At 52.7% G+C, this 122,920-nt stretch overlaps 7 protein-coding genes across 7 annotated transcripts; 4 read left to right on the plus strand and 3 right to left on the minus strand.

Annotated features, from left to right (window-relative positions):
- The first annotated feature begins 3,411 nt into the window (after positions 1-3,411).
- Positions 3,412-8,328, plus strand: CDK10 (cyclin dependent kinase 10). Its single transcript, XM_056862893.1, has 13 exons — positions 3,412-3,498; positions 4,060-4,132; positions 4,924-4,995; positions 5,119-5,221; positions 5,492-5,573; positions 6,022-6,089; positions 6,261-6,313; positions 6,415-6,484; positions 6,707-6,766; positions 6,937-7,060; positions 7,319-7,458; positions 8,085-8,137; positions 8,228-8,328. Exons 1-13 carry the CDS (start codon positions 3,412-3,414, stop codon positions 8,326-8,328), a joined length of 1,086 nt encoding a protein of 361 aa, XP_056718871.1.
- A 2,907-nt stretch (positions 8,329-11,235) lies between these two features.
- Positions 11,236-12,721, minus strand: SPATA2L (spermatogenesis associated 2 like). Its single transcript, XM_056862403.1, has 2 exons — positions 12,413-12,721; positions 11,236-12,294 (listed from the first exon to the last, which is right to left on the minus strand). Exons 1-2 carry the CDS (start codon positions 12,719-12,721, stop codon positions 11,236-11,238), a joined length of 1,368 nt encoding a protein of 455 aa, XP_056718381.1.
- A 4,280-nt stretch (positions 12,722-17,001) lies between these two features.
- Positions 17,002-20,819, plus strand: LOC130488596 (uncharacterized). Its single transcript, XM_056862228.1, has 6 exons — positions 17,002-17,086; positions 17,601-17,708; positions 18,729-18,868; positions 19,109-19,205; positions 19,533-19,657; positions 20,643-20,819. Exons 1-6 carry the CDS (start codon positions 17,002-17,004, stop codon positions 20,817-20,819), a joined length of 732 nt encoding a protein of 243 aa, XP_056718206.1.
- Positions 20,820-24,629: 3,810 nt separating this feature from the next.
- Positions 24,630-36,552, minus strand: VPS9D1 (VPS9 domain containing 1). The gene is made up of 15 exons (XM_056862404.1): positions 36,445-36,552; positions 35,672-35,747; positions 34,262-34,380; positions 32,743-32,885; positions 32,500-32,611; positions 32,163-32,225; positions 31,534-31,586; positions 31,332-31,419; positions 30,615-30,700; positions 29,344-29,846; positions 28,376-28,505; positions 27,851-28,059; positions 26,867-26,951; positions 25,704-25,808; positions 24,630-24,733 (listed from the first exon to the last, which is right to left on the minus strand). The coding sequence occupies exons 1-15, from the start codon at positions 36,550-36,552 to the stop codon at positions 24,640-24,642; spliced, it is 1,974 nt and encodes a 657-aa protein (XP_056718382.1). The 3' UTR covers positions 24,630-24,639.
- Positions 36,551-49,043, plus strand: ZNF276 (zinc finger protein 276). Its single transcript, XM_056862405.1, is given in 14 exon segments — positions 36,551-36,884; positions 37,839-38,330; positions 38,333-38,414; positions 38,416-38,708; positions 41,814-42,135; positions 42,476-42,525; positions 43,129-43,614; positions 44,003-44,081; positions 45,882-45,956; positions 46,398-46,511; positions 46,601-46,676; positions 47,474-47,591; positions 47,832-47,931; positions 48,756-49,043. Coding segments are annotated over 14 exon segments (2,907 nt in total). The 3' UTR covers positions 49,042-49,043.
- A 543-nt stretch (positions 49,044-49,586) lies between these two features.
- On the minus strand, positions 49,587-88,681 carry FANCA (FA complementation group A). Its single transcript, XM_056862406.1, has 43 exons — positions 88,633-88,681; positions 85,933-86,042; positions 85,367-85,382; positions 84,058-84,191; positions 83,275-83,370; positions 82,610-82,683; positions 81,233-81,345; positions 79,871-79,956; positions 79,231-79,264; positions 78,515-78,581; positions 77,419-77,531; positions 76,977-77,053; positions 75,741-75,882; positions 73,827-73,960; positions 73,249-73,359; positions 72,238-72,333; positions 71,923-71,982; positions 70,368-70,456; positions 69,381-69,441; positions 69,155-69,204; positions 68,880-68,956; positions 66,122-66,229; positions 64,027-64,169; positions 62,537-62,607; positions 62,293-62,392; positions 61,922-62,121; positions 61,631-61,727; positions 60,233-60,409; positions 59,615-59,688; positions 58,814-58,942; positions 58,270-58,360; positions 57,595-57,764; positions 56,912-57,017; positions 56,292-56,351; positions 54,767-54,871; positions 53,989-54,101; positions 52,933-53,074; positions 52,660-52,722; positions 52,246-52,351; positions 51,308-51,383; positions 50,586-50,739; positions 50,395-50,487; positions 49,587-49,707 (listed from the first exon to the last, which is right to left on the minus strand). The coding sequence occupies exons 1-43, from the start codon at positions 88,679-88,681 to the stop codon at positions 49,597-49,599; spliced, it is 4,278 nt and encodes a 1,425-aa protein (XP_056718384.1). The 3' UTR covers positions 49,587-49,596.
- Positions 88,682-99,753: 11,072 nt separating this feature from the next.
- On the plus strand, positions 99,754-119,163 carry SPIRE2 (spire type actin nucleation factor 2). The gene is made up of 15 exons (XM_056862638.1): positions 99,754-99,976; positions 107,602-107,639; positions 109,041-109,403; positions 113,421-113,498; positions 113,886-114,050; positions 114,177-114,263; positions 114,533-114,644; positions 115,203-115,366; positions 115,680-115,863; positions 116,651-116,796; positions 117,698-117,835; positions 117,967-118,034; positions 118,145-118,172; positions 118,683-118,798; positions 118,921-119,163. Exons 3-15 carry the CDS (start codon positions 109,041-109,043, stop codon positions 119,123-119,125), a joined length of 1,854 nt encoding a protein of 617 aa, XP_056718616.1. The 5' UTR covers positions 99,754-99,976; positions 107,602-107,639; the 3' UTR covers positions 119,126-119,163.
- Positions 119,164-122,920: the final 3,757 nt, after the last annotated feature.

The raw sequence follows: 122,920 nt of genomic DNA on the forward strand, positions 1-122,920 counted from the left end.
TCTTCATGTACATTTCAGACACCTTTTTAAAGGTGTTGCTATAGTAACCAGGGACAGTGTGGCAAGCGTGTTGCACACAAAGCCCGTCTGCCTATAGTAATGGTTCCCAACCTTTTTTTGACCAGGGACCACTAGGACTTTTTTGTTTGGTGCAAGGACCCCAAGGTTCAAAATAAAAATTCTGAGAATTTGAAAATAAACTTTAATCATAACTGTTAGTTAAACATTAAACTTAGAATAATATTTGAATATATATTTTATAATAGATAACTTTTAATTGAAAATATTAATTTATTATGGGTTTATAACTTTGTTTCGTGGACCTTAATTTAGTTCTCGCGGACCCCTGTGGGTCCACGGACCCCTGGTTGGGAACCAGTGGCCTATAGGAACCAGTAATGTTTCCAAGAAAATTCAGAAGATCTTCTGAGCTGTAACTGGGCTCCCTCCAAACCAGTGGTTTTTTGCGTGGTGCTTGCCTCCAAAGGGCTGCCCTCATAGTCAGGGCCTCACCTCCTGGGACTCCAGTTGCTGCCTCATGTCTTCCCCCGATGCCTTGGGCAGCAAGGGTGCCTTTCCCCGACAAGGCTGGCACTGCCAGTGTGGTATAGTGTTTAAAGCAGGGTGTTGGAACCCATTTGTTACGAGGGCTGGTTGGTACATAAACGTCACTCGGTTGAACCAGGCTATGCCTCACCAGCAGGGCTGAAAGGTGTACAAGAGCCTCACCAGCCCAGGTCTGGACTGGGGGGGTTCGCTGCCTTGCGGGCCAGGTAAGAGCTCTCAAGGGGCTGGATCCGGACCGCAGGCCTTATGTTGGTTTGGCGCCCTGATTTAAAGTGTCAAGACTAGGACCTGGGAGACCAAAGTTCTGAGACAGCAAGGTAGACTTCCCCTGACTGGAGAATCCACTGATTTAGCAATTTGTAATAATCTCCTTTCTGTAAATGTATTGAAATGTATTAGGACAGCAAGGGAATAGCTTGTTGCTGGGCAGGATATCTCTGTGTGTCTGTGCGCTAAGTAATTGGGGCAAGAGTCATGGAGGGTTACAGTGAACCATAATAAAGAATTGGGTGAAGCTGCTACTGTACTGCCGCCTCTCTGTCTGTATTATAATCAGATATACCCTGAATGTTGATGGGTTGTCATATCTTGAATTTGGATAAATATCCCTTCCTCAGTATGATCGGGGCTCAGAGATTTTTACTCGGTAGAGTGCTGTGGGTCAGCAGCTGCCAAATTAAATAACTGTTTCTTGAAACAATGGTCTTGGGTCTCTCCCCCCCCCCCCCCGACCTCCCGGTTTGTCACAACAGTTCGAATCCCTGCTCTGCCACAGAAGCTCACTGGGTGACCTTGGGCTAGTCTAGCCCTGTTCAGCCTTACCTACCTCTCTGGGCTGTTGTGAACAGAAAAGAGAGGAGAGGAGAACGGTGTAAGCTGCTTTTGGGTCCCCATTGGAGAGAAAGGCAAATAAATAAACAACACACGCAGCAATGCTGTGGGGATTTGAACTAGAATCCCCTTAGGGACCATTCGCTGGAACATTCATCTCTCTCTCTCTCTCTCTCCATGCATATTTTAGACACCTTTTTTAAAAGAAGGGGAAACATAAGGAGCTGTGTTACTGTAGCAACCTATGGCTAAATGTAGAAAAGAGCCAGGCCATTTGTGCACGGGAGGTTCGGCCTTGGATTTGCCGCTTCCTGATGCGCGTTGCAAATCCAAGGCCGAACCTCCCATGCACAAAAAGCTCCAGCGTCCAGCAGCACCTTACAGACTAAACGAATTGCTGGTCGAGTCTGAGCTTCCGTGAGCCACGGCTCGCTTCTTCGTATATACTGAAGTGCCCTGGTTAGAGTCCAATGAAGACAACTAGGAGGAGGTTAAGAAGAGTAACAGTTCTTTGTTTAGCTAAACACAGACCTGGGGGTGGAATAACCCACAAATAAGATGTGCAGAGTTACTCACCCGAGAAACAAAGGAAAGTCAGTATCATTTATGCCTTCGCATGGGGCAGGCCCATGGCTGCTGACAAGCAGATTGATACACAAAAGCACCAATGCACATGAAGTGTCTACTTCACTCTAATTAGCATAACCGATATTGATACACAAAAGCACCAATGCACATTAAGTGTCTACTTCACTCTAATTAGCATAACCGATAGATCTTGGCCGAAGGCGTCACTTCGTGAGTGCCTCATCTTGTGAGCTCGGTAACCAGAAAACACATTCCTGAAGATGAACGTAATTCAGAGCTCTCTACTGGTGAGAGGCCGTACTGTAGCAGCAAAACGGGTTCATGGGGGAGAGAGAGAGACCCGAGATCGTTATCAAGAAAAACAGTTTATTCCAGCCGGTCACCCAGTCGCTCTAGCAAGCAAAATAACTGGGCCCCGATTATACTGGGGCGCACACTTTTAACCAAAATCGATGCCTTGAGAGGATGTGTCCACATTCCCCGCCTATCCGGTTGTTTACAAAGACTGGAGCCTCTAGAGCTCAGGCAGTTGTTTCCAGTTCCAGTTCTTGTTATTGTTCACAGTAACTTTCCCCTGACATTTACCCTACTAACTTAGCACACACACACAGCTAGCTAGTATCCAGGCAGACATTCTTCCCCTGAAGATCATTCACAGTGGGTAGCCATGTTAGTCTGTCTGCAGTAGTAGAAAAGGGCAAGAGTCCAGTAGCACCTTAAAGACTAACAAAAATATTTTCTGGTAGGGTATGAGCTTTCGTGAGCCACAGCTCACTTCTTCAGATACCATATCTGAAGAAGTGAGCTGTGGCTCACGAAAGCTCATACCCTACCAGAAAATATTTTTGTTAGTCTTTAAGGTGCTACTGGACTCTTGCCCTGGTAACTCAACACACACACACATAAAGTTATCCTGCCCAGCAACAAGCTAATCCCTTGCTGTCCTAATACATTTTCAATACATTTACAGAAAGGAAAAGAGGTTATTACAAACTTATTAAATCAGACTGCTTAAATGGATCTTCCATATTCAGGGGAAATCTATCTGGCTGTCACAGTACCAAGCAGAGAGAGCATGATTTGTTGGTTCATGGCTCCCGGATGCCAACTTCCCCAAAGCTTCCGGGTGTGCGCGTGTGAATACACAGTGTTCTAAACCAGCCCTTATATCAGGGCATTGCAATACCCGGAGGGGCCACGTGTCTCCGCCTTCGGCGAGGCTCCCGGAGCTCCAGCGGCGGCCTCCTCCCCCCCCCTCCATTTGCACCCCCTCCAATCCCCCCGGTGTTTGGAGCCAAGGCCGCGCACAGCAACCGTTGCTAGGGGCGCGTTCGGGTGGGGGGGGAGCGCAGGGCGAAGGGTCGCACTGCGCCTGTGCGGAAGTGTTGACGCATGCGCAGTGGCTGCGAGCCTTGGGGCGGCGTCATGGCGGAGGCTGCCTCGGCGGAGCCGGAGCCTTTGCGGCTGAAGCGTCTCCGCGGCGGCTTCTTCGCGGTGCCTCCGGAGCACAGGGTGCGTGGCGACTACAACTCCCAGAAGCCTCCGGGCGAGGGGCGGCTCCTCAGTGGCCGGGGCGAGAGAGAAGAGCCGGTGGGCGGTTCGAAGAAACGTGGGGAGGCCCTGCAGGGAACAGGGGCTTGGGCCGGGCCCTCTGCCCCAGGTGTCCAGCCGGCCCTGGGCTGGAGAGGCGCAGCAGGGTCGCTGGGGCCCTGTTCACGTTGCAGTGAATGCATGTACACGTGTGCAGTTGTTTGTAAGAAAGAGCCCACGTGTTTTCACGTTGCAATTCAAACCAGGGACTAGTGCCTGGGTGAACGTGGGGTTTTCTATCACCTGTTCTGCTGTACCTGTGTTGAATTACTTAACGCACGTATTTTAAAAATCCGGTGCAGACTCCACACGGACTGCATGAGTGTTCACTGTAACATGTGAACAGGGCTAGACTCGCTTCATAAAGTCGACTCCTAGCCTGGGATACATCTTCCATGTAGGAGCAATGACCTTTGCTGGTGCCCTGGACATCTCCAAAGGGGCCCAGTCGGAGCTGGTTCCATGGCATGTCTCTCCTTTCAGCTGGGAAGATGCCGGAGCGTGAAGGAGTTTGAGAAGCTCAATCGGATCGGAGAAGGGACCTACGGCATTGTGTGTGAGTGCTGTTTTCACCACGTGTCACACATAACCCTAGATGCTGGGGAATCCATCCAGGGGCCTGACCCGTTTGGTACTCACCCTCCCAGGCCACTATGACTCTTCCCTGGGGATGTGACTGCAGCCATCCTGCTGGTCAGACCGCAGATGGGATTCGACTGCTTTACCAGCAACACACACATTGAGAAACAGAGAGATCCAGCTTAGCTGGAAGCCTTTCCAGAGAGCCTGTAGAAAACAGAAGGGCTGGCATGAATAAGGTTTCCCTTTGTCATTTGGAGCTGTGATGTTCCTGTATGGAGAAGCAGCGACCTGTGCAAGGGAGCAGCATGTGCAAGGCCCCCTCCATGAGAGGTCTGGCCATGTGAACGGACAAATCAGTCAGAGCCTGAGGCGTGCCATTGGTCCACCTCGCTCAGCAGCAGCAGTTCTGACTGGCAGCGGCTCTTTCAGGCAGAGGAGAGTCTTCCCCCAACAGCTGCTGTCTGAGCTCCTTTAATTGGAGAGGCCAAGAATTGAACCCAACACCTTCTGTAAGCAGAGCGCCTTTCTCTGCCACGAGACCAAGGTCTCGCCCTGGGTCACAGGGCCATTGAGCACCTGTCTCATATGCAGAAGGTTCTTCCACTCGGTCAGCATCTGAGCTTCGACCTGACTCTGGGCTGAGTTCACAGCAGTCTACCTGCTGGCTTCTCTTCAGGAGGAGGGGCTCCATCAGCAAACCACAAGGAGATGGAGAGGGAGGGAGGCTCCCCCAGGGACAGTCCTAGGATTGCACTTCCATTTCAGACCGTGCTCGGGACACCCTGACGGATGAGATTGTGGCACTGAAGAAAGTGCGGATGGACAAAGAGAAAGATGGTGAGTGCGAAGGGAAAGCTCAGGTATGTGTGGGGGGGGGGCAGGCGGGGAGGAGAGGGCTGCAGGAGAACGGCTGCTGCCTCTGCTCCTGCCACTTACTGTGCTCCCACTTGCCCTCGGCAGGAATCCCCATCAGCAGCCTGCGGGAGATCACCCTGCTGCTGAAGCTGCAGCACCCCAACATTGTGGAGCTGAAGGAGGTGGTGGTGGGGAATCATCTCGAGAGGTACGGGGGGTTGCTTTTCTCTCCACCAAACCAAGCCTGCCGGTGATGTCCTCCTGGTGGTTTTTGGAGGGGCTGGCTGATGGGGTAGAGCGGAGTGCAGGACGCTGCAGGGACAGGCAAAGGAGAAAGCCAAGCGTGGCATTGGGCATTGGCAGCTCCCGAGCAGGGGTCCTGCTGCGTCCATTCCTGCCTGTTCAGCATGCCCCCTTGAGCGATAGCTCTCCGAGTTCCTGCAGCAACCAGAAACGAGCGCTTGCTGTTCTCCTGCAGCATTTTCCTGGTGATGGGCTACTGCGAGCAGGACCTGGCCAGCCTCCTGGAGAACATGCAGGTTCCCTTCTCTGAAGCCCAGGTAGGGATAGGCGTGGGGGCGAGGGGAGAAAGCAGGCCATTTTGCTTGATGGAGAGCTTGGCACTCACCAGGATGAAAGACCTGCCCTACAGAGGTATGGTTCTGCTGAATGCTGGACATGCCGAAGCAGAGCGAGGGGCCAGAAGGGCTTTCTGCTTCCAGCAAGGCGCAGCAAACGTAAGTGTGGAAGCCTCGGACTTTCAGTGTTGGTAACTAGATGGGCGGCAAGAAAGGGCCCGAGCCCAAGATGGTTCAGGTCTTGCCAGGTGTTCGTGCCAGACAGTTTGGACTCACTGTGTTTTTGCAGATGGTCCAGGTCAGGAATCGTCATTCTAGTTCAGCAGGTTGGGCCTCAGGGGGAACCTGATGCAGGCCAGAGCAGGGCATGGGACATTCAGGAGCGCTTCCCTCTTAGCAGTGCCCAATTAATGCTTCCCCACCTGTGCAGGTGAAGTGCATCATCCTCCAGGTTCTCAAAGGCCTTCAATACCTGCACGACAACTTCATCATCCACAGGTGAGGAATGGGCAGGGGCCCGCTGGAGCTGAGGCAGCTGCTCCGCTTCCAGGCCCAGCCGTGGCCAGCAGCCCTGCGTGGAAGCTGAGTGGAGGCTCAAGGGGTCACCAGGGGAGAAGGGCTGCTCCCAACTCGGCCCCTCCTCACCTGGGTCTTGCTTTCCTCCAACAGGGACCTGAAAGTGTCCAACTTGCTTATGACTGACAAAGGGTGTGTGAAGACAGGTGAGTCCTCTGCAGTGGCTGGCCCGCTTCCCCCCCCCCCCCCGGCTGGCTTGGAATGCCGCTCACTTGGCCTGTGACTCTCCCGTGTCCCCTTTTTGCAGCGGATTTTGGCCTGGCTCGTGCTTACCAAGTGCCTCTGAAGCCCATGACTCCCAAAGTAGTCACACTCTGGTGAGTAGCTACTCCTGAGTAGTCCAGTAGTCCTGCCTAGTAACCTCTGAATCCCAGTGCCAGGAGGCAACATGAGGGGAAGGCCTCGGCCTCTATGCCGTGGTGTAGGACAATCAGAGGAATGAGTTGGCTGCTGTGTGAGATAGGATGCTGGCAGCTGGACCGCTGCTCTGACCCAGCTCTTCTTATGGTCTCAGACATACCTGTTCTTATGTCTTGCAGGTACCGAGCCCCTGAACTGTTACTGGGAACAACAACGCAGACCACAGCCATAGATATGTGGTGAGGGAAGAAGGTCTCTTCCAGTCTGGGGGTTACAGTTGTGTGGGGTGGGGAGTGAAAAAGAAACCAGGAAACGGCATTCTGCACCTGCTTTGGAGCTCGGTGAAGGGCTCAGGGCCAGCCCCCAGGGGTGTGTGATCCTCTGCGCTGATGTTGGATTTTCCTTGTAGGGCGGTGGGCTGCATCCTGGCAGAGCTGCTGGCCCATAAGCCCCTGCTGCCCGGGAGCTCTGAGATCCAGCAGATAGACATGATTGTGCAACTCCTGGGCACCCCGAACGAGACCATCTGGCCAGTGAGTGTCTTCCTTGCCTGACCCCACTTGTGGAGGGCTGCACATGGGTTTCCCTGCCTCAAACCCCATCCCCATGCCGCCTTCCTTTGGGTGAGAGCAGGGCAGGTACCTGGGGGCCATCTGACCTGAGCCCCTGCCTGAAAGCGTAGCTGTTTAGCTGCTGTCCAGGCCAAAACCAGCCCTGCTGTAAGAGGCCCCTGGCAGCTGCGTCTCCAGGAGGTGCCTGCAAGCAACCCCCCCCCGCCTTGCATCCTCCAGGGCTTCTCCAAGCTGCCCCTGGTGAGCCAGTACACGCTGCGCAAGCAGCCCTACAACAACCTGAAGCACAAGTTCCCGTGGCTGTCAGAAGCTGGTCTCCGCCTCCTCAATTTCCTCTTCATGTACGACCCCAAGAAAAGGTAACCAGGCCCTGGGGCTCACCCACCCAAAAGTCTCAAAGGCAGCTCTGCCTCCAAAAGGGTAGCACAGAATGAGGGCAGCTGGAACGGCCCAGGGAAGGAGGAGCCCCACATTGCCACACAGAAGGAGGGTCAGCCCCCGAAGTAGCTGGTTTCAGATGCTAAAGGAGGATGGTCTTCGGCCAGGCAGAGTTAACACTGCAGTGCCCTTGGCAAGCAATGGGAGGCAGAGCCGTCTGCCACAACTGGCAACAACGGCCACACTGCTTGCTGGCCGCTGGGACTTAACTCTGCAAGGGGCGGGACTGGGCTACTGCCTGTTTGGGAGCACCAGGAGGCTCCGAAGAACAGGTGGCTGGTTGGGCTGCAGTCAGCCTGTTTAGAGGCCATCCTTTGTTAATGGGACCCTCCCAGGAACAGCATCCTGAGTGGCAGCAGCTCCCCCACCTAAGGCAGCCAGTGTTCTCTTATGCCACCTAGGCCGTCAGTTTCGCCCACCCACATCTGGGGTGGGGGGAGGAGAAACAGCAGCCTCCTTTCCAGAGAACGGCTTTCCTAGAACAGTCAGAACCGCTGGGGGGAGGAGTTGGTTGCCTCTTCACTGCCCTTGTGCCTTTTCTCCCCAGAGCCACGGCCGGCGACTGCCTGGAGAGCTCCTACTTCAAGGAGAAGCCGCTGCGTAAGTCTCACATGGGAAGGGGGGCTCTCTCAGGCTCGAGCGGGCTCCTTCCCCAAGCACAGCTTGACCCAGCCTTCTCCCTCTTTCCAGCCTGCGAGCCGGAGCTCATGCCGACTTTCCCCCACCATCGCAACAAGCGGGCTGCTCCGAGTGTGGGTACAGAGTGCCCAGGCAAACGCAGCCGGCCCTGAGCCTGTCTGACAGCCTGTGAGGAGGAAAGGAGTGGGGCCCGTGTGCATGCAGGGCAGAATTTTCTTCTGAAAGAGCCAGAGCCCTTCATGAGAGGAGGAGGAGAACCCTTCCCTGCTCTGTCATGGGCTGCTTGAGCGGCCGCGAGTTTCTAGGAACAGACTGGATGACCATGCGGCATGCCAACCAGTGTTCTCTCGCTGGATACCTCTGGAAGCTGACCAGCGGGGGGTGATGGTGCCAGCTGGCCCCTTGCTGTTTGCCCCCTATTAAGCATGTAACCCCTTTTCCCCATGAGCCATCTCTGCTGGCCACCAGCAAGTCCTGTAAGGACAGGCTGCTCTGTGTGTTCCTTTGCACAGTTCATGCCCTCGTTTTTCCTAAAGTAAAAAGCCCCAGACTCTTCAGCCTTTTCATTAGGGAAGGTGCTTTAAGCCCTTGATCATTTTGTGGGCTTCTGGGGCTGCCTTTCCAGTTCCACGATATCCTTTCCAAGGGGTGAAGTAGTTATACAAAGTATTACAAATATAGCTGCACCATAGAGCTATCTGTACAAAGGGTGCTACTCTACTGGCTGTTTTAACAAAGACTTTGGCCTTTTCACTCCTATCAGTTTTCACTGAGCTTTCCACTACAACCTCAAAACCCCTCTCTGTCTCTAGTTTAGACCCTGGCAGTGTGCATTTAAAGGTAAGGGCTGTCTGCCCCAATATGTGTCACTTCACACTGGCTTCCATTGCACATCATCTGCAGTGATGTCACTCATTCACCCAGAAGGAAAGACTCTTTTGAAGTGTCTCGCAGCTGCTTTGGTTTTCATCATACTGAATAATTTGGCATAACCTACAAAACTGGCCACTGCACGGCTCACCCCAAACACAAAGAAGCCAGAGAGCGCACTCCCCCCTGCCACTCCTTCGGGGGTCTGCTGGTTGCTCCTTACATCTGCACCCTCCTCACCTCGGCTTCCTACTGTAATGTGTTATAAATCAATGAGAGAACTCAGAACTGCTGAATTTATTAATAGGGCTGGGGTGAGGGACTTTTATCAAATAAATGCCTACCATCACATCCGTATCCATACCCTTTTTAATCCTCTCAACAAACTGCAGAATGTGGGTGAGGCAGGCCTTATCTTTGCAGAAGCCACGGTGACTTTTCTTGATCAAGGCTTGTTCCTCTATATGCTTAATAGCTTCACCTTCTACCACTTTTGCTCAGAATTGCCATTAGGCAAAATGGCCTGTAACCCCCAAGACCTCTGATGAGGTGGTTGACAAGTTGCACATTGCTATAGGAGCTCAACAAGTTCACATTTGACTTTCTTGAGAACACTGGGGGAACGGAGTATACTATCCTCACCTGCTGACAATTCATTTGTCACATGGCCAGCGTGCGTCACCTTCTGCCACCCACATTTCACTCAGTTCTTCAGTCACCCACTCCCAAAGTGGCAGCTCTGGTCTGGGTATCACTCAAATTATCTTCTGCGGTGGTGTAGCTCTTCCCATAGAGGTTTTATCGATTTCACTAAACAATCACCCACACATCAATTTCAGCAGCTTTTTGCAAAAATATGGGTTTAGAAACTTACAGTCAGTTTCTGGCAGCTGAATTCTGCCCCCGTGCTCAAATGTTCTCTCCCCAGGGTTAGTGTTTTTTCCTGCTCCAGTGGAATCACAGCACCCAGACACATACCTGTTATTCACAAGTAAACTTTACATATTGAAAACAACTTGGAAATACCGAGTGCTGACAAAAATAGTCCAAGTGTTGGCAAGTAAGTCAAGCACAGACAATATTTAAGGCCAATATGCAAGAGGCACAGGAGCCTAAGCCAGAGATGGACTCACTACAGGTCCCCCCCCCCTTTCCCCACCCATCCCTTTTGGTTCACCCAACAGTGTGCAAACTGCCAGAAGTGCCTCGGGGTTGTCAAAGCTCCTCAAAACCCTGCTGAGGACCGGCTGGGGATCTGACTCCTCTCACTGCAGCTATCCTGCCCAGGAGGAGGTGGGGCCAGTTGGCAGCTCCCTTTGCAGCCCTCCCCTGCTGATAATTTTGCTGCTCCCTGCAAGTGGTGTGAACGAAGGGGCTGCGTGAAGCTTGTTGCACAGCTGGAGAAACAACTTCGGCTGCCAAGGAGGCAGACCTATAAATAGCTGCAGAATCCGCATCCCTTGGAGCCCTTCTTCCCACCCAGTTGTTGCATTACTGCCTACGCAAGATGGGATCTGGGGTTTTGCATCTGCAGCAGGCCCTGTTTGGGTGGGGAGGAGCTGGGAGGTGGGGGCTCCTAGCCCCTTTTCCTACCACCATCCCAGGTATAGCAACCCCCCTCTCAATTTCACTGCCCTGTCCAAATCAAGGGGTTGGAACACCCAGCCTCAACAGAGCCTCTTTGCTGCCTGCTCTGTAGCTTAGCAACCAATTCAAGCGGTGAAAAGCCACCCACTTGAAACCCCCATCTTTGTCTGCCTGTTCATAATGCATTTTCTGGGCAACAGGAAATGGGGGCCATTTTCAGACAGCAGGGCCATGATGCCAGCAGCACTACAAGAGAGCTGGTGCCAAATTCTTGTCCCTCCTGTGTAAGGCAAAGTCTTCCTTGGGAGACTGGGGGCAGGGGGAGAAGCAAGGCTCTCTGGCTTCCCCTGTTATCTTCTGGGACTCTCAGAACTACCCGGGAAATAGCCAGTGCAGCCCACTGACTCTTTACCCATTTGGTTCCCCCGTCCAGTTACAGACCTATCAACAGCTCTGGCAGGCAGCACTGAGTCATCTGATTGGCTTCTTCCCAATGGGAATTTTGGCCCAAGTTTAGTGGGTCCTGCCCCAGGTGGGCTGATGAGGCATCCGAACCCCCAGGGGAGCGACTGTGGCCCCCTGTCCGATGGCCACTCCCGGCACTACTGCCTGGCTCCACCCACCTCTTGCAACAGCTTGTCCACCTCTGTCCGCTGCAGCCAGAGGCGCTGCTGCTTCTCGCTCTGCAGCTCTTCAACATGGTGGGAGCTGCGGCAGCGCTGGGCCATGTCGCAGCCACTGTCGTGCAGCAACCGGCAGCTGGCACAGCAGGATGAAGGCAGCGCCCCTGGGAGCAGGCATGAATGCAGATGGTAGCGGGGGGGCTCCGGGCCTGCCACCCCCGAGCCCAGCCCTTGTGCTCGGCGCAGGCCCACGGGGCTCAGCTGGGGGCTCCTCAGCTGCCTCGCAGAAGGAGAAGCCGGTCTACCTGTGCCGTGGGGCTGAGGGCCGGGACTCTCGTAGTGGGGACTGGGGGACAAGAACCGGCTTCCCGGCTGTGCGGGATAATCCGTGTCGCTCGACCTGCTGAGCTCCCGCCTCAAGGAGATAAAGGAGAAGGAGGTCTCCAGATCAGGCCCCTCGGGGGCCACGAGACCGTTCCCACAGGGCTGCTCCTGTCCAGAGCCCCACAGCTTGCTCCTGCCCTCCGACAGGCCCTGGGGGCTCCTCGCACGCAGCTCTTTGCTCCTCAGCCGGGGGCTGCTGCTGCGCTCGTAGCGGGGAGGCTGATGCTGAGTTGGGGGCCTAGATCCTGGAGGCTCGCCACAGGGGTTCTGTCCCTCGGGGCTCTCCCTGTACAGGTCAACCCCGTCGGCTGGCTCCACGCAGAAGTCTTTGCCCCTGGGCCACCGAAGCAGGCTCTGCAGCTTGGCCACGCAGCCCTCCAGGCCGCCCCTGGCCTCCCTCCGTGCCTGCAGCAGCTCTTCAGAGGAGATTCCACAAGGCTCCAGCTCCTCCAAGATCTTGCCCAGGATCTGGCACTCCACCTGGGCCGCAAAGAAGCTGCAAGCAACGCGGAGCAGGCTGGGCCCTGGTGGCAGCTGGGAAATCATCAGGTGGAGGCTGTCTCTCTGGACATACCCCATCCGGTAGAAACTCTTGGCAATGTCGGCCTCGCAGAGCACTCCCTGGAGGACATGCACGTAGACGCCAGAGAAGGTCTGCGAAGAGAGACACACTGTCAGTCCCCTGGCTGTCCCCACAAAGTATGGGGCAGGGGAACAACCTGCTGTTGTATTCCCCCTCCTGCCAGCCCCCAAATGCCCCAGGAATGCTCACTTTTATGGTGCTAAATTCTTTGCGCCAGGGGAAGAAGTAAAGGTTGACGGCCGCCAGCTCCAGCACCTCAAAGGCTCTGCAGAGATTCCGGAGGGCCACCCCCAGGTCCAGCTGCCCTCGCAGGGCCCCCGCAAGCATGGCAAAGGTGTCTTCCCCCTGCAGGGCACAGTGCAGCTCTGGATCCTCCAACAGCTGGCGCCACAGCATCTGCTTCAGGGATGAGTCCGTACACACCCCGGTGTGGCCTCTGCGGAAATCCCTCTCCAGGCAGCGCCGGTATTCCTCCTGCACCAGCGCACCGGGACTCATCCTGCAGCAGAACAAAGGCCAAGCCCTGAGACCCTGCCCCACTCACCCACCTCCCCACAGCCAGCCCAACCAGCACACAGAGGAGGCGCTGCTGCCCCGAGGTATAAAGGGGACCAGAGCACTTTTCACGCACAGCTACGTTCTGCGTTGAACCGAAACAGAGAACATGATGACAAGTAAATCCACTTTCTGTCCAAAAAGCCCTTGAACATAAACTACGCTCCACAAACAAACAAAGTACACAAGGAAGGGATCAGTTTACAGATCTGTCTATGCTTTTTGTCCACTATGCTCAGCATGCTGAGTTTTTAAAATTAATTAATTTAAAACATTTATCAGTCGCCTTTCTCCCATACAGAGCTCAAGGCGGCTCACAATGTAGATAAAATAAAACATAAAAAGCCAAAAATGTAAAATCACAGTCTAGGATAGCTAGTGAATTAATCAAATACAGCCCTAAATAAAACTGTTTTCAACTGCCTACTAAAGAGTGAAAGTGAGGGGGCCAGGCACGCCTCCCTGGGAAGGAGGTTCCATAATCATGGGGCTGCCACTGAGAAGGCCCTCTCTTGTGTACCCACACTTGCTATTTTCATCTAAACAGGTGCAGCCCCTTGTTTCCCCAGCTGTCTTTCCATTTGTTTCCCCGAGTGACAGTTTATTTCTATTCTTCTAAAACTTTGGATGCAACTGCTGTGGAGAAGAACTCTCTTCTAGAGCAGCCACACCATCTGATACCTCTGGAGCAATTGGTCATCCAAGTGACCTGTGTGTTGATGCCTGAACCTGCTTGCTTTCCTCTCCATTTTCTGCACCCCTTTCCTTTGGTGTCCCATATCAGAGATGATATTTTGAATTGTAATCTGCTTTAAATGTAGCGACAGAACAGTTGGGATGTAAATGTATCAAGGAAGTAATCAGCAGACAGGTTGTTTGAGGTGGTGGCTGAGCTGTCACCCCACCTTTCAGCCTCATCTGAGAGCCAGTGTGGAATGCTGGTTCAAGCGTTCGAGTAAGATTTGGGAGAGCCAGGTTTGAATCCCCCTCTGCCATGGAAGCTAGCTGGGTGGCCCTGGACCTGTCACACACTTTCTGCCTCAACTACCTCATAGGGTTGTTGTAAAGATAAAATGGAGAAGAGGAGAATGCTGTGAGTTGCTTTGGGTCCTCACTGATGAGAAAAGCAGGGTATAAATGAAATAAATAAAACGGACACCACCATCCCTTTCCATTCTCTGATGGAACAGACAAGGTTTAGGGAAAGATGTCTTCTCTTCCAGACTCATATTTTGGATCACGTTCTTGCTCGGCTATTGCGGGTCAAGGGGTCAGGTGTCCAGTTTCCTATAAAGTCAGCCTATAACCACCTGGCACAAGTTTTTCCAAGCGTGGCTCAATAACAGCCTCAGGACCAGTGATGGGCCAGCGACCACCTTGCTGCATCTCCTACCTGCAGCTGTGCAACTCCTGCTGTTTTGAAGATGTTGCAACCTGCTTGCCTTCATGCAGGTAGGTGTATGTTAGGAAGCCAGATTGTGTTGTTTTATTGCACCTGCTTATCCTTTGCCTTATGCTTAAGCCTAAACCTTTCTTTAACCTTTTCAAGAAAGCCTGTTGCTTTCATTGGTGTGCTATGCCTGTGCATGTGAGAGTCCAAACCCACTTTTGGTCAAACTATCAGAAGGAGATTTATTCCAGGGTCCCAGTCTTGGGGACGGTCAAATCCAATCATCCTTGCAAGGAAGTGGTGGGTTGGAAACCCCTGTCTTTGGGTGAAAACACACGGGGGGTGTGCCTTGGATTTGCTGCTCTCTAAATGCACATTTTCCCCAGCCAAATTCTCAAAACTAATTTCCCATGCAGAGTTTTGAGCATTCAGATGGGGGAAATGTGCATTTAGAGTTGGAAGAGACCACCAGGGTCATCTAGTCCAACCCCCTGCACAATGCAAGAATTTCACAACTACCTCCCCCCCACACCCCCAGTGCCCAGAAGATGGCCAAGGTGCCCTCCCTCTCAATCATCTGCCTACGGTCATAGGATCAGCCTTGCTGACAGATGGCCATCTAGCCTCTGCTTCAAAACCTCCAGGGAAGGAGAGCCCCACCACCTCCCGAGGAAGCCCGTTCCACCGAGGAACCCCTCCAACTGCCAGCAAGTTCTTCCTAACATTCCTACTTCCTCAAAGGGTCGCACAGGTTTTTGGGTGTGGGTCAGGTGAAACCGCCGGGCTTTTTGCTGTCGGCTACCGGCAACCGAGCTAGGAGCCAGGCGCACCTGCACAGCCTCCCCGGGTCAGGCGCACCTGGACACCCTCCCCGCGAGGGGCCAGAAACGCCCCTCCTGCCCCCCCCCCAAGGCGCCAGAGCCCTGGGCCAAGGGAGGCACGAGGGGCCCACGTGGGACGCCGGAGAGAGGAGGCGGCCGCGCCCGGCCGAGGACAGACGCTGAGCGGGAAGCCCCCTCCTCTATCTACGAGCCGGAGCGGGGAGCGCCCGCGGAACCCCCCGCCACGGGGACCGGCGGCCCTCCAGCCCCTCCTCCCGCAGCGTGGTGGGGGGGAGACGCACCTGGGGCGCGTCACCGGCTGCTGACGTCACGCTCGCCTTCGCGGGGGGGGGCGCCTCGCCGGAGCCCGAGCCGCTCGCCTGCCAGCGCCGATTCTCGGCTTGCCGCCGTCACTTCCGGCTCGCCTCGGCCCCGCCCCGATGGGGTTGCGTCACGCGCCCGGGCATTAACCCTTGAAGCGGCGGATCCCGGAAGCGCCCGACGGCGCGTGCCTCGCTCAGAGCGCGCACGTGCGAATGGCCGTGGCGTGTTCGACGCGCGTCCACGTCGCTGTTCCCCCCCCCCGCGTGGCGCGCAGTCATAGGGGACGGAGCTCAGGGAGCCGGCCGGGCCAGGGGCCCCCTCGCTCCCCCAGGCCTGGCCCAGAGAGCCGCGCCCGGGGGAGAGGCCGTGGCTCAGTGGCAGAGCCTCTGCCGGGCATGCAGGAGGCCCCAGGTTCGATCCCCGGCAGCATCTCCAGTTAGAGGGACTGGGCAAGGGGGTGATGGGAAAGAGCTCCGCCTGAGACCCTGGAGAGCCATGGAGTTCAAGGGACTAGGTGTGAAAGACCCCTACCTGAGACCCTGGAGAGGGGCCGTGGCTCAGCGGTAGAGCACCTACTTGGCATGCAGAAGGTCCCAGGTTCAATCCCCGGCATCTCCAGTTAGAGGGACTAGGCCAAATAGGTGTTGTGAAAGACCCCTGCCTGAGACCCTGGAGAGCCGCTGCTGGTCTGAGTAGAAAACACTGACCTTGATGGACCGAGGGTCTGGTTCAGTATAAAGTGGCTTCGTGTGTTCATGCGTGTTCATGAGCTGAATGCCCATTCACGTGAAACTGCCTTACACTGAATCAGAGCCTTGGTCCATTGGGCCATGCAGAAGGTCCCAGGTTCAGTCCCTGAAATCTCCAGTTAAAGGGACCAGACAAGTAGGTGATGGGAAAGACCCTTTTCTGCCTGAGGTCCTGGAGAGCCGCTGCCAGTCTGGGTAGACAATGCTGACTTTAATGGACCAAGGGTCCAATTCAGTAGAAGGCAGCTTCATGTGTGTTCATGTGTGAGTGGGCTGCAGGAGGCTGCCCAGCCTGAAACCCCCTGCCAAGGGAGCACCCCCACACACACACTGTCTGGCCCAGCTCAAGGGCGTTTTCCCACCTGGGACCTTCGAACAGACTGCTGGGCTTGATGGGCCTTGGTCTGATCCAACAGGGCTTTTCTTGTGTTCGGAGGCTGGACAAGCACTTGTCAGGGATGCTCTAGGCTGGACTAGATGGTCTCTTCCAGCTCCATGATTCTATGATCTTTGGGGGCTGGGGGGCACCATCAGCACCCCTCCTCTCAAAGCTCATGGCATCTCTTGGGCCTGCCCCCCCCCCCCGGCCCTTCTGTGGGCACCCAGAGCCCTGTCACATCCTTCAATAGGCTGAGCGGATTTGATCTACTGCGACCCTCCCTGTGGGCATGTCATTTCACCCAGAGAAGAGAAACTGACAGCAAAGGGAAGGGCCGGGCTCTCTCCCTTCCCTTGCGCCTGCCATTGGGTGGGGGGACATTGCATCAATCTGCCAAGTATTGTGGCTGGCAGAGTGAGGGGGAGGGCAGTGGGCGGGCCTTCAAGGTGGTGCTCCGGGGAGCGTTCCTGGCTCATTCTCCTGCGTGGGATCCGCTGCCCCACTTCTCCCACGGTGGCCCTCTTCCGAGCAGAGGGCTCTCTGCCTCTCTGCTTGCCAGGATGTCTGCGTCGGAGCGGGTGGTGGTGGTGCTTGGGGGAGCCGGCACGGTGGGCTCTGGGATTGTCAGCTCGCTGCTGGAGAAAGGTAAGGACCATTGTGTGAAAACCCTTCTCTCCAGAGCCTGGTTCAGTGAGCAGTCACCTTGTACGTGTGAATGCATGTACTACGGGTGTGCAAACGCTGCCACATTCATCACAGGCCCCGTTTATCCTGCACCAGCTGGCTTCCCATGTCATTCTGTGGTGGTCGAATCCTGTAACTGGTGGTCCATTTCTGCAAAGAGAGGTGCTGGAGCTGAAGCCCGCTTTGGGAGCCCTGAGTCTCTGACCTCAGATGAGTGTGTGTGTGTGTGTGTGTGTGTGTACGTGTTGGAGGACTCCCTGTGGCTGCTTTGTGGGGAAAGAAACACTGGGCTCATGCCTAGAGGCAGCCTGCTCTCTGTTCCAGGGCTGATCCTTACCATCACAAACTGGCCTCAAGGCCAAGTCCCGGCTCAAAGGGAGGCAGCAGTCAATCAGAAGTGGGCACTGATCAAACTGATTCCCAGCTCCCCCTTGGCACACACACACCCCACCATGATGTTCTGCCATCCCTACAGGCTTCCAGGTTGCTGTCATCTCCCGGGATGGAAGCAGATTGGAGAAACTGAGGCAGTTTTTGCCAGCGTCACTCCAGAACCGCTTGCAGACTCTCATTGGGGATGTTGGTAAGGGCTTGTGTGGCACAGCAGGGGTTGCTGCTGGGTGGGCAGTGGTGGGGAAGGGGGCTTTGCAGGGAAGAGAGCCCAGAGGAGGTATAGAACCACAACATGGGGGTGGGAAGGCAGGCATATGTGAGCAGGGCAGCCGCAGGGCAGCCAGCCAGTTGCCCAGCTCCCCCATGCCTGGCTTCACCCCCACCCCCATGTTGTGGTATGGAGTTGGGAGCCAAAGGGACATTGTAGGCAGGTAAATCTGAAACTGGAGAACACCTTCCTCATTGGGATTGTTAAGCAGTTCTAATGTTTCATTTGAAATCCAGGAGCTATTGTTGAGAAAATTATGCCCCATTGCTGCAAAGTACAAAGTACCAAACGGCTGCTCCCCCATTTGTAAATCCAAGAGCATCTAATAGTTTAGGTACCCTAATGCAATATTATGAATATAAGCGGGAATGCTAAAGAACTATTGAACTGGGAGAAATCCTCTAATTGTCTTGAATTCAGATTAGTCAAACAAACAAATGGCCTCCTGGTCAGAGCCGGCTTCCGGCCCCGGTGGGCCTCTCCTTTAGCAGAGGCTTTAAGCCCTGGTGGGGGCTCCTTTAAGGCACTCAGATTGGGGGGGGGTGGAGTTTTCTTGGCTCTAGAGCCCCTTTTGGCTGATGGCTTGATGTGGGGAGTGGGTCCCCAGATCAGAGACACACACCCATGGATGTATAGGTACCCCGATGTGCAGGGCAGAGAGGGGGAGTGTGTGTGAGTCCGAGTGTGTGTCACTCTAGCGAGCCCTCTCTTGTGGGTTGGCTTTTCCCGTTTCATCCCTTCAACTGAACAGTCAAGATGCACGTCAAAGGCCAGCTCTATAAGCCTTAGACATCACATGGTGGGCTGTTTCAGTGAAGTCCCGGAAACCAAGTCTCGCAAGGGGCTCCCCACTTAAGGGTCTATCTGGTTGGGATCAAGAGATTCTGGCCATTCTGTGTGAGATGCTGGTGATGAGGAAGAATGCTCCCCCATCCCTTCCAGGTTCCGAAGAGGGAGCAGAAGCTGCCCGGGAGGCTGTCCTGAAGGCCCTGGGCAAGGTGACGGATGTGGTGTCCTGCCTGGGCTTCAGCTGGTGGCAAGAGGGCCCCCCTCACACCCAGTCCCTGAAGGAGCTGCAGCGGGTGAGCAGGGAGGCCAGTGGGCATGGGGGGGGGGGTTGCGTCTCATGCTCTGGCAGAGGAGGGCGGTGGTTAGGGCTGAGCTCCTGAGTTGAGGGTCTCTGTGTGTGGCATTTTGTTGGGGGGGGGGCTGTCCATCATCAGGGCTCATTATTGCTGGAGAAGTCAGAGCAAGGCTTGGAAGGCCTCACTTCAGAGATGCTTCAGCCTGGAGAATAATCACCCCATGCACCCCACCCACAGGTCTTGGACACGCTGCTTCTCAGCACCTTCACTTCCTGGAAGGCTTTCTTCCCCTTGGTCAGGGATGACCCCAGTGGCTCCTACACCCTTATCACAGGTGAGAGGCCTGCTTTGCCTAATGGGGGGAGGGGGGCTTGCAGCCGGTGAATATACCACTTTTCAGTGGAAGCAGAAAGGGTCGTCTTCACACCCTTGAAGACACTCATTGCTTTCCACATGCAGGACCCGAATTTTGGTGTTCAGTCACTGCATGCCTGGACAGGCAAGCAGAGAAGTGCCACACCACAGCTGGCACAGATAAGGCAGCTGCAGACTGTGTGCTGTTGGGGGGCAGGCAGTCGGTGCACAGATGGGACAGGGCACATCTGCTGCTCGTCACTACTCACCTCTTCCAAAGATTAACAATATGGTATCTCCCTTCCAGGAGGGGCCGGGGAGCATCTTCTCCTGCCAGGCACTGGTTTCCTGACCCTCGGGGCAGCGGGGGCACTGGCCTTTTGCCAGGTGCTGCGTGAGGAGTACCCAGACATTCCCTGCAAACTGAATGAGGTCAGTGCTGGGTCAGAACATAAGAAGAGCCATGCTAGATCAGACCAAGGCCCATCAGGTCCAGCAGTCTGTTCCCACAGTGGCCAACCAGGTGCCTCTGGGAAGCCCACAAACAAGACGATGGCAGCAGCATTATCCTGCCTGTGTTCCACAGCATCTACTATAGTAGGGCTGCTCCTCTGATACTGGGGAGAATAGGTGTGCATCATGACTAGTATCCATTTGGACTAGTAGCCATGGATAGCCCTCTCCTCCATGAACATGTCCACTCCCCTCTTAAAGCCTTCCAAGTTGGCAGCCATCACCACTTCCTGGGGCAGGGAGTTCCACAATTTAACTATGCCTTGTGTGAAGAAAGGTCTTGTGTGAAGGCCTTGAGGCTGGGCATCTTTCCCTGTTTTGTCCAGTGTTGCCAGGATGCTCCAGGTGTCTTTGTTCCCCCTGAAAGGACAAAAGGCCTGGGGATGGGGTGGGGGAGCTGGTCCCCAGCCAGACTCAGTGAAGGCCAACATCCAAGGAGCTCAGTGCGTGCCAAATGACTCTCCCTGTGCTCTCAGGCTCCCCACACACACACATACACCCTAACTGAACACACACATGAAGCTATCTTATACTGAGTCAGCCCCTTGGTCCATTGAAGTCCGTATTGTCTACTCAGGCTGGCAGCAGCTCTCCAGGGCCTCAGACGGAGGTCGTTCAAATCACTTGCTGCCTGGTCCTTTTAGCTGGAGGTGCCAGGGATTGAACCTGGGACCTTCTGCATGCCAAGCCAAGGCTTTTCCACTGAGCCGCAGCCCCTCCCAATGAGGGTGATCTGCTGTGGGGCAAATGCCATTCCAGGCCCCAGCCGGACTGAGGGCTTTTCAGGCTCCAGGGATCCAGCTGCTAATTCAACGCAGTTGCTCCCGGTGGGCTGCAGCTGCGGAGAGAAGGATGCGGCTCTCAGGCCCGGTTGGCAACCTCCATCCTTCATGTGCCCTTGCAGGTGAAGATCAGCATGGGGGTGACAACCCCAGAGCGGCTGGGCCCAGGCTACGTGAGCCACCTGGAGGTGGGTGAGGCTGTGGCCTCCCTGGTGGAGAAGAGGTGCGTCTCCCATGTGGTGCTGACTGCCAGCTCGCCTGCCGACCTAAAGACCCTCGCCATGGAAGGGAAGCTGTGAGGCACCACCCCCAAGAGGGCCCTGCAGCATCACCTACCCGCCTATCCTTCTGTGTTGATCCTCCCTAGGTCCTCGGGGCTGGGCAGAGTAGGGAAAGCATGGTTCCTTGGCACCAAGGGTTTCGTGTCCCCTCCACTCCACCTTCAGCACAAGACAAGGATCCGCAACTGAAATGTGCATAAACTGAACTCATTAAAATGAGCAAGAGACACAACTTCATGTTGGAGCAAGTGCAATCCAAGGACAGGCTAGAGGGGGGGAGGGGGGAAGAGGTGGGCCATTCTGACCAGTTCCTCCTCTTTCCCCTCAAGGAACCATTGTCCGTCCCCCACCCCCACCCCCGGCCAGTTTATGGGGCTAGCTGAGATAGCACTGATGTTATGCCCAGGTTGTGCCAGGGGCTGTACAAAGATAAGCTGTGTTCTGTGCAAAGATTGCTTACTTACCCTCAGCATTAGGTAGGGAGAAGGGCAAAGGTCAGGCAGGATGGCAGAGGGGGCCCTTCCCCATTGCTGGCCCCGTATCTCTCTCTTCCCAGCAGCCTTGGCAAGAAGGGAGGCCCCCCGTTGACTCCAGAAAAGGAGGGCCGTAGACTCTCTTTCTCCGCAAGATGCCACCAGCACAGGCTGGACAAATCTCCATTTAAAGGACACACCCAGCTGGGCTTCACTTCCACCCTGGGTGGGTGCCATGCCTTTCTGTATTGCCCTGGCCCTTGGCACAGCACCCCCAGGCCTACCCCAGACACAGGAGGACAAAAGATCTTCTGCCCCACCCCCCAGTCTTGCCCTCCCCCAGGACCGCTTTGGGCAGCAGTAGTGGTGGGCCCCTTGAGCTCGGAAGGGGCAGGGTCCCTTGATAGTCATTGTGTGGGGCCTACCTGGTTCCCTTGGTCATGTTATTTTGCACCTTCTAATAAACATTTTCAGGTGTTTAATAGACCCCGGCTACTCTTTCGTGTGGCTTCTTTCAGAGTAGGCTGGGCATCTGCTCGGGGGGGATGAACGACATCTGCAGGTGGCATTACAGGGACAAGGGGGGAGGCTCTGAGGAGCTTCCTTGTAAGAGCTGGCACCTAATACCCTCGCCCAGATTAGGCAATTTAAACCCACACCTACAGCAACCTGTTCCAGTCACTCCAAGGGCAGCACAGGTGGCCGAGGGAATGCAGCAGGTCTGGAGAATGTCCTCACCCAGGCTACCTGTCTGCTACCAAGCGCTTAACCTTTGCTCTCCTCCCCAGTAAAGTACGTGCCTTTGGACAGGGAAAGGAAGCGTGCAGGAATGAGAAGCACCCCAGCCCTGGAGCCAGTGGGACAGGCTGGAGCAAATGATTTCTACCAGGGGAGGCACACAGGCGGAAGATTCTTCTTCAGGAACTTCATCTTTAGAATATCGCCATGATTCACATACACGGAGGTGCCTGGAAGCGACCATCTCACTGTCAGCAAAGACATCCCCAGTGTGGTCCAGCGGTTAGAACGTCAGACCAGGATCTAGGAATTCCTCACTCTGCTGCAGAAGCTCGCTGGTTGACTTTGGGCCAGTTATATACTCAGCCTAACCTACCTCAGAGGGGTGCTGTTTCAATGATAAAACAGAGGGATAACAATGTAAGCTACCTGGGGTCCCGCAGGGTATACATTAAATAAATATTAACATCTCACTACTTGCTTCACAAGGTGTCATTACGGTCAGTCACCTGCAGCTGCTTTCTTGGTTTTATCTTTTTTTTTAATCAGTTCCAGGAGAGCATTCTTCCAACTTCAGACTTTGGTAGATCCTGTTCTCTGCTCCACCCTTTTCCAAGTCCCACAAGCTCAGATTCCCTGTTATCTTCCTTCTCCTCCTCCCACCCCTCCAGCACTGCTGCTGGTTCCCTGCCTTCTACGCCGCCGTCTGCATGTCCCTCCGTTACGCGGAGGTGGCACCCGGGGCTGCTGTGGGCCTGTATCTCTGCGCAGCTTGCCAGTGGAGTGAGCCAAGCAGCTGCAACAAGCTTAAAAAAAAATGGCCCTGGCTCTGAACCCAACCGGAGCTCAGCTGCTGCAGTTGCAAAGGCTCTCCCAAAGATGGGAAGGGCAATGGCTACGGTTGTCGGGAATGCTCCAAGGAGCCATACGGAGTGAAGAACTCCCAAAAGGCATATGGGCCAGTGCCTTCTAATGGCTTCCAGAAATGCAACTGACATACTTTCTTGTAAGGATCAGGCTCCTCAAGCTTATACCACCTTAAGGAGAAAATGGGGCAGCTCACAGAAAGGCCCTTCTTCCCGGCCACCTCCCAGCAAGGTTCCCATCCAGCCCTGCATCCCAATGATGCAACTTCCGGAGCAGGCAGCAGACAATGTCTTTATTACGGAACGGCCTCACGAGTGAAGCTGAGCAAGGAGTGTACAGGCTCCACAGGGGTCAGGCAGGGAACTTTGAGGAGTGTTATAGTGCCAGAGAACACAGAGCAGACTCCAGCGTTCCACCGCTTCCCACAGTTGGCCAGCAGCAGATCCTATTTCGCAGCTCTCCGCTCAGCTGAGCCTGGGCACACGGACACCAGTTCCTTTTCCTTCCCTAGTTCGTCTGGCCCAGGCAGGCAGCACAGGGCCTCTCCCAAGACTCAGGCGGCATTCCTGCAAAACGAAGCCCGGCAGAGCCCAGCTGCCATTTGGCTCAACAGCAGCTCTGGAACATTTCCAGAGGCATCACCAAGTCATCCAGTGTGGACAGGGTCCCTTTGCTCTTCAGCAGATGGGGCAAATTCTCGCTAGCACGCCCCCCTCCCCAATCCAGCAGCTACCTTCAGTAGTTGTTTTCAAAGCAGCACCTCCAGCCTGCACCATCCGCAGTTTCGGGGAAGTCAACAACCGGGCAGATAGAAGAAAGCACGTCCTCCCCCCCGTCTGCACATTTTCTCTCAGGCACACAGGCGGGAGAGCCAGTGGGGTGGAGTGGTTACGGTGTCCAACTCGGCTCTGCGAGAGCCCGCTTCAGATCCCCATGCGGCCAAGTAAGCTCGTTGGGTGACCTGGGCCTAGTCCCACCTGTCTGCCTAGTCTACCTCACAGGACTGTTGTGGAAATAAAATGGACAAGGAGAGAACGCTGGGCCCTCACTGGGAAGAAAAGGCGGGGTAACAAATGAAGTAAATAAATAATAAATAAAAGTGTTGCCATCTGGGCCAGCCCTCTCCCATCTAGCTCTCGGATTCCCAGGGACAAGTCCCAGCGGTAGGGCAGCCACACAGTCACGGGAGCTACTCCACAGGGGTCAAGCCGATGGCAGCAGAGGGGCAGGCCGGCCAGCTCCCACCGCAAAAGCCCTTGATTATTCTTGCTATATAAGACGGAGGGGATGGGAGAAGAGGGCCATGCATGTGGAAGCCCATGTGGCAGGTAGGCTGCAGGGGAGGGGGTGACCGCTGCAGATTCGCCTTAGTCAAGTAAAGGGGAAAAGAGCAGCACCCCCCCTTCCCTTCCGCTCACTGGTGCAGAAGTCACGACAAGTAACAAGTCAGTGGCAGGCCCAGGGTCAAGCAATGCAGCTCTTGCAACCCAGAGAGGGCTACCCCCCCGTCTCCCCTCCTCCAGGGAGGCACACCTCATAGCAGCGTTCAAGTCGATACAAAGCCTGCAGGGACCACCCCCTCAAGTGGGATCTGGGGGAGGCAAGGCCTTATCAGTTCAGTCTTCTCAGGAGTCTTCATTGCTTCTTGTACAGGGAATGGCTGCCAGCAGCCCTTGTGACTCACACAGCGAGGGGGGGAGGGACAGAGGCAGGGGTGGACCAAGGCAGAGGAAGCTGCTTTGGCAACGAGGGGGGCTCAGCTACTTGCCGAGGGCTGGCCCATGCAGGGACTCCACGTAAGAGAGGGCACTCTGGAGGGAAGTCAAGCAGTAGCCCTCCTCGCCGATCAGGTACCTGCCAAGGGAACAAGAGAGATCCTGTCAGAGAGGCCCCTGCCAGAGGAAGCTGCAGAGGACTGGGGGCTCCTGACTGGGGGTGTGGGGGGGGCAAACGTGTGTCCTGACAGGCTACATAGGGAATGCCCCCAACTACAGGAGGCAGGTGGAGACAGGGACGAGACTCCGCTGACAAGGGGCTTGGAGAACCACAGCCATGTAAGCAAGCAGGCCTGGCACACATGGGGGGAGGCTGCCAAGAAAGGCCGGGGGTGGGGAGAGGTGGTGGACCCGGACCCAATCCTGTCCTCCATGGCGGTGACAGAGGCCCCTCAGGCACTGCCACCAGATTCTGGCCTTTCTTGGTGCTGTGCTTCCACCCCGGCACGCCTGCCCTGTCGGATTAAGGTCCCGCCAGCTCAAGCCGCATAAACAGAGACGACAGGCTGAGACAGCAGGGGACCCAACTCCCTCCCCCCACCTCCACAGGCAGATGAAACTGCAATGGGGAAGAGGGCTGGGAGGTTTGCTGTTGGCCGGCCACGTTGCCCTGAGGGTGTTCTTCTCCATCTACGGCCCACGGGAGGAAGAAGAGACAGAAACAATGCAAGGGAGGGACACACATAGGGGGACCACGGATCTGATGCCGCTCTGAAGTGGTGAGAAGGAGCAGAGAACGAAGTCTAATCCCCCAAGAGGGAAGTGGAACCAGGGGGGAGGAGGAGGAAGAGAGCCCTCGAGGTGGAGAGGGAGCCTGCAGCTGCCCGACCCAGCCCTGGACCCTGCTTCTGGGTTCCAAGCAGAAAGACAGTCCTGTTGCCCTGGGGTCAGCGACCCCTAAGGCCTTCAAAGGAGGCCGCTTGTTTTTCAGAAGGACAGCCCTGTTTTCGCCTCTGCTCTTGAGGAAGAGGGCCGCCCTGAGCCAGCCTGGGCCGCTGTGGAGCCTCCCGCCCCTTGCCCTGCCATCGGAAGCCCCGTCCAGCGCCAACCCTTCATGGATGAACTCCTCCAGCGCAGCGCACTCCGACACCAGCTGGGACAGGTTGCTCTTCAGCACCACGTAGGACAGGATGGGCAGGAGGTCGTCCGCTCCGCTGCAGGGAGAAAGTGAAAGTTGGCTCCGCCTGGCTGGCCCAAGCAGCCAGCCAGACCCGGGGCTCTGACCCCCCGCTTCCATCTGACAAAACACACATCGCTGTGGCCAGAGACGTGTGGGGGCCCAGTTCAGAAAGAGGGAGCAAAAATTTATGCTGCTCGGCATTGCAGGGTCCTTCCCTAAGGCTGTGCCTGTTTTTGAAATGCACCAGATTCCTCCCCAGAACACGGGCCCTTCACAGCCTTGGATCGGGAGGGGACCAGACCAAGACTCCAGCCGGAGAAGGGAGAAGCCGCTTTCCGGAGCTGGCAGCTGGTGTCTGCCTAGGAAAGGCCCCTCCAGCCCAACAAATGAGCTCCTGGTTTGCATGCACGGAAATGGCTAAAAGAGACCTCAGCAAAGCAAAGGGAAGCCAAGGTCCCTCTGTAGGTGTTCCATACCCAAGCCTCCTTTGGCTGCCCAACCCTGTCACCACCCATTGCCCGAATGCCCAAACACCATTCCTCCCTAACACCAGTGGGCCAAGGGCACTCGGACGCACAAGCCCAGTGGTGACTCTCCCCCTCCCCAGCAAGGAGCCGGGCTTCTCTGAAGGGCTCCTCGTTTCGTTCACCACCTGCCTGGCCTTTGCCCTCTGCCCAGGCCTCCTGGCTGTCTGACTCTCGCTGCCTTCCTGCCTTTGACAGGCCTCCCGCCCACCTCCCCACCCACCCGAGCGCTGCTTTGCCAGGAGGGGCTCTGCTCTCCCTTCTGCCGCTTCTGGCTATGTATCTGGAACAGACCCCCATCTCTTGAAGGGGAAAGCTCAGAGGCAGCCCCAGCAGCCGACACCCAAGCTCTGGGCCGGCATGGGCAGGGAGCCCTCCTGTCGGAAGGGATCCTTCAAGGCCGAGCATCCTGCTAGGCACGGGTTTACCAGGCGGAAAGCATCACTCTGTGGAATGCTCTTGCTGAAAAGGAGCCTCCCCCCGCCAACATGCTTCATAAAAAACCAGACCGGCCCCACGCACTCATCCCTTGGGAAGTGGTTTCTCCCACGCAGGTTGCAGCACTCACATGGCAGCTGATGCTGGCTGGGGCTTGCCTTCTCGGCCTCCCCAGTATTCTTCTGCGCATTCACAGATAACACGCAAGCTCCGCACTGCGCAGTGGAAAAGACAGAGAGAGTGATGGTGGGGGGGGGGAAGACTTTGTGAGCTGAATGAATGGCTCTGCTCCCAGGAACAAGGTGGGGCTCCCAGAATCCACGACCCCGTTCCATGGGGAACAAGGTGGGGCTCCCGCCACTCCACAGGGATGGGAACCAGAGCAGAACTGCCCTTCTACGTGTCTTCTGTTGACTGCGGAGAGATGGTCTGCGACCCGTGAAGGGAAGCCTCAGCTAACAGAGGCTGAAGAAAGGGGAGGCTTGCCAAGGCCCGCCTTGGCTGCGTGGCCACTGGACCCACAACGACCCAGGAGGGAATTGCACAACTTTCACCCTACTGCCGATGCTCAAAAACTAACTTCCTGGAAAGAAGAAAGGCCGTGTGTGTGTGTGATGGCAGGCACAGGTGTGCGTGTGTGTGTGTGTGTGTGTGTGTGATGGCAGGCACAGCTGGCTCACGGCAGGATTGCAGGCTACAGACATTCATCAATAGATCCCCAGACCCTTCTGCTGCTGCCTGGAAAATTTTAAGTATCTTGCTAAAATGTTTAGTGCAATTCCGTGCCTGGATTCTCTACCCATAGTATAAGCCTCTCAAACATTTCCGTCCCCTGTTGAGGCGGCCAGGGAGGGAGATTCAGACAGTAAGACTCAGGGGAGCTGAATCATCCTGCCTCGGCAGATAGGAAAGTGGAAGGCGCTGCAGGGAATGCTTCTACCCAAACAGAATGGCAGATTTTGGCTCCAAGTGAGTCGACAGTCCCTCTGCAAGTTCTTCCGAGGTCTCTGCAGTATCAGCAGCTGTCCCCCCCACGCCCACAGCCACAGTGTGGCTTGGGGACGCAGCCCCTCCTTAAAAAGCAAGCAAGCCCTGCAAAGAAGGAAACCCTCACCGATGCAGTCCAGCTTTTTCTGCGGACAGGTTCCCAGAGGAATCAACATCAGCTCCTGCACGGCTGCACAGTAAGGGTAGGAGCCGATCCCCCTAGGCAGATTGCCCTGGGGGAGGAGCTTGGAAGAGATGCCCATTTCGGAGGGGGTCGTGTTCCTGTAGAGCTCCATGCTCCTGCCCAGGGCCGCCTCCCGGGTTTTGTAGACATTCCTAAATGGACCAGGGGAAAGAAAAACAGAGGCACCTAAAGGCACGGGACAGGGCAACCCTGCCAGAAAATCTCAAAGAGAGCAAAAAGCCAGCCCAGACACATATTTGGCATGTTAAACTTCCCCTCTCCTCAACAACAGCAAATGCATTTCTCTTTTAATTTGCAGCAAAAAGCATCTGGCTCACTTCAGCACCTCTCCCCCACCCCCAACTCACTGCTCAGCTGAGCAAGCATGCACCCCCAGCAGATGCCAGGTGAAACTGCCCGTTGGGCAACCAGGATCCTGCCAGGTGGCCCGTGATGGCACCCTCTTACCTGTAGACAGCCAGGAGTGGGGTCCAGAGGGGGGCAAAGAAGGCTTCTTCAAGGCGTGCCACACATTGGTCCTTGGAGGCGGCCGTGTTGAGGCCCTCGAAGGCCAGCAAAGTCAGGGAAAGCAGTCTATCTGGAGAGAGACGGGCGCTAGGCAGAGCAGGCTGCACGGAGACCCGGGCCCTGTCAATGTACGCCGTGCTCCTGGAAGGACGAGGCCTGGCCCCCTAGCAGCCTTCTCCTGCCCTCCCATCGTGGGCTGCAGGTGCTTTGGAAGAGTCACTAAACCCGCAGGGAACTTGCCAAACCGAAGGCAGCAAAGCAACCAGGCTCGGCAGGGGTGGGGAGAGGAGCAGGGAGACCCGGATTTGACCATCTGAGGCAGCCTGTGTGTGGGTCAAGTGCCCAGGGCTCATTGGCAAGACCCAGCGTGAGGGGCTCGCCTGTGCAGAATGCAGACTGGCAAGGGCCAAGGAGCAGGCAGAGACAGCGCCACGATCCAGAAGAAGAAGTTTGTTTTTATATGCCAACTTTCTCCACCACTTACGGAAGAATCAAACTGGCTTACGATCACCTTCCCTTCCCCACAACAGACACTCTGTGAGGTAGGTGGGGCTGAGAGAGCTCTAAGAGAGCTGTGACTAGCCCAAGGTCACCCAGCTGGCTTCATGTGGAGGAGTGGGGAAACCGGTTCACAGATTAGCATCCACCACTCATGGAGTGGGGAATCGAACCCGGTTCTCCAGATTAGAGTCCACTTCTCCAAACCACCACTCTTAACCACTACACCACGCTGGCTCCAGGTGGTTGGGGAAGGCCTAGCTGGAAGGCATGCCTCACAAAAACATGTCCCCTAAGCAAGGGTGTTCAGGGGAGAGGTACTGCTATGGCTTAGAGCAGGGGTGCCCACGTGGTGCCTGCAAGCCTGACCCCCTTCACCAGAATCCCCACCCACCCAATTCAGCCCTCACCAATGGCGTTGTGAATGTCCTTCACCACGGCCTTCAGGTGCTCTTGCTGGGACCCCTTCCGCCCCGCTGGAGCCTGGGAGCCCGAAGGCCACGCCTCGGGAGTGGCCAAGAACTGCTCCAGGTCTTCGAAGGAGCTCTCCCAGTCAGCCAGGGGGGAGGCCGGCTCCTCTTCCCGGGGGAGGCTCGGCCCCAGCGGATGGGGCTGGCTCAGGCTCTGGTCCTCGATGAGGGGGGTGCTGGACAGGCTGTGCCGGAGGTTCAGCTTGTTGTTTTCCTGGACGGAGAACATGGAGTGCAGGCTCTGGGAGGAGCGCAGCCGGGGGGCCTCGGGGGCCGGTGCCAGGAACGCCTCCGCATCCAGCGAGGAGGAGAGGGACAACCCACGGGTGACCTTCCCGGGAACTCTCCCGTCTGCCGTGCTCCGACTCACAAGCGGGTAGATGCGGCTGTAGATCGAGCACTGCAGCTTCTTCAACAGCTGGCAGATGGGGTGGTCGTCAAAGCTGAAGAAGAGGGAGGGGGCCAAAGGGGGCATCAGGGCAGGGATCTGGGAGCAGGGTGGCAGTATCAATACACAGTTCTCTCTCTCGTGAGGGATGATCACATGGGGAAAAAGAGAGGTGTGCTTTATTTATTTATTCCTTCATACTCTGTCGTTCTCCCCATTGGAGATACAAAGCAGCTTACATCACTCTCCTCTCCTCCATTTTATCTTCACAACAACCCTGTGAGGTAGGTGAGGCTGAGAAGTGTGTGACTGGCCCAAGGTCACCCAGCAACCTTCCATGGCAGAGTGGGGATTCGAACCTGAGTCTCCCAACCTCTTCAATTAGCCAAGGATAAATCTGGGCTTATTTATTTATTTAGAAAAAGGTGTGAAAAGTAAGTTTGTAGACCTCATAACTGCCATGGTTTGAAGCTTATCCAGGCCCGACCCCTGGCCCTGCTGCTCTCTATCTCGACCCTCCAGTACCCCAAGGCTTTGCTGGGGAAGGGCCGCATCTCAGTGGTAGAGCATCTGCTTGTCATGCAGAAGGTCCCAGGTTCAATCTCCGGCTTCTCCAGTTAAAGGGACCAGGCAAGTAGGTGATGTGAAAGACCGTTTTCTGCCTGAGACCCTGGAGAGCCGCTGCCGGTCTGAGTAGACAATACTGACTTTGATGGACTGAGGGTCTGATTCAGTATAAGGCAGCTTCATGTGTTCATAACGCTGTGAAGTCCAGAGTGGCAAAACTCGCCAATGGAAGAGCCGAGAGCTCCCGGCTCCCTACCTGAGAAGATGGGAGATGAGTTTGGGCACCAACAACAGATCACCAGGGTTCTTCTTCAGCTGGACCTTCCAGAGCCTCGGCCACTCCTGTGCGAGGAAAAACAGACAAACCCCCCCCATACACACTCCTTTCAGGCTACGGTGCAGGCTGTCACCCTCCCAGCCATTTGGGGGACACGGAAAAGCCTACCAGACCCACGTTGCAGGAAGCAGCTGGCTCTCATCAAACCTTGGGTCACCCTGAGGAGGCCAACTGGTAAGGGTTTCAGATGAGAAGGGGCCATGGTAGAGCGCCTGCTCCCCGATTCGGTCCACAGCACCACTGAAAATCTCAGGCCAGAAGACAGGGTTGAGAAAGCCCTTACTCTGGCCACTGCCAGGCAGAACAGAGGGTCTGACCTTGGTCTGACTCAGTGGTGGGCAATTTCCACATGGCTGATGGTCCATCTGACTTGCAGGGGAAGGGGGAAGGATTAGTTAGTGACCTCGGCCCATTTCGGCCATGCTGGAGGAGTCTCCGAAGGGTCCCAGCAAGGAGATTCAGCCATAGCCCAATCCCCACAACCATTTCTGTTTGCGTGGCGCCCCCTCCCCCTCAGCCAGTCCTTGCCAATAAAAGCCACATTCTTTAATGCTTGACTCTTGGCGGCATTTGGCACCACCGCTGCCAAAAGTGTTTCTTCTGCACAACCTGTATTCGGAGCAACCCAGCACGTACATGGTCTTGTTCATACTCCAGGATGGCGGCATAGATCGCCCGCTGCTCCTGCTCTTCTGGGGTCAAAACTGCATTGCTGGAAAACCTCCTGAAGGGATCAAGCACACACGCAGAGCCCGTGGTCAAGGGAGACTGCAGAAGGAAAAGCTCCAAGGCTCCCCTGTGCCTGCAGAGAAGACCAGCCACAGCGCAGCTCACTTGCCTGTTGGCGGCTTCCTGCAGCCTCAGCCGGCGCTCCTCCATCTTCCTCTGGAGCTGGGGCAGGCGGCAGTTAAGGTTTCTGCGAGAAGCACCTTCCCCCTGCTCCCAAAGGGCCCATGAAAATGTCCACTCCCCTCTTAAAGCCTTCCAAGTTGGCAGCCATCACCACATCCTGGGGCAGGGAGTTCCACAATTTAGCTATGCATTGTGTGAAGAAATACTTCCTTTTATCAGTTTTGAATCTTTCACCCTCCAGCTTCAGCAGATGACCCCGCATTCTGGTATTATGAGAGGGAGATTTTCTCCCAGTCCACTCTCTCCATACCATGCATAATTTTATAGAGCTCTATCATATCTCCCCTTAACTGCCTCCTTTCCAAGCTAATCTTTCTGCAACATGCCTACAAGCACTTTCCAGTTAGTCAACATTCTTCTTGCATCTTTCAAATCTCAGTATAGTGAAGGCCTAACATATTCATAGCCAGGAGAGGCTGCAGACTCTCAGAAGCACCCCACCCCCGGCCCTACTGACGGCTGAAAGGACCCAGGAATAGACATGCAGCCTAAACCCACCACAGCACTAAAAGGGAACATCTTGCCCCCAAAGCAACTCAGGGCAGAAAAGGATACGGTCTCCTCCCGGGCTTTGGCAATCACCAAGTTCTCCATCATCTGGCGCTGCAAGGAAAGGGTCTGTGGGGGGGAGAGGCAACCCAAGGCTCATGTGACTGGAGTTCAAGGGCAAGAAGAAGAAAGAAAAGAAAGCCCACCCAACCTCAGCTTGGGGCAGGTCCCAGAGCAAGAGGGACCAGTCAACACAGAGCTTTGCCTTTCACCGGGAGAATTCCCCTTCCCATCTCTGCATCTTGCACGCTGTGGGCACTGAGAAGGACCACAGCCTGAAAGCCCCACATCCTGGCGAGGCCCCACTGCCCAGCCCCCAGAGCTCTGCCCCCTCCCCACTTGCCAGAGAGGTCTTCTGCAAGGCCTGGCTGGGGTTCAGCCGTGCCAGTCGGGCCTCGTAGGCGGCCTTCAGCTTCAGGTTCTGCAGCGACGCCTCCTCCAGAGGGGTGAGCTCCCTGCATGGGTGTGAGAAGTTCTTGAAGGGGCTGAGCTTCCACCCGGGAAACCCAAGGGGATGCCCTGCAAAGTTCAAATCCCTACCACCCTGCCCTGCCTGCCACGGATGCCCCAACAGGGCCACACTCACTTTTTCGTATTCCGTGCTTCAGTCGTCTGCAGCTTCTGGAACATCTCAGGGGGCAGAAAAGGGGACAGTTTCCCCCCTTCATCCGACAACACCCTGCGGTGCCGGCAGACAGGAGCAGGGCCCGGACTCCTCTCTGTTGACAGCTTCGCCTTCATTCTTCCTGGAACCAGGAAGAAATACAAAACTTTGAGCTAATCAAATATCGCTGGAACCTTTCTGCTCCACACCTTGAAAAACTAGCTGTACCCCAGCTTCTGCGAAGCCCCAGTGGTCGCCCTGCCTCTCTCCCACAGTTTGGGCCACAAGATCAGAAACCTGGGTAGGGTTCTGGGTGTAGGCAGGCTGGGAATGGGCCCAAACAGTGGCCGGTCAGAAGAAGAAGAAGAGTTGGTTTTTATATGCCGACTTTCTCTACCACTTAAGGAAGAATCAAATCGGCTTACAATCCCCTTCCCTTCCCCTCCCCACAACAGACACCCTGGGAGGTAGCTGGGGCTGAGAGATCTCTAAGAGAGCTGTGACTTGCCCAAGGTCACCCAGCTGGCTTCGTGTGTAGGAGTGGGGAATCCAGTTCACCAGATTAGTCTCCGCCCCTCATGTGGAGGAGTGGGGAATCAAACCCGGTTCTCCAGATCAGACCCCACCACTCCAAACAACTGCTCTTAACCACTACACCACGCTGGCTCTCCGATGTCTGTTTCAGAGTTCAGCAGGAATGCACTGGAAAAGAGGCCACCAAGCTGAGGAACGCCAGGAGCTCACTTGGATCGATGCCCCGCCTTGTCTATCCCATACTTCCCATGGCCCTTTTGGCCAGAGACTGAACCTCATCCACAACTGCTCTCCAGCCCCTGACAGCAGTTCCCAGAGGCACAATGGCCAGGCAGGCTCAAGTGAAAAACTGAGCCCCAACTGTGGTGAGCCCAGGCGCCCCTTTCTAACAGAGAACCCACCATCTGATGGAGTTCAGAGAGCGGAGGATCACTGATGGATTGTAGCTCTGCATAACTCTGGACTTATGATCTTGTGGCTGCAGGAATGAGTCTCCCTCTTGCAAAAAGAAATAAAACCTAATCCGACTCAGGCCCGTGGGGCAAGGAAGCCACCCAGCGTATGCATGCCTGTTTGCTTTTTCCAGAAGCAACATTTGGAAATGGAGATCCGGCACCTTTATGTGTGCATGGGGGAGGGAAATACACATCGATTGTGCATGGAACAAAGGCCTGCACTGAATATTGGCCTGATCCTGCATGCAGGGGAAGATCAGGGGCTCTTCTCCAAGAGGTGGCTGTGACAGAAAGACCCTTCTGTATCGCTGCATCCCTAGCGGCAGGTTGCATTCTCTCCTTGCCCCCTGGCTGCCCTGCAAGGTCCAGACCTCACAAGTGGTACAGGCAGAAGTCTAGCAAAAGAAGAGCCACGTTCTGTTCCACGCCAAGGCAAGCAAACTGCTCTCAGCTTTGGCTCGCACACACTTCTTGCCATCACAAGCATGTTGGTTTTCAAGGTGCCCCGAGACTTTTTGGAGGCCAGTTTTGCACTCACCCAGTTTGCCAATGCTGCTCTTGGCTCTCTCCAGGCACTGCTCCGCCACCTTCAGCATCTTGGCCGTGTCAGGCATCACCACGTCATTGCCATCTGCCACATAGAAGGGGGGGCAGTGAAAGAAGAAGAGTTGGTTTTTATATGCCGACTTTCTCTACCACTTAAGGAAGATTCAAACTGGCTTACAATCACCTTCCCCTCCCCACAACAGACACCCTGTGAGGTAGGTGGGGCTGAGAGAGCTCTAAGAGAGCTGTGACTAGGCCAAGGACTAGGCTTCGGGTGGAGGAGTGGGGAAACAAATCTAGTCCACCAGATTAGCCTCCACTGCTTATGTGGAGAATCAAACCCGGTTCTCCAGATCCGAGTCCACTGCTCCAAATCACCACTCTGAAGCACTACTTTGGTCTGATCGCATGTGGAAGCAACATCCACCCCTAACAAGACAGGAATAGGACGTCCTAGTCCTACCTCAAGACCACATGAAGCTGCCTTATACTGAATCAGACCCTTGGTCCATCAAAGTCAGTATTGTCTAAGACCGGCAGCGGCTCTCAAGGGTCTCAGGAAGAGGTGTTTCACATCACCTGCTTGCCTAGTCCCTTTAACCGTGTATTGAACCTGGGACCTTCTGCATGCCGAGCAGATGGTCTACCACTGAGCCATGGCCCCTCCCCTCATGGTTCTCTGCCAGGTGCATACGGCTGATGGTTGGTCCCCTTGGCTAACCATTGGCTTTCCAGCATCCCAGGCAGAGGTCTTTTCCAAAACCCCTTCCTCAAGACCTTTTACAGAGATGCCAGGGCCTGCACCTGGGAGCCCCTGCGTGCAAAACATGAGCTCTGCCGTGGTGCCCCCCCTCTTCTCCACTGCAAGTTACTCCTCCCACATGGACTGCCACCAAGAGAGGGCAGAAGATGAATACCTTCTTCCCACACACACACTTCACCCTGGGCAAGAACAGCCCCAGTGCAATCAGCGGATCTGCTCAGGACCACTCTGAGGGGAAAATGCATTTGAGGCCCTGAGCAACCAACGGAGGCCCTTTCCAGAGCTCTCTCTCTGTTCCAGAGGAATGCTCATGGACGGATCCATGCACGCCTGCTGGCCTGGGCACACACCCTTAGTAAACAGCCCTGCCTACCCAGCAGCTGGAGCCAGGCAGGACTGAAACGGACTCCTCACAACTTTGGTTGTCAAAACCATCTCGGGTGGTTTCCAGTGATGACCTTCCCCCCTCCCCACAGAAGCCTTTATAAAGCCCCAGAAATCCAGAGCCAGCTCAAGGGCTCAGTGAGACACGTGCGCCCGCCTTCCAACCCCGGGAAGTTGGTGGCACCGCTCGGGCAGCGCCCTTTGCTAGGGGACCTCTCCCCACCCATACCTTTTGCAGCAGCCGCCTCTTCCAGCAGGGCCTGGGAAATGAAGTTGATGCTCTTCAGGTACTCCACGTAGGCCTCCTGCCAGCCGGAGGGAAAGACAAGAGAAACCAGCCCTGTGGGCTCCGTTATTTTTCTAACAGTCAGGGAGGTTCCTCAGTGGAACAGGCTTCCCCGGGAGGTGGTAAAGCTCTCCTGCCCGGGAGGTTTTTTTAAGCGGAGGCTGGATGGCCATCTGTCAGCCATGCTGATTCTATGACCTTAAGCAGATGATGAGAGGGAGGGCACCTTGGCCATCTTCTGGGCATGGAGTAGGGGTCACTGGGGGTGTGGGGGTGTGTGGGGGGGAGATAGTTTGGGATTTCCTGCATTGTGCCGGGGGTTGGACTAGATGACCCTGGTGGTGCCCTCCAACGCTCTGATGCCATGATTGCTCCGCAGCCACTTGGCTGGTCCTGCAAGCGTCCTGCCACCGACAGCGGGGGCCTTGCAGGTGGCCCCCCGGGCAGCTGGCGCCTCGGAGAGAAAGGGCGGCTTCTCCAGCCCCCTCCCCGAAATATGGCTCGCTTGGGCCGTCGGCCGTGCCCACCGCAAGCCAGCCCTTTCGGCCAGCCGCCCAGCCCTGGAGCCTGAGCCGGGACCCCCAGCCCACCGCAAGCAGGGCCTCACCCCGCGCTCCGGCCCGCCCAGGCCTCCCTGCATTCACACGCCCGCCCCCTCCTCTCTCTCTGTCTCTCTGTCTGGGGGAGGGTCGCCCTGCAGCCCCCGACGGGCTCACCCGCGGCCGGTCTCCGGCGTCCAGCTCCAGCGCGCCCTTCGCCAGCTTCATGGCTCCCTGCAACGGTTTCGCCGCCGCCTCCCCGCCCGCCGCAGCCGAGGCGGCCATGACTGGGCCGGAACCTCCCCGCGACTGGGCGAGGCGCCGCCCGGGGTGCGGGGACGGGGGGACGGGGGTGGCCGGACGGGTTAGGGCGCCGGAGCGAGGGCGGGCGAGGCCGGAGGGGGCGGGACTCCTGCCAGGCCAGCGCTCGAACCGCTCTGGCATTGGCCAGCGGCGAGCGGGGAGGACGGGCGGGGATTGGCTGGCTTCTGCGGCGGTGGTTCCCTCCCTCGCCTGGGAACCTCCACGTTCAGGGGCAGGCTATCTCTGCAAGGGCAACTGCCGGGGCAGGGCGCGGGCCTGCTGGGCCTCTTCCAGGGGCGTCTGGGTGAAAGACGGTAGTGGGCCTGATCCCGCTGGGTGCTCCTTCTGTTCATTATGTACGACCTTAAGCAGATGATTCACAGTGGGTCGCCCTGTTAGTCTGTCTGCAGTAGTCAAGAAGGGCAAGAGTCCAGTAGCACCTTAAAGACTAACAAAAATATTTTCTGGCAGGGTATGAGCTTTCGGGAGCCACAGCTCACTTCTTCAGCTGACTTCTTCTTCTTTCTGAAGAAGTGTGCTGTGGCTCACGAAAGCTCATACCCTGCCAGAAAATATTTTTGTTAGTCTTTAAGGTGCTACTGGACTCTTGCCCGTTTCTACTTAAGCAGATGGTGAGAAAAAGGGGCCCTTGGCCATCTCCTGGGCATGGAGGCGGGGTCACTGGGGGTGTGTGTGGGGGGAGGTCGTTGTGAATTTCCTGCATTGTGCAGGGGGCTGGACTTGATGACTCTGGCGGTCCCTTCCGACTCTATGTTTCTCTGTTGTCCCACAGGTAGAGGGGTGTCCAGCCCCAGAGGGGGAGACTTGTGGTTAGGAGCGGCCCCGACCCTCTCCTGGCGCTGCGGGTGGGGTTTTCCTAAGGGTGTGGGGGCAGCTCCCTGCAGATTGCCCTCGCCTTCGTGCCTCGGACCAAGGGGGCTTCTGCCGTTCCTCCTCGAGGCACCACCGGGTCCTTGGTTGTTTCCGCTGCCCCGGACTAGAAGGGGCCGCCCCTTGCGGCCAGGAGGCTGCCATCTTACTCGGAATTGGGCACGCTGAAGCCCATCCATTGCCAGGGACAGGGACCGGACCACCCCCTCTTTCACTGCCCCCCCCCCTAAAATCTGGCTTGCCCCCTGCTGGCTGATCATGCGGGCCGTTTGGCAGAGGGGCCCGGGCTAGGAAACAAGGCAGGGGGACATGTGGGGGGCGTTGGGGGGGGGGTCCTCCTCCCAGTGCTTTTGCGTGGTGGTGGGTGGCCTCCCGAGGCGCCAAGCAGGGCAGGCCAGGGGCGCACGCCTTTTTGCGCCAGGCGAGCGTGGCGGCCGCCGGGGCTGGGCACCCGTCGGGGCGGGCTGGCACGCCAGCGACCCCAGGGAGGCCAGCGGGGCTCTCGGGGGGCCGGGCAGGGCTGGGGGCCAGAGGCCGGGGACCCGACCCCGCCGGCTGCCCTCCGCTCTGCACGACCCGGCGCCCGACGGAGCGCGCTGGGCAGAGGCGGCGACCCGGCAGCCCGCAGAGGCCACCGGCCAGTGTGCCGCCGGCAGCCGCCGAGGGGGTGGGCGGCGCTTTCCCAGCTGGCGCGCAGCCCCGGGGGGCTCCGCGTGGCAGCGGCGCGGGTCCCCGGAGGGCACCTCTTGGGGGGGGGCGCCCGCCGGGTGTCCTTCCCGCCTCCTCCCGCGACAACGCCTCCTGCCTGTCCCCGGATCGCCGCTGGCCGGCGGAACTCCCCGCCCCGGGAGAAGGGCGAGTGGGGCCGGGGGGGGGGGTGCCAGGCGTCGGCCCGGCCTGCCTCGGCGCCGGTGGGGCTCCTCCGTCCGCCAGGGGCGCTGCGTGGCGGCGGCGGCGGGCCGAGGCGGGGCGGTGCGGTGCGGGGTCCCGGGAGCGGGAGGCGCGCGGACACTGGGCGGCGATGAAGCGCGATCGCCGCGGCCGGTTCCTGCCCGCCGCCGCGGCCGGCAGAGCCGCTCCGGAGACGCCGCCGACGGCCGAGGCTGCCTCCCCAGCCCGCCGCCGACGCCCCGACGCCCGACAGCCCGACAGCAGCGCGCAACACCCGCCGCCGCCACCGACGCCGGAGGAGGAGGAGGCGCAGCCGCCGGAGCCGCGCCGGGCCGCGCCGGGCCAGGAGGTGGGAGGTGAGCCGCGAGCCGAGCCGAGCGACCCCCGCCGCCGCCGCCGGGGGGAGGGGGCTGGATGGGGGCCGCCTTCCGGCCGGGCCTCGGCGCGGCTGCCCTTGGGCGGGCTTCCCGGGCCGGGCTCCCGAGCGCCTCTGCCCCTCCGGCGCGCGTCTGCGGGGAGGCGGCGGGCCGAGCGCCGGCGAGCCTCGCACGCTCCGGGAGGGGCGCGGGCAGAGCTCCCCCCGGGCGGCGGGCGGGCGGGCAGGCGGGCGGGCGCTGTTGCGCAACCCGGGCGTCGCGGCCGCCGGCGAGCGGCAGGAGCGCCGCGGAAGAGGGCTGCCCACGGGGCCAGCTGGGCGCGCGGCCCCAGGCGCTCCAAGGGGCCGCTAGCCGCGGCGACGCCAGGGAGCCTCCACGTGCAGAGGCAGTCACCCTCTGAATGCCCGTGGCGGGAGGCAGCGTCCCGGGAAGGCTTGGGCGCCTCTGCCCCGCGGCTGGCCCTCCGGCCACCGGACTGGTGGGCCCCCGGGTGGCAGAGGACGCGGCACGCGGGGGAGCCTCACGGCTCTGCTCCGGAAGGGCTCTGCTGCTGTGCCTGATGCTGCAGCCCCTCTGGTCTTGTCCGCTGAAGCTGTCTGGGGTGGGGGAGCCAATCCTGGGGCCCCACATCTTTGTGTTGTGGGCAGAAAGCTGCTGTTTTGGCGGTGCTGGTTGTGCCATGTGCAGTAGTTGGCTATGTGCAAGAACCCGAGAGGTTGCCCTGCTCCTGCAGCCAAAAGCCAGCCCCAGCCAACCCATCCCAACAGAAGTGCAAAGGTGTGTGCAAGCTCGCACGCGCGCACACCCCACTTCCTTTGGGGAGCTCAGAATGCAAGAGGAATATCTGCCACCCCTCCTGCCTGGGGTCAGGGCAGCTTGCTTTACCAGGAGGCCATTTGCGCACCCCCTTCTTATGGAATGGGTCCGGCCGTCCCCTCCCGTCACCTCAAACTCTGCAGGAGACAGCCTGCTCTCTAGCCCTTTTTGCCGAGGTGCCCTGTGGCCTGAATTGTGGGCCCTTCAGTCTCCCTGCACCACCAACCATGGCTGGGTGGCACTCCAGCTACTGAGGCACATGCAAATGTGGCCCCCATCTGGCTGCTTCCCAACAGCTCCCATTAACTAGACTGAAACAAACTGCAAATAGCCACAACTTGTCTTTGAAGGAAGAACCAGGGCCCCAAAGGATGCTCATCGGGGCTTCCCCATGGAGGAGTGAGGAGGCCTTCCCTCAGGCCAAGAAGCATTTGCACAGAGCTGGGGAAATCCCAGGCCGTGGTTCATCCTGGTTCTCAGCAGCCTGGGACCCGGGCAATCGTTCCGCTCCAGGCAGCCCTTACATTTTGCAGGTGGTACCCGTGGGCAGAACGACGGTCTCAGCCAAGTGTGTGTGTGTGCAGGGGGGAGGGGGCTGATTTCTCTTGAGAGATGGTGGTGCTTTAGCCATCCAGGAGGATGGGGGAAGAAGAACAGCTGTGATTCAGGAAGGGTGCTGAGCTTCAACACCAGCAGCACCCTGGAAGAGTTTCTGCAGCCTCTGGGAAAGGGAGCGCTCTGATTGGCTGGCAGAGCAGCAAACCCTGCTGACACTGTGTGTGGGGGGGGGGAGCCAATCCTACTGTTTGTAAACCAGGAAATGCTCCCTGTGGAGTTGCAAATTTGCCTCCCAAAGCTGACAGCGGAGCTTGCTTTCAAGCAAACAACAGTGTGAAAGGGGCTTGTTCCTTTCCCCCTGCAGTCTGAAGCAAGGCCTCCCCCTTCCCATCACAGACAAAAGGGCCAAAGTCCAGCCTGCAGCCCAGATCAGAGCTTTCCGGGGGAGGGGGAGTGACAAGATGGACATGGGGTACTTTTGTGCAAGCTGAGGCAAGGGATTATGTTCAAGGGAAGGCAGGGAATGGGGGGGGGCACACCTGTTTGCCCTCCATTGCTGTTTTAGAAGGTCCCCGGAGGAGAGGCTTGGAAAACCTCCTGTCCCACTCCAAAGCGGGCCATGTCTACACAGTGGGCAGAGTTCTGGACCCAGGACTTCCGGTGTCCAAAGGTACCTGCCAGCCACTTACCTTCCAGCTTCTCAGAGTTCCTCTGGTGAGGAATAAGGCCCACTGTGGGGCAGGTGAGGGCACAGGCTGCCAGCACCCCTGTTCTTTCTGGCTCACACAAATGGAACAAGAAACTCCCCTCCAGGATCTGTAAACAGAGAAGAGCTGTAGAAGAGGTTGAGCGTCAAGGTAGCCCTGTGTGCAAATTCCACTGGATGTAAAGAAAAGTTCAAAGTTCAGGGGGGTGGGGGCACTTTAACCAAAGTCGTGACAGCCCCCTGCTTCATGTGGGGGGCATCAGCAGACAGGACTCGCAAGAAGGCTTCGTGTGGGTCCCAGGCCAGACTGAGAGAGCACCCTTGTTCCTAAATCTACAAAATCCACACCCTGGACATGTTTTGCGAATTAAACGTTTCCTGGGCTCTGGGGAGGGCTTAGCACAGCACCACTCAGCCTCCCCTCCCCCCATTGCCGAGTTTTCTTTAAGCAACGGGTAGAGCTCCAAGGGTCAGAAACTTCCTTTTGTTTTAGAAACTAATAATTTTAGGGTACTGAGATCTATACCCAAGGTAAATCCCCACTTGCAGGCTTTTCAGCATGGAGTAGACCAGGGGTCCCCAACATGGTGTCTGCTGATACCTTTCCTGGCACTCAAGTGTTCTTAGAAAATGGGCGGGGCTTTAGTTCGGCAGCAGCTGCCACCACAGCTCAAGGGTCTTAAATGTGAAGGAAGGCATGCTGCAGCGGCCATTGTATGGCTGTACCCGCCACGCTGCGTGAGAATTCCCAAGCTGCCTGCAGGCTCCAAAAGGGTGGGGACTGCTAGAATAGATGCGGGGGGCGTGCATGCTGCTTTCAACCTGTATCCATAAGGATAGCCCTGATTGTCTGTCTGTCAAGGACTGCTTTGTAATAAAGCCTCTTCAGTCCTGCCCCTGGGCCAACACGGGTACCAAGAGTTCACTGGGTTGGCCCTTCTCCATAGCAGAGGGGTCTTCCTAAAGTCGTTCATGCATTTATCCCAGGCTGCCTTTCTCCACTACCGCCCATGCAGGTATCGGACGGGCTCTGAGCACAGGCTACTGCCGACTCTGCCACGGGAAGTTTTCCTCGCGGAGCTTGCGGAATGCTTTCGGGAAGGTGCCCGTAACGGGCGAGAGCTCCGAGAAGCAGCGGCGCCTGGACCAAGTCTTCTTCACGGATTTCCAGCGCCTGGTGGGGGTGGCGGTCCGGCAAGATCCCGGCCTGCCCCAGTTTGTCTGCAAGAAGTGCCACGCCCAGTTCTACAAGTGCCGCAGCGTCCTCAAAGCGTTCATGCAGAAGGTGAACGTCTCACCCGCTGGCCACGTCAAGACCATAGGAAAGTAGGTGGAAGGCGGGGCCTCTCTGCTCTCCCAAACGTGAGCCCTGGGTGGGGTGGGCCAGGCCTCTGGGCTGCAGGGAGCAAGGTGGATTCCCCTCCCAGTTTCTAAACTGGGAGAGTTGGATCTGGTTTTTCTTCCAGGCTCTTGCTTTGCCACAGCTGACTTCCTGTTGTATGCAAGGGTGGGGGAGCTCCAGTTATGGGTTCCCCCGGGCGGCTTTTCCGCAGCTGAAAGCACCCATGTCAATTTTCTCTGTTTGCACAACTGCTGTTTCCAGAGAAGAGCTTCATGCCGTCCCTTGGAGACCTCTGATTTGTGCTTCTTTGCGTTTTGTGTGCAGGAGCAGCATCCACCCGTCTCCGCTCGCTGCTGAAGGAGCTCCCTCCGTAGGTAAGCCGTTTGGTGGCCTTGGCCAACTTCCCATACGACACAGGTCTCCATCCCACCCACCCCCTTCTCTCCAAATTAAACATTTTCTCCTTCAGCTGGTATTTACTTGTTATACTTTGTATGGGGAAAAAACAACAATCATGGCCCTAAATTGACATTGATAACTATGATATTTTTGACAACTTATTGTTAGATCCATTTTACACACAAAGTTGACTTATACTGAATCAGGCCATCAAGGTCAGTCTCGTCTACTCAGACTGGCAGCGGCTCTGCAGGGTCTCAGGCGGAGGTCTCTCACATCACCAACTGCTCGGTCCTTTCAACTGGAGATGCCGGGGATTGAACCTGAGACCTTCTGCATGCCAAGCAGAGACTGTGCCACTGAGCCACGGCCTGGCCTGAATTAATTTGTACCAATGGATTTTAAGCCTGTTTTGTATTGTGTTCTCTGCTTGAAGGACGTGGCTAGAAACTAAATTTCTAAAATGAACAACTCTGCAAACTTCTGGGCGTAGTGGTGATGGGATGGAACAACCACTTTAACTGCAGGCGTGCCCCTCTCTCTTTCTCTCTCCCTCTCTCTGTCCCTGTGAACTGCAGACCTGATCACCTCCAGCCCCCAGTGCCTCCACAACTTGGTGATGTGGACCCACAACCACGCAGAGAGCTGCCAGACAGCCCCCAGCCTTCAGAGCGTGCTCTCCTCCGAGTACTGCGGGATCATCCGAGCCGTGTGGGGCTGTGGGGAGGGCCACGATTACATCATGAGCATGGACTCAGACTGCAGCAGCCTGCTGGTGGATAACGCCTTGTCTGTGAAGCAGGACCTGCCCAAGAGCACAACAGTACAGCTTGCGACTGGCAACGGGGTGGCCGCCGCCGCTGCTACGCTGGAATCACAACAGAGCCTGGCTAGGACAGGAGCCGGCCAGCAGCATGCAACCACAGGGACCACTTCGCCAGTATTCAGCACCGAAAACCAGTTGCAGGAATGCCAGGATTTGCCTTCCTTGCAAGCCAACTCTGGAGCTGCTTTGCAGGAGAAAAGTCTGCCTCAGCCAGTCTGCCCACTCAACGGTAGTCCCAGTAAGAGGTTTTCTTGGAATGCCGTGCCTGGCTGTGGGGGGAGGGGGGAGGGGGAGGGAAGGAATCTGGTGTCTCTGTTACACGCTGCATAATATGGCTTCTATACCCTCTTTACACCCCACAATGCCTTGCCCTACAGGAAGTGGGTGATGCCTGCCAAAGCCCCTTTGGAGCTGACCCTTCTGCAGAGCTGAAGCACAAGCCCTGACAGATGCAGATCCATCCTCTGCATTTCTGGTGCTTCTCACTGTCCCCTTCTTCACTCTCTATCTAGCCACCCCTCACAGCCTCCTAACAAAGCTAGCTCTTCCCAGAATAAACCGGCTAGTCTGCCTGCAGGAGGAGCTGCTGTGCTGTTTGTAACGTGCTGTGCTCTCTGCTTCCCTAGGACAGCTGAGTGAGAAGCCGGTTCTGCCTGCAGCGTCGGATGAGCGGGTAAAAGACGAGTTCAGTGACCTTACTGAGGGGTGAGAGAAGAGTGGGTTTGAAATGTCTTTGCAAGTGTGAAAATGATTCTCAGAGGATCTAATTCCTCGCCTGTTTGCTTTGAAATGTTTATCACCTGCACTTTCTGCACAGAGGTTCCACAGGCTCCTTAGCAAAACAAACTTTGCTAAATCGATAATGTTCAATCCGGGCCAAACAGCCATTGTAGCAGGGCAGGCAATCGATAGAATCAGCAGCAACCAAGGCAAAGAGCACAGAAAGTGGACAACCAAAAAGGGTGGGAGAACAATGTTCAGGTAATTTGGCACCAAGCAAATCGGTGTGAGGAGGGAATTCCGCAGTCAAGGTGCCATAATGGAAAAGGCGGTCTCTAGCACCCGTCCATTTTTGCTGTGGTTCTCGCCCACCCTAATTGACGTTGGGGTGAGTCAGCAGAGGGGGGAGCATCCCTATCTCTAGGCAGATAAGCTTGATAGTCAAAATTTCCCGCGGCTGGCCTGCGCAAGCGCAGATCCCATGTGGGACTGCACAGAGGACCACTCAATGAACAACAGTTACAGGTAAGTGCAACTGTGTTTATCCCTTCCTGCTTTAAGTGCAGCTTCACAATGATTCCGCTTTGCCCCCCCCCCCTTCAGGTAAATGCAGCAGGAAGCCATCCTGGGGTTGCTTTGGTTTCTAGCAACCCAAGTGGGTGGAGTCTGGCCTATTCGTCACAGTGGGGCTGGTGGCTCAAGTATTTATTTACATCCTGTAAGAGGCTGAGCAGGGAGGAAAGGGAGCCACCCCCTGCGTCACAGACTCCAGCTCCGAGTGCAGATACTGGAAACGAGTTCCATGTCAGAGCCCTGGCCTACATTAAGGTCTGAAGGTACTCCTTGATGCACAGACCAGAATCCTTGTGTCTTTACTGAATGCCCACTTGCTTGGGCTGGCTAGCAAACGATCCTAGGCCCCTCTTTGCAGGGACTCCGCCCCATGCAGCCACCCAATTGCCCTTGAAAGCGGCTGGTACATAGATGTGGTATCTCTAGGCTAGGCCACTTAGGAGGTTGGCGGGGAGCCTGGAGAAGAGCCCAGAGCCAACTAACCGCCTGTCTAAAAGAAGAGGCCAGATTTGCACAGCTGCTCTTCTGGAGCAAATAGCTGGAGACTCGCAAGCACCTCAGCTCCAGCCAGATCAGCTCCTGTGCTCTCTCAAAGGTAAAACTTACATTCCTGGCACAACTGCAAACCTGGGAAGCCCAAATTTAAAATGTTGCCAAGTACTTGATGCATTTGGGGGATTTAGTCAAGTCAGGGGTATTTTGGACTAGGTTGTGCATGTACGCAAATCCATATGGCCCTTGGAAGAAATGGCAGTGCTCAACACAGCGCCGCTTGGGAGTCATGCGATATTTATTCAGAGCACATAAATGGAGCGCTTTGGAGAAACCCTCCCTCCCTTCCCCAGAAGTCTTTCCAAGATTCCCTCCTGATGTTCACTTTAAAAAACTTAAACCAACGATGAGGAGGGCTAGAATCAGGAATGCCACTTCCTTTTCTTTGATGGCCAAGTTCCTAGGAATCCTTCAGCGCCATAGTAGATGAGTCCCTTTGCTGGGCTGTTTTCCATGGCAGAGCTGCCTTCACATTGGGCAACGTTCCAGGCTGTGGAGCCACATTCCTTGTTTCCTAAAGTTGTTCAGGGAAGAACACCTGACTCCCCTTGCTCAGCATTCCAGTGGCTGCCGAGACACTCCACATGCTGTCAATGTTAATGCTCAAATGAAGCTTCCGTCCCTCTGGCTTTAGTAAAGGGGGTCTGCTTCCTTTCTCAGAGACTCTTCAAGTGATGATGAGGACAAGCAAGCACGGTCTTCAGATGATTCTTTTGAGCCTTACCCAGAAAAGAAGTAAGCTTTTTTCTTTATTTTCTGCTTCTCAGCGGATTCTCAGGGGACTCCGTGTGCCTGTTTGCACAGTGGTAAATGTGGGGCACACACCCATGTTGGAGCCCCAGTTTTCAGGAAGGGTCAAATTGAGCTGACAAGAGATGAAGCACTGGGATTACTAGGCAAGCTGAAAATGCCAAGTCCACAGGTCCAGATGGCGTATACCTGCAGGTTCTTAAAACTCAAGTGTGAAATTGTAGACCTAATAGCCAGTATATTCCAGAGGACTGGAAAGTGGCAAGTGTCTCAACAAGGGAGGCCTCAGAGGACCATGGTCATTTCAACCTTTAGCAAAATGATCACTGCAAGAACTTCTCCCCCCTCCCCACAAGTATGGTTGTGTTTATACCCTCAGCTGATAGGAAATAAAAGGTCCCATTTCCTTGTTCCTTCTCCCCTTAGGATGCCCAACAACCAAAGGGCTGAGAGTAAAGAATCAAAGGCAGTGGAAAAGCCAAAAATAAGGAAGAAGCCAGGACCTAAACCAGGCTGGAAAAAGAAGATCAAATGCGAAAGGTATCATGCCAAGAAGTCCCAATGAGCAAGAGGGCAGGAGAGAATTCTGTGTCTGCTCAACAGCTGTCTTGTCTTTTCCGCTTTTCCAGGGAGGAGCTGCCAACTATTTACAAGTGTCCTTATCAGGGCTGCACAGCTGTGTATCGAGGAGCAGACGGCATGAAAGTAAGTCCAGAAGGGCCACAATGCATTCGCAGGACACCAGCAGCTTTTTCGGGGGGGGTGGGGTGTCTTCTGGGCTTGGGCTGTTTCCTTGATGACACACAACTTACGACAATCAAGTGAAGGTGTAAGGATGGGTGGTGGTGCTTGTTTTCCCATATGAATAACATATGGATTTAACTTCAGAGGATAGCCACGATGGTCTGCAGAACAGCTTGATTCAAGTCCAGCAGCACTTTGTGTGTGTGTTAAGTGCCGTCAAGTCGCTTCCGACTCATGAATACCCTATGAATCAAAGTCCTCCAAAATGTCCTATCCTTGACAGCCTTGCTCATGTCTTGCAAATTGAGGGCTGTGGCTTCCTTTATTGAGTCTATCCATCTCTTGTTGGGTCTTCCTCTTTTCCTGCTGCCCTCAACCTTTCCCAGCATGACTGTCTTTTCCAGTGACTCTTGGTCTTCTCATAATGTGACCATTATGAGCAGCACCTTAGAGACCAAGATTTTCAGGGCAGGAGCTTTCGAGAGTCAAAGCTCTGATGACGGGAGAGTCAAAGTATCTGACAAAGGGAGCCTTGCCTCTTGAAAGCTCCTGCCCTGAAAACCTTGTTGTCTCTAAAATGCTGCTGGTTATGAGTTTTAAGTTACTCACATCATGAGCCAGTCAAGTGAATCATTCTCCAGTTCATGAGAATAGACTGACGCTACAGACAAGTGTAAAAAAAGCAGGGGGGGAAGCACAGGTACAGATGTGATAGTGGAGTGGAGGTCTTGAGTAACCTCATCTCTTCTGGGGCTTAGAAGCACATCAAGGAGCATCACGAAGAAGTGCGGGAAAGGCCCTGCCCCCACCCGGGTTGCAACAAGGTGTTCATGATCGACAGATACCTCCAGCGCCACGTGAAGCTCATCCACACAGGTACATTGTGCTCCCAACACAAAGATGGTGGCATTTGGCCTGGAGAGCAGCAGCTGTTCCAACCCAAGTGGCACATCCCAGGTGAAGACTGGGTGTCTGGGGCTAGCCCACCCATGGGGCATGCGGACAGAAGTTCTCTGCTCATTCTCTGCCACCACTGGAATGATCTCGGGTGCATTTCTCCTTCCCTCCATAACTGCCTTCGTGGCTTTTCAACCCCATTCACTGCTCTCGTTGCAGAAGTCCGGAACTACATCTGCGATGAATGTGGCCAGACGTTCAAGCAGCGGAAGCACCTTTCAGTCCATCAGATGCGCCACTCTGGTGCAAAACCTCTCCAGTAAGTGCCCTGGATTATCCGCTGGGCGTGGATGGGCTCTGTTGCTCCAGTGGGAATAAGACACTGATGTGTCAGTATTGTGTAAAACCTTATCTGGAAATTCTTTGGGGAAAAGCTGGGATAAACATGTGCTAGACAGATAATGACCTAAGAAAGACCAGCTTGTCTCTAAAAGTGTCATTTAAGACTTCTGAATGAAAGCCAAAGTACACCTTTTTGGTCCTTGGCTTTCTGGATGTGCGTGCAAGTGTGCAGATGCAAGTTCAAATGGTGATCCTGCAACAGCCACCATGCTCAAGGTGACTTGTGGCTGAGCAGCATTTTGCCACATGGCACAGGAATGCCCGATTCTCTCGTTTTGGCATGTTGTCCCATCCTGCACCAGGCAATGAGGGACTGGCATTGCTAAAATGGCTGCGAGGGGGGATCAGTTCAGGCTAGTGTGAAAGGGCAGGTAGCCTGGGGGAAAGCACCAATTAGCAAGGTTTTGTAGTAATAAAAGATGCAGAGAACATGAGGATGTCCCTTTTCCACAGACCAGACTGTGTCTTTCTCCACCATCGCCAGAAATGTTGAGCTGGACAGTCAAACATTTGTCAAGGGGGCAGGTTGCATGGTAGCAAGCGCCGCTTAAAAGTTTGGGGATTGAGCCATTAAACGTGCAACATTTGGAAGCATCATCTTGGAAGTATCATCTAACTCTCCCGTTGGAAAGCAAGAGCAGGGAGAGTGATGCACCTCCTTAGGCAAAGCCAGTTCTCTGGTAACAGAAGCAGGAACCCCGTACAGTTGTTCCGACGTCCACTTTGTGCTTCCCCCTCCAGGTGTGAAATCTGTGGCTTCCAGTGCCGACAGCGCGCCTCTCTCAAGTATCACATGACCAAACACAAAGCAGAGACGGAGCTGGAGTTTGCTTGCGATCAATGCGGGAAGCGTTTTGAGAAGGCCCATAACCTGAACGTCCACATGTCTATGGTGCACCCTCTGATCCAGACTCAGGACAAACTCAAGGCGGCTGAGGCCGAGCCGGAGGAGCAGCCGGATGCCTCGGAGGCTGCCGACAGCCAGTCAGTAAAACCAGAGCTCTGCGCACAGCAGGAGCCCACCTGAAAACCAGGCAGAGAGCCGGGAGAGCCGATCCAGCCGGCAGAGCAGATTTAGGTGTACATTTTAATGGATTCTCTAACTTGGAAATGGCTTCCACTTGATCATGACAGGCTTTCCATTGCCGTGATCCTCTCTGTGCACATGTGTCTGGCCGAATGCAAGTGTCATCTGGAGCGACACCCATTTCTCTGAAGGGGCAGGCAGTCTCGGTTTCCCCTGACATGGTGGTGCAGGCCAGAGTTATCACACAGCTGGTATAAAGGTGTGCATCAGTAGGCACAAACAGATTAATTTCTGGCGGCTCTAGCAATGGTAAAAACGGTTGAAACCCAGGCAATTTGTTTTAAATTAAGTTCCAAAGGCAATTTAAAAAGACAGAACATTTGTAACCTAATTTTTATTGTAACAAAGTAATGGTTATGCTTGTAATAAATTATTTACACAGTACTTTGGACCGAGCAGGCCCCAGGAGGAGAGATCTGTTTCTTGCTGGTGTCTTCCCTCCCCCTCCCTCCCTCCCCCTTCTACCCAGAACCAACTTCAGCCTCCCCCCATCCCTCAGAAAAGAAGCAGCTCTTCATCAGACAAACTCCCCTCTGCAGTGGGTTGCCGGCAGTTAATGAGGGCGGCTTTCAGCTCAGGGTCAAGCTCTCCACAGAGATCCAGTAACTAAGAGGCAAAAGAGAGGCCGGCATTTAGACAGAGGCCAATCGCTGCTTCTCTAGAGCAAAGCCCCCCCGACAGTGTCCTCCAAGGAGGCTGCCAGCTTAGCAAGGGTGAGCTCTGAATGAGGCACAGCCGGAGGGCTGCTAAGAGCAGGCCCAGATGGGACTGTGAGAGCAGCAATGTCCTGGCAGCGGCTGTGACTGCAGGAAACAGCAGAACTAAAGGGGTGCGCGAAAAATATAGCCAGGGCTGGCTACAGCCGCAGCAAGTTGAGCACAGACAGAACTGATGAAGAGTCAGCTAGGAGTGTGCCATGGGTGTGCAGAATTCCAGGGGCTCAGGCCCTGGCACCCCAGGCAGGAGGGCTGGAAGGCACCTCTGCAGGAAGCAGTGCTTGCCCCCTTCAGCCGGAGCCTCACTGCTTGTGTCTGCCCCACATTTGGGTGCTTCCTCCTAGGTTTGCAAGCTTGGGTTTTCCTTTTTCTCTAAATAAATGTAGAATATGTGCAACTGTGCCTGTCCCAACAAGATAGATGTGCAAGGGCTTGCAAAGAGTTCAGGCTGATCCAGCCCTGCTTTCTTTCTGCTGAGCTTGCATGCAGGACAAGTGCCCGAGGTCCAGCCTGCCCATCATTTCAGAGGTTTTAAGATGGCGGTCTGGTTAAACAGCAACAAGGTGTCACCACGCACCTGATGGAGGTGGGAGAAGCTCTCCAGAGGACACTGCGGGATTGCCCGGACCAGGAACTGTCGTGCTGCTTGTGTCACTGCTAGAGGATCCTCCTGGGGAAGACAGACAGGTCAGGGCCTGTAGGCAAACACACGTGTGGGTGGCCCCAAGTTCAAAGCCATATACAAAGGGAAGGGAACGGCTTGCTCACAGGCTCCTCGCCATGCGCGTGCAACTCTCTCTGGTCCAGCGCTCCCACTGTGCCTTCTCTAAAGAGCTGCAGCAACTGCGTGTACATGTCAACGGCCACAGGCAGGAACATCTGCTCTCTGATGAGCCGTTCTGGGTGCAAGGCGAAGAGGAGGCTAGAGAAGAAAACACGTTGCAAAATGAATGGGAAGAGCACGGGAGAGTCAAGCTGACTCAATCATTCTGGAGAAGGGAGACAAGTTTCAAAGAAAGGAATGGAGGTGCTTTGACCCATGTGGACTTCGTTGCCCCAGGGGCATGGGGGATAAATTAAGCACAAATGGCATTTTTTTAATTTAAAAAAAAGGATTAGCTGAGTACCCGCCCAGAGGATAGTAACGATAACCACCAAGGGTCCTCTCCAGGTGTTGAAGGAGGCAGGAAGACGGGAGAAGCTAAGCTTGGTCACGGCTGTGTTCTCACATGGCCTTTCTCTGACTACTGGTGGAAGAAAGGCTGCCAAGACTGTTTGCCAAACTCAAAAGGGCAATGCTGGTCTTCTGAATGCGACCTCTGATACTGAGCTAGGATGCCAAGTGGCAGAGTGAAGCAGAGCTGAATTGGGGGTGGAGGTGCACATGGAGGATCATAACTAATAGTAGTCCGTCAAGCATCTGACACCTGAACCTTGATTTTCTCAAGAAGTGGCACACACAACAGACATAAAACAGTTGTCCAATTTACCTATAGAAGGCTACTGGCAGCTGCTTCAGGTGTTGATCTGATACAGCCCCACGCAGGATTTGACAAAGGCTCTGCTCTGCAGTGTTGTGGGGGGGGGGAGAGAGAGGGAGAAGGAGTGAGCTTAGCTGAGCTATAGAAAAGAATAGAAGTCCAGTAGCACCTTAAAGACTAACAAAATTTCTGGCAGGGTCTGAGCTTTCGTGAGCCAAAGCTCTCTTCTTCAGATACAGCTAGAATGTGATTCCATCTATCCTTAAGTAGAGAGGAGTGAATTCAGACACACAATGGCAATGTAAATGTAAAAAGCAAGTGAATTACATTAGCAGGCGTGATTGGATTAGATGTGATATGTAAAGGGGTAGTAGGTGTGGAGGAATCAGAATTGGTAAAGAGACAGGAATCCCAGATCTCTATGAAGTCCCAGAGAATGCACAGTCTTGAGCTTCATTATTAGTTGTAATTCAGCAGTCTCTTTCCCATCTCCCTTTGAAATCCCTTTGTAAGAAAACTGCTACTCATAAGTCAGCAACTGAATGTCCTGGAAGGTTAAAATGTTCCCCCATTGGTTTCTAAATGTTGTGGTTTCTGATGTCAGACTTATATCCATTCAATCTTTGTCACAGGGGCTGGCCTGTTTGTCCAGTGTAGAGGGTGGAAGGGCATTGCTGGCACATGATGGCATAAATCACGTTAGAAGATGAACAGGAGTATGAACCTGAGATAGTATGGCTGATGTTGGGCCCAGTGATGGTGTTGCTAGGATCTATATGAGAGCAAAGTTGGCACCTTGGTTTGTTGCAGCCCTTGGTACCAGAGTCCATGCTCCTGTTAAGTAGTTTATCATTCCAGGTGAGAAGTTGTTTTAGGTTAGCAGGCTGCCTGAAAACTGGGCTGTGAATTCTGCACTGAGCACAGTCCTAGAGGGAGAAGTCTCTTACCTGTCTCTCCTGAGCAGAAGAGGGCCAGCCAGCCGAGGCCCTGCGCCTCCAGCATCTGGGCTATCTGGGAGCTCTGATCCAAGGCTCTGGACACATCCATCCCTTCCTACAAGTTGCGAAAGAAACACACACAGCCTTTCCTTCATGTCTGGTGGCCACTGGAACAACCACTTCCAGACAGTGGGGAGCAGCCATGAACTCCCTCCCACAGCCCCTTCGGGCAAGCCTTGGCCTCCCAGCCTCAGCTCAGCCCCTCCACCAACATGGGAGCTTCCTGCCCAGGAAGATCGCATTTCAGGATAGGTAAGAGCAAGTCTGTCAAGTGCCATTTCATGCAAAGAAATAAAGCAGCCAGCTCTGGGCGAGGCACTTAACCATCTCCCCCCGCCCCTTACTTCCAAAGCTGCAACTGACCTGTGGGGCAACCCTTGCTGAGATGAAATCCATGAGTGAAAAGAAGAGGAGGCACACCATGAGCTGCCAGTTACAAAAGGAAGTATTTAGCATTAATTAATGGTGATAAACCTGAAACTCAACATTGTGTCCATCAATACACCTACCCCTTGGCAGGGCAAATCAGCTGGTCCCCACCCCGCATCCTCAGCTCTGCATGATGCTGGCATCTCATCCTAGTGCTGGCAACCCCTCAACATACAAATTGGGGAACTGCACATCTGCACCCCTTACTTGTCCTGATGCAGGCCCCAGTCGCGCCACCACCTCTCCTGTTTTTTCACACGCTGTTTGCTCCTGAATGGTGAAATATAGGAAGGCGGCAGAAATCCAGGGGACATCGGAGACCAGAGAAGAGGGTTCTGAGGAGAGGAAGCTAGGATGGAAAAAGCACGAGATCAAGACTTAAGGATTAGGGGGGCCTCAGGCTGCAGCATCTGCAGCTAAAAAGGCTCGGGTGGTCAGTGATGTGAAAGAGCTATGTTTGGAGACCCCAGACAGCAGCTGCCAGCCAGAGTGGAAAAAGCTGGCCCTGACAGACCAGGAGAAGGCAGCTTCTTATGTGCAAAGAAGGATCCATGGTGCTGGACCTTTGTTACTATTCTTAGCATTAGTTATGGCCCACCTTTCTCGCTGAGACTCAAAGCAGATTACTTAAGCATAAGTCAAATACAATCAATAGGATGGAACACCTGATAAACAGTGCAAGGGGATTTAAGAGTACAGAAATCAGAAAACAAACAAATCTAAAACAGAGCTGAAACAAAGTGCAGAAACCACAGCTGGAAGACACTGAAAGCGACAGGCAGCCATCTGGTAGTGGAAGTCTCTCCCCCTTGACCAATGCAATTTTCTGACCACTGCATTGCAGTGCAGTCCTGTTACCTGTCCAGAAAAAACCTCTTGAATAATTCCATTTTGAATAGTTTGCAGAAAGAGAGAGCAGGAGCCTTCCTGACCTCCTCAAGCTGGACGTTCCATAAGGTGAGAGCCACAACAGAGAATGCACAAGTATGAGGGGAGGGGGAGGGTACTGATTTTGCCCATTTGCAGGAGGTCACCTGCAGAAGACCCTGCTGAAATGAGCAGGGCCAACTGGTTTCACTGGGCTTGAGTGTTGCGAAGGGACAATGAAGGCAGTGACGTACACCTGTCCCCACGCACAGAGCAAGCTAAGTCACGTTGAACTAGGAGAGAAAGAAAAGCAGCGAAGAACAGCAGGAAACCAGGGTGGCCAGCTTCTCATAGCTGGGGTGGGAGACAGGAATGCCACGGTTTTCAGAGACTGACCTGCTGACGGAGCACTGCAGCTCCCCAAGCCTCTGCAACCCCTGGGCAAGGGGCGCTGTGAAGAGTCTCTTCCACTCGCAGCAGAGCACCGGCTCCAGCTTACGCCACCATTGCTACAGGGAGCCAGGCAAACAGAACAGTTAGCCACATGCATAGGTTAGCCGGGGTCCCCACTCTTAAAAGAGGGATGCAGAAAGCCTCCTGTCTTCCTCGGGGCATGGAGCAGGGGTCACTGGAGGAGTAGTGGGGGAGGCAGCTGTGAATTTCCTGCATTGTGCAGGGGGTTGGGACTAGATGACCCTTGGGGACCCTTTAAGCTCCTGCAGCAAGAAGAATTCCCAGATCACGCAGTGGGCTTATGAGCAGACACTCTGTCAGGAAACATGGGCTTGAGCAAGCAAAGCTTACTAGGGCTATGAAAGGCTTAGCAGCTGGCCAAGGTGGGCCGGATTGGGGGACCAGGGAAAGCAAAACAGGACAGGCCAATTAAAAAAAAAAAAACCTCCAAGTATCTCATATTTTCTGCTTGTAAAAATCAGCACTTTTTAAAAGAAAGATGGTTAATTTCACCTGAGCCCACAATTGAAGTGCTTTAAGCACAGCCTCCAACCAGGGAACTGGCTGTTCTAATGAAAATTAAACCTTAAAAATCTCCAAGAAATGCTGCCATAAACATTTGAGGCCTGGAGTACTGTTATCCCAGTTTGCACCATAATGCAAGAGTTCTGAGAAATCTTCTAAGGAGCAGGCCAGAAAACCAAGAGGACAAGGCTCTTACCGCAGCGGAACACAGGAGGACAGGACACCTGGCTTGACATGACGCAAGGACAGCCGTCACCTCCTGTGCAGACCTGTTGCACTCCAGACTGGCGCTCAGCAAGCCCTGAAGGACAGAAAGGCCACATGGATGCCACCCCCTCCCTGAATGGGGGCTGCAGGGGAGGCCTGCTTGGCAGACTGAGCTGGGTGTCTTCATAGCTCAGACCCACGTTACGAGACAATGGCACCTATCGGGGCAATCTTCCTAGAGCAGGGAAGGGCTTCTGCATAGACCATCTAGATCCCAGCACAGCTCCCAAGAAGTCACAGCCAGAGCTCCTCACCCCCTTCCCTTCTTCCTTTCAATCTCAGGTACATTTCACTTCCATTAACCACTCCTGTGCCACTATCACAGCAAAACAAACACAGAGTGAGCAAAGCACATCATCTATATACCTAGCTCTCAACGTGGCCAAATCTGTGGATACTTAAATTCAGAGACTGGAGCCATGAACAGACAAAACAGATCTTTCTGCAAAGCTGAAAAAACTCCAGGTTTGCAGAAAAATCTATAATCGAAATCAACAAACAAAAACATTGGGCTAATCCCCCCCCCCAACAGAAGCAGCTCCTGTAGCTCAGTTGCCATTGTGGGGGGTTGCTAGACAACCACAATATTGCCAGCTTTCAAACCTTGGTTTCTGTCAGTAAAAGGAGTGGGGAGGGCTTTCTAGGGTTACTTGGCCTCCTAGTATACCCCTGGCTCTCCCCTCCCTCCTGCCCTGGAGGGAGAACTCCTTTGGGTCAGGCCCAGCAGCAAACACCAGATAACATCCACTCTGTGCAACTCACCCAGGTGTGGCAGTGGCTGCGCCTCATGACTTAATAAGAGACTGCTCGTCTGAGCCCAAAGGCAGCCCACACACAACTTGTGTGACTTGACTGGGCCCGGCAATGGCCACCACACAACTCACCTGAGTGAGTTGCTACTGCACAACTTCTGCAACTTGACCAGACTCTTCCCAAGGAGAAGCTGCTGAGGGAAGGTGGGATGGAAAGCTGAGATCTGGTGTAGTGTTGTGGTTAAAGTGTCAGATCTGGGAGACCCAGATTCAAATCCTCACTTAGCCATGGAAGCTCACTGGGTGATCTTGAGCCAGTCACACATTCTCAGTCTAACCTACCTCGCAGAGTTGTTCTGAGAATAACATGAAGGAGCGGAGAAGGACATCAGCTGCCTTGGGTTGCCACAGGGGAGGAAGACGGGGTATTAATTAAAGAACTAAATAATAAAGCTGAAGACTGGGGATGCAGAGGAAAGAAAGGCTGGTTGGTGAGTGGGAAGGAGAGAAGAAAGCAGAAAAAGGAAAGAAAATATGGAGGCTGCCAGGATGAGAACAGGAAATAGTGTGGGGGAAATCAAGTGCCCTCCCTCACATGTCCTTGTGGGTCCCCCAACTCTAAATGGCACAGGTGATTTGAGAACTCAAAACTGCTTCCATGGTAGGAGAATATCAGAAGACTTTGAATAGGTTAGGAGTTACCCTGAAGAAGTGAGCCGTGATGTCATAAGAGAGCGCATAACCTCTGCTGCAGACGTTCTTCTGTAATGGCATTCAAAAGAAACTATTCAGAAGGGAACTGAGAGGATGAGGGAAGTATTTCTATGTAATCCACAAAATGAACTCCCATCAGCAATTCAATATAGCTGTGCCCACTGTGCTGAATTGCCTCCCCCACTACAGGACTGAGCTTCTCTTCCATCTGTCTTGGGCTCCTCCCACTCCCAAGTCCGGCACTCGTCATGAGCAGAGCTGTTACCCCCTCCCCCTCAAAGAAGCTAGAACTGGGGCTGCAATTTTTAAATTAGATTGATAAACACACACTTAATTTGACCCTCTCCATTCACTCTGTTCCCTTGGGTTAAGAATGGATGGCACAGTACCACAAAGGGCAGACCAACCCATTAGCACCATCCCTGTTCCAATGCAGTTTATGGGCACAGCTGACCATGCAACAGACTTTTACTATTCATCAAGGATCATTCTCGCTGGCGGGGGGGAAAGAACTGGTTGTAAGCCCTAAAAGGTGCCTAAACAATTTGATGACCCCCCACTCCGATCAGTCGCCGAAGCACCACTGTCCTCCCATGTCCAGAACGCACCAGTCCTGTGTTTACAAAACAGAAGAAGTCCTCGCAGTCCAAGGTGACCTCTTTCCCTTTCCACTGGGTTGTGATGAGGAGTGAAGGAGGAAGACCCAAGAGAATCCTAAGGAGAAAACAAACAAAAACTCTGTGACCTCCAGGATGAAAAACCACCCTCGCTCTCATTAAGAGTGAGTTGGATTTGCTGCAGTCCCAATTAGACGGCCAAGGGACACCTAAGTTGCTGCACTGGCAGAACAGGGGCCCAATCCTGCCTGCTCCTAGCAAAAGCAACTCTTCCAGCCCACTGATCCCTCTCTCTAGACAGGAGTGTTTTTAAAAGCCGCTTTATCACTTTGCTTAGGCCCAACCCCGGACTTGCCAGAAGAAAAAGAGAAGAGCTGGTTTTTATATGCCGACTTTCTCTACCACTTAAGGCAGACTCAAACCGGCTTACAATCACCTTCCCTTCCCCTCCCCACAAAAGACACCCTGTGAGGTAGGTGGGACTGAGAGAGCGTGACTCACCCAAGGTCACCCAGCTGGCTTCATGTGTAGGAGTGGGGAATCCAGTTCACCAGATTAGTCTCCACCGCTCATGTGGAGGAGTGGGGAATCAAACCCAGTTCTCCAGATTAGAGTCCACCGCTCCAAACTACTGCTCTTAACTACTATACCACGCTGGTTCCCATTGCCTTTACCTCGTTTGAAGGATCAGCTCCTGATGCCTGAGCAGCCTTCCACCCTCCGCAGAATCTGCTCCCAGAGCTTTTGTCCGCTCCCGGAGCGCCCTGAAGAGGAAGTGCTCCTTGGCCGCACGGCTGTCGGGTGGGACTCTCCTGCGCTCCAGTTCCACCTCCAGCAGCATCTCCTGCAAAGAGAACATCAGCTGGCTCATCTGGTGGCTTCGGCACAACCAGCAGAGAGAAGAAAGCTCCTAGTGGAAGACTGCATTACAACCCTGGTTGGGAGGATTCGGCCTTGTGACCCACCTGTGTAGTCACTGGCTGCAGATCAACACAGCCGCCCTCCGGTACAGCAACCCAGTTCCTTTCTGGTTCTTCCTCTCTGATCAGCCCCCCAGACTTCTCCCTTCCAGGCACCCATCTCTGTGGCTTATCAGAGCTGCAGCCATGCTACTGCACACGTGAAGATACATGTGCACACGAAGTGATCAACATGGGGTCTGGGACGGCCTCCTGCGGGCACACTGCAAACGGAGGTTTCACGGGGCAGCCTACAGGCCAGGCTGTAAGATGGGCTTGGCTGCTGATGAGTTTGGAAAGCAGCGCTGCCCCGTGGCCCCCTCCCACAGTGCCCTGAAAGGAAATGAACAGCGAAAGAGGCAAATGCTGAAAGGAGAAGGTTTGTAGCACCTGCAACCGGCAATGAATCTCAGGGTTTCCTCTCCTCTGGGGAATAGAGTGTTTTCGCTTCTCTAAGTGGGTGCAGTTGGACAACTCTGATCTGGAATTAGATGCAGATACCAGTCACGGGATTGTCTTTTGTGAAGTCCCTGAAATCTCTGAATGCAAAAGAGAAACTAGCAGCATTTGCACCAGAGAAACTGAGGTGTGCTGAGAGCAGTCTTCACAACAGGTTCCAAAATTTCTATCACATTGTCTAAGTAGCAGTATCATCTTCTCTATAATGTAAAAATATTACATTGACAAACCCGACTTCTTTTTTAAAAGTGCATTCTTTGGGTTTGCTTGTTTTAATAAGGAGGGGGGAAAAACCCCAAGTGTGGCGCAGTATTACAGGCATGTTTGTGAGTGCAGAACACCGGAACACTGATTGAGGAGACAAGCTAGAATTTCATTTGTGGAATGATCAAGTGCGCTGCTGACTAAGAGGCAGCTTGAAAAGTAACTTGACCAGATTCTTTGCACGACTGAAGCCACCTGAGAAGCTGCCTACCTTTGGCAGAAATCCAGGATGGAGCCGATGAGAACAGCACTCGCCTCTCGCAGGTCCCCGTCACAGCCTCCAGCAGCATCAGAGGCCGGGAGATACTGCTGATACAAAGCCCAGTAATGGAACTCCTGCCTGCAAATACAGAACAGCCTGGACTGTGGTCACAGCAATCCGACAGAAGAAAAATAATGCTGGGGTACCTGTTCACAGCTACCTCCATCAGGCTGGGCTTGGGAGCTTTTGAGTATCAGGGTGTAGGAGAGAAAGGAAGGGAGAAACCCGTTAATTATTGGGGCAATGATCCACACAGACTTTACCCACAGGGAGGAAGGAGGGAGGTGCATCTGGACCTCTGGAAAGATTCAGAGGACGTTTTCACAAGTGAAAAGGCAATCTCTTCTTTCCTGCAATGTCATCACGCTGCAATGCTCCCCCAGTTCTAAACGTTTCCTCTGTCTCTTTTCGCAAGTGAGAGGCCAGGTCCCTGGGGGAAGGCTGACCTCCTCTGCAGAGGAACAAAGCAGCCTGTCTGGTGCTCAGTGTGAAGACGGAACCGCTTTCTGAGCAGGCTGTGAGCCAAACTGAAAGCAGTCTGTACGACACACTGAGCCACAGCACATCCACAAGTACACTCGGCCACCCCCAAGTGAAAGAAGAAGATGAGTTCGGATCTCTTGTGGAAACGCTCTCATGTTAGCCCGAGAGCTGAATGCGGATTGCCTGCATCCTACAATGGAACAGACATTCTTGGAGGAGGGGCTTATTTGTTCTGCTGCAGCTTCAGCAGGGCTTTGCCGGACGCACCTTTCAGAGGCAGAAAGAATGTCTTCGTCAGGATAGACTCCTAGTTCCAGCAGCAGCCACTCCTGGAGGGTCAGCTGTACAAAGGCAAAGTGACTCAGAACTGAAGAGAAAACAGCACGATTCCCAAAACACCAACAGCAGCCATTCCCTCCCACCAAGCCTGGTCTGCTCTGGCTACTCATAAACATTTCAGGCATGCCCACCGCCATCTATGAAGCTTTAAAGGGCCCTGCGCCCCATATGCCTCTTCTCCTCCACCTTATCATTCGTGCTCCCTATTCCACTGGGAGGAGCACACAGAAAGGCTGGGACTTCAGAACAAATGCGTGGGCAGCCCTTCCACTCGCAGCTCTCTTTGAAAGGACGCCTGGCATGCATGGGCTCTGGGGGCCAGCGGTAGCCAGGGGCCAGGGCACACATAAGGGGCTCAAAGCACTCCCATCAAAAAAATCACGGCAACATTTATTACACTCTAACTGAAGTTAAGAGCCGTGCCACACAGAGCCTGTTTATAATAGTCACATTTCAAGGACACAGTGGCCCAGATCAGCTGAGTCTAGACAGGAGGACCATGCCCATGCCAGAGGCACGGTTGGCAGGTCAGCCGTGGTACTTTACCTGGAACTTTTTCTCTTGCAGGAGTTTCTGAAAGAGTGTTTGCTTCCACAAGCAGAGGACGGCTTTCTGGCAGCAGAGGGCAGAGTGGAATAAAGACTTCCAAGGAAACTCAGCCACGTCTCCTCCACAGAGGGTTCCTCGGGCTTCTAAACTGAGCCGTGGCACAACATATTGGAGCTGCAAGAGGAAGCAGCACAAGGCAGCAATGACTATCCCCAAACCCTGTCCAGCGTCCTATGAAGTGGACAGCAGCTGTGGCTCTGTGGAAGAGCCTCTGCTCAGCATGCAGAAGGTCCCCGGTTCAATCCCTGGCATCTCCAGTTAAAGGATCTGGCAGTAAGTGGTGTGAAAGACCTCAGCCTGAAATCCTTAAGAACTGCTGCCAATCTGAGTAGGCAATACTGCTCTTGATGGACTGAGGGTCTGAGTCAGTATAAGGCAGCTTCATGTGTGTGTGTGTAACATGCATTAAGAAGGGAACCATCCTGGATTCTGCATCACAGCAGAGGGGATGAAACTGGTGTGAGCTCCAGTGGAGGCTTAAATTGCCCTTCTGGATTTCATCCTCTGTATTGATTAACTCATCAGTCAACTTGGCAAAACGAAGAAGAAGAGTTGGTTTTTATATGCCAACTTTCTCTACCACTTAAGGGAGGCTCAAAGCGGCATACAATCACCTTCCCTTCCCCTGCCCACAACAAACACCCTGTGAGTTAGGTGGAGCTGAGAGAGCTCTAAGAGAGCTGTGGCTAGCACAAGGTCACCCAGCTGGCTTCATGTGGAGGAGTGGAGAATCATAAGAACATAAGAAAAGCCCTGCTGGATCAGACCAAGGCCCATCAAGTCCAGCAGTCTGTTCACAAAGTGGCCAAACAGGTGCCTCTAGGAAGCCCCCAAACAAGACGACTGCAGCAGCACCATCCTGCCTGTGTTCCACCGCACCTAAGATAATAGGCATGCTCCTCTGATCCTGGAGAGAATCAAACCCGGTTCTCCAGATTCGAGTTCACCGCTCCTAACCACTGTTCTTAACCACTACACCACGCTGACAGGGCCTGATTCACACCGCTCCTTGACACTGACCTTCCCACCCAGTTGTCCTCAGATTACTGAGTAGCACTGATTAAGATTGAAAATGCTGGAACATAAAAATGCTGAAAAACTACAAAAGTAGGGTGTTTTTGGCGGGGTTTTTTTTTTGGGGGGGGGAGAAAAACAGAAGAGCTAATGCAGCTCCATTGCCTATGGAAACCCGAGCCATCACCCCGAGTGAGTTTGGGATACAAACTGTCATTTAGCAGCACGTAAACACCCATCTACAATGGAACAAAGATGGGTTAAAGCTCATTCTGGACTGAGTGCAGGATATACAGAGCTTCCTCCCTTCCCCAAAATTACCTTTTTTACAAAACCAGGATAAAGTGAGGTGCAGGGAAACTCATGAGAAAAGGAAGAAAACTTGCACAGAGAATAAGAGACAGCTGCTGTACAAAACCTACAGAAAGAAAAAGAAACATTATTGACCAGCTATAACCTCACTCCCTTTTGAAAGACAAATAATTTCAGAAGATACCAGTAAGGCCAGAGGAATGAGTCTTGGCCTGCAGACTTGCATTCCACGTAATGTTCATAGCTTCACTCTAAGGAAAGGTTTATTCTTTGTCGCATTTGAAGGAAAAAGCAGCTTACCGCATGCAGAAGACTATCGATTCTCCCGTCCTGCAGGCCAAGAGATGATCCCAGAGTTCAGCCACAGGCAGGCCTCTGGTAGTGACATCGTGTGGAACCCAGGAGCAGAGGTCCACCTCCGGAATTAAGGATCTGGCTTCGTTTAAATGAACCACAAAGACAGCTAGGCCAATGACGTGAGTGTCATTGAGAGAAGGACCCTGCAACAATCAGAGAGAGAACAGACCCTTGTGAAGGCAAGCAAGGGTTTAAAACCTTTGAGCAACCACCCCAGGATCTCAACATGCGGGCAAAAAGAGGAGCCAACAGAACTTCTGTTCTCCAACAGGCTGTCTGCTTCAGAAAGCAACCCACCGCTTTAGGAAACCAACCTGATGATAAATAAGCTGGCAGAGCCGGCTCAGCAGGGACGGTAAGAGTTGCCGGTGTCCACAGAGCATTTTCACGAAGAGGGATGGCCAGGCCCCTTGCCTGCAACAGGACACAAAGGCCATGTGGTCAGAGGGCTGCAAGACCTAAGCCCACCTTCCTTCCCAGCAAAGCTGGGGACCGAATGGCCTGTGTGTGTTTAGCCACGTTGTACTAAGTGAAAACACACAGTTAGAGTTATTTTACCTGTCTGGAGGGCTGAAGTAGGAAGCAGCCATGACATTCTGGCAAAACGCTGTCAGCAGAAGATCGACAACCTGAAACAGACGGACGTGACTACTGCAGAGAATTCATATCTGTTCCCAACACAGGACTATCAAGAATGAGAGCTACGGTTCTTTAGTGTTGTCTAACAGGGACTAAACTGACTAAACTGAGGTGGTCATACTTTGGACATATTATGAGAAGACAAGAGTCACTGGAAAAGACAATCATGCTAGGAAAAGTTGAAGGCAGCAGAAAAAGAGGAAGACCCAACAAGAGATGGATTGACTCTACAAAGGAAGCCGCAGCCATCAATTTGCATGATCTGAGCAAGGCTGTTAAGGATAGGACACTTTGGAGGACATTGATGCATAGGGTCGCCATGAGTCGGAAACGACTTGACGGCACCTAACACACACACACACAACAGGGTCTTCCAAGGAACCAGCTGACAGCTCAACAAATCTAAAGTTGCTGCCCTTTGGTTGGGTGGGACGCCAATGTCTCACTTCCAAGAAATACTTCTAAATTCAGAGGAGCCTCATTTTTCCTGCTCTCCGACTGCAATACATTGCTGCTGAGAAAATGTTATTCTTTAACAAGCTAGTGGGACCATTACTATTTAGAGAGCTGTCTGGTACAAATATGCACAGGCACCAATTGGACAGTGTCTGTGACTTCACCTGTTCTGCCCCCCCTCCCAATATAATACTAAAGAAAGTGTTTTGCCTGAGAAGGCAGGATCTGCATAGGAATTGTACCTGATTGGTCATGAAGAAGAATTGGAGAACCCTGCCAGTGCATACGACTTAGCCTTTTTAAAAAGACACACACACAAAACCCACCACAGAACCCAAGTGTGTACACACATAGGAAAAAGCAGCATCTCTTTGGTGTCCCATCTATATATTGGAGACTGGAAGTTCTGCGGGCAGGGAATAGGTCATTTATACATTTGTTCTGTATGGCACCTAGCACAGTGTTAACTGCTCTGGAGTTGCTGAAAATGACTTATAAAATGATTGTAAATTACTGATAATGACACAACTTGTTTGGTACTAAATAACATTGGTAAATTCTTGCAAACAGAAAACTAGCTTCATGGGTTCAGGGCCAACACACAGAACTCTAACCGGAAAGGTCACTACAACCCTGCAGTAAGCCTAAATGTTGGAAACTGGGTGTCAGCCTTGATTTATTTATTAAAGGTTAGAGAAGTGGTAACTGCATCATCTTCCGATGTTGCAAAATTTGCCACTTGAGCCACCAAAGGAAATGTAGCCTGCTGTAAGGTACATGACCCTCAGGAATGCCACAAACTCATTATCTTACAATGATGACCAACAGTAATAATAGCTTTTCAAAACAGAGATACAGCCAACACTCAAAAACCACACCCATGTCTTGTAGTCCTTGATGCCAGGCTATTCTTACAGGCCACAAAGTTTATAAGCAGAGGTCACTGTACACACCTCTAGGTCCTGCTGCTGCACTTCAGGAACAGAAAGATTAAGCTTGATTCTAAGGCTCAGAGATGCTGCTTCATCCTCATCTTTCCTACGTCCCAGAACACCCGCCAGTTTCTCAGATACAACAGCCACCTGAGCAGGCACACCTGCAACACAGAGGAGAAGTACAAATAAGGTGGCTTTGCTTGCAGGTAAGAGAAGACGCCAGTAGGGTACACCTGACAGCAGACCTCCCTTTAGCAATAAGAACTCACAAATTATTCTATCAGCACGTGCAGAAATAGCTACACAGGGCTTTCACCCAACCAGAACAAATAAGGAATTTTCATCAAGTATCATAGAATCACAAAGTTGCAAGGGGCCATACAGGCCATCTAGTCCAACCCCCTGCTTAATGCAGTATCAGCCTAGAGCAGTGGTCGGCAAATTGCGGCTCTCGATCCGCATGCGGCTCTTTGGCTGGTTGAGTGCAGCTCTCGAGGAGGAGGAGGAGGAGGCACGCTGCGGCTCCTCCCTGCAGGTGGAGGCGGCGAGCGGCCGGCGAGCGGGCTGGAGGCTGTTGCCTCGCCTCTGCTCCCACCTGGCTCGCGGCTCTCCGCCAGCGGGCGGAGGTGAGGGGTCACGGCCCGGGCAGGCCGGGCCGTCTGGCAAGAGGAAGGGCTGGGGAGGCGCGCCCCCTGGAGCCAGAGGGCGAGGAGCCGCGGGGAGTCAGCTGCGGCTGAGGTAGCTGAGGGGCAGGGCGGGGACGCGGGGAAGAGTGGGCCGGGGGCGCTGCCTTCTGCCCTGCGCTCCGCTTCGGAGTCTCCCTCGCCACGGCCGGGTTGGCACTTAACACACACACACACACACACACACACACAGAGACACATTTCCCCCCAACCAAATTCTCAAAACTCTGCAGGGGGGCTTAATTTTGAGTTTGGAGGACGCGCATGGGGGAAGATGTGCATCTACGGAGCGGCAAAGCCAAGGCAAAACCTCCCGTGCACTCGGTGAATAATTTTGGGGCTGAAACTTGTCAAAGTGTTGTGGGGTGTGGCAACGGAAATGATCCGTGAACACATAAAGGTGCCTTCTACTGAATCGGAAGCCAGTATTGTCTACTCAGACTGGCAGGATCTCGGGCTGGGGTCTTTCGCATCACCTACTTGCCTAATCCCTTTAACTGGGGATGCCGGGGATTGAACCTGGGACCTTCTGCATGCCAAGCAGATGCTCTACTGATGAACCACGGCCCCTCCCCTAAAAGGTCTGTGTTCTATGTTGAACATATAAACAGTGTACCTACCTATATAGTTTAAGTTTAAGAAATTTGGCTCTCAAAAGAAATCTCAATCATTGTACTGTTGATATTTGGCTCTGTTGACTAATGAGTTTGCCGACCACTGGCCTAGAGCATCCCTGACAAGTGCTTGTCCAGCCTCTGCTTAAAGACTGCCAGTGAGGGGGAGCTGATTCCACTGTGGAACAACTGTTACTGGAAAAAGTTTTTCCTTAACATCCAACCAGTACCTTTCTGCCCTCAATTTAAACCCATTATTGTGAGTCCTCTCCTCTGTTGCCAACAGGAATTCAACGGATGAGCAAGGATGCACTTGAAGCAATCCAAAGTGAATTGTGCATTTTGTGTGCCAAAGTGGACAATAAACTTTCTCAAGTCCCTTTCGGCCAAGTCAAACACTGCTTTGGCCAAAGACTGAACCAGCCCAGGCTATTCCCTTTTCTTGCCTGGCGCACCACCATGGACCACCCACCCAGCAGCTGGGCTCATCTCTGATGCCCTTTCAAGCCCCACAAGCCGGGGGGGGGGGGAAGCACCAGGCCTTGACCAGCCTCTGCCCATGTAAATCAGCACAGGGACTCTCCCTCTCTAAATTCGGGCTGCCTGAAGATAGCCCATGGCACTGTGTGCCCCTCGGCCACCAGCTGACCAGCTCTCAACCTTGCCCTGCCCCCCTCCCCTGACTGCAACAGGGAGAGGCTTCCCCTAGCTTTCTGGGGTCAGGAAAATTGTACTTGGGGCTAATTGGCAATTATTGATAAAAATCCAGGCCATTCATAAGGGAGTCGCAGCTCTAATTTTATCCCCGGCATTTACCATCTTGCATGCTTTGGTCCGTAACCAGCCGTTTCAGGTCTTCGAGTTCAGCCTTCAATAGTCCCAAGGGCTCCTTGAGGTCACCTGTCTTGGTTTCAGGACAGCCACCTGCAAAAGGGAAGAAGAGTGGAAAAGGCAAGAAAGAAAAGGGCTCTCTCCTCTTGTCAGTGACAGCCATATGAAGAGAAATTCCACCGACCTCCTGAAGAAGCTGGCAGAGATACAGCCCGGGACACCCACCCCCCATCCAAGCACAAACAGCAGAACTCTGGGCTGAAGGGGGAAAGCCCTTTCGAGTCATTCTGCATAGATGGTGGGGAGGGCCAGGGCCACATGCTCTCCAAGGAACATTAGGCCAGCTGAGCAGGATCCTGTTTGGCAAACCAGAGAGGGTCTAAAGAAGCATCTCTCCAAATGAGAATTTTCCATGAAAGCCCACCCCCTCCACACAGTCTTTTCTGATGACCTGAAGTCACCGTTTTTCAAACAAGAGAACTTCAAAGGAAGGTTGCAGTGCAAAATTCATCAGAACGCTTGACGCTACTGCGTTAGGCCTCAATATAAATGGTGGGTTCCTATCACACATTACAGGTATCTGGAGTTTAGACTCAGTCTAAAGCTTCTACCCCAAAATTCTTGTTGTTCTCTAAGGCGCTATTGGACTTGAATCCAGTTGTTCTACAGGTATTAAATTAGCTTAGTATGAGTAGCCAGATGGCGTTATCTCCTGTAACTGATGCTGTGAATGATGACTGTTCTTATCTATCTGGGAAAGGGCTGTAGCGCAGTGGAAGGGTCTCTGCTTTGCATGCAGAAGGTCCCAGGTTCAATCCTCGGCATCTCCAGTTAAAAGGACCAGGCAGTAGGTGATGTGAAAGACCTCTGCCTGAGACCCTGGAGAGACACTGCCAGTCTGAGTAGACAAGCCTGACCTTGATGGACCAATGGACTGATTCAGGATAAGGCAGCTTCAAGTAACACAGGCTGCATTTCATGGCCTTTTCACCCCTCTGTTTACAATTTCTGTAACTGCTACCTGAGGCCACTCTGAGAGAGTTGGCTCTAATCCAAAGCTTACAATACCACAAATCTGTCTGTCTCTAAGGGGCAAGAAAACACTAGTTTTTCCTGCAACAGGCTAAGGTTTCATCATTTGGAATTTGTCACCAAGTCTTGCCAACGTAATCGATCAACCCCAACAGTTACACTGAGCCTGTCCTTCGAGCAGGTCTCCAGGGGCCCAGGCAAAAAAATGACTTTCTCAACACCTGGTACCTGAGATTCTTTCAAATGGAGAGATTGGGAACAGCTAACAAAACCATCTGCGTCAGTCTGGACTAAAGACTGTGCTAGAATTTGTGCACTTGACCGAATCCCTCCCTAATGAACACCAGCGTTAAGTTGGCTCTTCTAAGCCTTTAGACCACTGGTTCCCAACCAGGGGTCCGTGGACCCCTAGGGGTCCACGAGAACTAAATTAAGGTCTGCGAAACAAAGTTATAAACCCATAATAAATTAATATTTTCAATTAAAAGTTCTCTATTATAAAATATATATATTCAAATATTATTCTAAGTTTAATGTTTAACTAACAGTTATGATTAAAGTTTATTTTCAAATTGTCGGAATTTTTATTTTGAACCTTGGGGTCCCTGCACCAAACAAAAAAGTCCTAGTGGTCCCTGGTCAAAAAAAGGTTGGGAACCACTGCTTTAGACCATCACTGACACGGTTTGTTCATCCCGCTTTGCTGTGGTGCTTCCCAAGGCTAGAATACAACAGCTCCTGCCGTGTGCCTATCAGGCAACACCATCCCATAGTTTCATTATTTATTTGCTTCCGTTTATAGTCTGCCTTTCTCACTGAGACTCTACACAGATGGCACCAAAGACAGAGCAGGCGGAACAGCCTAATACCAAACTGCTCCATGAAAAGTGAGCAGCGCAACCACTAGAGGCCCCTGCGGGACCATGAAAGCTGCCACTGCTACTGCCTGCCCTTGCTGATTTCGTCACTTGGAGCAGAAGGACCGGGAGATCTGTGAATGTGGCGGCAGCAGCCCAGCTCAGTTTTTGCAAGATTTGTGCCCCTGCAGCCCTACTGCTAGTCAACAGGCTGACGATGCCACTGTTTCCCCCCGACCTCCATGTGGCCAAGCATCAGAAGCAACCACCAAGGGCTAGTTGTACACTGCAAAAACTGCCAGCACCGCAACACACTCCACCTGTGCATTCTCCAGAGCACCACAAAATATGCTCAACAGAAACTGCTGATTTAGCTGCAAATTGATAGTGAGTTTTCCAAGATGCGTTATGATGAAAATAAATACCTAAATATTTAAAATATTTAACCTGTTCAAGTGAGTTGCCCCCAATTACCCATTTAAGTGGTTTCCAAGACTTTGAAAATACCAGGACCTTAGATTTTACATAATTCCACACCAGACCATTTGCAATACAGTACTCATGGCATCGATTTAGTAATCTCTTTCGACCAACCCTTGAACACGATGACAGAACTGCATCGTCAGCATAAAGTAACAAGGGAATACATAGGGAGCCAAGTTTGGGACAGTGGCCGTCAACCTCTCTTAAAGCAGTAGCCAGATCATTTAAGAAGAGATTGAAAAGAGTTGGGGGCAGATTGCAGCCCTGCTTAACAACAGAAATTGTTTGCCACACTTGGAAAAATGCCAGCCTCTTTTCACAACGATAATGCAAGCAGAATGCATCTCAAACTAGGCAAACACTTCTCTCACCCTGTAAGAACTTCTCTTTAACAGACTGACATTCTTCAATAAACCTGGAATACGTATTCAGAGGAATCTTTTCAGCTCTGTTTTAAGAAGACACAAACAAAAGACACAGCCATGTTTAAGTCAGGCTGTAATTAGAACTATGAGATGAAGATCAATTTCCATCTCACAAGAATATTTTTGCACTTGATGGATTAAAAGGAAACCCGGCAGCCAAGAACAGCCTGCAACCAGCCAGCTAAGAGAAGCAACCAGGACTTCCAGTCCAACCTCTTTACCTCTTTAAGGCATCTATTAAAGCCATGTGTGAATCCGGTGTTTGAGGGATCTGCAATTAAAAATAGTTTAAATTCAGAAATGTTCGCATTGTCTTCTAAATTGTGCCAGCGAGTCACTCAGTGTATATTTCACAGAGAATACATGTCTACATTTTTGAAAGAATGCATTCAAAAATAGCCAAAACATTTTAAAATGGGATTTGTCAAGAAAAAAAATGACACTAACCAAACGTGGCATGAGCAAAGCAGGAAGGAAGCGGGAGATGTAATAGGGCCGCCTGAAGACGCTGAAAGACAGATGGGGCAGGGGTTAATTACAGCTGAACTATAAAGCGCAGCTAAACCAGAACACTTCCTCCTGCACATAGGAAACTAACCGGGTGGAAGGCTAAAACTAGCAGGGGGGAAATCACCAGTCTTTCAAAAAGCACAGGACACCCAGATGTTTTGTCACTTCAAGAGGCCTGGGAAGACACCGTCTCCAGCAATTAAAAACAAAATCACGGGGGGGGGGGGGAAGAAACCAGCCCACCAGCAGCCTGCAGAGAACCTAATGATGACTTTTTCTCATAAATGATGCAGAGAAATGCCCTCCACATTCGAATCCACCCTAATATTTCAACAATTGGGATGACATTCTGTTCATGAGCTGGTACCCAGCTGTGAACTGGTAGCTGGCAGAAAGGAAGGGGAACAGAGCACTTTAGCACTTACAGATGCTAATAGCTCTGGCCAAACAGGACATTCGTTGACCATCTCACGCCTTGCTGCACCATTGCACCTCAAGGGACAGAGGGGGAAACAGCCAAATGGTTAGGACGTCTTCTCTCTTCCTCTGTGTGGCTGTAAAATCTGAACCACCCCGATGGTGGACAGGGAACACTCCCAGGGGGAGATTATAAATCCCCAGGACACGGAGAAGAGGCTCTCTTCTTACAGCTTCTGACAGGCAACCGGAGGACTGCTGTCTGAGGGGCATGCCCCCCTTTTTTTGGAGCAAGCCCCACTGAATTGACAAGGTGCCTGTTCAGCGGAAGCCATGTTCCCGTCGAAGGGATCTCTGCATGAGACAGCTGGAACAAAGCACCAAGGGGTTCCAGGATCCGGCTTTTGTTCCTGTTTCAGCTCCTCCTCCTTTCTACTTTGCCCAGTATGTTTTTGAAACACAACTTGGGGGGGGGGGTTGGTGACAGCTTCGATAATTATTCCATACCTGGCTTCCAACACAACTGCCGGAATCTTCCCCGTGTTTTCAAATATCTGAACAGCCTTTTCAACGTCTTGAAGTGCCTGACAATGTGGCTGACGCGCACAGGTGACAAAGAGAAGAAGGAAACGTTTCATCTCCCTGTGCACAGATAATTACACCTTCCTTGAATGTTCTTTTGTGCTTTGGACTGTCTCGCCCACCCAGGGGTGTCGTGAACAACTCAGCCACATAAAACCCTTGCAAGTCATGGGGGAAACAACAGCGTCAGCAGAGAGGAAGAGGACTAAAAAGCCCATTTTTTGGAGTAAAGATGCCTGTGTGCCCATTGCAAATGGGCTTTTAGTAGTGGTCACTCCTGAAACGGCAGTGCCACCCAAGTCAACTTTGTGGTGTACAACAGGACTCAATAAAAACAAAGGAATAAAAAAGGAATTTTACCTGGGATACCTTGAGAAAATGAAATTAGAGCTTCCTAAAAATGAAACTTGGACATGTTCCCACATGCCAGCGGTGGCACTTTTATTTCTCCCCTCACACTCAGACAACCAAAGTACACATTCCCACAGCTCTTCAGCAACTACTATTGCCCATAATCAAACATATATAGAGATAAAGGAATGCCACAATCTTAGTCTGTGTTGTTCAAACAAGACTGCCAAGTATATTTGTGTCCAGGACACTAAACTGGATACATGAATACTCCACAGCTCGTTTCTGAGCACAGGCTACAAGGGTATACATCTCCCTTTAAAGCAAGCCTGTGAGTTCTATGCTGAAGGAAAGAGCCGGGAAAGAAGGCTGCTGTCTGGGAAGCGTCACTGTTAAGGGAAGGAAGCCAGAGGGCAGAGGACCGAGGCCTGCAGTCCTTGAAAGAAGGGAAGCCTTCAGCCCAGAAGCAGGAAAGCCAAGAAAAACCCAGCCTCAGACTGAGCCCACCTCTACCAATATTTGGAGATTTCCCAGTAGAGGACAGCTTGAAGGAGTCTCGACAGGTTGGTTGGTGCAGGGGGCTGACAGCCCCTCTCTCCTCCACTTTACCTTCTATGAAGCCTCCTCATTTCCCCCCTCCTACATCTGTCCCTTTGAGCCCCTACTCAAGTTTACTCCAAATGTTTCTGCTTCTCATGTTACAGTTTGGGATACCACAGTTCCATTCCAGCCTGTGACGGCAAATGCCCAGGACGAGCCCCAGGGGGCCACGACCGCAGCTCATCTGCTCATCTTTAAGGTGCCGCCACCAGACTCTTCCTTGAATTCAAGATGCATCACAGCCACTGATGGCTGTCAGCGCCAAATGTGTCCTCGCAACCTGGGGTGTTTTTTTCTGCTTTATGGACAGCAGCGGGCAAACAGCTGTGACTGTTTCCAGGTTTTACTGTTTCATTGTATGCCTATGGATGGATTTGCGCGTAGGCCACCTGGGGCACTCTCTGAAGGAGGGCAGTGAAAAAAGGTGAGATGTAAATATTTCAAATAAATAAAGTACATACATGGGGGTATTGCAAATGCAACAGGTAGTAAAACTTATTAGAAATCAGTCTGGGTGGTTCTTAGATACCTGCACAGCCTCCTTTGTGGAAGATAAATCCTCATAGATGCCCATGTCTTCTATTGCAACCTGGAAAGAACAGCACAGCAGATGGGGAAAAGGGTGGGGTGTAAAGTGAGGCCAGGTCCAGTCCCAAATCCTGCCTATGCTTAGCCCTAGCAGAGATGAGCATGTGCAGAGTGTCCCTCCTGCCCAGCAAGAAAGTCACAACCTCCACCCACATCTGGGATGGGGAGGCAGCTTCCAGGCAGAACCAAGCCTTGGCAGCTCCCTCTTTAGAAAATGGGCTCCGGGAAAAGTGACGGAAAAGTACTTTTCACTGACCTTGAAATCTGCCAGCCGGGTTTTGGCCAGAGTGATATATTCCAGGAGAAAGGGGCGGTATTTAGCGGGCACAAAAGGAGGGTGCATGATGTGAACCTAGAGAGGTTGGGTACCCAAGGTTGGGTGGGATGAAAAAAATATAAATGATGGAAATATAAAATTTATTAGAAGCGCTATGTCACGATTAAAATTATTTTTAAAACGTTAAAACCGCACAATGGCATTACCTAAGGTTGATATCTGTCACCGCATGCCAAATGCGTTTCTGCCTATATGGCCTTCCTCAGTGGTCTATTTGAAGCCCATATAAAACATGCACACATATTACCAATATATTTGCATATACAGGCAATATAAAACAGACCAGGCATGTAATAGGTTGTATATATTACCAATTACACCAACATCTGGTAAGATTGTTTTAAGTTTTTATGCTGGGCTGTTTATGTCTCCCATATAAGCTGTGTGCAAGTATCAACCTAGTCAAACAATGTGAACCTAGAGAGTCCAGAGGAAGGTTAAACAAGCCACCAGTCACGACTCATGGCTTGACAGACAACCCGGGAACCCATGCCCGCAGAGCTCTCTGCAGGCTGAAGCCAAAATCAGAACCACAGCAGGAAAGCGACTCAACAACAAAGAGGCCACGGGCGCCCCAGTTTGAACCTGGAGAAGCTCCCCTTGCACCTTTTGGAGTGCAAGAAGCAGCAGAGGGACCACTGCAGTAGGACCAAGGGCTTAAGCCTCGTTTCTGAACCTTGCCGTGAAGTGTCTCCTCTCCAGACACGAAACACAGCAGGATTTACTGCACATACATCGCATGGTAGCGCTGCATTCTGTTCAGCGAGCGCAGGATAGCAATGGCAATTCCGGCCTGCGAGGCAGGAGCCGACCAGAAAGCTCTGAATGTTTTGCTTGGGAGAGGAACGTGATCCGACTTTACAGGCACTCAAGCGACTGTTCAACCTAAAAGGCTGTTGAATTGTTCTGCCTCCAGCAGCAGCTGCTCACCTTCAAATACTGTGGGGCTTCAAAGGGCACCAGCTCTGACAGGAACTTGAAGAGGAAGACCACAGCCTTCTTGCTGCTGCCATGGAAACCGTTGGCACTCCCAAAGGCAAGCTGAAAAGAGACAGTGATGCCTTTCAGCCAGAGTGCAGCGGAGCCATCTGACCTGGCCAGCATCCAGGGGAGAAACTTCCTGCTGGCAGAATGGCCAGGGACAAGATATACTCCCGTCTGCCCTGCAGGTACCTTCTACATCTTGCAGACAGCACTTTGGTTAATGCAGCCTTTTTGGTACAACATCGAGAGGCCTCAGAGTGTGACCCACCACAGCACTGAGATCCTTCTCAGCTGCTTGGTCTAGCTGGTGTCCCTTTATCGATTTAGGCACCGGAGTTCTTCTCATGACATCCCCCTTTCCCTTTGGATGAACAAGGACATGCCCCCAAATGGCAATGCAGCCTTCTTCTTTGTAGTCTACCCTTTGCTGGTCCCAATCCATCCCAGCCAAGGGCCAGCTTTCTGCCCCAGCTCCCCACTCCCACAGAGAGCCCATGCAGACTTATCCTCGTCACTTCCCTTACCTTAAACCATTCAGAATATGGCATGAACAGAGCAGGACCCTCGAGGGCTGCCTGGCGGGCAATTAAGAATGCTGTGATCAAGCTTTCCAGGTCATAGTTCTCAAAGCCTTTTCTCAAGAGATGGCCCATGAGGTCTACAAGGAGCACAGCAAAATCCCCGAGTCATTATATATTCGTGGGGAAATCACACGCCTAGGTAACCCTGGCAATCCTATGCTCAACTGCAGCCAAAGACCACTTTGAAAGAAGCTGTGATGACTAATAATATAGTCCTTTCCTGAAACTGCAGATTCAGAAAAAACTTTTGCCACCTAAGTTCAGACCCTCTCATTATTCAGTATAGTTGCCGTGAGTGGCTGTAGTGGTTCTTAAGCCCTACAGCAAAGCCCTGCAGCCCTGGGGAGTGAGGGTGTCAGTCCAGTGGTCAAGAAGGGCCATAGCTCAGTGGTAGAGCATCCGCTTGGCATGCAGAAGGTCCCAGGTTCAATCCCCGGCATCTCCAGTTAAAGGGACTAGGCAAGTAGGTGATGGGAAAGACTTCTGCCTGAGACCCTGGAGAACTGCTGCCAGTCTGAGTAGACAATACTGACTTTGATGGACCAAGGGTCTGATTCAGCATAAGGCAGCTTCCAAGACAAACAAAAAAACACACACACACACATGTAAGTGCTGCAGCTGTCCTCTAGTGGGTCAAGAAAACAGGATATTGGGAAGACTGGCCTTTCGTGCAAAATCCTGCCATGGAGTTCTGGCGTTAAGCTGCCACAAATCTCAGCACCTCAATCCCTGAACATACATGCCTGCCTTCTAAAGGCAAAAGAAGAAGAGATCCTCAGCAAAACAGCCAATATTCTAATGCCCCTGTATAGATCTATGGTGCGGCTTCATTTGGAATACTGTGTACACTTCTGGTCATCATGTCTCAAAAAGACATTGCAGAGCTGGAAAAAGTACAGAAGACGACAACCAAGTTGATTAGGGGGTTGCAGCACCTTCCCTATGAGGAATGGATGAAGAGTCTGGGACTTTTCAGTTTAGAAGAGAGATGTCTAAGAGGGAACATGACAGAGGTTTATTAAATTATGCGGGGGTGGAGAAAGTTGAAAAAGAGAATTTTTGCTCCTTTTCCCAAAATACCAGGGCTCAAGGACTTCCAATAAAGCTGATGGGCAGTAGATTCAGGATGGACAAAAGGAAATACTACTTGACACAAAAAGTGATTAAAATGTGGAATTTGTTGTCAGAGGATGCAGTGATGGCCACAGGCATGAACAGTTTTAAAAGGAGATTAGACAGATTCATGGAGGACGGGTCCACCAGTGGCTACTAGCCATGGTGACTATAGGGAACCTCCATGTTCAGAGGCAGTCAGTCAGTGCCAACAGGCAACACCAGGGGAAAGTCTCAACCTCTATGCCCTGTTGGACCTTCAGAGGAACTGGTTGGCCACTGTGTGAGACAGGATGCTGGACTAAACAGACCCTCACTGGTCTAGTCCAGCAGGGCTCTTCTTCTGTTCTAAGCCAGATTCCAATTGTCTAATCCAATACCAACAAGTCGTCTTGTTTGTGGGCTTCCTTGAGGCACCTGGTTTGCCACTGTGTGAACAGACTGCTGGACTTGATGGGCCTTGGTCTGACCCAGCAGGGCCTTTCTTATGTACTTATATCTGCAATTTAAAACAGCTGTAGCACAAATAACTCCAGTCAAACTTGTCAAAAACATCTAATTCAAACGGGACCATTTGGCAGAAAAAGGAGATTCTCTCCCTTGGGAGTACTTCTGCGGTATTATGTCAGGCAGCCTCTGGTGCTAACGTGATGCTGGACGTTTTTCTACATCTGTCAGGCCAACCTCTAAAGACATCAGCAGCCTTCATGCTCACTGAACAGCCACCGCCTTCCAACACCATACCTTTAACCAGCTGTTCTGCTTCAGAGTGGCAGACCAACAGCATGGAAATGCAGGAGAGCACATGATGCCAGTTCACTTCATTAGTCTCCAGCACCTGCTGCAGATGACCTATCAGCTTCTCTGCTCTGAGCACCACAAACAGCTAGAAAGAAGGAAGAACAGGGACCTTCTGCTAGAATTCAAGGACACCAGGAAAGCCTCCCGAGATTGGCCTTCCGGTGCCCTCCCAACCGGAGAAGACAAATCACAAATTCTGCATTCCCAAGAAACGTCAGTTTTCCTAACGAGTGCTTGGCTCCCAAGGGAGCCCCTGCAAACCAGACACCCACCCCCCTTGGTTTCATAAAAACATTCAGAGATGTCTGAGCACAGTCCAGCGGTTTCCCTGCCTTGCTTCCTTTTTAAAAAGCCATTATCTTTCTGGAGCTGGTGTCATATAACAAAACAGAAGCTCAGACTTGGCAAAGGCTCATGTTGCAGAGTCTGGGGCAGGGAAGCCAAAGGGCCTGGCTCCCGTAGTCAAGCAATTTGAATCAGACATGGAGCACATGTTTAAAAAGGAAAACAGAACACCAGGGTTATTCTAAAACTATGGATTCTTTTAGATATCATGAACACACACAATTCAGTATCTGAGGAAGGGAGTGTTGACTCTTGGGAGCTGATACCCCAAAAATCTTGTTGGTCTCTAAGGTGCTGCTGGACTTGAAATCTGGCTGTTCTGCAGACCAAGACAGCTGACCCCTAAAACAAGCCACAATTTATTCATGTGGTGAACAAGCTTCAAATTCTTGATGGTCCCCCCACAGAACTATCACTGAAGACTTCCTAGTTTAGAAGCCTTTGACCAAACTCTAATTTCTTGTGATTTGGGCACCTTTGCCAATGGGGCTGTTTCCTTCCCAACAGGTGAGATTGCTAGCTTAGGATATGGGAGCCCTCCTTTTAAATCCCCATACTGCCATAGAAGCTGGATGGGTGATCTGGGGCCAGTCACTCTATCTCAGCCTCACCTACTCCAAAGAGGATAAAATAAGGCAGGGAGAACACGTGTAGAGTGCCCTGAACTCTGGGGAAGGATAAGTGAAACTGTGACAGATAAGGTAAACCAGTTACAGGGAAGGAACCCACTCCCAGTCTTGAGGTTCTGCAGCTCTTTCACACCAACCAACGTTTGTTTGTGATATCTGAATGCAGCCAAGAAGTTTCTTGGCAGAGCCCACAAGGAAGACCTACTTTCCGATACAGTGTGGTTAGCAGTGAGCTGTTTCGTGCAAAGCTCCACTCTCGCTGTAGGCCGACGGCATCAGAAACTGCATTTAGAGAAGACAGAAACAGTCAGTGACAGCAGCGCTCCAGGAGAATGGAAGACCCAAGGCCTTCCTTGCGGTAGCCTCACCAAAGAGGTCTGGTGGTGATTCCTAGCACCCATGGGAACTTTCTGGTACGGGCCACTCCCTGAAAGGCAGTCATTCTGGGGAAACGCGTAATGTATAGCAACTGCAAGTCCATATATCTTTAGAGCCAGGCAGTGAGGGAGGCCTACCTCACAGGGGGTCTGTTGTGGGGAGGGGAAGGGAAGGTGATTGTAAGCCGGTTTGAGTCTCCCTTAAATGGTAGAAGAAGTCGGTGTATAAAAAACAACTCTTCTTCTGAGGGTTCATCCCTGCAGCCCTACCTTTTAGCTGAGGATTGTAAGTAAGAACGTGGGTGAAGGTGTGGCTGAAGAACTGCTGTAGAGACTCGGAAGGAACTGTGCCTCGGGACGCTGTCAAGCTGAACACGCCCAGCCTAGGGGTGAAGAAGGGCCACCTGTAATCGCTCAAGAAAGGTGACTCAGCACACACCAAGAACGGTGACTCACTCCGATTCCCTCACTAAATCAACATTCACCGAGAAGGCAATCACTATGTGTGTAAATATTTATCATTTAACGTTAATGATGTATGCAGGGTGGGAAAGAGTTACCCTTCCCCCCCCCAAACTGTACATTTTTACACAACAATGAAAAATTAGATGCCATTTGGAGGGGAAGTCAGGAAAAAGGTTCACTCATATTACTTCCGGAAACAGAACTGAAGCTGGAAACAACACTCAGGAGAAGAAGCTGGTGGAGACTGCCAATTGTAGCTTTAGGACTGCATTTGATTTAAGCAGACCTAAACTGTGATTTTAAATGTTGGTTTTATGTTTTTTAAAGTAACTTATTTTATTTATTGTATTAACATTGCAAGCCACCTAGGAAGAAAGGCAGCTAATTATTTTAAATAAATAAAAAAATTAAGATTGCAGCCCAGAAAGAACTGCCTGCACAGTGAGCTCAAGGACAAAATCTAGCAGTGTCCTGTTTATTTCTAAGACCCCTGCCTGGGATTGCCCACAGAGATGCTGAATGCAGGCCTCACAGTGCTGGGTCAGACCCCCAGGCCACCTATTCCCAGTTCCCCATTTCCATCACAAGTAGGGCAAAAAGAAACCAGGCCTTGCTTTCTATTCCTAGAGGCTGTTAATCAGAAGGAAGTTACTTCCCTATTCCAATTCTCAGGGAGGGATCACGCCGTGCTCTTAGAGCAGAACACTCTGCTTTGCAGATATCTTTGGGGAAGAAGGAAACTATAGTAGAAGGCAATATTTTATTCCTTTACCTGCTCACATCATAAAGAAGCCTCTCCACACACACACACACACACAGACCATTTCCCTGGTATCAGAACCATGAACTACAATAGGAAAAAAAACCTTTGCAAAATCTCTAAAAAGGGACAGTTCCTTACCAACACTTCACTGCCCTCAATGTAGAGGCATCTTCTTGCTTTTCCTTAGCTGCTGTATCAAGTACCCCTAAGAACAGAAAGAAAAAGAAAAAAAAGTAATCCTTGGTGGAGGAAATTTAGCAAGAATTGTGCTCACTGAACAGCTAAAAAAAGGGGGGCATGGAGCATCTTTCAAGGTGGCCCAGTTGGAAAAATGGGAACAAGAGCCAGCCCATTAGCGCTGCAGTGATGAGGATTAAGCGACTTCGGCACGCACTAAGCACTGCAGGGCTTTCATCTCTGAAAGATGGCCTTGATATTTGTACTGTAGGAATACCTAGGGGAGAATCCGTTGGGCGAGTCTCCTGTACAGCTCCAAATGAAGCAAAGGCGAACTGCTCATAAGTGACAAAACAGCTTTAATGTGGCACCAGGTGAGCAGAAGAACCAGCTTTGCCACAAGACTGACCGATGACATGCCAACAACAGTGCAAGAGCAGCACATCAGAGCTGCACAGATTGGACACCGGAGCTTCACTCCCGACACCAGAGGATAAAATCTGTTCCAAAAGTGCATCAGCCCCATCCATGGGTCACCCTCACCAGCAGCGCAGTTAAAGCTGCCCCTATTTCACACAATCTCCCCCTACAAGCCAATTAGGTGCCCTGCATGTTCAGCCACGCCTCAGGGATGCTGCCTGTGAATGTGCAGTTTCAAAGGCAGAGCCCCCACTTACATGACAGCATTCCCTCCAGTACAGCACAGCAGATCTGTTTAAAAACAAACACAAAACACATTTGTCGAAGGCTTTCACGGTCAGAGTTCATTGGTTCTTGTAGGTTATCCGGGCTGTGTAACCACGGTTACACAGCCCGGATAACCTACAAGAACCAAAAAAACACATTTGCTTTTTCTGCCCAGTCTATTCAAATGCCTACATTTTCTGCAACACCCAAGTGCCAATTCCTAAGCTAAAGATTAATTGCAGAGTATGTATGCAGCAATTAGGAAAACAAGCAAACACATGAAATACGAAAAGGAAAGAAAAAGGCATTTATGGTATCTTCTGCTCCAGACCCTCCCATCACGGATGGACAGACAGATGGACGAAAGAAGCCTTTTAAGAGAAATGAAGCATAAACCTTGGGGAGGTACACGTCGGGCACTCCCCACCCCTAAAGTCTTTCTAGATTGTATCAGCTTTCACAAAGCATTACACACTCCCAGGCGAAGACAGAGGTCTGCTAGTTTAACTGTCCTGTATACAGGCTGCAAGCTTAAACTTGAGGGACTCCACCTGCTTCCTTCATATTTGCAAAACTACAAAAACAGTTTTATTACAAAACAATGCTGAGCTGTTGAATAAATGTTCTTACTTGGGAGGAGATTGGCTGTGATTCCAACTTCTTTCCCATGTCTGATGTTTTCTGGAATCCGTTATAAAGAAACACAATCGCAAAGTCTACACATTAAGAACAAAATCACTGTTAACATTCCCTGGTGTCTGTCAGGACAGAAAATACTAAGGAAGAAAGAGTCAGTGACGAGTCACCAGGGTCCTGCTGCACGCTGTGCAGGAGAGGAACCATGCGAGGAGGAGGAAGCAGGTGAGCCAGGAACTAGTGGTACCAAAAACCCCTTCCAATACTGAACAGGGGCCTCCCTTTAGCTTCGTGACAAAATAAAGCAGACCTGATATCGCTATAAGAAACTGAATTTTCTCCTCCCCCCACCTTTTACTCCCTAGTCATTAAAAGGTAATGATGTCACCATTTTCAGCCTGTGCATTCACATCCCCAAAGTCTGCTTTGCCACTAGTGTTTTAACACACACTAATCCTCTAGATCAGTGGCCTTTAATGCCTGGGTTGGGACCTATAGGTGGATTGCAGAGCACCCCCTCCCCCAGCTGAGTCACCATTTTTGCTACTTTGGGGAAGGGCCTGCTGCTAAGGTGCATGCGCACAGATCAAGGGTGCCAGGCCCCCTGCCTCCCTCTGCACACATGCTGAGAAGGGCAGCAGGACGGTGGAGTCAGGACGCTCGGGGGGGGGGGGGAGGAGATTCCTCCAAGGCTCAGACCCTTGGTTGATGGTCTGCCTCCTGATGCTTGGCAGGCATCTCCCATCCTCAGCTCTCTCAGTGTGCTGCGCACAGTCCTGGCCTTGGCCCTCTGGCTCCCTTTCTTCCTGTCATGTGACTATGACATCATATACTGCAGCCTGTGGCTTACAGGTAGGCCCCAGTTTTGGAAAACCTGTGCTCTAGGGTGTCTCTGATGAATAAGCAGGTAATGCCCGCAGAGGGCTCTGAGGCCTGGTTTTAGAGGGCTAGCAGCGAGATCCCATGCCAGTGCCGACTCTGCTCATGAAGACATTAACAGAGGCACAAACTGAAAGACAGGAAAACAAGGAGTGGTCAAGGACGGCCAAGTGCTGAGGCCAGAGAAGACACCTTAAGGAGAAAAGAGTCAAGGACACCTCACTTGCTGGGTATGGCAGCTATCCAAATAGTCTAGACCAGGGGCTGACCTGATCAGCAAGCAGCTGAATGCATATCCCAGCCAAAACCAGCCTGAGAGTGAACCAAGGCCTAAAATATCTTCCAAAAGAGCAGAGATGGAAGGACAACCTTCAGCCCTTGCCAGGCCTCTTAGGCTGCCCAGCGCATTAGACACCCAGGGAGCAGAAACCACCACCAGGAGCTGCAGTGTCTGTTGCTTTGCATGCTAGACCTTACCTGTCAGAATGCCTTGCAGGGCCTCTGTGTCCAGGGAAGAATCTTCCACCTGGTGGCACAGAAGACGGAGGCTGCTGCACAGCCAACCCACCAGGGCAGACGAGTCTGGATGACTAGGGAGTCACAAGAAAAGCAAGGGAAGTTCCTCTGCTCTTCCCAAAGACAACCTGGCCCATATTCAGCCATGAGACAAATCCCAGAAAAGGACACCTGGTCCTACAGCACATCCTCATACTGCTACTTAAACAGCCCCGCTTTGGAGGCAAAGAGGGACACGTTCCCTGCGTACCTCGACCCTCAAGTGTCCTCTTTGTTGAGGGAGGCCATCCCATCTCTGGTGCTTCCTTTAAGCACTCTCATCTTCCAGCATTAGCTTAGCAAAGGTATTGTGGGGAGGTGGGCAGGTTCTGGCTGTGACCATGGCCCCCCCGGACGGCAGTTGGAGGGACAGCCTCTGGGACGAGAGATCCCTTTGCAAAGCCGTCACCTGATTCACGGATGATCGGTGGCAGCTCTGCAAAGGCCGGAGGGTGGGGGTGGGGCAGCTGTGCTGCCTTGTGTAGCAGCCCCCTCCTCCCACAAGACTGCCTCCTCCTCCTCCCTTGAGCAGAGAAGCTGCAGCAGGGCATGCATGAGTTGCAACCCTGGCTTAAAAAGGGATGGGAAAGAGGGACAGTGTGGAGTCGCTAACTTCCTGTTCCCGGCTTCGCAAGAGAAGAGCTGGGGAAAGGAAGAAGAGAGGGATGAACTGGAACCACCCTCTCCCTCTAAGGCCACACTGGGGCTGAGGGGTCCAGGCATGGGGGTGCAGGACACGGCCTGTGACAGGCCCACTGGCTCACGGAGCAGCCCTTTTGTAGGAGGTTGGAAGAGCAAAAGAACCCAACGACTGCAGCACCTGAATGGCACCGGCCCCGACTCTTCACATGAATACAGGAAGCTGCTTTATACAGTCCCTCAAACCCAGCAATGTCCTCTCTGATGGGCCTCAGGTGCCAAGGACTGGAGCAGGGCCTTGCTGCATGCAAAACAAGTGCTGAGTTGAATGGACTGTGACCCCTTGTAGAGAGCTGAATGGGCAGCTGTGGAGGCTGGAGACTTAATCCCACATGTTAAGCTGCTCAGCCACATACCACACGGTCCTGGCTGCATTTAACCGTTACCTTACAACACGTGAGATCTGGTTCTAAGCTGGTAAAGCAGCTCCTAGTTATTCCCTGACATAAATCGCTGTAAATTTTGCTTGCTGCCCTGCACACAGCCCAAGCATCTTCACCTTGCAAGTGGAAAGCCGGAACTCCCACAGACAAGAGACCCAAGTGCTGCCACCTGGCAAGCCAACTCAAAACACCTGTACAGCTCCCAGTCCCCACTTACTTCTCCAGTAGCTCCTCCAGGCTAAGGATGCCTTCTCTGTGCAGGTGCCAAGCAAGCTCCAGGTTGAGGGGGTTCTGGGGGGAAACGGTGCTCCAGTGAAACCATGCAAGAGGGGACCAAAATTTACACACCAGTCCCCAAACTGACACAACAGCCAAATCACCTGGCCATCTGCCTGGGAATCAAAGGCTGCTGGGAACCCCGACCTCCCCCACAAGTCTCCTGCGGCTTTACATCTAGCAAGTGTCAGGTTTACTCTGCTGGGAACCCCGAGCTCCCCCACAAGCCTCCTGGCTTTACATCTAGCAAGTGTCAGGTTTACTCTGAGCGAACAAGTTAACAGCCACGCCACAAGACCAGCAGCGCAATTAGGCAGGCTGCTCTATCACAAGAGCCTGCTGCAGAGGTAACACCCGTCTTAGGGGCCAAGTGCTTTTACGCTGAGTAGCGGGAGTTTAGCTGATACACACTTAGGAGCTGGCTAGTGACTGCATTTAAAGAAAGGCAGTTTCAGTCATGGGCTGACGAATGAGAGGATTCTCCACTTCTCCTGAACAGTTCCAAGTGGTTTTTCAACAGCCACACAACTGCTATCAAGACCAGCTAAACTGCATGCGCAAGCACTTCAAGACCCCCCACACACACACCCCATACAGAATTCTTACTTGCATTCTCCACAGCTCTTGAGCAAACAGCAAATGGCAGAAAGCATTGCGTGATAATAAATCTTTCAAGGTCTGAAGGAAGCAGGATAGCTTTTGCTGTAAGTGGGTCAAAACAACAGCAACGTAATACAAGTCAACACTTCCATCTGTTATCTGACTATTAAACTTCTATTTAATGCATTTAATGCATTGATACATGCAAATATATTCACACTCTGCATAGATTCACACACTGCCAAACCTTCAATAAAAGTACGTTGTAGAGAGTCCTGAAGGAAAGAGATAACCTCTCAAGATTAAACAAACAAAAGCTACCACATTGCTAGAAAGTGTTACTCCTCTTCAGTGTTACTCCTCTGAAGATGCCTGCCACAGCTGCTGGCGAAACGTCAGGAAAGAAAAAACCAAGACCACGGTCACACAGTCCGGATAACCTACAAGAACCAATGAACTCTGACCGTGAAAGCCTTCGACAATATTTTGAAGGCCTGTTTGTTCATCAGATTTGGATTATGGAAGACTCCACATTAAAGGAATTCTAACAACAACAACAAAAAAGGTCAAGGATACTGTGGAAGGTTTTCCAGTATATGAGTTAAAATGAATATAACAGCAAAACCTTGAAAGGCAAATTATTTAGTAGGTTTAGATTTAGCCTGAAAGGAAAGCCAGTCACTGAAGCTGCACTCCATGAAATAAACACCACTGAAAGCAGCTAAATTCAAGTCTAGAACAGACTTAGAGGCCAACAAGATTTTTGGGGTATGAGGTTTCGAGAGTTACCCTTTGCTCTGCATTCAGCAGCACGGCCTTCCCAGACTCTGCTGAGATCTTCTCAATGTTGGCAGCTGCCGTTCTGGCCGACAAGATTCCCAGTGGCACACCAAGCACAGAGGCCTCTTCCTGCAGGGCAGAGACTAAAACATAAGAGACAAAAAGAAGATAGGAAATTAAATTTCTAGCAGTATTTATCTGACTTATTTATTAAAACACTTATATCCTGCCTTTCCTCGTAGTTCAAGGCGGGTTAAAATAATAGTTTCATACATTTTAAGTTATAACCAAAATAAAACAGCAAACCCCAATTCTCTCCCCCGCTCAGCACACAGAATCAAACAAACCCCAGAAGCAGGGAAAAACTGATAAACGTTATTTTCATTTTTCTGCCCCTGAATATTCCATGTATTCCTCAGTGTTAGCAATATCAATTGTTTTGTGTCCCATGTCCTGCCTGCCCCTCCATGCCACCTGCAATTTGTACTGTATACCCCAATGGTATTGGGGTCATTTTTATCCCCTCTTGCATTGAGCGGAAATGTAAAATGAGTCTAAAGAGTAAAACTGACAAAATTATATTTTCATAATTTTCTTCGCTGCTGTACTATTCCCGTAGTGCCAAACACAAACACTCAGTGAATTACATTTTTTTCTTTTCAGCTGATGTCATGTTCAATTACACACCCTCTTCTGTGTTTTTTGTTTGTTTTTAATTTATTTTCATGACTTATTTTGGGCCTATTAGATCATCTCACCAGATTAGTTAGGTACATTATTTGTCTGTTCAAGTATTTAACCATTATTTCACCCTAGCTCCTGATGACAGTGCCTGACATTTCTTCAGGAGGGGGTCATAGCTCTGTGGTGGTGTATACACTTTTAGCATGCACCATCCTAAATTTAATCCCTGTCATCTCCAAGAGCAGGCAAGATGGAACAGTGGCCTGGCTCACTGTCAGCTGGATTCATGTGCTCAGAAAATTATAAAAAGCGAAAGAATGCAGCTCAGAGATGGAGCGCACATTTTGTTTGCATAAGATCCCAAGTGTCATCCTCAGCATCTCCAGATGAAGGAACTGAGGCTACAGGCCTGGAAAGGAGCCCAGAACTTGCTGCCACTGCCGCTACCCTTCGTATCTGGTGTGCCGCACAAAAGGGACTGTTGACCCAAACGTCCTTACTTCACTAGACAAACTAATGGAATGTTTAGCTATGCTAGCAAGACCAGTTGTTTTCCACACACCCAGAAATGATTCTGGAGCTGAATCTTCACAGCCAATAGTGCATGAACTACAGGAATATAATGGCTTGTTACATTCTGAAGTTCCCACCTGTTGAAAAGAGAAGAAAAGAATCATCTTGTGTTTACTACATGTTTATCACATGATCTGGCTTTCCACATGTAGCATTTTGACAATCTCAAAATATTTGGGCAAACCAACACCACGGGTATTTTAGAATCCAAAAAGAAATAAAAAGCATCTTTTCAGAAGAAACAACCTCCCAGAGAAAGAAAAAACATACCATAGACTGTCAGGAAGAACTCAGCCCAAACCACTGGATTCCGTGGGACTTACTTATAAGTAGACACGCAGATGCTCAGTTTTATTCAAACTGTCTCTTTGGCCTCACAAGCCAGAATGATTTACATTTTATAACACTGTAAGGGAAAGTTGACAGGCAGCACAAAAGTAACTAACTATTCACAAGAGATTAATATAAGTTTTGCTGTCTCCTCAACAGGATTCAACTCCATGCATGGATTTTTACTAATCTGATTGTAACGCCAGTCCATCAGGACCGGTCATTGCAATTAAAAATAAAGCAAAACAAAACAGACATGTAAATTCAACATTCGGCTCTGCCATCCATCCCTCTTACCTCCAGCAAGAGGTCACTCAGATTCTGATGACAATTCAAAAGACGCAGAGCCGCCTCCTGTACCTCTTGTGCATTTCTGGGCTCATGGGTCCCTTTCTTGGCTCTTCCTGCTAAAGAGAGAGAAAATAATGGCCTGAGAAATCAAGCCACAAATCGGTTCTTGTAGGTTATCCAGGCTGTGTGACCGTGGTCTTGTTATTTTCTGTCTCTCACTGTCCTTCAGTGTTACTCCTCTGAAGATGCCTGCCACACCTGCTGGCGAAATGTCAGGAAAGAAAATACCAAGACCACAGTCACACAGCCCGGATAACCTACAAGAACCGATGAACTCTGACCGTGAAAGCCTTCGACAATATTTTCAAGCCACAATTTTTTTTTTCTTTTTTCCTTTTTAAAAATATTTTATTTATTTTAAAAAGGGGGGATACAGAAGGGGGAAAGGATAGGGGACCGTCTGCAAATAAAGTACATTTTTAGAAAATAATAATAGTGTTTTAACATAAAAAGGAATTACATCACAATTACAACTGTTTCTCTAATTAATTAAATAAAATAACTTGTTCCGATAGAAGCCACAAATGTTTTAAGCTGCTGTTTGTAACTGGACTAACATGAGCTGGCCACCTCTTAAGTGCCTTCTAAAAGAGGACGTTCCATTCCTTGGTGTCACTTCCAATCCTTTAGTAGCCAAGCCCTGGGAACAAAGGAGGCAGTTATTCTTAGCTGCCACCACTGGACTGTTTGGAGAACCTGTGCTGGAGTTTTTCCCAGCCTATTACAACCTCTACATCAGAGGTCCCCAACGTGATGCTCACTGCCGGCTCTCTCAAAGCCCACCAAGTGTTTTTAGAAAGTGGGTGGGGCTGTCGAGCAGCAGGACCGCTGATTGGCCGCTGAAGATCCAACTGGCTGTGTAGATCAGAATAACATTGCTTCACCAGCACCTGCAACCAGGGTGTTTGTTGTATTCTCTCTCTCTATTTCCAAGTGTATTTTGTAAATTACCCCCCTTCTCCCTTGCACTTGAGCATCCTGACTGCGTGGCTCCGCCTCCTGCAATGTGCCCACCACCCCAAGCCAGAATTCCAAGGTACCCACAGGCTCAAAAAGGTCAGGGACCCCTGCTTCCTAAACCAAGAGCCGCTGGGTGCACCTTGGTGCTTTCGAGACACGCACCAAATCAACTCTCAACTCACATCATGCTGCCGTAGTACTCAATTGATCTATTAGACACTAAAAGCGTGCTGGATACTGGCAAGTACCCCTCACAACAGTGGCATAGTTGGCTTGGCCAGTGTCTACAGCAAACATACCCCTCAGAGCCATCCCAGTATTTACTGGGATGCCAAGCACAGGGCATGGGGAAGTACAAGGAGACAGGACTCTGCCCTGTGAAGCTTACAGTCTAAAGAGGGACCCACTGAACTGCCAGCATGTGCCACAAAGACAAGAAACTAGAACTATAGCAGTGGGGGTGCGAAGGCCAGGACTGCAAGACAGACGGGAACAGAAAACATGCCAGGAGTCCCCAAAGAAGGAGGAATCCTCTCAGCCGCTGACCAACCTCACTGTCCTGCTGGTGTGCATGCAGGCAGGCGACGGGCACAGTATTCCAAGTGAGGCCTGACCAATGCAGAATACAGTGGTAGTATTACTTCCCTTGATCTAGACACAATACTCCTATTGATGCAGCCCAGAATTGCATTGGCCTTCTTAGCCGCCATATCACACTGTTGACTCATGTTCAGTTTGTGGTCCACTAAGACTCCCAGATCTCTTTCACATGTACTATTGTCAAGCCGACTACCTCCCATCCTGTACCTGTGCCTTATGTTCTGTCTGCCTAGGTGAAGTACCTTACACTTCTCCCTATTGAAATCCATTTTATTACTTATGGCCCAGCTCTCTAGTCTATCGAGGTCATTCTGAACTCTGACCCTATCCTCCGGGGTATTAACTACCCCTCCTAACTTGGTGTCACCTGCAAATTTGATTAGCATGCTCTTCATTCCCTCATCCAAGTCATTTATAAAAATATTAAATAGTACCGGTCCCAGGACAGACCCCTGTGGCACTCCACTGGTCACTCCTCTCCAGGATGAAGTTGTGCCATCAATGAGCACCCTTTGGGTTCGGTTGGTCAACCAATTCCCAATCCACCCAACAGTAGCAGTGTTGTAGTACTGTAGTACATCACCCACTTGCCTAGTAGCAGACTAGGCAAGCAGGTGATGTGAAAGACCTCTGCCCTGGAGAGCAGCTGCCAGACCGAGTAGACAACACTGAGTTTGATGGACCAAGGGTCTGATTCAGTACGAGGCAGCTTCAGGGGTTCAATGTGTTGAGCGCTGCTCCAGGAGGCCTCCATCGAGGCTCTCTTCCCTCCCAGAAGCAGAGGACCAGCCCACCTTGCCGGGCTGTTGTAAGGACCGCAACAAGGTCATGCCCCTGAAGGGCTTCGATTACAAGCTGGGGGGGGGGAGACCCCTGGAAGGGGGCGCGGGGCTCGCGCTGCACCCAGGAGGGGCCGCCGAGGAAGCAGGCCCGCCATGGCCGCTTGGCACGACCCCCCCCCCACACACACACACACACCTCTCGGGCCCGGGTACCGTCGCCTCTGACGCGCGCCGCACACAAGCAGCACGAGAGGGCCTCTGAGCATGCACCAAGGGCCCGACCCCAGGAGCACCACCCACCTACCCAGGAGCGCGGAGAGAGCCGGGCCGGCTCCGGCGCCGCTGCCCTCCATCGGCCTCCCCTCAGGCTGCCCCGCGCGCGCAACCGACCGGCGCGCGCTGCGCTGTCATTGGTCGCCGCCGAGAAGCCCCTCTTGGCCAATGGGAAAGCGGGGCGGAGGCACGCTCTCCCGCGTCGCCTGGCGGCCATTTCGGGAGTGGCGGCACGGGCAGGGCAGGGCAGGGCGGCGGCGCCATCTTGGTTGCGGCCCCGGAAGGCGACCCGAGCGCGCTGCGGAGGGGGCGGACATTTGCTAGCTGGACACGCATCTGGGCACATGAGGCTGCCTGATACCGAATCAGACCCTCCTTGGTCCATCCAAGTCTTCTCAGACTGGCAGCAGCTCTCCAGGGTCTCAAGCAAGGGTCTTTCCCATCACCTACTTGCCTGGTTCCTTTAACTGGAGATGCCGGGGATGGAACCTGGGACCTTCTGCATGCCAAGAAGATGCTCTACCACTGATCCACAGCCCCTCTCCAAGGTCTCAGGCAAAGATGTCTTTCCCATCACCTACCTGCCTGGTCCCTTTAACTGGAGATGCTGCTGGGGATTGAACCTGGGACCTTCTGCATGCCAAGCGGATCCTCTACCACTGAGCCACGGCCCCTCCCCAACACATGAAGCTGCCTTATACTGAATCAGACCATCAAGGCCCATCAAAGTCAGTATTGGTTCTTGTAGGTTATCCGGGCTGTGTAACCGTGGTCTTGGAATTTTCTTTCCTGACGTTTCGCCAGCAACTGTGGCAGGCATCTTCAGAGTAGTAACACTGAAGGACAGTGTCTCTCAGTGTCAAGGGTGTAGGAAGAGTAATATATAGTCAGAAAGGGGTTGGGTTTGAGCTGAGTATTGTCCTGCAAAAGTATTGTCCTGTAAGTATCAAGATAATGTGCTAATGAGGGTATGGTATGTTGATATGGAACCATTGTATCCTGAAGTGATCTGTTAATGTGTGTAATCCAAAACTAATCTGTATGGCTATTGTTGAATGTTGTCTTTGTCTGGAGGTTTTTCAGGGCAGGAAGCCAAGCCTTATTCATTCTTAAACTCTCCTCTTTTCTGTTAAAGTTGTGCTGATGTTTATGAATTTCAATGGCTTCTCTGTGCAATCTGACAAAATAGTTGGTAGAATTGTCCAGTCTTTCAGTGTCTTGGAATAAGACCCTGTGTCCTGTTTGTGTCAGTCCATGTTCAGCCACTGCTGATTGGCCAACCTGAGAAATCAGCAGTGGCTGAACATGGACTGACACAAACAGGACACAGGGTCTTATTCCAAGACACTGAAAGACTGGACAATTCTACCAACTATTTTGTCAGATTGCACAGAGAAGCCATTGAAATTCATAAACATCAGCACAACTTTAACAGAAAAGAGGAGAGTTTAAGAATGAATAAGGCTTGGCTTCCTGCCCTGAAAAACCTCCAGACAAAGACAACATTCAACAATAGCCATACAGATTAGTTTTGGATTACACACATTAACAGATCACTTCAGGATACAATGGTTCCATATCAACATACCATACCCTCATTAGCACATTATCTTGATACTTACAGGACAATACTTTTGCAGGACAATACTCAGCTCAAACCCAACCCCTTTCTGACTATATATTACTCTTCCTACACCCTTGACACTGAGAGACACTGTCCTTCAGTGTTACTACTCTGAAGATGCCTGCCACAGTTGCTGGCGAAACGTCAGGAAAGAAAATTCCAAGACCACGGTTACACAGCCCGGATAACCTACAAGAACCAATGAACTCTGACCGTGAAAGCCTTCGACAATATTTTAAAGTCAGTATTGTCTACTCAGACTGGCAGCGGCTCTCCAGGGTCTCAGGCAGAGGTCTTTCACATCACTTATTTGCCTAGCCCCTTTAACTGGAGATGCTGGGGACTGAACCTGGGACCTTCTGCTTGCCAAGTAGATGCTCTGCCACTGAGCCACACACACCCAGAAGGGCTCGGAAAGGCAATAACAGGGATGGAGATGTGCTAAAGGCAAGTGCGTGGGCAAGAAGGCAGCTTCTGCTGGCCTTGCTGGAGCACTTCTGGGAGCTGGCCACTCCTGGGCCAAAGAAGAAGCCCCTGGTCCTTTGCCAGGGTGCCCAGAAAGTAGGGACTGCAGGCCAGAATCCTCTTGGGACACCCCTCCTTATTCAAAGGAAGGCCCAGCACATTCTCTTAAGAGAAAATAAAGCACCTCCTTCATGGGGAGAGTGGGAGGACAACTGTGCCAAAGGCAGGAGGCAATGATAAGCATCTGTAAATATTTGCTGTCTGTAAATAATGATGAGGCAGGAAAGGAATTTCTTCATGAGCTGGTGGATGGAACCCAGGAGCAAGTAATTAAATTAAGGTTTGCTTGTGACCCAGAGCAGACATCCTCCTTTCTCAGCTCACATTGCGTGAATAGCCACTCTTTTGGTCTTTTTGAATGATGTATATCCTGCCTTTTCACTTTCTGCCCATGTGGGCTTGTGGCTCAAATGTGTTTTTTTTTAATCGCACACACATACAACCATTCAGTACACTTTACAGGACATTTGCTCTGAAGCACAAACTCCCTGTTCCATCCTGATAGAAGGCTGGGAGGTACCAAGCCAGTGGGCACAGGGACAAACAAATGTGGCAATTTTGGCTGCAGGCTAGAATGGTCTCCACCGTCCAGTGTGGCTTTAGCCCTCTCCACATATAGCAGGGTCTCAGGCAGAGGTCTTTTACATCACCTACTTGCCTAGTCCCTTTAACTGGAGATTCCGGGGATTGAACCTGGGACCTTCTGCATGCCAAGCAGATACTCTACCATTGAGCCACAGCCCCTCCCCTCTGCAGTTTCTCTGCAGATAGTGCCCTCAAGACAAGTATGGGTCAAAAATATTTGCTTAGCAGTGATTAGAGTGGAGAGTCTGGTGCCCGTCCATAAAAGTTTGCTCTGTTGCCTTCATCAGGCCAGCATAATGTAGTGGTTAGAGTGTTGAACTTGTAGGGTCTGGGAGAACACACTGCAGTTCTAATTCCTGCTCCTTGCAGCTCTGTGACACAAATGGCCTCGTTCTGTTGCGTCTAGCAGGTGTGATGTTTCTGCTCCCCAGGTAACATTTGGTTCCACTCAGGAATCTGTGCCTTCTCACTCTCCATCCCGGTAACAACAGAGCCTTCTGTTTTCCATGTCATCGGAGGGCATCTGCATGCTCCTTGGCGGGCTCAGTTGCCATTAAACTGTGTGGGTGTTTACTGCAGGCAGGGGTGGGCTGGAATGCCAAACCAGCCCCGGGGCAAGCGGAGCTCCCCTTGGTATCATTGCCAGGGCCGAGGTCTGAGTCAAACAGCCCCTGCAGCACAGCCAGGGTTCCTGGGGTTTGGCTCCCTTTGCTCCTGGCTGCTAGAAGTCTTCCAGGGCAGCAGCTCAACAAGAACCTGCCCCGGAAGTTAAAGGGCCAGTCTGCCCTGGAGGGAGGTTTTTGCTTTGAATTAAAAGCTTACTGAAGAGTCTACATAGGAAGCAGAAGAACTATTTTTGGCCGCTGCTTTTGAAACAAAGTATCTGGACAGTGTGTTACCAAGATATATGAAGGTACAGCCAGAACAGGGCAGCAGGAAAAGAGGAAGACCCAACAAGAGATGGATTGACTCAATAAAGGAAGCCACGGCCTTCAATTTGCAGGATCTGAGCAGGGCTGTCAAAGATAGGACATTTTGGAGGACTTTCATTCATAGGGTCGCCATGAGTCGGAAGCGACTTGACGGCACTTAACACACACACACACACACAGCCAGCTCCCCCCTCACTCCCCTGTTCCTTTGCAAACTAGACTATTCCCCTGCTGCATCCTGCAAATGAGCAAGGATGATATCAATATTATACAGCACTTGTTGGGCAGAGAGCTTCGAGAAAGAGCTCCTGGGGCCCTGAGCAAAGACAAAGGCAGTCTATTTGCAGAGCTTCCATTGAACCTGTAGAGAAGGATGCTGGCAGTGGCATCACATGAACACATGAAGCTGCCTTCTACTGAATCAGACCTTTGGTCCATCAAAGTCAGCATTGTCTACTCAGACCAGCAGCAGCTCTCCAGGTTCTCAGGCAGAGGTCTTTCACATCACCTACTTGCCTGGTTCCTTTAACTGGAGATGCCAGGGATTGAACCTGAGACCTTCTGCATGCCAAGCAGATGCTCTACCACTGAGCCATGGCCCCTCTGGGTCTGTTTTTGTCTCTTTCTCCTGCAACAGGCTGAAGGTCCAAAAATACAACCCCTGCTTGTTCGGAGCAGCAACCAAGATCAGAGAACTATTTGCCTTTTTGACAGATGAGTTTCCTGCAAGCCTTCAGACAGGCAGGCCTCTGTGACTCAAGGCAAGGAAGCACAAGGCCTCGGCAGGCCCTGGTAGGAGGGAAGACGCTGCAGGAACAGCCAGGCCAGCCTTGTGCCAGAAGCCCTGCAAGATGAGGAGAGCTGGCATTAAGCTCAGGCGGCTGGCTGGGTCTCTGAGGAGGACAGTCAGCAGTGCGGCAAGGGAGGGCAGGGGCCACAGAAGCCGGCAGCCAGGAAACCCTCTGCCAGTGTCGACTGTTCAGGCTTCCAGGACTGGGGCTGGCCAGTCTTGCACAGGCTTCTACGCACCTCCCAGCCAGCCAGAAGAGAAAAGTGGGAGTCAGTCAGGAAGGAGATCCCAGAGCCAGCAGAAGCAAGCAAGTGGGGGGCTGGGCACCCGTGCTTCCCTGTAAATTGTGCTGCAGCTCTTGAAAGTGTTGCTCAAAGACATGCAGCACCACCTTCTGCATGTTTACTCAGAAGCAAGGTCCACTGTGTTCCATAGAGCTTTCTGCTCCTAAGCCTGCACAGGTTTGTAGCTGGGCTGCCCAGTCATAGATGCACCGAAGCCAACTTGGTTTAGGATTGCCTTATTAGCTGCTTCTGACTTAGTCCCTGTAAAATATTGCCCTCCCTTTTTTTTAAATAATTTTTTTATTATTTTTATAATAAAACATAAACACAAAAAGAAAAAAAAGAAAAATAATAATAATACATATAAAAAGAAAAAAGAAATACATGTTCAGCACACTACTTATCCATTAATACAGTATACAATTCACTAAATTCCATCGTGCCCTGAATCCAAATCTCACCCCCCCACCGCAGTGCCCTTCACCATTGGACTTCCGATGGAGTGTTATGACATTACAAAATAAAATATCTATAATTATATCATATTTAAAATCATATTGTACTATAATCCGTTAACTATACTTTTAAAATCCATTTTTGCCACCTTATCCCAATATGTGGTAGCCTTTAACCATGTTGATTTAAATTCCTCCATATCTTTACAATGTAAAGAATCAGTAATTTTGGCCATCCGCATATACATCCATAATTTTTCTCTCCACTCTTTAATTGAAGGTTTATTTGTTTGCTTCCATTTTTTTGCTATTACAATTCTTGCTGCTGCAAAACTATATTGACATATGACTCTATCACCTTTATCTAAATCTTTTTTTGAAATACCCAATAGGCAAAAGGCGGGGTCTCTCTTAATTATTGATTTAATCAGATTATTAGTTTCATTCAAAACTAATCTCCAAAACCTCCTTATTTTTTTACAAAACCACCAAACATGCATAAATGTACCTATTTCCGTACCACATTTCCAACATAAAGCTTCATCTTCTTTCTTCATTTTACTTAACAATACTGGGGTTATGTGCCATCTATAAAACATTTTATACAAATTCTCTCTTATTTCATTTGAAATGGTAAACTTAAATTCCTTTTTCCATAAGTTTTCCCATATTTCCAAATCTATATTATAACCTAAATCTCTCATCCATTTCAACATCACCGGCTTAATCCTTTCTTGTTCTAAGTTTATTTCTATAAGTAATTTATATACCCTCCCTATCAATCCTTTATTGCCCTTTGATAATATAATCTCAAATTTCGATTTGGTTTGATTAAAACCCAACTTCTTATCTTTACTAAAAACATCTCTTAATTTATAATACATAAACCAGTCTTTAATCTGAAGTTCTTCTTTTAATTTCAATACCCATGTACCATCTTTGTATTCTATCAGTTCTCTATAATTATTACCATCCAAGTTTAAATGTATACCCCTTCTCAAAAATGCTTCTACAGGATTAATCCAGCCGGGAGTTTTGCTTTCAAAAACATCCTTATATTTCTTCCATACTTTTAATAAATTTTTCCTAATAATGGGAGAATTAAATTCTTTATTTACTTTCTCCTTTTCGTACCACAAGTAAGCATGCCACCCAAATCTCAATTTAAATCCTTCTAATTCTAATAATTTCGGGTTCTCTAAGAGAATCCAATGTTTGATCCAGGTGAAACATGCTGCTTGATAATACATTTTTAAATCTGGTAGACCAAATCCTCCCGTATCCTTTAATTCAATTAAATTATTATATGCAACCCTGTGTCTTTCTTTACCCCAGAGAAATCTCATAATATCTTTTTTCCAAGCATCAAATATCTGTACACCCTTAACTATTGGGAGGTTTTGAAACAAAAAAAGCATTTTAGGTAATATCATCATTTTAACTACCGAAATTCTTCCCCACAATGATAATGGTAGTTTTTCCCAGCTTGTCAAATCCTTTTTGACAAAAAAAAAAAAAAAAGGAAATATTGCCCTCTCGAAGCCGATGCACCTTTCCCTTCATCGCTCACAGCTGTGCCCTTTCTGCACACACCCAGTCATCTCTTGGAACTATATTATTATTTATACCAATGCCCAGCCATTGCAAGTTGCTTGCAGAGTCCAAGACCGTGGGCCTCAATCCTAAGGAGCTTAGCATGAGAGCTACGCGTGAGAGCCAGCGTGGTGTAGCGGTTAAGAGCAGTGGACTCTGATCTGGAGAACCGGGTTTGGTTCCCCACTCCTCCACATGAGTGGTAGAGGCTAATCTGATGAACTGGATTTGTTTTTCCACTCCTACACATGAAGCCAGCTGGGTGACCATGGGCTAATCACAGCTCTCTCAGCCCCAACCACCTCACAGGGTATCTATTGAGGGGAGGGGAAGGTGATTATAAGCCAGTTTGAGTCTTCCTTAAGTGGTAGAGAAAGTTGGCATATAAAAACCAACCTTCTTCTTACATTCCTTCTTACATTCTGTAATGCCCAGCTATCAAGATAACAATGTTTGATACAGCCACTTGCATAGTCACAACTATTTAATGGTGGCAAAATCCATGGGAGAAGAGGCATGTGCTGTTTGGAGAGGCAGCCTAACCCCACCCCATCCTTGGAAGTGCCTGCCCAGTTCTTCTGTGAGGCTTGGCATCCCTGTCAAGAAGACGACTTGCATTTCTTGGAGAGTCATCCTCCTGGTTGTCATCCTCACCCCGCCCACACTGTTGAATCAGTTTCCTCCTTCTGCCTCCCTTTGATGTGACTTTTAAAGCTAGACTCCCGGCCTGTTATTCCTTCTGACAGCCAGCCATAAACCTCCCCACAGCCTGTGCTGCCGGGGCCTTTAAAGTTGTGGCCTCATTCAGGCCCCAACCAACCAGCTGAACTTGGTTTGCTTATTAGTGCTGCCTGTGCTCTGCTGCAGTTTGCCTGTGGCGACTTTGGGAGCGGATGCTGGTTTGGTTGGTAACTTCCGTGCTGAGCTGGGTTTGATGGACAGTGTTGTAGGTACGTGATGGTGACTGTATTGTGGTCTGTTGGCACAACTGAGGGCATCCACCAAATTTGTTTTGTTTCTGTTTGGGGGTAGTTCCCTAACTCATGTTCTCTTTAATGGGCCATTTCCCCCCTGTATAGTCTGTTGAGTTACAAAGGATTAACCCAGCTGTTCCTGGCTAATTAAAATATGATTTGAATAGAGTGTCAGACCGTGCTCAAGCTCCCTCAGTGTATGCCAGCCTTGTATATAAAGTAATGAAAAAGCTTCTTCCTGGTTTGGGTGGACAAAGGATTGCTTGTGACTTGTTTTAACTATTTTTCATATGTATTTCCCTAAGCACCATTGTGCTTCTAGCCATGAATAATCTGATATCATCAGTAAATTTAGTCTTTTTTTTTACACGTCCTGTATGTTCTTGGTAATGTTCTCTTTTGGATCTTCAGCAAGATCTCCCTTAATCCCATGATTCCCAGGGCTTAAAAAGCATCTATAAATTTTCAGAAACGTCCACATTTCCACACAGGGTTGGTTTTTTTGTGGTTTCCTCCGTGCGGGTGTGGCTGCTGATAAAGGGAGAATGCAGTGGGGATTGGACAGGGCCAGTTTCCTGGTACCTATCTGCCTGTCCCCCAACAGTGCCCCCCCTCCACATGACAACCTGTGCTTTGGCCATTTTTTTAGTCAGCACTAGAATATCATTACATCACTATGACATTATGTCAATTCATGGACCAGGTTATCTGAATCCCCAGCTTTAAAAAAAAGTATGCCTCTAGCCCAGGGGCGTCAAACACAAGGCCTGTGGGCCGGATCTGGCCCCTTGAGAGTTCATATCCGGCCCACGGGCCAGCTGAGGCCAAAAAAACAAAACCCCACTCTTAATCTGGGCTGGCGAGGTATCGCCCAGCCCAACGAAGTGACATTTATGTCATATCTGGCCCTTGTAACAATTGAGTTAGACACCCCTGCTCTAGCTCCTTCCTTTGTGGAGATATGCCTTTCTGCTTATATCTCTGCAATGCAAGAGGCTAGAAACTTCTAAAAATGAAAACTGAGAATTCAGAGAACCGGGTATGCCTACTAGTATAACAGGTTTGTTTTAAAAAACAAAAACAAAAAACCCACCCCGAGACAGGGGAAGGAAATGGCTGCTACAGGAGCCATCCAGGCATTACTGTGTTCCATCCCTAATCTTCTGAGCAAACCAGGTTTCAGAAAGATGGGGGAAAGCTGGGGAAACCCCACGAGGTGCACAAATGCACCATGATTTTGTGGGGAAGCAGGGAACAAACCTGCTTTCCAGACGCGTTGAACCTGGGGCAGATAACCTGTGCTGAAACGGCCGGCTTGAACAGTCTCCCGATGGGGAAGCAAAAGCCAAATTTGGCTTGGGTTGTACCTTCAAAAGGTTACACCAACACTCCTGCCCTTGGTTTGTGTAAGTTTTTTTTATTATTATTATTTCTGAATGTTACCGAATGACATTAGAATGGGAAGGGTGCATGTGCGTGGGCATCATTGTTTGCTAACAATATCCCAGGCAGCTCCCCGCATGCCTCTGAGACTCATGCAGCTGCATTCCATACCGCACGCAACTGCAATTAGCGCCTTGGCCTGACGAATAAGTCATTCTACCCGGCACACATTTAATTGTGGGGGGAATGGAATGTCCCTGGACTGCAGGGCTGTCTTGAGGGAAGAACTGCGGGCTCCCTCCTGCAAGAAAGAGTGGCCACAGCGCATGATGAGGAAAGATTGCTTGGGGAGCTACGGATCCCCTCCTCCCTGTCCCAAACCATCCCCTGCTTTCCTGCAGGTTCATCCTGGTGCTGCAGGCAGGAGCTGCTTGTAGAAAAAGGCAACGTGTAGCAAGAGCCTCTGTCTCCATGGATGATGGCAAAGGCCTGGGCTAGATGCCTCTCTTTGGGCAGGATCCGGGGCTCCTGGATGCCTGGTGGCCAAATGAAAACAGAAGTCCAGGGGCGCCTTTGAGGCTAACAACATTTTTTCCAGCATGAGTTTTGGTGAGCCAGAGCTCACTTCCTCAGAGACCATGGAAAGAAAGAAAAAATAATTTGCCTCATTTTAAGACAGCTGCAGAAGGGGATTTTCTTAAAGTGAGGTGCCACTGAACTCCTGTCCTGATTTGCTACATGGGGCAGCTGCCCCTCTGGAACTGCCTGCCTTTGAGGGCAAGGTGGCCCTATCCTTTGCCTCTCATTGGGAAAGGAAACATTTGCAGGCTGGGATCTTGGGGAAGGGCTAGCACAAAAGGGCTAGAGGGTGAGAAGGGCTGCTGAGGGGGGGGGCAGTCTTGAAGAGCCAGGTTCCCAATTTTCTTTGATGGCCTAAGGACAAGGAAAGTGTTCAGGCCTGCAAGGAGGAAGAAGTGAGGCTATCCCTACCAGAAGCTGTACTGGAGGCTTTAACTGAGCCAGGAGTGCTAGGACAAGCATGCCTCTGGGCATCAATAGAGTGCCAACTGAGAGCCAGTTTGGTGTAGTGGTTAAGAGTGTTGGACTAGTGGCTGGGAGACCCGGGTTCAAATCCCCACTCGTGCCATGGAAGCTCGCTGGGTGACTTTGGGCCAGTCACTCTCTCTTGCAAGGATGTTGTGATGATAAAAGGGTGGAGAGGAAAACAATGCGAGCCACTTTGGGTCCCCTTTGGGGAGAAAGGTCAGGTACAAATTAATTGATTAAGTAAATAAAATTTCCCACCCTGCAGAGCAGCTGCCCAGGATTCGGGGTCCTTCGCCTTCTTCCTGGGGGCGAATTGGATTATTCATTGTATGCTGGAGACGATGACTCCCCCACCACCCCCACCCCAGTCTGCCTTCCTCTGGGTGGCCTCTCCTGCACAGCAAAAAACACAGGGGGGAAAAAGAAGGGGAAGAAACTTAATAAATGTTTTGCGAGTTATGTGAACCTTTGTTGTTGCTATTGTTTTGTAAAACGTTGGTGCTTTGCGCATTGTCTCCTGTCTTTCTTGCCCAGCCGTCCCCGGCTCCTCTTTGTCCAGGGGCAGGAAGCCTTTCCGAGGGCCCAAGGAAAGGGGAGCCTTCCGAGAGGCGCGCGTAGCCCCCGCGCCCATGGCCAGGGTCGGGTTCATCCCCGTGTGCGCGCGCTGCGGCCGGGGACTCTGCACATGCTCGGCGGCCTGCCGGGCGGGGCTGCTCCTGCGGGCCGGCTGAGCCCTCCCCTTGCTCCTCCCCTTTCTCCTGCCCAGGCTGCCCAGCAGCGCCGCTGGCATGGGAACCGGCCCCACTCTCCGCAGGCGCCCATGATGGAGCGGCGGCCATGGCCCGAGCAGCAGCAGCGGCGGCGGCCGGCGGCGGCGGCGGCGCGGGGGCCGTGGAGGCGGCGGCGCGGCCGTCGAGGGTCGCGGAGGAGAGCGGCGGCGGCGGCGGCGGCGGCGGCGTGGGGGTGGGCGTCGAGCCCTGGGCGCTGTCCCTGGAGGAGGTGCTGAAGGCGTACGAGCAGCCCGTCAACGAGGAGCAGGCGTGGGCCGTGTGCTTCCAGTGCTGCCGCGGGCTGCGCGGCTCCGAGCAGCGCTGGGGGCCGGCCGGACGCATCCGCGACCCCGCCGACATCCTGCTGCACCGCGACGGCACCGTCTCGGCGCGCGGAGAGCACGGCGCCGCAGGTAGGGCCGGGCCGGGCCGGGGGGGGGGCAGGCCTTAGCGGGGCCGTGGCCCGGGGCCGGCGGGAGGGAGACCCCCACCGTCCCCCCTCCCCCCGCTATCCCCTTTGCTTTTCTTGGTGGCTCCCCCCCCTCTTTTAAATCCTCTTTTCTGGGAAGAGAGGGAGGCCATTGACGCCCGGGAGGTTGTGCCTTGGGCTTGCCGCTCTCCAGATGCCCCTTTCCCCCACCCGAATTCTCAAAACCCTGCACGGGGGGCGGGGGGCTTATTGGTGAGTTCTAGGGATGTGGATGGGGGAAACGGGCATCTAGTGAGTGGCAGGTCCGAGGCAGAACCTCCCGTGCATAAATGGCGCAAGAAATCGGCAAGCCCTGGCTTGGGATTCTTCCCGGGGGTGGTGGCTTTTTTTAGGTGGGGGCAGGTGAAGGGCTCCCCCGCCCTTTGGGAAGTGCTGGCGATCAGACCGGCTGCTTTGGAATGCGGATTCCTCTTGAAAGCTCCCTTTGGAGGCTCCGGGGTTCTTGGTATTTGGGACAAAGAGCGGAGTTTCCCCCAAGAAAAGCGGATCACCGGGAGGGTGGGTTACCCAGTCAGGAAGAGCTCACTGTGCTCCTTGGGGATCTGAAGCCAGCGGAGAAACGATGACTAATGGAGCCGCGGAGCAAAGCTTCCGGACAGAAATCCGGGGTGGGGATGGCGTTTGAGACCCTGCTGTTTTTGGAGAAGCTGCTGTCTGCTTTGGGGGCTCCTGCTTTCTTGTTTGTGTGTGAGCAGAACACACAATTGTATGGAGGGACGGTCTGTTAAAATGAGTGGGAGAGATTTGTGTGGAGATGATGGTCATCCAGAGCATGTACGTTTGGGGGCGAAATGGGGGGGATGTGGTAAAGAAGCTCTTCTTCCTGGACTAGAGCAAGGCAGGCTTGCTGTGTGATAAATGCCCCTGCCGGCTCAGCAGGGACCAAAGGGCAGCTGAGTCTGGCCCTTTGCAGGAGTTCCTTGTGGAGCAATTCAGTCCCCGTGGCACAAGCGAGTGCGCACGTTGCACCCCAGCAAAAAAAGCCGAGCAACACCCTGCAGTGTCCACATGCCTGTGCCAGGCAGTCTTCCCGGCCCCAAATCAATTGTGGGATCCGTCAACCCCTGGGCTGCTGTGTAGTTCACAAAACCAAGGTTAGCAAGCCCAGACAGATAACCCAGGCTAACTAGTCTGAATGGTCTGTTGCACAGACCGAAGGTCTCCCTTCCGATGGGAACTGATCTGAGCATGCGTGCCGTCTCCACTTGCCGCTGCAATGCATTTATAAAAGTGAAGATAACATGCTTTTTAAAGTCTTTTTAGTGACAGCGATTAGATGGCAGCTGGTTAGAGCACAACAAAGCTGTGTGTTGAGATACAAGAATAGATGAATTGTCCCCTTCTAAATTGTATGTCTGTACGTGTGTGTGTTTGTGTTTATCACTGCATTGCTAGCCAGCACTTTGTGGTAGCGTGCAGTATTATAAAAAGAAAACAAACTCAGAGAAAGCAGGGCTGCCGTTACAGTACAGACCTCTGACCATAGCCTTCCTCCTCCTGAGTTCCCTGTGTCCCAGTGAGGTGGGTGGGGAACCTGGGCCTTGGAGAGAGCTGGATTATCTTTATTGCTCTGGCACAGAGGTCAAAGTAGCACCCGAGCCTGTTTCATATCCTTGGCATGCTCCCAAGGTGTATAATTATGCCAACTGCCGGCAAGCTTTTGTGCCATGGGGGGAGTTTCTTGAGCCAATCCAGCAACACCTGCCACTCTGTGCAGCTTTACTGCTTCTGCCTCTGTGGAAGGTGAAGGTCAGCGAAGGCCTCAGCCTCACCTTGCCCTCTAGGGCAAGGAAATGGTCCAGCCCAGAAGTGGGGGGAGAAGCAAGAGCTGGAGAGGCAGATCCTTGCATGGCAGATGAGACTTGTTTAGCCAGGATGCTGCCATGTGGTTTTTATGGGGGAGTCATTCCCAACAATGATGTGCACATATTGATGAGGCCCTTGCCAGCATATCAGGATGTTGTGGCAGGAAACTATAATGGGGAAATGTCAGTAGAAACCAAAGCTGTGGGGGGCATCTTATGTTAGGACTTAAGTACGTAAGTGCCATCAAGTCGCAACCGACTTATGGTGACCCCAGCAAGGGGCTTTTAAGGCCAGTGAGAAGCAGAGGTGGTATGCCGTTCAAAGCCCCCCCTTCCCTGGACTCCCTGCGAGGGGCCCCCCCTTGCCGAGCTGGGAGGAAACCTCAGTATTCAGGTTAAATTACCGTGTTGGCACTTGGCGATAAATAAGTGGGTTTTGGGTTGCTGTTTGGGCACTTGGTCTCTAAAAGATTTGCCATCACTGCCCTAAGCTCTATTTTTCCTTTTAAAATTGTGGACCTAAATGTTAGTTTCAGCGTTAGCAGAATACACCTACAAGAATGTGTTCAAAGTTAATGAGCAAGGCACAGTGGCTGCTATTTGAACACTTTACTTGCTTCCCTAACACCCCACCTTTCTCCCTGGTGGGGACCCAAAGCGGCTGACCTCATTCTCCTCTCCTCCATTTTATCCTCACAACAACCCTGTGAGGTAGGTTGGGCTGAGAAAGAGAGTGGCTGGCTCTGTCACCCAGTGAGCTTCCATGGCAAAGTAGGGATTCAGACCTGGGTCTCCGTGATCCTAGTCCAACGCTCTAACCCCCACACCACACTGGCTTGTGTAATTTGCCAAATATGGAGGCAGCTGGATGGCCTTTGGGCACCCCACTGCTCCCCACCTGTGCACATTCCACATTCTTAATTAGTATGTAGCTCTACACAGAGCAGAAGGTTGAGGTATTACTTAGAGGATGGCGCCCCGGTCCTGAGTGCTTCTCTGCCCTGTTGGCATGCCCAGATGGCCACTTTTCAAGCAGTCATTCTTGGTTCAAGCACTAGCCTCCTGTTAGAGAGCCACCCCTCCCTCACCCTCAGGCACTACAGGGCATCTTATGCTGTGTGTAATTTTAGGGATGCCTGGCTTCTGTGCCCCGGTACCTGCCCTCTGACCTGGCATCTTTTCCTTCTAGCCCAAGATACTACTCAGTTCTGAGGGAAAGGAATTCCCCACATCAATGGAGGCACTTAAAAAGAAGTCCCCTGTCATTAAAAAGAGATGCCGGTGTTGAGCCCTGCTTTTGAACAAAGGGCTTCCCTTCATGGGGCTGAGTCTGTGATACTCTCAAGGGCGCCTGATTAGTCAGAGGCAGAGGTGATGTTCAACCGAAGCATGCCTCCTCCCCTGCTGAGCATCTCTCTGTGGTGTCTTGGCTGGCCCTGCCATTTCCGGAACCCAGATGCCATCACTCCGTTAGACTCTGGAGTACTGAGTGGATTTCATCCTTGTGGCTTGTCTGGAGGGATCCACCCAACTCTGAGCAGCTTCCCACATGACTTGGTGCGCCATGCTCAGGAGAAGCTGCAGGGTCTGTGGTTGCCCATCTGCTGATGGGCAGGGTGCCTGCTGGGTGAGCCTGGTGCTGAGCCGTACAGGCCACTCTGCTCAGGGTGCTTCCTTTTCCTGCTGGGGGCGGAGCCCAGGCAGTGGTGGCAGCTTGGCAGCTGCCATCCACAGGAAAGGCTCCAGGCACCATCCCTGGCATCTCCAAGGGAAGGTTCTCTGATAGCGGGGGGATGGGAAAGCCTCTCTGTGCCAGAGACCTCATTGGAGAGCAGCCCACACGGAGCTTGCTGGACCAAGGGTCTGACTCGGTATAAGGAGCCCGGCTTTTGTCAGGGAGGGCGGCCTATAAATCTAATTTTAAAAATAAATAAGGATGCTTCACACTTGCCAGACCTGCGCATGGAAATAAGCACACCAGGAACATGACTCTGTTATTCTCTTTCACCAGCAAATGCTGCACGTTATTTACATAGTTCCCTTCTAATGTTGCCTTCCTCCTGGGCTTCTGAGCAAAAAGGCTACTGTCTCCTCTGTAACGTGTCCAGAGGAGGGCAACAAAGATGGTGAGGGGTCTGGAGGCCAAGTCCTATGAGGAAAGGTTGAAGGAGCTGGGTATGTTTAGCCTGAAAAGGAGAAGGCTGAGAGGGGATATGATAACCATCTTCAAGTACTTGAAGGGCTGTCATATAGAGGAGGGTGCTGAGTTGTTTTCTGTTGCCCCAGAAGGTTGGACCAGAACCAACGGGTGGAAATTAAATCAAAAGAGTTTCTGTCTAGACATTAGGAAGAATGTTCAAGCAGTCAGAGTGGTTCCTCAGTGGAACAGGCTTCCTCGGGAGGTGGTAAGTGCTCCTTCCCTGGAGGTTTTGAAGCAGAGACTAGATGGCCATCTGTCAGCAATGCTGATTCTGTGCCCTTAGGCCGATCATGAGAGGGAGGGCATCTTGGCCATCTTCTGGGCATGGAGTAGGGGTCACTGGGGTGTGGGGGGGGAGGTCGTTGTGAATTTCCTGCATTGTGCAGGGGGTTGGACTAGATGACCCTAGTGGTACCGTCCAACTCTGATTCCTCAAAGGTGTGCCAGGGATGCCTGCTTGGAAGTGCCCCCTCTGCTGTCCGTGTCCTGCATCTTCAGGCTATGCTGTGGCCAGCAGCCCCTTCCTTTGTTGAATAGGGTTGGCCTCCAGAAGGCACCTGCTTTATTTCTCTTGGGCTGGGTCAGACTCTTTCACAGGGCCACTGCTGGGCTCTGACCTCTGCTGGGCCCACCTCTGAGTGCAAACCCATGGAGCGTTTTGTTTTTTCGCCCCAAGAGGTAAAATGCACAGGGGAGGTCATTGTTTTCTAGCTGCGGTGTTATTTCTTGTGTACTCCCCTACCTTCACTCACGATGCAGCCGGTCGCACTAGACCAAGGTGCAGCACTGCAGATTCAGGTAATCTTGACTTAGAAGCACTTCAGCTTCTGCCTTTGAAACTGGTCTATCCGGTTCTGGTCTTTCTACCGCTGCGGTTGTGACTGTGGCCAGGTGCTAAAGGCATCCTCACTTCTTGACCCCTGACTGATGGTGCATTAAAATTCTCCCAGGCCAAGAGCTCACTCTGCCTCCGGGCAGCACCAGGTTTTAGTGGGGAGGAGGCCAAGGATTACATCAGCTTAACGGTCCCTGAAGGGAACATAAGCAGCGGCAGTAGCAGTGCAGCCAGGAGCTCTTTGCCGCTGCCGAGGAGGGCTCCCTTCCTGTTGGCTCTTGGGGGCCTTAATGATCCCTGAAGAAATCTGCCTTTAGATCTTAATGTGCTCCCTGCCCCGGCCCGAGTGAGCCAGGCAATGCCGGTGCTATTTCTGCTCGTATTGAGCAGTCTTGTGCTTGCAAATGTGGTAGATTTCTTCCATTCGCCACCACTTCGCTCTGCTATTCTGGAAATTGTTTTGGTGTCATGCTGGAGCTGCAAAGCGAGATCTGCATTGGCTGCCCACCCGTTTCCAGGCCCCACTCAAAGTGCTGCTTCTCACCTATAAGGACCAAAAGGGGGGAGAGCTTGCACAAGGGTGGCGGGAGGGGATCCGCCTGCCCCTGAAGAGCTCCTCCCAAACAGTCCGGCCCCCACATCCTGGGAATCGAAATGTCCCACCTAAGTCTGTGCAATCCTTTCTATGCCTCTTGCTGGGACAGACCCTCTCCTGGAGTCTGTTCCTGCCTGCTGTGCAGCCCCTGGGGGTGGGGTGGGGGGCTGACCTCTGTGTGGGGGCAGCCGCTAAGTGGTTCATCAGTGGGCTAAATGGCAGGAAATGGAGAGCCCTGGGGGGGGGGGGCTCTGCTTATACAGAGGTAGGGGCAAATTTGGCTTAAGAGGGGACCCAGCTGCTGTTCCACATTCTGCAGCCCCTGGGGACTGAGGGGGCCAAGTAGTTCCTCCCCACAGTGGGATGAGCGGATTTTGTGGCCAGCCCAGCCTGCCAGAGATGGGCAGCCACTCAGATGTGGCTCCTGTCCTTGCCAATCCCACCCCTCCTCTGCCTCCCCTCCCACATATTTGTCCTCCACAATCTGTTGGCTGTAAATGAGGCAGGTGCTGCCACTGGCTGCTTTGAGTTCAGGCAAATGGGGGGGGGCTGGTCGATCTGTGCAGTTGAATTGGGGGGGCTGCAGGCGAAGGACGGAACTTGTGAATACCCAGACAGCAGCAGAGGAAGGGAATCTCCTCGTGAACCAGCCCAGCAGGAGGAGAGGCTGCACCTCCCCACTGCTCCAGTTTTTTTCTTTTTGTTTTGTTTTCTGTCAAGTCACAGCTGACTTATTGGTGACCCCTGTAGGGTTTCCAAGGCAAGAGATGAACAGAGGTGGTTTGCCATGGCCTGCCTCTGTGCAGCAACCCTGGACTTCCTTGGCAGTCTCCCATCCAAGTACCGACCAGGCCTCACCCTGCTTAGCTTCAGGATCTGACGAGACCAGGCTGGCCAGAGCTCTAGTTTTCGACCTACTTGCAATGAGTCACTCAGCCAAAAGAAATAACTCAGTGGTTCATGTCCCTTTGGTTTGTTTTGTAACATAACAACTTAGTTCATCACTGAGAGACCGGACTAGGACTTGGAACTCTGTCACGGCAAAATTTTAAGTTCAGTTTCCAACCCCGGTCCCATTTTCACACTGTGTGTGTGTGGCGGGGGTGAGAGGGAATGCAGTGCAGGGAGTTCCCCCTTGGAACATTGAGGTGTTGCCGTGAAAGGCGGTTTGCTGGCTCCAGCCGGTGTTCTGTCGACCCAGTATGAGCCCAGCAGAATTTCGGAATGGCCGAATGGCCTCCCTTCTGCCTCTCTCCTGAGCCACTCTGGCTTCTTTCCTGTCTAATTTGTCTGCACGGCTCCCTGGGATGATTGGTTAGCCACAGCCCGGGACTGGAGGTGGCTTTTAGATGATGCACAGGGCCTACAGAAAGTGTGTGTGTTGGGAAGGGGCTTCAATTAGAAATGGCTAGCAAGTGCAGCAGAATGCCTAATTACTCCCTGGACACCGAGAGGAAACGAGCACAAGCCGGTTTATGATTGGGCTGGAAAAGGAAGGAAGGCTTTTCTTCCTGAGCAATGCAAGGCCTTGGAGAGGAAAGAGGTGGAGGACCCCGCTGGGGTGGCGAGGACAGCCCCTTCCCACTTCCAGAGCCCCTTCCCACTTCCAGTCAGCTTGGACTGAGGTGGAGCTGTTGCTATTGATTCTTAAAGGGGTAGCGAGTAGTTCTTTAGCCTCAGGGCCAGAGGTGTTTTCTGTGTCCAGGTGCAGTTCAGCCTGGCTCGGTCTGTTGTGTTGCGTGCATTGTGGTGATGAGGAGGGGGTTCTGTGGGGTCTTGCAGGAGCCCCTGCTGAGCCAGCAAATGGTGGGTCTTGAGGAGGGGGGCTCCAGCACTATGTTCTGGTCTTTGCAAAGACGAGCTGGCTGGCTGGCCTCTCCTGATGGGGTCTGCAGCTTTCCCCCCCCCCCTCTGCCTGCTCTGTAGCCTGAGGGAAATGGGCAGGGCCGACATTGGCAGGACTGGAGCTTTGCAGCACTGCCCAGCCACCTCTGGGTCCCGGCTGCCTGGGCTGGGCTTTTTGTGAGTTGAGCATGTCAGGCCAGGTGAATGAATGAGGCATGATTGGAATCCTGATGGGAGGAATCCTCATGAGGACGTTTTCTTCTTGCAGAACTCCCGTTGACCTTGACGCCCTCGGCTGAAGCCCAGGTAGGTTGCTGGGGGAGGGGAGAGGAGACGACAAAATGCCCCCACTTCACCTGCCCATTCTTTAGGCTTCTTTATTTAAACAACAAACAACTTTACCGGAAGGAGACTCTTTCCTCTTCCCAGCCAGTCAGGAGGTGGCATAGCTTAGATGATTAGCTCCCAAGTGCAGAACATTTCACCCTGCTATAAATGGGAGGAGTCCGGGCCGTTGTGAATCGCCGCAGTCGCTCCGCATGACTTTCTCTGGAGGCCGGCCACGAAACCCCCACCCCAAGCAGCTTTGTGCCTGAAACAGTTGCCAATTGGCCTAGCATCAATTTCCCTCTTCTGGACGCTGGCAGCGGATCCTAGGGCCTGGCATTCTCCCAGTGGATCGTTTTCAAATGCTCCGGGCCCCTTGTCGTGCAAGGAGATGTTATATATATTTCACCGTTGTCCCCCTTGCTTGCTACCAGGTGAAGCAGCAATATTGTGGTTGGGTGGGGGAAGGGGGTGTCTTGAGTTCCCTGCTTCTTTCCATGGGACTGGGATGGCTGAGAACTAGCCAGAGAGGGACGGTTGGCACAGCGTGTTGGCAGGTGCTGGACCATACTTGCTTAGCCTGTTTTGGGATCTGATCAAGGGCAAAGATCAGGTCCTCTGATTGCCCCCCCCCCGTCTGCTCCCCCACAGACCTCCCCCCTTGGGCTTGAGAGCTGCATCTGTGCTTTTCCTCTACAGAAACAACCCCCCCAACTTTCCCACAGGCGAGGGAACAGAGCCACGTCTATATGTCTGTCTGGAGGCATTTGGCTGCCGGCTTCCCTCTGTTCCTTGGGGTGGCTCATGTTCTCCTCTGCCCCTAGAATAATGGAACTGCAGTGCAAGCAGGAGGGTGGGGAAGAAGGGACCCAGATGGTTCGGGGAGGGGGAGATGGGGTTGGAGGGGGGTGGGGGAACAACAGTTCGTTGGTGCTGCTTTTCTACTTGTGATTCTCCAGGCGGCTGGCCAGGGTTAAAACAGCAAAGCATCAGTATGCAAAGATATTAATACTACAGTGCTGAAACAATCAACAATACATTTTTAAACATTGATAATTTTGTTGTTCTGTGCTGGAAACCACCTTGGGTGACTCAGGCAGCAGTGTGCAGATGTTCAAAATAAATTACAAAAACACGAATGTGCCCAACAGCGCGCAAATTGAAATGAGCAGTCTCTAGTTCAAAGGCTGAGGGAGCAAGAAAAGCAGCCTCGGTTGCCCTAGTCCGTGGGTGAGCTCGCAGCTTGGTCGGTTTACCTCTGGAGGACGTAGGGCAGGAATGCAGCACCAGAGCAGAGAACCGTTGTCCCTCCTGGTGCGGCCTTGGTGGTGCGCATGCCTTTGGGGGTGCTCCCATTCAGCGGTGCTCTCTGGCTTGCAGATGGTGCAGTCTTTGGGCTTCGCCATCTACCGAGCGCTGGATTGGGGCCTGGATGAGAACGAGGAGCGAGAGCTGAGCCCCCAGCTGGAACACCTCATCGACCTGATGGCCAACAGTGACTCTGAAGACAGCGGCTGTGGCACGGCGGATGAGGGCTACGAAGGGCAGGAGGAGGAGGAGGAGGGAGTGGACGGGGGTGCCCTGCGAGCGGTGCGCACCTTTCACCAAGCCATGCGGCTCTGCGCGGCGCGCCTCACCCACCCCCAGGAGGCCCAAGCCCACTACCAGGCTGTCTGCAGAGCCCTCTTCTTAGAGACCGTCGAGCTGAAGGCTTTTCTGGCAAAGATCCGCGATGCCAAGGAGGTGAGTGCCCCCCTGCTGTGGGCAATAGAGCCGTGTTACCCCCTGCCTGTCCCCATCTGTGGGGGAGCCGCCTCTGCTCCATTGTCTCCCGGGAGGGGTTAAGCAAGAGTGGAGACTCTTGAAGCAGAGCGGTTGTCACCCTAGGAGGAAGCTATCTGTCGGCTGGGGGGGGGGCTCCGTGCAGGGGCCCCCGCTGCTGTCACTACAGAGGCTGTGTTCTGCACCCTGTTTCAGTGCCCGAGAGCCCTGCTTGCCAGGCTGCACTGCTACCAAGGGCAGGCCTGGGGGCTCCCACAGAACGGAGGTGACAAGGCATCCTCTGGGATTGGTGGTTGATCCAGCTGGGTGGCGACACCTGTAAGAGGCCGTAGAACAGGCTTCTGGCCTGGATGAATCACACGCACACATGCCAAGAGGACTCTTGTTCATTTCTTGACCGCCTGGGTTGCCAGCCAGCTGGACCCTGGTGGCTTGGAGCGGGCCTGGGCTGTGGATGCCCAACGAATGTGCAACAAAACCTGCAAAATGCACCAGGGGGAGCCTGCTCTTCTGGCGCAAAGAACCCAATGCCTGCTGAATGCTGATCTGGCAGCGGCTTGTCAGGCTGCTTCTGGGAAACGCATTGGGCTTGGACGTTGGCTGGTCTCCAGGAGAGGGCAGACCCTCCGGCTGCAGGAGCGCTGCAGGGCGGGTGCCTCATTGCCAGCCCGCTGGTGGCTCAGTCCGGATGCGAGAGGTTTTGTGCTCCGAAATCACAGTGGGGTCATGGGGGGGGGGTGTGGCAGGCAGCTGCTCTTCCTCTCTAGCCACGCCCTGGGTGAGCCCTGACCCCCAGCAGCACCAGCCGCCTTAACTAGCCAGAACTCCCATGCCGACCAAGAGGCAGCCCTCACAAAGATCAGCTGCCTGTTCTGCCCCACGGAGCCCCTAATGACCCTGGCCCTTTACAGGTGCTGGCAGCTCTTGTTGCTGATTCCTGCTCACAACCAGAAGATGCCCGTTTGGGGGTATGTGGTGCCTGACTGGCTAAAGCCACGATCACAAAAGGCATGTTTTATGTTTGGGAGGGGGGCTATGAGGCACCTTCACCACACTGCAGCCTATGTCAGCTGTGGATCTCCCTTCCAGGACACCCGCCAAATCCCACCCCTAGGTGTCTTCTGCGCTAGCTGGCCTGAGTAAGTGCTGGCTAGTTAAGGCCACAGATGTCTGTGGGGATGATTCTGCAGGTGTTTTTGGGTGTGTAAGGGATGCTTTGCACATGGTGGGAGGAAGGTTTGAGTCAGTCGGCAGCAGACATAAGAACATAAGAAAAGCCCTGCTGGATCAGACCACAGTCCATCCAGTCCAGCAGTCTGTTCACACAGTGGCCAACCAGGTTCCTCTGGGAAGCCCACAAATAAGACAACTGCAGCAGCAGCATCCTTCCTGTCTTCCACGGCACCTAATATAATAGGCATGCTCCTATGATCCTGGAGAGAGTAGGTGTGCATCATGGCTAGTATCTATTTTGACTAGAAGCTATGGATAGCCCTCTCCTCCATGAACATGTCCACTCCCCTCTTAAAGCCTTCCAAGTTGGCAGCCATCACCACATCCTGGGGCAGGGAGTTCCACAATTTGACTATGCATTGTGTGAAGAAATACTTCCTTTCATCTGGTTCTTGTAGGTTATCCGGGCTGTGTGACCGTGGTCTTGGTATTTTCTTTCCTGACGTTTCGCCAGCAGCTGTGGCCGGCATCTTCAGAGGAGTAACACTGAAGGACAGTGTCTCTCAGCGTCAAGTGTGTAGGAAGAGTAATATATAGTCAGAAAGGGGTTGGGTTTGAGCTGAATCATTGTCCTGTAAGTATCAAGATATGCTGATGTTTATGAATTTCAATGGCTTCTCTGTGCAATCTGACAAAATAGTTGGTAGAATTGTCCAGTCTTTCAGTGTCTTGGAATAAGACCCTGTGTCCTGTTTGTGTCAGTCCATGTTCAGCCTTCTGATTTTTCAGGTTGGCCAAGTCTGCACTATCTTTTGCAGTATCTTGGCCAACCTGAGAAATCAGCAGTGGCTGAACATGGACTGACCCAAAAAGGACGCAGGGTCTTATTCCAAGACACTAAAAGACTGGACAATTCTACCAACTATTTTGTCAGATTGCACAGAGAAGCCATTGAAATTAATAAACATCAGCACAACTTTAACAGAAAAGAAGAGAGTTAAGAATGAATAAGGCTTGGCTTCCTGTCCTGAAAACCTCCAGACTAACAAAGACTACAGTCCACAATAGCCATGCAGATTAGCTTTGGATTTCACACATTAACAGATCACTTCAGGATACAATGGTTCCATATTAACATACCACACCCTCATTAGCACATTATCTTGATACTTACAGGACAATGATTAGCACATTACCTTTGATACTTTTTGCAGGACAATGATTCCGCTCAAACCCAATCCCTTTCTGACTATATATTACTCTTCCTACACACTTGACACTGAGAGACATTGTCCTTCAGTGTTACTCCTCTGAAGATGCCTGCCACAGCTGCTGGCGAAATGTCAGGAAAGAAAATACCAAGACCACGGTCACACAGCCCAGATAACCTACAAGAACCAATGAACTCTGACCGTGAAAGCCTTCGACAATATTCCTTTCATCTGTTTTGAATCTCTCACCCTCCAGCTTCAGCAGATGACCCCGCATTCTGGCATTATGAGAGAGGGAGAAAAGCTTCTCCCTGTCCACTCTCTCCAAACCACGCATAATTTTATAGACCTCTATCATGTCTCCCCATAACCGCCTTCTTTCCAAGCTAAACAGCCCTAAGCATTTTAACCACTCCTCCAGGGAGTCGGCACAGAGCCACATCCTGAAGCATCACCTGCCCACCTCGCCTTCTCCAAACAGCTCCTGGTTTCTTCCAGGCAGCCTGATTGTGCTTCCCTGGGCCCCTCCCTGGCAGGCCAGTACTACGCCCTTTGTTCAAATGTGGCTCCCTCCCTTGGCACAGCTGACCGCAGAGGTGGGCAGCTGCTGCAGGGCCTCCCTTGGGCCCCTGCTGGTGCTGCAGTCCCCATTGGCAGCAGAGGGCACTCTGGCTTGCTGGCAATTGCTGCTCTCCCCCCCCCCCAACACCTACAGGTTTTGACCCTGTGCCAGGGCAGAGCAGCAGTTTCTGCGTCTCCTGTTGCAAAGGATCCATGTGGTTGTCAAGAGTCTTCTGCCTTCCAGGAAGTGTGTGGGGTGGGGGGGAGGAAGCAAAGCAATGACTGAGCCCCCCTGGCATTTAGGAGGCAACCCCTTTGGCTAATTCTGGAGGCTGGTGATGCTGGGGAGGGGACGTGACCCAGCACAAGAGCCTCTGCTTTGCATGCAGAGGGAGGGATAAGATGCCCTGTAGGCCAGGCCTGCCCTGACGGCTTCACTGGGGTTGCTCTGATGAGGTCTCAATTTTTTGGGGGAGGAGGACATAACTACAGCCTCTTCCATACACAGCTAGGCTGCTCAAGGGCTTGCAGGTCCCTGGGCAAGGAACTCTGAGGATGTGACGGAGAGGCAGACCCCTGATGCAACGTACGCAAAGGATGCTGCTCTCTTTGGTATTCTGACCCATATTGGAAGAGCCCTGGTACAGCCCTGTACAGCCCCTTTTCAGTATCCTCCTCCTTGCTTGGAGATCTTCTCTGTCCTTGTGCAGGATCTATGTGCGGCGTGCCCTCATAAACCAGTCGCAAAGGACTTGGGGGGGAGGGGAGGGCTTTCACCCTAAAAGCAACATCTTCCCAAGGGTCTAGGGGTGGGTGCCTTCCTCGGGAGGGTGTGCTTCAGTATTTGGTTCCAACTTGTGCGAGCAAGGCCAAGGAGCCGCTTGGGGCTCGGAGAGGAAAGGAGCCTGGCTGGATGGCAGTCCGTGGGCAGTGCCAGGCAGGGGCTCTGAGCCCGAGAGCCTTTGCCGGGATATTGCCCATGGTGGAGACCTCAGCTGGGAAAGCTAAGCAGTCTTCTCCTTTTGGGGTGCAGATGCTGACAAAGCTGAAGGAGGAGGAAGAGGAGCGGCAGTCGGCAGCAGATCTGGACAACCTGCAAAACACAGACTGGGTATGGAGCTGGCCTGGCGGGCGGGGGGGGGGGTGGCACGGTTGCTTGGCTGTAGCTCAGCTTTGCTGGGCTGTCTTCAGGCCAGCTAGAGGTGTTCCACTGTCTTCGCTGCTCAGCTGGCGGACTGAGCTCCCCAAAGAGGCACCTGCATTCTGTGCTCAGCCCGGTTTCCCCTTGCTTAGAGGAAGAAGGAAAACAGAGGTGGGCATGGGATGGTGGGACATGAGGCTGGTTTAAGGAGAGTTTCCCACACTGCAAGAGGAATCTCCCTCTTTCCTGACTCTGGGAGGCCTAGGGGGGGGGTGCCAGGGATCAGGGGGCTGCGTGAGGGGCCTGATCCTGTGGTGAGCCCTCTTGACAGCCAGGATGCTCCTCTGGCCGTTGCAGGCTCGGCTCTGGGTCCAGCTGATGAGGGAGCTCCGGCATGGGGTCAAGCTCAAGAAGGTCCAGGAGAAACAGTTCAACCCCCTCCCCACCGAGTACCAGCTGACCCCCTTTGAGATGCTCATGCAGGACATCCGGGCGCGCAACTACAAGCTTCGCAAGGTCCTGGTGAGCAGCAGGGATCTCCCCCCCTCTTTCTCTGCCCTCCCCCCGGGCTCAAGCCTCGCTGCTCTGTAGCTCTGGGATCAGGTGGTTGGCTCGGATGTTCTTCTAACTTGTGGGCCCATCCGTCAGGTGGACGGCGACATTCCTCCCAGAGTGAAGAAGAACGCTCATGAGCTCATCCTGGACTTCATTCGGTCCCGGCCTCCCCTGAGACAGGTAAGCCAGGGCTGTGATCTTCTGCTTTCCATGATACCATGTGGGAGGGGGCATTCTGGACAAGAAGCCCCCCCCCTCACTTTCAGAATAATTTAGGATACAATTCATCGGAGAAACAGATGCCTCAAGCCTCACCCCCTGGGTGTGTTTCCTGGATCTCCCTGACATTTTGGGATCAGCATCTCCAAGGCCTCGTTCCTTGGGAAGACGGGAGTGACTCTCTAGCTTTCTCTGCCTGTGCTAAGTGTGGCCTTCCAACCCCGCTGCAGGCGTCCGAACGGAGGCTGCGCCCGATTCCCCAGAAGCAGAGGACGCTCCACGAGAAGATCCTGGAGGAGATCAAGCAGGAGAGGAAGCTTCGCCCTGTAGTGCCCCAGAAAGGTAAAGTAGCAGGTCAGTCCCCGAGAGGAGGTTCCTCTCCTGGATTGGCCGGGCCAAACGCTGGGAGCCTTCCCCCACCCCCCACCCCAAGGTTTAAGGAGACATTCCAGAATCACAGCGCAAGAGCAAGATGCCTTCTCAAAAACAGAGCAAGTAGCATCCGAGTGTTCAAAACACTTCACGTGCATGATATTGCTGCCATCCTTACAACACCCTTGTTAGGTAGGCCCATTCTATTATCATCATCCCCATACTGCACCCGGGGGAGGGGGGTAGAGACTGTGAGTTTAGGCAAAGTGAAGATTAGGGAGGGGCTTGAGCTACTGTGCCACATCAGCCCTTGAGTGAGAGAATCCCTGTTCATAGAAACAGTAACAGTTGAGACTGCTGGGAGAGAGAATTTCAGCAATATAGGCATGCCCAGAAAAGGGCAAGTGTCTTCTGGCCAGGGAAACCACTTCCTGGTCTGCCCAGCTCTTTGCAGAGGGAAGGCGGGGGTGCATTTGCTTCCCCCCCCCCTTTCAGCAGTTCCTGACTACCTCTCTTCCCTTCCCACAGGCTTCGGCTCCCTGCCCTGCCTTCTGAACGCCTGCTCCAGCGACAGCAAGTCCACCTCCTGCATCAACCTTTCTGTCTCCGACTCCAAAGCGCCACGCCAGAGGCCGAGGGTCTTGCTGAAGGCCCCCACACTGGCTGAGATGGAGGAGATGAACATTTCAGAAGTAAGAACTCAGGCTCTGCCTTTGCTTGTGCAAGAGAAGAGAACCCACTTAGACCTGCTGGCCCTTTGCGCTAGGACAATTGATACTTCTGCCTCTCCATGGGGGGTGGGCACTTCTGCAACTGACCCCACCTTTCTGCCCTCCCTCCCACCCACAGTCCTTTCTCTAGCTGCTGCTTCCAACTATTATACTGCATTGCACTAAGGACAACAGTGCCCTGGCTTCCTTTGTGATGTGTGGCATCGGCTTTCGGGGGGCTGCCCCGTGCCTGGAGTTGTGCCTTTGACTGTGGGCTCCACCCTCTCTTCTGCAGGAGGAAGATTCTCCCTGCACGGAAGCGATGGAGGACACTGGCACCCTGATGCCGCTGAAACGGGACCGCTCCTTCTCAGAGCAGGACTTAGTTCAGTTCCAGAGTGGCGGCAGCGGCGGCAGCAACCAGCCGGGCTTGGAGAGTTCCCTGGGAGGCAGCGGGTCTGAGCCAAGGCCCCGCTCAGGTACCCCCAGCCCTGCATGGACCAGCATGGAAAAGGAGGGCAAGTGTTTCTTCCCCACCCCCGCCTCACGTCGTCTTCTGGGCTAGCAGCCCTCTGTTGAAGGGGGGGATTCCGGGGCCCCTTGCCTGTGGCTGATGGAGACTGGCTTGATCGCTCGGTGCCAAATTGTCTCAGGAATGTCTGGGCGCACAGCATGTGGGATGCTTGCTGGAGGCAGTGAGGGGAGCTTTGGGAACTCCTTCTGACCCCCAGGGCAGAAATAGCCAGAGGGGGGGGCTTTTTTCCAGGACAGGACCCTCCCCTACTCTCTGCAAGGCCCCCTGGGAGAGGCGTCGTCCTCCTTGGCACTGCAGCAAAATGGAGAGCAGCACTGGTTGCTTCGTCACCTACAGCAACGTCCTTTGCAGGGCGTTCTGTTCCTTTTGCTGGCTCTCTCTTGGCGTTCTTCCCTGTGGCTTGCTGTGTGCCACCCTCCACCCCCCAGCCTGCAGGCAGCTCACAGGGCCAGACCCATTTGGATTCAGCACTTGAGCTAGACCCTTCTGAGTCGGCTGTGGTTGCAAACCTCTCCTGCCTTGAATGCACACACCCCGCCTGGAGAGTCTCTCTAGGGCATCCCCACTCCAGCCCCGGAGCAGCACCCAGAGGGTGGCTGAAAGCATCGCCTCCAGCTTCCTGGCACCTCCTCAGGCATGTGTGGAGGCTCTGCTTGGGCCTGAGGGGGCCCCTCCCAGTTCTTGCCGCTGTCGTGGGGAGGTGCTGAACCCACCTTCCCTTCTTTTCTCAGGTTCCGTTCCCACCAGCTACCATCAGGGCTCCTATGGCAGTACCAGTCCCGCGCTTTCTGGCCAGGGCATCCTCAGCGCTGTGGAGGAGAAGCCAGAAGCCAGCTGTGGCCCCACCCAGGAGGTCAACATGAAACATTTGTGGCTGGTCAGTGTCTGGTGCCAGTGGAAGTGTGGTGGGTTCAGCGGGCCAGAGGGCAGCCCTCTCACCCACCGTTGATTTGTTGGGTGGGGACTGGGTGGGGACTGCCTGGCCTGTGCACACACTGGGAGTGTGCAAAATGCTGGCAATTCAACAGGAAACATTGCAGAGGGACAGCATGGGTGGGTATATTGGGGAGGTAGGCAGAGAAGAATAGTCGGCTTTTATATTCCAACTTTCTCTACCTTTGAAGGAGAATCAAGCTGGTTTATAATCTCCTTCCCTTCCTCTCCCCACAACAGACACCTTGTGAGAAAGGTGGGGCTGAGAGAGTTGTGAGAGAACTGTGACTAGCCCAAGGTCACCCAGCAGGCTTAATGTGTAGGAGTGGGGAATCAAACCCGCTTCTCCAGATTAGACTCTACTGCTCTTAACTACTGCATCATGCTGGCTCTGCTTGGCATTCAGAAGGTCCCAGATTCAATCCCTGGCATCTCCAGTTAAAGAGACTAGGCGAGTAGGGGATGGGAAATACCTTGACCTGAGACCCGGGAGAGCTGCTGCCAGTCTGGATGGACCTTGATGGTCTGATTCAGTATAAGGCAGCTTCATGAGTGTTCAGTGAGCTGGTCCTCAAAGAGAGACCCTTCGAATATAGATAGTTCACTGCCCTTGTTTCTTCAAGCCCAGCTTCCTTCCCTGGCAAAGGCCTCTGTGAGGTCTCAGTATTTCCAAAGGCCTCCAACCTCTGCAGCCGCTCCTATCATTCTGTGGCCAGGAGGAAAGCAGCCCCAGGAGTCAGAGGCGGGCTGCCTTCGCACCTACTTAGCTGGAAGGACCAACATGAACCTGCCATGGGCAATGCCACGCATGCGCACACACCACCCTGGGCTTTTGTGCTCTGCAGCAGGAATTCAGCCACCCAGTGGAGAGTCTGGCGCTCACAGTGGACGAGATGATCAACGTGCGCCGGGTGCTGGTGAAAGCGGAGATGGAGAAGTTCCTGCACAGCAAGGAGCTCTACAGCAGCTTGAAGAAAGGGAAGGTGCGGGCGGGGCCATGCTGGGGGGGGGCACTGAGGCAAGAGCTGGTTTTTTTGGGGGGCCACACGGCCCCTCCCAACAGACCAGCTGGAGGCTCAGGTGTGCATTCTCTCCTCCCCACCCCGGCCTTTAGATCTGCTGTTGCTGCAGGACCAAGTTTGCTCTCTTCTCCTGGCCCCCCACCTGCCTCTTCTGCAAAAGGTGAGTGAGGCTGGGGGTGGTGGGGTGGAGTCCAGGCTTGGGGGAGGTTGCTGCTGGATGCAGGGGGGGGGGGCTTTTTGCTAATCCCTGTGCTGCTTCTCTGCTTCCAGGTCCGTCTGCAGCTCCTGCAGCCTGAAGGTAAGATTCCCTCCCTGGGAGGGGGGTGTTTTATGCTCCCCCACTCATGTGCAGCGGCATAAAAAGGCCAAAGGGAGTGGCGCCCACTACTGGTGGCTCAACAGCCACACGTCTCCTTGGGGGCCACCGCACCTTCTGAAGGTCTGCAGAGAATGTTTCCATGCCAGTTATTGAGAAACTGGGCACGGGTGGTGGGCACACGTGCTTCAGAGCCCTTTAGTTCCTGGGCTGGCTTGACAGCAGGAGGGCTGTAGTGGTTAAGAGTGTTGGACTTAGTTTCTGGGAGACCCAGGTTCGAATCCCCACTCATGCCGTGGAAGTTCGCTGGGTGACCCTGGGCCAGTCACACATTCTCAGCCTAACCTACCTCACAGGGATGTTGTGAGGATAAAATGGAGGAGAAAAGAATGTTGTGAGCCACCTTGGGTCCCGTTGGGGAGAAAGGCGGGGTATAAATGAATTAAATAAATAAATACCTTGTGCCAATGAGGCGATTCCCGCTCTTTATAGATTAAGATGCCTTCGAAGAAGCTTGCCCACATCCCCGTCTTTGCCTTGGGCTTTGAGACCTTGCCGGGCTCCTTGGGGCCCAAGGCGCCCCCGTACCGGAGGAGAGAGGCATTCCGGTGAGTAGCACTCCTGCCCTTGCTGGGTTGGCTGCCCAGGGAACGGGTGGCGCATCTGCAGGGTGCCGCTCTTGTGGGGCGGGGAGAGTTCCTGACCAGGCCTCTCTGGGGGTCCCTTCCAGCTCCTTGCAGGCCACACGTTGGCGCAGCGTGGAGGAGGAGTTCCCCATCATCTACGCGCACGGCTCCGTGCTCAAGGACGTGTGCAGCGACTGCTCCGGCTTTGTCACCGACGTGGTCAGCTCCAGCCGCAAGAGCATGGACATCCTGAACAGAACGCCGGGCCGGAGCCGCAAGACTCAGTCCCTCTACATCCCGTCCAGCTAGACGGCTCGGCTCTCGAAACACGCACTCCACCACTCTGCCCCCCAACTCTGCCCCTTGCTGGGCCTGACCCTCCTTTGGGTCCCAGTGAGGAGGATGCCCTCTCTCTCTCTGGCTGAGGACCCTGCCCTTGGGGCTTCCAGGACTCGCTTCCTGCCCTGCTTCATGTCTGCTCAGCTGCCTCCCTCGACCCCTTTGTGAACATCTGCTGTCTGAGTGTGCACATAGAGACGCGTGTGTTTGGGGCCTCTTTGGGCTGTGTATGGTTTGGGTCTGGCCTGCCTGTCCGGCCTGCCTGTGGCAGGGGAGCAGTTGTTGCCATGACCCCTTCCAGCCACCCTGACCCACAGCACTGGCTTGCAGGGGCTGGCCAGCTGGGTGAGATGGCCTGCCCCTGCCTGGGCACCTCCAGAGCTTCAGAGAGCAGCGGTCTGTTCAGCTGCCCACCCGTCCCCTGGAGCTGATCTCCCGTATGCGTCTGCTTCCCTCCTGCAGTGTCCTGATTCCTCCCTCTTTCTTCCTCCTTGCACCAGAGAGAAGGAGGAATTTTTAAAACACATCTTCAGACCATCCCTATCTGCCCTCTCCATCCTGTTTATTTTTAAGGTGATGCCGGGGGGGGGGGCTCCTCCCTGCCCTCCCGCCCACTATGTTTTCTTGATGCAGCAAATAATAAAATACTTGTGGTTTTTTTTTTTGGTAAGTTTTCAGAGAGCATTTCTAGCTTGGGGGAGGATGTGAGGCAAGGGAGTCAGCTGTATGGGGCATGTGGGCAGACAGATGGGCACCAGAGTTATAGCTGGGGCTTGCTCAGCTGCCAGGCCTGGTGTCTGCAGAACACCACTGCTGTGCAGCGGACGTGGTCCTTGCATGGGCCAAGGCTGGGCTCTGCACGGTTCTCCCTGCTTCCTACAAGTATTGAAGTGGTGTGAGTGTTTGGCTGTATCCATCAGTGCCGGGCTGTTTCATGCCGGGCACGAGACTGCTTCCTGCTCTCTGTTTTGATGGGTGCAAGGGGGCGGGGCTGTCAACGTGCTTCCTGGCAGTGGCTGGCACATGGAGGCATCTTAGGCCCTGCCATGCCTGTCTCTTCCCCCTGGCAGCTATTTTCAGAGCCCTGCCATCTTCCAGAAGTGCCCCAGAGACACCATTTCAGAGGTGAGCGTGGCAGGAGCACCAAGTTAGCACCCCTCAACTTTCCAGGCTCCTCTTTGCTGGAAAACTCGGCGGTGCGACTCCAGGCCTCAGCTTTTTCCTGTCCACGGGGGAGAAGAACTCTGACTGGGGGTGTTCAACAGGTCAAGACCCCAGCCTGCAGAAAGCTGGTTGTGGGAATGATGGCTTGGAAATGGCAGCTGCTCCAGTGACCCAAAATCCTCGTTCTGTAGCCCAAGACCTGGATCCTAGGCTGCCACACGCTCTCTGGTGGCTCTGAGGGGGCTCAGCATTGCCACGTGGAGGCAGCAGACAGCCAGGCCCTTTTTCCTTGCCCATAGCCTGTCTGGTGGGGCCTCTGGTGGAGTCAGAGCCCCAGCCGGCTGCTGGTGCAAACTGAACTACAGGCCTGCCCTGGAAAAGGGGGCTTTCTACCCCCAACCACCATTCTGTACAGGAGCTGCTCTGGGCTCACACCCCCTCTTCCCCTGGGGGAATCAATGGCAGACATCTGCAGAGAGGGGGGCCTCAGCATTTGTGATGCTGCAGGATTGGCAAGCTGCGCATAGTGGGAGCCCAGCCTATACCTGCTAGGGGTGCAAATAACTAGTTGTGCTGCCAGTCCTTTGTTGTGTACAAGTCAAGGGCTTGCGCATTTGCAAAACAGGAAGTGGAAGAATGATCCCGAGGCAGAACAGGTGGGAGGTGGGAGAGGGTGCTCAGTCTGAGGGGCAGAAACTGCAGGCCCCGGAAAAAGCCAGCTGGCCCTCCTGCTACTGGCAAGCTGGTTGTTGCTGTGTCTGGTGCTCGTCTTGCTTTGTGTGCCAATCTGCTTGTGTGCCTCGGCTGCACTGCGCTGCTGTCGCTGGGCTGCGCATTGCCTTAGCCACCCTCCCACCATGTTTGCAATAGTTCACTGTATTTCACATCAGAGAGAGAGAGGGGGGCTCTCCCTCCCCTCCAGCTTCTGCCTGAACTTGCTCCTCTGGCCATTGTTTTCTAAGCAGCCTGAACTGTAAAAAAAACTGTAAATAAAATCTAAAGCCAACTTGTGCAGCTTGCCTTGCAGTGTAATTCACATCATGCTGCTGTGTGTCTTTAACTCATAAATCTGTGTTGTGCTCCAGTTAATGGCCTTGGGTGTCAGGAGGGTGGTGTAAAGGGGATGTAACCAGCGGCTGTGCTGCTTGTAGCTCTGGGTACAAATCGCCCGGGTGACTGAATGGGACGCTTCCTATATCTGGTCAAGCATCCCCCTGGCACCTGAAAGTTCTGCCACAAATGAGTCCCCTTTATCTTTGTGGTGCCACCAGATTTCCTTCTAACTCTGCAGCAGCTGGAGACAGCGGCTGGCCCTCTGGGACTTGGTGGGTGTGCTTTGGTGCATCCCCCAGTTCTCCACCTAAATGTACAGTTCTTTGAGCCCCTGCCACACATACCTCCAAACAAAAGGGGGGGGGGCTTTTTTCTTCAAAACCATTTTTATTCCTGGGCACAATTTATTAACCAGGTGAAAGCCAACTTTAAAATTAAGTTATTTTTCAAAAACAACACAAAATCCAACTTGCAGGTCAACATTGTAATTTGATGTGGAAATTAACACAAAACCCAACCTGCTGTGTTGGATTTTTTTTTAAATCTTTTAAGAAGCAACCATTTCCTTAAAGAAAATTACCCATGGGGTGAATTAATGGCAAAAGGGTTGTGTGGGGCTTGTCATTGCTCAAGATCTATCTATCAGAAGAGCTCTGAAAAGGGAAGGAAGGAAGGCAGTAAAGGCAAGCAGCCCCAACTGGATGGCCGCCGCCTCCTCGCTTCTGCCAGGCTGCAGGCTAAGCCCAAGTTCAGGCCCTGTTCCAAACAGCTGCATCCTCCCAGGTGAAGATCCTCCCTGCCCAAAAGAACGGAGCACCTGCTGGCTGGGAGGGCAGAGCATTGTCTTTCCTGCTCAAGTCCTTTCCCAGCGTGGTTTGTAAAGTGAGTGTTTGCTAGGAGAGAACAAACGCAGTTCTGTGCCCTTGTGAAGGGTTTGCTTTACCGCCTATTGACACTCAGGTGTGTGACTGAAACCCCTTTTGTAAGACACTCGTCTATTATTCCCTCACGTGGTCCGCTGGGGAAGGAAAGGAGCACCTTCCTAGGCCAATACGCCCTTTGCGTTAAAACTCCATGACTTGTAGCAACTCAGGTTACCGAGTGAGCTTCACTGGCAGCTGTGTGGGGATTTCGGTCAGGTCTCCCAAGCACTAGTCGGGCGATCTTATGGCTCTCCCAAGCAGTACGTTCAGGCTGCGCTAGCCGCATGAGACAAAAGTCCAGCGCCATGAACACATGAAGCTGCCTTCTACTGAATCAGACCCCCCTTTGTCCATCAAAGTCAGCATTGTCTACTTAGACTGGCAGCGGCTCTCCAGGGTCTCGGCTAGAGGTCTTTCACATCACCTACTCACCTAGTCCCTTTATAGGGTTGCCAACCACCAGTAGTTTGAGAGAAAAAAACACCTATGCTATAATGAATTAGTATGAACAAATAGCACTGGGCTCATTGTATATGCAAATTACAAATTTATATAAACACAATTGAAACTAACTAATACAACGGTGTTATCTACCACCTATGTGACTACATAAAAGACATGACAA

The sequence above is a fragment of the Euleptes europaea genome, chromosome 17 (assembly GCF_029931775.1).
Source record: "Euleptes europaea isolate rEulEur1 chromosome 17, rEulEur1.hap1, whole genome shotgun sequence".
Taxonomy (NCBI): domain Eukaryota; kingdom Metazoa; phylum Chordata; class Lepidosauria; order Squamata; family Sphaerodactylidae; genus Euleptes; species Euleptes europaea.

What these genes read in the sequence shown, in the direction of transcription:
- CDK10 (XM_056862893.1), top strand. Translation starts at nt 3,412, where the DNA reads ATGGCGGAGGCTGCCTCGGCGGAGCCGGAGCCTTTGCGGCTGAAGCGT. An exon ending in TTCCCTTCTCTGAAGCCCAG is followed by an intron (nt 5,574 to 6,021) that starts GTAGGGATAGGC and finishes CCACCTGTGCAG; the next exon opens with GTGAAGTGCATCATCCTCCA. An exon ending in CCCAAAGTAGTCACACTCTG is followed by an intron (nt 6,485 to 6,706) that starts GTGAGTAGCTAC and finishes TATGTCTTGCAG; the next exon opens with GTACCGAGCCCCTGAACTGT.
- SPATA2L (XM_056862403.1), bottom strand. Translation starts at nt 12,721, where the DNA reads ATGAGTCCCGGTGCGCTGGTGCAGGAGGAATACCGGCGCTGCCTGGAG. An exon ending in AAGAATTTAGCACCATAAAA is followed by an intron (nt 12,295 to 12,412) that starts GTGAGCATTCCT and finishes CTCTCTTCGCAG; the next exon opens with ACCTTCTCTGGCGTCTACGT.
- LOC130488596 (XM_056862228.1), top strand. Translation starts at nt 17,002, where the DNA reads ATGTCTGCGTCGGAGCGGGTGGTGGTGGTGCTTGGGGGAGCCGGCACG. An exon ending in CAGCTCGCTGCTGGAGAAAG is followed by an intron (nt 17,087 to 17,600) that starts GTAAGGACCATT and finishes CCATCCCTACAG; the next exon opens with GCTTCCAGGTTGCTGTCATC. An exon ending in CCCTGAAGGAGCTGCAGCGG is followed by an intron (nt 18,869 to 19,108) that starts GTGAGCAGGGAG and finishes CCCCACCCACAG; the next exon opens with GTCTTGGACACGCTGCTTCT.
- VPS9D1 (XM_056862404.1), bottom strand. Translation starts at nt 36,552, where the DNA reads ATGGCCGCCTCGGCTGCGGCGGGCGGGGAGGCGGCGGCGAAACCGTTG. An exon ending in GAAGCACGGAATACGAAAAA is followed by an intron (nt 32,612 to 32,742) that starts GTGAGTGTGGCC and finishes ACACCCATGCAG; the next exon opens with GGAGCTCACCCCTCTGGAGG. An exon ending in CCACTCCTGGCTGTCTACAG is followed by an intron (nt 28,060 to 28,375) that starts GTAAGAGGGTGC and finishes TGGTCCATTTAG; the next exon opens with GAATGTCTACAAAACCCGGG.
- FANCA (XM_056862406.1), bottom strand. Translation starts at nt 88,681, where the DNA reads ATGGAGGGCAGCGGCGCCGGAGCCGGCCCGGCTCTCTCCGCGCTCCTG. An exon ending in TAACCACACTGTATCGGAAA is followed by an intron (nt 75,883 to 76,976) that starts GTAGGTCTTCCT and finishes CCTTCTTTCTAG; the next exon opens with CTGTTTGTGGTGCTCAGAGC. An exon ending in TGCAAGAGAAAAAGTTCCAG is followed by an intron (nt 59,689 to 60,232) that starts GTAAAGTACCAC and finishes GCCTTTGTACAG; the next exon opens with CTGACCCTCCAGGAGTGGCT.
- SPIRE2 (XM_056862638.1), top strand. Translation starts at nt 109,041, where the DNA reads ATGGTGCAGTCTTTGGGCTTCGCCATCTACCGAGCGCTGGATTGGGGC. An exon ending in AGGAGATGAACATTTCAGAA is followed by an intron (nt 115,367 to 115,679) that starts GTAAGAACTCAG and finishes TCTCTTCTGCAG; the next exon opens with GAGGAAGATTCTCCCTGCAC. An exon ending in ACATGAAACATTTGTGGCTG is followed by an intron (nt 116,797 to 117,697) that starts GTCAGTGTCTGG and finishes TGTGCTCTGCAG; the next exon opens with CAGGAATTCAGCCACCCAGT.